Genomic DNA, 144,179 nt, shown 5'->3' with positions numbered 1-144,179 from the left:
GAATTCATCGTAGTTTACGATTTTGATAACCGCTTTGTCAAGAAAAAAATTGACCCACCCTAATGTCTATACATATGTAAATTCTTTATATATAGAGTTCCACCTTAAGCGCTTACTTGACTCTTTACACCGTTAGTTGTTCAGTATTCACAGCATTCCGGCGGCTAGCGATGGTGGTCCATTCAGTTATCATGAATTGATCTTGTCAGCATAGAAAACTCTATTGCAATACAAAGAGGAACAACAATGCGCAATGTGTCTAGAGCACGCAACTATATGGGCAATTGAATTGCAAAGCGTATTCGCTCAATTCGAGTCAACAGTCGGCATGATTGTTGCGATCCACATTGTATTTGTAGATATGAATGAGTGTGATATGAAGGCAATCCAGTGGCAAATTTTGATGTGAATAGTGTACTAAAAGCTACTTGGCTCAGAAGAAAATATACAATGTAAATTGTTTGCGATAAAAACTAGAAGACTGAAAGCTCAATAGCAAAGATATGACTATATTTTACTAAATAGATTATGTGATTCAGAACTTTCATTTTACCGCTCCGGTTTTACTAAACTACGATTAAAGCACATTTAGACAACTAATACAATGTGTTATAAAAATTAGTCACTTTTTATCCATCTAGGACTTTTACCACTGGGTGTTAGTATATATGCACTTTAATATAAATTAATAATACCGCAAAAGCGTGGGTGTGTACCAATTCCACTGAGATGATCGCATTTTCGCATGTGCTAACTCATAGGTAGATATATGCCGCAGTTAGAGGCGAACTATGAAAGACATTGTAATAACAAGTAAGGAAGGGCTAAGTTCGGGTGTCACCGTACATTTTATACTGTCGCTTGATAAATGATAATCGAGATTTCATTATCCGTCATTTACATATTTTTTTATTTTGCTGTAAAATTAATTAGAATTAAATTCTGAGAGATTTACCGATATTTTCGGTGAAAATTAGGTTAGGTTAGGCACTGAGTTCTTCATGTTCGATATCAGGGACCTTGAAAAGTTATAGTCCGATCACGACAATTTTTCCACAAGGGATACCTCAGCTCAAATACCGTATTTGTGTAAAGTTTTATTCCGCTATCATCATTTGTTCCTAATGTGTATATTATAAAGAGAAGGCATCAGATGGAATTCAAAAATAACGTTATATTGGAAAAAGGCGTGGTTGTGAACCGATTTCGCCCATATTTTCGTACATGTCATCAGGGTGTTTAAGAAAATATTACATACCGAATTTCATTGAAATCAGTTGAGTAGTTCCTGAGATATGGTTTTTGGTCCATAAGTGTGCGACGCCAGGCCCATTTTCAATTTTTAAAAAAAGCCTGGGTGCAACTTCCTTCTGCCATTTCTTCCGTAAAATTTTGTGTTTCTGACGTTTTTTGTTAGTCGGTTGACGCAACTTGATTTTCAACATAACCTTTGTATGGGGGGTGGACGTGGTTATTATCCGATTTCTTCCATTTTTGAACTGTAGATGGAAATGCCTTAAGGAAACAATTCTGTAGAGTTTGGTTGTCATAGCTATAATAGTTTCCGAGATATGTACAAAAAACTTTTTAGGGGGCGGAGCCACGCCCACTTTTCCAAAAAAATTACGTCCAAATATGCCCCTCCCTAATACGATCGTTTGTGTCAAATTTATATCTTTATTTATGGCTTAGTTATGACACTTTATAGGTTTTCGGTTTTCCGCCATTTTGTGGGCGTGGCAGTGGGCCGATTTTGCCCATCTTCGAACTTAACCTTCTTATGGAGCCAAGAAATACGTGTTTCAAGTTTCATCATGATATCTCAATTTTTACTCAAGTTACAGCTTGCACGGACGGACGGACAGACAGACATCCGGATTTCAACTCTACTCGTCACCCTGATCACTTTGGTATATATAACCCTATATCTGACTCTTTTAGTTTTAGGACTTACAAACAACCGTTATGTGAACAAAACTATAATACTCACTTTAGCAACTTTGGTTGTGAGAGTATAAAAAAGCAATAGGAATGATGAAACAGGAAGAAGAAAAAACAATTCAAATAAAATATAATAGTTTTAAGCAGAATTATTATAAAATAAGTAAAGGAAATTACATTTGATAGCCTTAACAGGGTATATTTAGTTTGCCACAAAGTTCACAAGAAAGCGTCGGAAGCTCTCTCTATAAAATATATTTATAAATTATTAGATTGACGAGTTAACATAGCCATGATCGCTTGTTCATCTGCCTTGGCTTGGAAGGCGTAGAACGTATTGAGCGGTTAAGAAAGCTTACAGGTAAGTAACTGGTAGCATTAATCACTCAAGATTGGTAATAAACACAAGAAGATCTCGCAGCATCTTTAAAAGTCTCTCAAGCAAAAGAAAGGGGGTGAAAAAAACAGCATATTCAGACGACATACAAGTATGTTTGATGGTATCGGGGATGTTTCCTTCCACAATCCGTGAGATTATGCAAAAAGCCTTTTTGTAGTTTTCACAACTAAACCAAAAATATTTCAAATTACGCTTCACTCACTCGGTGATACTACAATTTCCTAATCTCCCACAGCAAATTATATCAAAATCGAGATCGATACCAAACTGTTTTGGAAAATTCGGAAAAAGTTGGCGATTTATACGTGCAAAAGATTACTTGGCAGGACCTGGAGTCTTAAACTAAATATAGTCATGTGAATATACACGGCCTTCATACTAATTCGAATATTACCAACTGCCCATTGACGTCTTTAGACGAAAAGTAGCAGCAACTTTTGCTATAAAAATAAATTAATTAAAAGATGGGAACAACAAGGATTATGAACCTCCTACTAAACAAGCTAAATTTAAGTAAGTCAGATTGTATCAGGTTAGATTTCAAAATCTGTGAGTGGAAAAGACGTTTAATAAGGTGGTGACGCCTATTGACAGGGGAGCAATGACGGATTTTTATTCCAAAGATCTTAAAATTTCTCACTCTATCCGGCTACCAAACCCAGTAACTATTTACATGAATAAACAGGTGGTATTTCCGACCTTGCAGACGCCTAATATTAATTCCGATATAGCCAACAGCTCACTGATAGGTTAAATCTACTGATCCATGATTTACGTTCCCATTATTTTTTATTAACAAAAATGCAGACAAAGTCAGGACTTGGTGGCGGAGTTAATAGCGTACCTACCGGTAAGAATCAAAAGAGAGCTTTTGAACAAATATCTCAGTGCAGATGAAAATCAATAATCAACTTAATACTAGAAAAGAAGACTCATTACATAGTTCCAGTCAGAGAGCTGCAACGATCACAATTTTTCAATCATACCCGATCATTGACTCAGATTTTTTGTGACGGAAAAACTTTGCTTCAACAAATATGAATGATCGTAAAGCGAGCGCGCTCAAAGCGAACAATCAGTTTCAATCACTGTTGCTTGTTTCGTAATGATTTTTCTCGATCGAACGCCTTGTGTGAGCAGCAAAGAATGTTCGAGAATGCTTGCTTGCATTCCGATCGATCACAATCATACCGTTTGGTCATACCGGGTGGTTCCTGCCAGCAGCGCAGTCGCTGAGCGTTCTTTTCTTTAGCTGGAAAATTATAACTGAAAAAAGAAATAGGCTCGGACCATGTTCAGTTGATAATTTATTGTTTTTAAAATCATTTTTTAAAAGTTTTAGCGATTAAGAAACCAAGTTTATTACCTTCTTTTAATTTTAAATTTTTGTTGATCTCAATGAAGAAGTGGATAAAATTTGAAATTTGTGTTCCCTAATATTTTAAGCATCTTGTTTATTAATTTAAGCATTAATTGAATTTTAGTTTTAAGCGTTAAAAATGAAGAAATATATGCAGTAATGTTTTGGATTTTATGCTTCGCAACTTGTTTCCGTTAAAACACACAAAATATGTATGTACATACAAACTATGCACATACATATTTGCAGGGCAATTCTCGATCTGATTGGTTCAATCACAATCAATTCAAACGCCACACTTGTTCGATGTGTGAGTTTTCATGCATCATTGGACTTGATCGTGTTTTTCTGTACAATCATTTCCAATCATCATACCGGAACCAAACAATCAGTTTTAATCAGTAAGCAGAGCAATCCAATCAGTGATCGAACTCCTTCGTTTGAGCACGAAACTCGATCGAACAATTTGTTGCGAACCGCTGTGCTGAGTTTTGACGTTTTGAGCGAGGCTGATCAAACCGGATCGATCATACTCAATGCAGGTCTTTGGTTCCAGTACTAACAGAGTTTTAAGTCCAGTATTTACAGACTTACAACTAATGTATCTAATGTAATGGCCTTTTAAAGAACATGTGCTAAAAATTGATCTGCACCATTAGAATATTTGCTGCAGCTTCAGGCTAGAAGGTGATAAAGAAACCGTTTTACACTTTCTCTGTGAACGCCCAGTTCTAACATAAACTAGACCTAGTATACTTGGTAACCACCATCAGGCACCATGGTTAACATATCGGATAGAAATTATCTCTTTGGGGCAGCAAATAGTTTGACGCATACCTACTTACCACTCAAGAAGCCATTTCTAATAATTTAAAGACAATAAGCAATAATTTCTCATCATTAGACTGGTTAAAAACTATTTTAAAAACAGCGACTGGAAAATTGTGCCTCACCCAAGCCTATACTCAACACCTTGCCTCAAGTGAACACAATATTTTCCAGTCGTTGCAGGCCGCCCTTGAATTTTTTAATAATTTAATGCCAATTAAGCAAGTTTCTACTATCATAAACTCTACTTTCTACAAACTGAATTATATCAAAAATGAGATATGAACTAAGTAATTTTGTACATTTATATTCTACCTACATTTGATTTTCTAAATATAGAAATTGTAATTTAAATATTCTAGAATTAAATAATATCTTTTAATAAAAACACAGGGTATAATAGTTCCCTTCAAACTATTTTTCCACCAACAAAAACCAACCACCTTAGTTGCAGGTTAGACTGCTCATTTGCTATGAAAACAAACAGTTAAATTGACCAAATCCATTACAAAATTTTCCCGTTTACTTAATTTTCCGCCATTTCACCGATGTGGCATGGCAAAATGTGTCTACTTATGTGGCACCACAATTGCGTTTCGGCTCACACGCTCGCAACGCATTTGTCGTGGTGACCATTGACGGCACAAAGCCGTAACTGCGGCAATATCTGCACCTAGCAAATCTATATGGTGGTACCACAGCTCATCACATGGTCTCATATAAGTGCCAGTTGATCGAATCGGCCACTGCTGACCGGAGATGGCGGTCGCGCGGTCACCAACCAAACAGTCAACAGCCGCCAAGCGATCAGCCGACAGCCACTAGCCGCGATGCATTTATTAATACATATACTTGTATGTTTATATGTATTTATTTATATGTGTGTGTTTGTGTGTTTCAGCAAGAACTAAACAGTGTAGTGTGGCAAATGCGAGTATGCGGCAGTCACCGTATATATGCCTGTGTATGTTTACATGTGTGTGACATAAGCACAAAACAACATAGCAATAACAACAATAACAGCAGTATGTAGTAATAACTTAAGTAAAAGAATACGTATAACAAAAGCTAACCGAAACATCAACAACAATAGCAATAACAACAATATGAGGCAGAAGGATCAAAGGTCTAATTGAAAATGCGCTACGGCTATAGAGTACTAGGTGGCATGTAGCATAAAGTACAAACAAGCACAAACACAAACACACACATACTTATAAATGTGTATGATATACCGCTTATAGGCGGTGAAATGCACAGTGCAGGGAGGGGAAAACCTAGTAGACCGTTGGCGATTTTAGAATTTGCCGCGGCACAATCGTCGCTATGGCTGCCTCGCGTTGGCCAGCGTGCGGCAAAATGTTTGTGGTAAACACTGCAGCTATTTTAGCTATTATATATATGTGAGTTTTATAGTTGTACATATGTTTAAATATTGTGCGAAATTTGTTTCGGACTGTGTGCACTTGTCGATATTTTCTCAGGCTTATAGGAAGTGCAATGGAAATAATGAGGCACAACTTCAGCGAATGACAGGCTTGTGTGATTTCATTCCATTTAATTTATTTATTTTAACATTTCTTTAATACCATTTTTATATTTACTTTAAATATTAAAATATTCTAATTTAAATTATTTTAGTGAAAAACGTATGAAAAAGTCAGAAATTTTTAAATGTCAATTAAGCTTAGCGAAGTCAACAACCCTAAGATTCTTTTACCTGGATATATGTTGTTAACTTTACTAAAGGTAGTGCAGAAAATCAGTGAGCTCAAGTAAGGTTTTTTCTTCGGTAAAGATAAAAAAAGTCATTGACCTCACCCAAAGGTGACTGAGCTCAATAAAGGTTGTTGACTTTGATATAGGTAATAAAAAGTATCATAGACTTCAAAAAGTAGTTGATCTCGCTGAAAGTAAACAAAAGGGATCTCAAAGAGGAGAGACTTTATCAAAGACGAAGACCTCCGAGGTTGTTGTCCTCTCTAAAGTAAAAGAAGAAAGGTCATGGAAGTCAGGAAGGGTTTTTGAACTCCATAAAGATAACTAAAAAAGTCAACGTCCGCACGAAAAGTCATTTTCTTGAGGTTTGGTTATCTGCGTTAAAGGTAAACCAATGGGTCACCGATCTTGGGAAAGTTGATTGACCTCACGTGTTTCTATCTCTTCAAGGTAAACAAAGAGTCATCTGCGCTAAAGGTAGACCACTAGGTCACCGACCTTGATTCCTTGTTCATTGGCCTTAGAGTTTTTGATGTCTTCAAGGAACCTCGGTAGTCGTTAAATTGATGAATGCAAACAAAAATATCTTTCAACATAGGAAAGGTTGCTGTTCTTACTAAATAAAAGTAAAATATGGTCATTGAACTCCAGAAAGTTCATTGATGGCAGGGGGTGTGGCAATGTCTTGTCTAAAAAATATCGAAATCTATGGTCTGATTCCTCATATTATCTTATAGATTAACCAATAACCCCTGAGGCCAATGAATTTTCCTAATGGCAATAATCCGTTTTACATTTAGTGAAGACAACAACCTTTATTGAGATCAATGATACTTTTGTTTGTATTTAACGTGGATAATGACCCCTGAGGTTAATGCCTCTTTTCTGTCACATACCGTATACCCTGGCCAATGGCTCATTTTTTAACATAAATATGAATCAATATTTGAGGTATATTTTGGCCTAACTCTCATATTCCTATATAATGATATTCGATTCTTTGCTTGATGTTTCTTCATTTATCCAACCCTTCAACGAATTCGCTTTAGTTCACTGTAATTAAATTTAGATTTCTATTCCAACTGTGCATCTCACAATTTGCATATTTTCTATATTATTGCGTGAAGTAGCGTTTCTTAATCTACACTACACAAACCTACAAACCATTATTTTATTTTGCTTAATTTTTTCCCTTTTAACCAAAATCTCATTCAGTGCGGTATTTGGTTACAGTTTCACGATAAAAATTCATTGACCCATAATATATGCTACCACTACAACAACCACAACTGCTACCTGTTGGCCGCAGCTCACTTGATCGCTTGATGCCCGATTGATGACTAGCTAAACAGCTGGATGCCCCACCAGTGTCCAGCTACACAAATTAAATAACCGCTTGAGCGATTGATTTCGACTGATGGCCATTTCGCGGACAAGCTGATTACCTTTGCTGCTGCCACAGCGGGTGTGCCGGCTACCTACAGCTAGTAATACCTAATTTTCATCTACCCAGCGCCATGTAGGTGCATATGTGTGTGTTTTTGAATTTCTAATAACATGAATATCAAATGTTTTTATTGCCACCAATTAAAGTGTTTTGTTGCTGTAATTATAGTCAGCCAAGTGGTATGCCGCAAACATATGTCTGTATGTATATAAATGGCAGGTGGCACTTAGTTGTTAATTGCAACATTTCATGATTTCACCGAAATAATTTTTGGGCAAGTCCAATCAAAGGCATGCAAATTGAGCTAAAAGAGTTGAATTTCGGACATTAATACGATTCGATAGGGCAAATTTGGGACTTCTGCGAAATGAATGAAAAGTTGCTGATGTACTGAACTTTAGGTATTTTGATGATTTCTAAATGAAGACTGAAATGAGCTTTAAAAAGCCAGTGAAATTAATATGTTTAGATCTTTTTTGTAATTATTATGGTACTAGTTTAATTTGGATATTACTAATATTTGAACAATATATTTTTTTGACTGGGTTGTCGATATTTTGATATTTAAAAACAATATCTCACTAATTAATGTTATAAAATCAAACCACAAGACAATAAAATGTCAAATTTGTAATTAAGATCCTTCTCGCAGAAGAAAACATAAGATATTCTAGGAGCCAATATTTTTTAGTGCTCAATAAACTGAATTCTTCTTAACGAGTGAGGAGATGGAAAATGCCACCCGCATCATCATAGCTGTCTCATCAAAGGTGTGTGTTACTTGTAGATCTTCTAAAGTACCGTTGCTCTCCAATCATATTGCATTATTTCAGGGCAGCGTTGCTTTTTCTCATTTAGAGATTTACATCTTCGCGTCTTTCTTTCTCACCTACGCAGTAGCTAAACTAAATATAACCTGCCGGGTCTAGAACTGTGCTGCTTAGGAAAGAGCTTTCTTCATTCACTGATAGCCACCTCGAGTCTGAATTTAAGTGGGCTTTCATAAAGCTTTCTCGCTTTGTCGAGCGTTCAAAGTGAAGTGTAAGCTGATGGCTAGCTGGGATCTTCTCCTCCATTATCATGGAATATTACGTCTTCGAGGCATTTAGAAGCGATTATTTGGAGAAATTTTGAGGGAGATTTGTTAGACTTGAGCTTTCTAGTGGCCTGTTGCCGCTCTTCAGTGGTACACTGAGGGATTTGCGGAAGTCCTAATTTTTGCTCTGTATCACTATCTCTTTTTCGTATGTGGTATAGGCTGCGCTTATGATTTGATCCATTTTGGCTGCGATTGAGCTAGGTAGATTTGCTCAGGATCCGAGTTTCTTCATTATCATTTGGTAAAGAAGTCTCCAAAGTTTTTGTTTAACATCCTCACGCTTCGCTTTCTTCGCATTTTTTTCTTTTTGCTCTCATCGATGGCATGCTTAAGCTAAACTGAATATAAATGAGGTTATTCAAGCTGTTTCGGTCCAATTAGCAGGGCTTTTAAACATAATTTATTTCAATTTCAAAGAACTATAAAAGATCTAGCTACATAGAGATAGAGATTTAAGAGATGATGTGACTTTTATGGGGCCTCCAAGAGGTCTCTCAATGTTTCAGTATTGTTAATGTGTATCACAAGGAGATTAACTACATAAGTTTCGAACATAATTCAACATAAATTTTCGGAATTGAAAATGAGTTAGTAAACAACATTCTCTAATCAAAGATTTATATCAACAACATATTTATGGAACATCAGAAAATGCTCTAAGTAACACCAAAAAGCGAATTATGGCGTCAAAAACTTTTGAATGCGTGTTCATAATATAAACCACTGATAAATATAATCAAAATGTCAATACTATTTATGAGCAACAAACAAATAGCAAAAGTAGAAACAATTTAGTAAAGCCACTAATTCATTTTAGCGCACAAATTTTGCTTATAAATGCAAGTGAGGTAACACATGCCAGAGCGTTGTGTCACACAGTGAATGTTTGCTGTTGTTGCTGGCTTTCTGCTTTTGTTCTAGTATTTATTCCTGTTGCTCCTTTTGTTCTTGCTGTATTTTGTTTTTGTTGTATTTTGGTTTTGTTGTTATTGTTTTTGTTGCCTCTGCGTTGGTCTTTCTGTTGTTGTTGTTTTATATATTATTGTTTTTCTTGTCTCTGCATTTGTTTTTGTTGTTGTTACTTCAAATAGGTAGGTGGCTTATTGCCTTCGCTCCATTAAGGCCATCAATTGGTGAGTGAGTGCCCACAAATATCGACACCAAAGCAAATGCCAGCAATCAAATCAAACGTCCACAAAAACATACACAAACAACTAGAGGTATTATGCAAGGAGCTTGAGAATGTCCACTGCTACCCAGCACACCGTTCGCTCCTGGCACCCTCCTTCACCGTATAGCCACTCAGTCGCCCTATCACTCCATTTCTTCCAGCAGAATTTTCGCTGTCACATACCACCAGTGGTCACTTTGACCACCTGAGCGCGACCGTACGCAGAATTTATATTGCCAACTCCCAAATGGAGGGCATTTGTCAGGCCAATAACAATTATCGTAAAATTTTACGCGCTCCACCACTTTCGTAATCGTAATCGGGTGTAGTTTTTATTTATGCGCGCATTTGCCTGCATACAAGTATAAGTGTGTGTATGTTACATATGTATGCGTGTGCGTGTAGCAGGCATGTTAGCGCCTTAACGCATTCAACTCAACTGCATTTCAGTACAAATGCTGCTTAAAAATTTGCATTATTTTCCACAAATGTCGCAGCGAGTTCGTGCCTTAAGTCTTTCGTTCCGCAAAGGCTCTCATAGGCGGCGTGTTGCTTAAGCTCGAAAATTATGGAAATTCGGGCTGAACAATAAACATCGCCGTATGTAATAAAAGCAAAGTGTTGTTAGTTGGCAAACAGCGCAGCACACAGTGAGGGCAAAAATTATGCGTCAATGTTGTAAATCAGCAGAATTCTTTCGCGCTGGGCTCACGCTGCCCAGACAAGCGGCGTTGCAGCGGCAATCAACTCAATTTGTGCGCTCTTTTGCATACGCACATAAAGGATATTTATTTTTGTGCCACTTGTAGTTGTTTTTATTGTTGTATATACGTATTGTGCATATAATTGCATGTTTTTTGTCTCATTGACCCGCTGGAAATGCGTATTTATTACTGTTAATATCGTAAATTTCGCCACAACTTGGCCTCAATTTGCGTTTGCTTTGTAAGTCTGCAGCAGTGCGTGGAATTTTTTGAAGGCTCCAACGCGGGTTGCAGAGTAGGAGGAGCAGCGCGTTTGTGGTAATATAGTTGTTTCGAATTAAGCGATAAATTTTTGGGTAAACTTTATCAAATAAATATGGATTATTATGAAAGTGTACCAATGTTGTTGCAAGCTTCTCAAATTTGCTATACTCATGTGAAAAAATCTTGTTTTAATTAGAAAAAAATACGCATCTACAGTTATTCAATATAAACTTTTATATTACTTGAAAATTTTTGATAAAAGGTTGAAAGTAAAACTTGGTGAGTGAAAGTAAGTAGTGAAGAATAGTTATTCTCCACCGTTTTATTAATATTTCATAAGCTGATAAGCCCTTGTTCCGACCAAAAAATCAGTAAGAACAAAACCGGGATGTTTGCTTAGAGTACTAACCTTAATAATAGAATACGGTCAGAGTATTCATAACATTTTATCACATTTTTTTAAGTTATTGGTCTCAAAGTAATGCTAACTTTATCGATTTTAGTTCCTTTTTGTTTAAATAATATAATAACAACAACTTTCGGGGAAGTTTAAGGTTTAAACTCCTCTCTCTCTCCCTCTCCAGGATACCTGTAAGGCTGTTTTACACATAGTTGTTTACCGGTTGGCATTGTTAAGCACATGTGTAGGATCACTGGAATTTAGGTTTCTGGATTTTTTATTTAAATTTAAAAGGTTTCGGTGAGCACTCAAAGTTTCCAATATAAATACTTAGCACTTAAAAAATTTGTTGTCATTAAAAATGTCATAACTTTTGAATCTTTCAGAATAAAATATATCAAATATATGTAAATTCGTGGATTCTTTTAGATGATAAATTTGTTTTAACAGACTATTTGAGGGGTATTTTTTGTTTTTCAATTCAAAAATCCTCATACTTAAAATATAATTCAGCTATTAACGTTGTTAAGTTATATTCACTTGAAGGTGAGCCTTGTTTATGATTTCTTTTTAAAGCGACATTTTTTTCACAAACAAGTAAAAACTGTAAAATTTGGGAATTTATTGAACTATTATAAAAAATTCACCTCAAAAGCTTATGGATTTCCTTGATCTGTTCTAAACGTGAACCTGAGATAAAAGATGGCGCTGTAAAAGCTTTTTCTGATTAAAATTATTTCAAATCTAAACACAAAAATTTAAACAATACTTTATATGGATACAAATAAGGACCGAAGTGCTATTAAAAAATTTAGTTTTAGCAAATGTATTTTTTTCACAGATCAAAGTACTTGATTTCATGCCGCAGTTCTACAGTTCAAGATAGAAAAGGTCCCATCGGATTCATGTTTTTTTTTCGCCTTGGCTTAGGTAGGTAAGAGTGCAGTCCTATCGGGTTCAATTAGCACTTGATGTGCCATTTTGATTTTCTACTTGGCTTAGATTTTCAACTTTTCCCTCCCCAAAAAGCAAAAAACGGTGAGTACGTCCACAGTCATGTGTTCTTATGGGAAGCCGCTTTAACTAAATTTAGTGAGAACCGGACTTGTCAGAACAGAGATCCACAACAGTTTTTCCCACAAAGCACAGTTACTTAGTTTATACAAACCTAGGATTTATTGGCCTCTTATGTAAGTCTCAAATTGGATTCTTTAATTTAAATTATTAGCAAAACATAATATATTAGTACTTGAATTTACGATTTTCAGAGATAAGAATACACATTATTCAGAAATTTAGTTAAAACGTATTGCCCACTCTTATTTTATCCAAAATCCATATATAGGTGAGTCAGCGAAAAGCTTATCTATCATAATTTTGAGCCTCTCTTGAGCACTCGTTTCTGTATCATTATTTATGTATCCGTATCAGGCAATATTCATACACTCTTAGGTGGGATAAAGTAAACATATAATGGTTTTTGAACAATTTACATAAAATATTCTAAAATTTCTAATCTAATATAGGTGTATTGATTGGAAAAAATAAAATAACATCTAAACAATATCAATTTGTCTTTCCAAACTTTAATATTTTATACCTCCGGCTCTCTTTTCTGCTACTCTGTAAGCAACACCCGAATCTGTCTATGCTATTGAAATATTTTGAAGAAATTGTTGTTAAATAATTTCAATTCGAACGATCTCAACACATATTCCTCCGACTATTCTTAAAATCAATATCGCATCTGCAATACACACATATAAATATATAAAACGACACTGCAACGTAGTCTTCACTTGCACGTGTAAACTTAAATTTCAAGAATTTATTCAAACTGTTCATTTTTTATCTTTGCCTTCTTCTTATGTCTTTTTGTATAGTGCAGACTTTAATTCGAACGACCCACATTATGATTAATGATTTTATTAATTTACTCACATTTGTTGTATATTAACTGCTGCCAAAATATGCGACAACAACAACAAGCTGCAAATTATAACAACAAGCAGATAAGAAGGAATTTAATACGAAAATCAATAATGAATTGTGCGCCATTTCAGTGGTGAAGAAGTCATAACAAACACGTTTTTTAGCGGAAGATGCGTTCTTGTCAGAAAAAAGTGTATTATTAAGAATTTATGTACTTCTTAATAGCTATGTAGGAGATAAAATACAATAACGGAAATAATTAAGTAACAACTATGAAAATACGCTTAAATGATTATGTTTGGCTAATTTGTGAGAATTATTTTGATTTGAAGATTATTTTTATTTAAATATAGTTGTATTTTGGCACTGAAATGCAGAAAAAAATTCTTCAAAACAATAAAATATTAAATAGAAAGGAATTAAGTTAAAGTTATAACATAAAATAAAAATTGAGAACATAATTAGAAATTGAAGCAAATTTTTAACTAAAATTTTAAATCAAAATTAAAATTTAAATTAAAATTAAAATAAAAAGTAAAATTAATTTTAAATTTAAAAATTAAATCAAAATTAAAATTAAAGTTAAATTAAATTAAAATTAGAATTAAATTTAAAACTAGAATTGAAATTAAAATTAAAACTAAAATTAAATTAAAGTTAAAATTAAAATTAAAATTAAAATTAAAATTAAAATTAAAATTAAATTTAAAATTACAGTTAAAATTAAAATTAAAATTAAAATTAAAATTAAAATTAAATTTAAAACTAGAATTGAAATTAAAATTAAAACTAAAATTAGAATTAACACTAAAATTAAAATTAAATATAAGTTTAAAATTAAAACTAGAATTGAAATTAAAATTAAAATTAGAATTTAAATTAAAATTAAAATTTAAATTAAATAAACTAAAATTAAAAAATTAAATTAAATTAAAATTAAAATTAAAATTAAAATTAAAATTAAAATTAAAATTAAAATTAAAATTAAAATTAAAATTAAAATTAAAATTAAATTAAAATTAAAATTAAAATTAAAATTAAAATTAAAACTAAAATTAAATCTTAAATTAAATTTAAAATTAAAGCTAAAATTAATTTTAAAATTAAAATTAAAACGAAAATTAAAATTAGAATTAGAATTGAAATTAAAATTAAAATTAAAGTTATAATTAAAAATTAAATTTAAATTAAAATTAAAACTAAAATTAAAAATAAAATTAAAATTAAATTTAAAATTAAAATTAAAATTAGAATTGAAATTAAAATTAAAACGAAAATTAAATTAAAATAAAAACTAAAATTAAAATTAAAATTAAAACCAAATTTAATTTAATTAATTAAATTTAAAAATCTAATGCAATCAATAAAATAAATAATTATTTCCACACAGCCATAAAACAGATCACCGATATTCTTCATTACCCTTATAATGTATTTTATTCTTATAATCTTGTATACACATTATTTATTTATATTATGAGCATTTATTTAATATGCACGCGTGCGTGCCAGTTCGTGTATCTCAATATAACATCATATCTGACACCGCAACCTCACAAGTAAATAATGTATATGCATTTCCAAATTAAATGAGATTAATTAATATGTGACCACGTCAGCTGGAACAGTTACAGCTAAGAAATTCAACGCCAGCCGCTCCACAAGCAAATCGATTGATGATAAGCATTTGGAGTGCCAAACTAAAATGTGTCACGCCGATCGCCATGGAATTTCAGAATTTCACAAATTATGCGCCAACAGAGTATTTTTGAAATATTTTCATACAACAATTTTATTGGCGGCAATTTCTTACAATTTTGGTGCCACTGTGGGGGGTTGACAGTGAAATGTGCGCAAAGAATTTGGCAGAAAGGCAAAAGGATCGCAATTTGATTTTTTCTTCTTTCTTTATTTTCCCTTTTTTGTTTAGCTTCTTTCTGGGCTTAATTGAGTTTGTCGTTTGCTCCTGTGGCGTTGTTAATCCACGCATTATCAGCGAATGAAGTGACCCAAGAAGGAATGCTGGCGGTGGGCTGATTACATTAACTTGATTATGTTGTAATTGATGATGGCGCCGCGGCGTTGCATGTTTGCAGAGTGAAACAAATGAATGACCTGCATTTCAGGAAAGGATTATGTGGTATATTTTTCCATAAAAGCTGTGTGTATAAAAAAATGTGTACAAGCTCACATTTCATTACTTAAAATAACAAAACATTATCATTAAATATTAAATTTCCTTGTTCATTTATGGCTAATATAATTTGCGTTTCACATAACAAATCAGTAAGCAGTATCATTTCAGATTCATATTTTTTTACAGCCCAGTTATGCCTAACACTTGTTTCGGCCAACGCTACATTAATTAAATATGTAAATTAGCACAAATCAACTTGATTTTTGAAGTAATGTGTTCGAACAGGTAGCATGAACTAACACGCATAAAATATATGAATTATGTTTATAAATGGCTCGATCTAAAATCGCCTAAAGAAATTATGAGCTCTCGTGCCTACTATTATAAATGTATTTGAAGCAAAGCATTTGAACATTTTGTTGGCATTTCTCATATTGAATTTCAACACAGTAAATGCAAATGAGCGTAGATTATACAAAATTGTGGCAATGAGCTGAAAATTTTGACGTATGCTACTTAATTGTGCACAATTAAAATATTTTGTTGATTTTTGATGATTTCTGTCTTGGCAAACAGAAACTTGTTTGGTCATTAAGTTAAAGTTTAAGTTGAATGTGATATTATTACAAGTAATATTAGTGTTTTTCAGCATCAATTATCTATAGATAAGGTACTCTTGTATGGTTAATATTTTTGTATAATCCACAACAGCTCATGGAACTGCATTATCGTTTTGCGGCAATTTCCTATAAGAATTCAAATCACATTATTTCTAATATGTTTGCAGAATTTTTTAAGTCGAGCTAGTCCACTAATTCTCTTAAAATGTTTTTCTATCAGCACGTGCTCTCTCTGAATACTTCAATTAACGCTATAATTAATTCTGCAGAAGACGTCTTACTTAAATGCGGCCCAGATATGATACCCTCATGCTTCCTGAAAAATAGTGCCAAATACATATTATTGCCTTTGACAAAGATTTTTAGTTCCTCTCTTAAACAAGGTATATTTCCCTCAGTATGAATGATGTCATTTATAATCCGTTTGCATACAAGTTGAATTAGCTCATAGATTGCAAACTAAATGGTTATTGCACAACTATCAGTTATACCTAAAGTTTAGTAACTTTTTTAAGCTATCATTGCAAACCATATAACTTTTTCGACGTCTCTGTTAATTTCTTCAAATCGGCATGGATTTTGTAAAAGGAAATCTACTCTAACAAATTTATTTTAATCTTTCAACCATGTATCATTGAGTTTTATGGAACACAAGCACACGGATGTTATATACACTGACTTTAGCAAAGCTTTCCATAAAATAAATCTCCTGGCGCTCGTACATACACTTTATCTTCTAGGGTTTCAACCAAGATTTCGTCAGTGGGTATCTTCTTGCCTTATAATAGAACATAATGAGTAATATTTTGAGGATACTCTTTCAGATTCAATTAATGCCTCTTCCGATGTTCCATCTTGACCGAATTCTGTTCTTGTTATTTATTAACGATATCTCTTCTGTCAAAAACTTTCAATTACTTTATTATATGCCGACGACGTAAAAAAGTTTAAATCGTTTACTTCAATTGATAAAAGTATATTTTGCATACAGACTTAAACAATTGATGGTGTGATAGAATTGATTTGCCATTGAATATCAAAAAATGTAAGACATGTGTTTTTCTCGTAGATAGAAAAAACTATTTACAAAAGATCCTGAATGGAAATCCTGAATTCTTTTCTTCTGTCTGAACTTATATACAAGAAATGTTCCAAAGTAAACAGGAATTTAAACAAAAACAGAACATATGGTTTTTCCGGAAAAATGAATTTATTTTATTCAAAACAGTCTCCTTCTGCTTCAACACAGCTTTTTGCACGGTTCAACAGCAATGTCGAAGAAGTGTTTTAGCTCGTTGGCCGGTATGGCCGCTAGTATGCCGGTGCAAGCCTTTTGAATGGCCTCTACGTCTGCATAATGGCCTCTACGTCCTTTAATGTGCAAATGCATTTTTATGAAAAGGAACAATCGCACGGTGCCATATCAGGTGAATACGGGAAGTGGTTAGTGGTTGAAATGAGATTTTTTATCAAATAATCATCCTTCGAATGTTGAATTCTGAACAATTTTTGGTCGTCAGTCAATTTGTGCGAAACAAACCGTGCCCAAATGTTCGGTTAAAATGCGATAAATCGATGTTTTGGAGATGTTAATTTCCATGAATTTCAATGATGATTTCGGCTGATTTTTGATGAATTCACGCACAGTTTCGATGGAATTTCCGGTGATCACGGATTTTGATTGGCCCACATGTTGATTGTCATTTATGTCCTCACGACCACTTTGAAAACGTTGAAACCATTCGTGCACTCTGCTACGGGATAGGCAATGATCGCCATAAACTTGCTTCTTCAATTTAAACGTTTCGGTAAAAGTTTTACCAATTCTAAAACAAAATTTAATGACACTTAAAACGCAATAACTTCACTTCTAATCTATGAAATAACATGAAATTCTCACTGGACAATCGATAACAGATTCTAACGCACCATTTGACATATAGAAGGCGCCACCAGGGGATTGCCTCACTTTTCGTGGCAATTTAGATCCTTAATGTTAAAACCTTATTGATTCACTTTTCGAAACTAAACAGACCATACAGCTTTCTCTCAATAAATAAAGACATTACAATTTTTCTACGATAGGCTATTTAAAGGTTTATGTGGATTTCGCAGGTTCAAAAATGCTATTTTTAATATTTTTTAATGCTATTGGTTCATGTAAAATCAAAACACGAAAAAATATTTCGGTTGTATATGGATAAATTTCATTATTGAATGAAGGAAAGAAATAACATAAAAATGAAAAAAATTATGTGTAACGAAAAACCTCAATGACTAAATAATGTTATTTCGATGATGTATGCCGATTTTTAACAAGGAGTTTCCTAACGATTCTTAACGATAGAACAACCTGTCTTCATTATTGAGCAATATTGCGAAAAAAAATAAAGTTTTGCGGTCGGAGTTCAAAAATTTCATACAAAATATGGTCTTAATACTGTTTTAACTTCATCAACTGTGAAAATATTAATTACAATAACACCAAATTTAAATCTTACGTTAATTTTGAGACACCCATAATCTCTCGGCAAAGAATATTAATTATACACTGGCATTATATAGTTAGGCCTACATTTTTAAGAGCCAACACCTTTGCTTTCGAATATTCTTTTACGTCAAGTTCGTTGCTTAAATCCTTATTTTAAACGTCTCACTAAGATGTATTTGATGCAAAAATAATTATTTTAGGCACCTATATTATATCTTAAAATATAATAAAAAAAACAATATTGAATCAATATATAGCATTTATTAATAAAAATACATGATTAGAATAGAAAAAAATAACTGAATAAAATAATATAATTAAAAAAAATTAATCGGTTTTTCATAAAACGTTTCCCGTCTACCATTGTCAGTAATATTTTATGAATGATGTGCGCTGATGTTTCACTGTCTCTTGTATCTTCAAGATCTCTGACTTGATTTCTTGTTTTGTTACATCTTTTGTTTTCGTGAGTAAATTGAGCTCTATAGGCCTGCAGAATCTCACCGAAGAAGGCGTAGGGTTTTGCCAAATGGTTTTTGTTGTTTCACCATTGAAGGTAACAACCAACCTCACTGGAACAATCGAGCTCACAAATATACTTGAATTCGTCACCAGAAAGATTTTTAAATTTTTGCTTAAATGAAGTTTGGTGTGATCCATCGCACCCCCATTTTGATATCAAAAGAAGGTTCTGCTTCTCGGCGTCAGTTAATGTATCTATGACTTCTTTTAAATATTGGATGAGGCGCAAAGCCGTATGGTCTAGCAAATCTTGAAGTTTCTACATTAAAAGCTAGTCTCTGTAACCGTTATTTTATTCTTCCTTTGGGTAAGCACTTTTTTTGCCTTTTTGCAGCAAAGAGTAGCAAGGATAGATAGTTTACGTCCGCCTTGTAATAAATTCCACTGACTTCTTGTGAAATTACCTTCAACAAATAAGGATAATGCTTCTTCTATAGTATATTTTTTTTTCCACGTGGTCCTTTTTTAGATGAAATTATCTTTCTGATCTTCTTGGCTCTCGTGGTGTTGAAGTTCTTTCTCTAATCATCTTTGAAGGGTGTATGTTTCCGGAAGTGCCCTGACTTACACATGCAGCGAAAGTCAACTCCTCGACAGGTACGTGAGCCCGTAAATCTACTGTTCTGCGGCCGCTTACTCCTTTCGCTTAATTCACGAAACTCTTGACTGGACGAAACCAGGCTTGTGCGACCACGAAGGAAGTTCTAATGATGTTCTTAGCCATTCTACGTTATTTTTTACGAACCTCCCATCAGTGTTTCGAGCTGCTGACCATTTTTGTTTAAAATCTGTCTTGAAATGCCCTCAAAGAACGAGACAAAACATTTTTTCCTCTGTTGGACATGACGTCAACTGAGCAATTCTATCTTCCAGAAAGGTGAATTTTTCGTCCATTTTTTTTTTTCCTTTGTACTCCTTTATAATATCGTATAATTCCATTCGGGTGATATTTTTCTCCATTGCTGCAGAATCTGTGAAAAAAAAACCTTATAACATCCTATTTTGTATAGAATTACACCGTGCACTTTTAAAAAAAAATACCTATAAAAATGGGGTGGGTTGGGGGACAATTTTACTTCTGTTTCGGATAGAAGAAGGTCCACATTACATTTCCGTACCAGAAAAATTCTGGCGCGACAAATCCCGACAAATAATCACAAAACAATAATGTTATACTTTTTTTGTAAAAATACTACATTCTTGCAAAGGCAACTAAACAACATCAGTTTAAATGCTTAAATTTAAGAATAAATTGACTGTTATAACGGTCATAATCATAAGTACATACTTTTTTACTTCCATATTCAATAAAGAATTTCCAAGTAAATCTCCACACGCAGCCGTATCAACCAAGGGAAAATTATGTAAATAATCGAGAACGCCGAGAACAGAGACACGCGTTACACTCAATGATTGGGGTTCCGACTGAATCCGTGGCGAGAGCGTGGTAAAAGCGGGCGGGGGAGGGGTGCGCAGGTTGGAGCGGTTATTGTAAATAGTAAAACATGCGGCGTAAATACATTTGCGAAGTTTAGTAAAACCACTTATGACCGGTTTTTTTGCATCAAATACCCCTTAGTGCGTCTCCTGTTAAGATGTTCAAGTAAATATACTAGATAATAAAGGGTGATTTTTTAAGAGCTTTTGATAACTTTTTTAAAAAAAAAACGCATAAAATTTGCAAAATCTCATCGGTTCTTTATTTGAAAAACGTTAGATTGGTTCATGACATTTACTTTTTGAAGATAATTTCCATTTAATGTTTGACCGCGGCTGCGTCTTAGGTGGTCCATTCGGAAAGTCCCAATTTTGGGCAACTTTTTCGAGCATTTCGGCCGGAATAGCCCGAATTTCTTCGGAAATGTTGTCTTCCAAAGCTGGAATAGTTGCTGGCTTATTTCTGTAGACTTTAGACTTGACGTAGCCCCCCACAAAAAATAGTCTAAAGGCGTTAAATCGCATGATCTTGGTGGCCAACTTACGGGTCCATTTCTTGAGATGAATTGTTGTCCGAAGTTTTCCCTCAAAATGGGCCATAGAATCGCGAGCTGTGTGGCATGTAGCGCCATTTGTTGAAACCACATGTCAACCAAGTTCAGTTCTTCCATTTTTGGCAACAAAAAGTTTGTTAGCATCGAACGATAGCGATCGCCATTCACCGTAACGTTGCGTCCAACAGCATCTTTGAAAAAATACGGTCCAATGATTCCACCAGCGTACAAACCACACCAAACAGTGCATTTTTTCGGGATGCCATGGGGCAGTTCTTGAACGGCTTCTGGTTGCTCTTTCACCCCAAATGCGGCAATTTTGCTTATTTACGTAGCCATTCAACCAGAAATGAGCCTAATCGCTGAACAAAATTTGTCGATAAACACATTTCGAACCGAACACTGATTTTGGTAATAAAATTCAATGATTTGCAAGCGTTGCTCGTTAGTAAGTCTATTCATGATGAAATGTCAAAGCATACTGAGCATCTTTCTCTTTGACACCATGTCTGAAATCCCACGTGATCTGTCAAATACTAATGCATGAAAATCCTAACCTCAAAAAAATCCACCCGTTACATAAGTATTATATAAAAACATTAAAAAGTACTTGTAATTGAATATTCCTGTTGTCATTTACTTTCATTTTAATCTTCGTTCTCACTTGAATTAAAATCAAAATAATATATACCTTTTTGGTGTAGTCTTCATAACTAAATACTGATATATGTATAGCATCCAATAAGTACTATTGTTTCCAAAAATATTTAAGAAAATAGAGTCGGTCTTAGTATGATCCTCCTACAAGTTTATTTCTTAAGTTTTGGAAAAAACACTTCGATGGGTTTGTTATTTAAGTCTTTAGTTACAAAAATTTTACCTTAAATTTTGGTCGTTCTTGGCTGTCAAGATTCGCTTGTTGATCAGAAACCTATTATATAGAGAACTAATTACAGAAAATGCGGAATATTTTACTTTATTTTAACTTATTTTATATTATTTTATTTTATTTTATTTTATTTTATTTTATTTTATTTTATTTTATTTTATTTTATTTTATTTTAACTTATTTTATATTATTTTATTTTATTTTATTTTATTTTATTTTATTTTATTTTATTTTATTTTATTTTATTTTATTTTATTTTATTTTATTTTATTTTATTTACAGTGATAAGTGATGCAATATTAGTTCTAAGCGCAATATCTTAATGTCCATACGAAAAAAAAGCTGTGGGAGCTAAAGAAAAGATTTTACAATAACAAGAGCGCAATTGAACAAATTAAGAAAGATACGATATGAGCATGGTAATGAAGATGAGAGAGTGTAATGTAATATTTATGCGATGGCAACGGGAACTCACCGCCTAAAAAGACCTCGTGGCCTTAGTTGGAGAGCGAAACAAACTAAAGTACATATTATCCTGAAATGCAAAGCAATTTTGCTACGCGCCTAGAGTAGTGGAAACTTGTTTCGAAAGTGTGCCGACGATTCCTTATAAGGAAGTTTCTAGTGACTTACAAGTGGCACATACGTTTCTGTAACGACATAATGCTGAGGTGGAAGAAATTTTCCACCCCCTCACCAGTTAAAATGAATTGTTATTTTATTTCCATTTTTGTCCGTAACATGTTTTCCATTCCTTTTCCTAAGACCCATTTCACAAATAAAAAAATAGTTGCATATAATCTGCACTGATTTGCACTCAATTGGAGAACTTTCGCTGCCAAGTGTGTCGCTTTAGTCTTTTGATTTTGCCAATTTTTCTTACAAAATGTTTATTTTTATGAGTAAAACTGTAATTAGGAACGAAAGAAAGCCTTCCAAGCTGTCAACCACAATAATCACTTCAATTAAGTTTGTGTCTTAAGTCTTTCGTCGAATTTTCGCTTATTCATTGCGGAACGCTGTGACCGCCTTTTGATGTTTTACGCCGAATTTCTCGCGAATTTCGGCTAATTAAATGCGAATGCACGCTGAACGAAATTAATTTAACTGAAATAAGCACTGCCGCAAATTATTTAATTCAATAACATATATTTTTTGAATATTTTTTTAATTGTCAGATTTTTATCTACCACGATATTTTACCACTACATAAAAATTCAAAACCTCAAATACATATTTATACACACACAAATGAAAATATGTCGTCTTCGCTGCGCTTCACAGCTCATCAGCAATCAAGCTGGCGACAACATTCAAGCCAATGCCAGCCGCTGATAAACATCACAAAAAATGTTACCACCACGCGAAAGGGACTGCATGTTGCACCAATTTATGATCGGCATGACTTTTGCGCTATAGTGTGCACGTATAAGCGCAACACAAGCTGTACAAAAACAATAACAACAACAAGAGCAAGTTTATCAAAGCAACATCACTAATAAAAACAAAGGCGTATGATAAATTTTCATAAAAAATATATTTCACACCGCGGGATATCGGCACACGTACACACTGAAACACATATAGACACCAACTCACACACATTTAAACACAAGCAGCGGAATGCGCACGATATCAGATCAGATCACCACAAATGAGCTCAACCTGACTCGAGTGACGGTAAGCGCTGCTCAGCTGTCTACCATAAAAAAATACAAAAACAACAAGAAACTCAAAGCAAGTTGTAGCACATGCCCTTCCACTGATGTTCGGCCTGCAACTATAGCATTTTGTATGCGCTGCCATGACAACCGCCAGTCAAGTGACGTTCACGCTGCTCGACTTGATGCAATGAAGAGCAAAAATGTCAGTTTAATGTAGTAAGTTAAAAAAAATTACAAAAAAGCATTTTTTTGAGAAATCATGCAAACTTGCAGCGTAACATGAGCACATGACGTGCAGCGCGTGAGGTGAGCCAAAGCAGTTCAAGGGTGAGGACGAGGTGAAGGGCAAGTGCAGCCGACATTTGGTCATCATTTCAACTCAATTAGTGCAACATACAACAAACACACACCACCGGTACTACTACAACAACACCAATAGGCGCCTTAAGTGGACAACAAGCAGCGCAGCATATGGTAGGAGTAAGAGTTGTGTGGGCTAAGGTGGAAAGCGCCGATTAAATCAGAGCAATTAAGAAAGTATAATCAAACGAGTTAACATAAATTCAGAAAGTAAATATTTTTTCTTGTTTTTGTACTTACATATAGTGTTTTTTTTTAAATAATTTTTCCCATTAACACTTCAATCAACAACAACATTTTGTAGGCACATTTCGATAATCTATCTCGGTTAATTAAAATTTATATGCTCACTTAGGCGCTAAATTACAAGCTTGAACTATTTCCTGCTTAATCTAAATCACATAAAAACTTTTGAAATTTAAAATGGAGCTTTTCAGCAGTAACATTTATATTATTCTGGCCATTCTTTCTAAAAGTAAACATACATTCAACACCACACTTTAATACACGTTTAACTTATTTAAATTTACTGCATATTTGGTGCCTTAATTAACATCATTGCCGCAATAAATCTACTATTAACAGCCGCTGCCATGTCTGCCATATCAAATTAGCCATAAATGTTTAATGTTGTAAGCAAATTAGTCTTCTACATTAAATTGAGACGCACCCTGTTGTGATTAATTAGTTTGTTTATTTTAGCTGAGCCTATAAATGCTGCGGAAGTAGTTGCTCATTTAATTGCCTTTAAGGTCAGTCTTTAGTTGGTGGCAATAAAAATGAGATGGATCAGCTTTACCAAGTGGTTTGGAAAACAGCAGGTGATGGCAAAGTAATAAGCATAATTTTTTCAGCTTATTGCTTACAAAATACAAATTACCGTAAAATTATAATTACACTTTAATTAATCAAAAATATAGGAAGCTCTGTTGTAGGCGCTTTCTATTAGATTCTATATAACTAGTGTTCAATAAATAATATATTTCTTCGGCTATTTTCCAATCTCTTTCTGAAATGTGAATCCATTTAAATGGCACTCGTTTTTAGCTACAAGCTGCATCGTCAAATTTCTTTATCTAATCAAAGTCATCCGTTCAGTTCAAAAGACTTTTCTCCCGAACAATGTCTTAGAAATACGTTATATTGAAAAATTACATACATTCTACCAGAGAAGGAAGGAAAGTGAGACCGTGGGTTTTTCTGCAAACTTTAAAACATACCTACAAATTAAGTTTAAGCAATTCTGCGACATCGCACAAAGAAGTTGAACACTATATCTATGATATACAATAGTTTGAAGATAAGTTCACTCTCAGAAGAGGGAGGGAGGCATTTATGTTCGCTTTGTATATGAAAGACCTACTCGCCATACGAAACTGCTTACAGAATGGAGAAAAATTCTTATTGGTAGGGTTTCGGTGTTAACATAAAAATTATATTTAAAATCATAAGCATGGAAGATACGAGTATTGAAACAACGGAGAATCCAAGTAGAAGTACTTTTTTCAATAGCCTTTTTTTTGCATCGTGTCAAGCTATCATATGTTTGTTTTTATTAAGTATTGTACGAAAATTCACGTTATGTAAAGAATTTGTTTCGCGTGCTTCTCAACTTATGGTCATCATAATCAGCCTACAGAGCGAACTGATGCGTAACACCATCACGCATCCTGAGATCCAACATTGATTATTCGATAATATTAGATCAATCAACCACGTTCAGCGCGCAGCGAAGAAAATTTAGCATTATACGTCGAAATCTTAAATTAAAAACGTACAAAATGCAACTTGCAAGAACTGAAACCACTCGACCTGCTCAAGCGATATCGCTTCGCCCCATAGCTCTGAAAAGTCCCAAGAAGATCCGATTTTTTTAACCAAACTTTGTTAAGATGGGGCCCCTCATTTCTGTCTCAATGTGTACGTAAATAAGCAAATTGCCGCCTTTGTGATCTAAAATAGGCTATATCCATACAGTGGTATATAAAGCGATTGCAGATGATGGTAGATAAAGAAAATATTAAACTTAACTCATGTAGAAAAAATAGTGTTTTCTTGTAACCAATTCTTCAGTAACATTTCTCCATATGTGACCTGGTCAACGAAAAGGGGGATTAGGTGTCAAAAAATTAATGAGATAACGAGAAACTGACGAAACGAGTTGTTTATTTTTAACAGCTGTTTCCCAGAAAACTAGTTTCGCACGTTAGCTTTCTTTTCGTAGACCAGGTCACATATAGTGTTTTAACCGTATTTAAAGCCTCAGTTAAAGTTCTCGTAGTAAAATTTGCACCGATAGCAATAATTTCACGGACTTTTCTACCAATTAAGCACGATCAAAAGCTTCTGGACGAACTGGCCTTTGCTTGACATTTAATTTTTTAAATCATTTTTTAAATTGTATAAGCCACGTATGAACTGGAGTAGTATTTATAACCATACATTTTTATCAACAATTTCTATGTCTTAGCGATCCTTTTTTTTTTAAGTTTAATACAAAATCTCACATTAGCTCTTTTTAAAATCAATTGGCAAATTTATACTTTCATTGAATTGGCTGTGTTTAGCGTCTGTAATTCTAATAACATGAAATTAGATGCGTTTAAAGATAAGGAATGACGATTTTTAAGGGGTCAGTAGCGTAATCTGGCCTAATTTTTGACATTTTTTTTCCGTAGAAATTTTTATTCTACAATAGAACTTTTTCACATATCACATATCACAAAAAGTACCTGAATGGTTATCATCCCAACTAGAATCATGAAAAAATGTTGATAAATAAAAAGGTAATTAACGCTTTTTTTTAATTTTTCCCCATATTTTTTGACACCAATTTCGTCATAACATTGTCAATCAATTATAAAAAAATATGAATCTAGTAGGGAGGATAGCCAAGCGTTTTGTGAACATTTAAGAGAAAAATTAAGCAAATCGGCTGAGTAGTTCGACCGGAATCATGGCCGCTAGTTTAAAAAAGTGTATTTTGAGAAAAACTCCTTTAAAGTTTGAGTATACTGTACCAGGTGTACACTCCGAGCGCTCCGAACGTCGAGCGGTATTATTATTTTTGGGCCTTTTTCGAAACCTTCCAATGGTAAAGTGGGTTTTTACATTAATTCTAAGGATATAAGGAAGCAGAAAATGCAAAAAGAAAATTTGAAAAAATTTTACCCTATTGACCCCTTAGACACACCTTGCAGTTTTCCATATAAAAATTACATAAATTTTGGGAAAAAATATTTTTATAAAAGGCGGCGCTTAAACGTTAAATTTATTATATGTAAATTGATGAGAAATCGTATAAACAGCTTTAGTAGCTACTAGATTTACTAGTGGACATTAAGAGTGTATTTTATAAGATAATTAAGCATTATTCAGAACGCATCTAACTTTTCTGAAACATGCTGTGAATTGTTCATAATATAAAATTTACGTGAATTCTTCCGCAATTTGAGGAGAAAAAATTAAATCAATTAAGATTAATGTGGGCTTCAATGCATTCGATGTTAAAAAAAATATTTTTGAACACAAAATATATCATATGATCTTAACATGATATTATATGTATAAAAAAATAAAAATTATAGTAGTGAAGTCACCACTTGTCCTTAATATGAAGTTCAATCAATAGCCTTCAACAACGCCCATCATTGATGAGCTTCGCAGCAAATTAAAAAATAAGGAAAATACGACGAACGAAATGGACTAAACGGCATAACTACTAAAAATTAATAAATTAACTATAATAAAAAAAAAAACAATTTAATTGCATACAAATTAGTCACCTCAGCTGGCACCTGCTACTCCTCGAACTTGCTAATTGTGCATAGCCAATCAGCTGTTACTAGCTCGTTATAAGAGTTTTATGTGTTTGTTATTAAAATTCCACCTCATTTGATGTTAAAGAATATTTAATGTGCTAATAAAATTTTTATATCAGATATGATATAATATTATCAAGAAAACAGTACTTAACGACATCTAAGCGCGCATTCACCATGAACCCCAGCAAGTCAAAAGCAAGCGCAAAGCACTCGCGGCACAATGAGCCACTGCCAGCTACAAAGAAATTAAACACCAGGCGTAAACGCACATATATCAACACACATACACACGCACATGAGCAGGCAATAAATAATATTTAGCATAAATTGAGGCGTTTCAGCCGCCCACTTTATACATATTGATGTGCTGAGCTATTTTTTCCTAGCAATTAAATATATTTTTTGTTGTTAATGTTGTTGCATTAGCACAATTCGTTGCATACATATTTGTGTTGTGCTCGAAGCGCCTTGATAGAGTAATTTAATGCTTTGAAAAATGCGTTAATTGGATTTGCGTGTTTTGGCGCAAACTTGCGTACATACACACACACACGCATGCATACAAACACCTATGCGCTTAACGGGTGGCTTTTGTAGCAAACGCTAAGCGTTAATTATGGAGTGTCGGAATTTTAATATCAATTGTAATGCACCTATATAACGATTTCTGTGCAACTGCAGCACTTCGGCGCTATGCTTAGGGCATTGTGCAACAAAAGCAACAATAAGTATGAATGGAAATTTTAACGCCTCAAGTTTTCACTCTGGCAACTCCGCCAGTCATTTTGTGCATTTCTGATTTGTTGCTGGAAAATTATGCAACACGTGCACTTAATTGGCGGCTTATAAACGATTTATTGCCATAATTATATTTAAATAATTGCTACTAATATTTTATTGCTGCTTAAGGGGCGCCTAATTTGTTTTCATATAATTCACTGGAAGGCTTGAATTGATTTTCACTTGGATTGTAACATATGTATATCCATATAGTTATTAATATACATATGTATATGTATAGTATATGGATAAAAAGTTAATTTTGAAGCCGCCGTTATTGTTATTGTAACAGCAGAAAACATTTCTCAAACACTTTTCACATACGCGAAACTTTTACCAGATAAAAAATCGGGTCCATTCCGGCTATATAGACCCGAGTAGCATGACAACCTCGTCTCAATACCTCGTCTGAATGCTTGGTTTCCTCTTTTTTTCATTTTGTATAATCGAAACTTATTAAAAATAGTTACCAAATATAAGTAATCATTATTATTTTTTGGAAAAAGAAGTTTTCTAAAAATATTCAAAAAAAAAATAGAAAAAATAAAAACAAATATACAAATGAATCATATTTAAAAACTGCTAAAAAAGTTGATTTGATTCCTTATCGCAGAATTTATGAATTTTTAAAAGTATCATAATTAAATTCTTTTCAAAAAGATAATTATACTGGCCAACTTTCAGCTTCTTTACATATTGTCCACACGATAAGATCATTATAATATCTTTTGAGGCATGTACAGAAATCCTCATAGGTCTATAATAGCCAAAGATCTTACTAAATTTCTGGTTGCCACTTGTCGAAGTTTTCTGGAAGTAAGTAACAAAACATGCACCATCCTTTCTTTCTCAACTATCCATTCGTAAGCATGAGATATTACAAACTCTTCGCGCTCACCTCTTCAACTAACCAAGAAATCTGAAATCCAAATTACCGATCTGAGCAACTTGTCCTCATCCTCAAGATGTTTGGTCATTGGATGAAAGCTTCCAAGTGTAGCCAAGTTCCGCTCCACCTGATCTCTCCAACGGATGATGAGATTACTCCAGCATTGAAGGTTTTCAATACAGTGGCCGGTGTAGGCAGATGAAGAAGAAGACCTCCATTCCATGATCTAGCCAGCGTAGCCACTATACATACGAGTATATCTTGTGCAGCTCATCGTTCCGCCGGCTGCAGTACTCGCTGTTGCCCAATGTGCAAAAGACCATAAATCTTCGCAAAATGTTTCTCTCGACAACTCAAAAGGGCGACTCATCAGAAAATGTCATTGTCTGTGCCTCCGCGCCTTATACCATAACGAGAATGATAAGAGACTTGTAGAATTTTATCTTTGTTCGTCGAAAGAGGTATTTGCTTTTCAATTGCCTACTCAGTCTAAAGTAGCACCTGCTGGCTAAAGTGACTATGCGTAAACTAGTTCCAAGATAACTACCACTTCGAAGTTATGAGTGTCAACAGTGACGTGGGAGCCAAGTCGCAAATGCAGCGACTGTTTGTTTTATGATAGGAAATATTTCGCCTTGCCCTCGTTCACCCATACGCTTCGCTTTCATATCCAGTCTGGAGAAAGCATAAGGAGAGGTCCTTCCCGATCCTGACGAACGTTTTGATGTTGCTCAACGTCAGCTTACCGTGAATGTATTGAGTTAAAGTCATAATTCTGCGTAAGCAGTTATAGTAGTAGGGCTATACCCAATTCCTACTATTTCGACCTTGCCGCGCACCCTGAAAACGTGAGTAACCCTTGTGTAAGATGTGGTAGACAACGCATGTGGAGCCTGAGCTCACTGTTAAAAGAGAGAAAGCTTCAGCGAAGCCACTCCGACACAGTCGGTTTAAAGATTTGCTGAAGTCCAATTGTAGCGTCTGTTCATCAAGGGTGCGGCTGGGGTCAATACTTCCCCTAACCCGGATAAATCTAAAAAATTCGAAATAGATTGTTGCAAAAAAGTATGCGGAAATTGTAAATAAAACGTCAAATATTTATTTATTCATCAAAATTTATTTTTTCACCAGTTGAAACACACTTATGCCAACTATGTTTTCAGTCTTCGAAACACTTTTCATAAGCATTTTTCGGGATGGCTTTCTCCTCCTTCAGCGAATTTAGTTTCAGCTCTTCGATCGACTGAAAACGGGTTCCACGGAGCGGCAATTTTAGTTTGAAGAACAAGAAAAAATCAAATGGAGCCAAATCTGGTGAATACAGTGGTTTATTGATTACTTTGCTTTTGGTCACTCTTTTGAAAAAATAAATCAGCTTTATCGGGACCAGTCGATCAAGAACGCATTTCATACCCAAACTATCCACCAAAAGCAACCGAATGGACTTGCGAGAGATGCCGAGCTCTCTTGTCATCTCTTTAGCAATTGCCTTACGATTTTCAAGAACCACATCCTTTACTTTTTAATATTTTCATCAGTTGAAATGGTCGAATGTCGTCCGGAACGAGGCATGTCCTCAACGATCTCTCGACCATGGCCCCAGACTCGAGTTTGAGAATCTCTTGAATATTGTTCGCAACTGCGTCTACAGAAGTTGTTTATATTTATGTGCCCCTTGAAGGCAAAATTCACCAGATCTGATTCGAAGTGTTCCGTTTGAAACATGAGTTTTGGAAATAAAATTCCATAAATTTTATGTATTTTTCCTGCTTTGACGCATATGTCAAATACAAGTGCTTACAATCACAGGTAACTTAAGCCTTATTCCTCTGGTAAATTTTAACCTATATATACTAATAATATATGGTCAAATCAGTATTATTTATAAATTTACAATATATTATTGCACCCATTTCCTTCTTCCCTCCGATAAATTAAAATATTTTTACATTGATTGCGCCCAACCACTTGCCTGCAACACATATTGCTCTCAATTACAAGCACCCCAGCAAACTTTTACAACAAATAATTCAATTAATGCCTACGAATAAGCGCGTAGTTTCACTTACGACAAATCGGCAACAACAGTAGCAACAAATTCTTGCACAGCGCTCTACTTGGCACACACCATTTCGATTAGTGGCTGAGAAAATTTTTCTCAGCAGCGCGTATCGCAGCAGCTGGCGCAGATTTTACGGTTGTTTTTGCCACACAGCGCGCTTGCGCAGCAGGACAACGCTCAGATTTATGCTTTGAAATAATTTTTTCTAGCGAAAAAATTAAAGTGTGCACATTTCGCACTAGATTGGTGTTGCTTTTCGCCTTTTTCTGCGCTTATGGAAAACGACAGGTGGCAGCATGGCGTTGTGGTGTGAAAATTTAGTTGTATGCTACAAATTGTTGGGGTGGAAAGTTAATGTGCAATCCGTTTCAAGTTGGTGACTGAATAATTATTGGCGAAATTGTGCGCAGTTTGTGGTCACAAATACATACACATATGTACAATAAGTACGTATGAAAGCGAAATGTCATTACAACTTGGCAAGGCATAACTAATTTGAATGAAAGTGCCTACAAAAGATTGTTAGAAGTTTACCGGTTGCCGGAGAGAAATTATTGGAAGATGAAAAAACTTTCGCTTAAAATGTTTTTATGCAAATTTAAGGAAGGACTAAGTTAGGGCGCATTCGATGTAAGTTTTATAGTCTTTTAAAATGCAAGAATCGAAGCCAGGTAAATACCTTAATGTAACTCATATACTGATCTATATATTCGATATAAAGTCTGTTAGAAAAACGAAAATCAGCTTACACATTTAATATATGGGAGTTGGAGATAGTACCGATTTCATTTATTTTTGCCAACACGCTTTTGTTAACACGCTACAAATAAGTAAAATGTTTCCTGAGATTCATTGAGGAATCTTACATACCATCAGCACTCATGTGGAGTAAAGCCAACCAGATTTTACAATATCCTGATATTGGTCATGAGGGGACCAGGCCAAGTTTTCGCCCGATTTCATCAATTTTAAGCACAAAGATTCACTGTCAAGAGTAAAACACGCTCTCTCATTTTCGTCGAGATAATTCAAAAATCTAACGGTACAGTATGAAAATTATATTTACTAGGGTCCAAATATTCGGAAAGCTAATTCGATTCTTTAATTCTTTGTAATTTTAAAGAGTGCTATATGGAGAGTAGGCGTGGTTGTCCTCCGATTTCGCCTATTTTCTCACCGTTACATAGGAATTAGAGAAAAGCGTCACGTACCAACTTTAGTTGAAATCGCTGGGGCGGGTACCAAGATTAGTGAGCGGTGCCAAACCCGTCGTCATTATTTGGTTTCATCCACTTTCAATATTTATTTTGTCGCCTTCAAGATAATCCCCACCTGATATAATACTCTTATGCTAACGATTTCTTCAGTCCTCGAAATACTTTTTTGAGCACTTTTTGGGATGACCTTTAGCTCCTTCTGTGAACTTTGTTTTTTCGATTTCTTCGATCGACTGAAATCGGGTTTCACGGAGTGGCAATTCTTCTTCTTCTTAATTGGCGTAGACACCGCTTACGCGATTATAGCCGAGTTAACAACCGCGCGCCAGTCGTTTCTTCTTTTCGCAACGTGGCGCCAATTGGATATTCCAAGCGAGGCCAGGTCCTTCTCCTCTTAGTCCTTCCAACGAAGTGGAGGTCTTCCTCTTCCTCTACTTCCCCCGGCAGGTATTGGAAGTATACTTTCAGAGCTGGAGAGTTTTCATCCATTCGGACAATATGACCCAGCCAGCGTAGTCGCTGCCTTTCAATTCGCTGAACTATGTCAATGTCGTCGTATATCTCGTACAGCTCATCGTTCCATCGAATGCGATATTCGCCGTGGCCAACGCACAAAGAACCATAAATCTTTCGCAGAATTTTTCTCTCGGAAACTCGCAACGTCGACTCATCCGCTGTTGACATCGTCCAAGCCTCTGCACCATATAGCAGGGCGGGAATTATGAGAGACTTATAGAGTTTGGTTTTTGTCTGTCGAGAGAGGACTTTGCTTCTCAATTGCCTACTCAGTCCGAAGTAGCACCTGTTGGCAAGAGTTATCCTGCGTTGGATTTCTAGGCTCACATTGTTGGCTGGTTCCTAAATAAACGAAATTATCTACAACTTCAAAGTTATGACTGTCAACCGTGACGTGAGTACCAAGTCGCGAGTGCGACGACTGTTTGTTTGATGACAGGAGATATTTCGTCTTGCCCTCGTTCACTGCCAGACCCATTCGTTTTGCTTCCTTGTCCAGCCTGGAGAAAGCAGAACTAACGGCGCGGGTGTTGAGGCCGATGATATCAATATCATCGGCATACGCCAGCAGCTGTACACTCTTATAGAAGATTGTACCTGCTCGATTAAGTTCTGCAGCTCGAACTATTTTCTCCAGCAGTAGATTGAAAAAGTCGCACGATAGGGAGTCGCCTTGTCTGAAACCTCATTTGGTATCGAACGGCTCGGAGAGGTTCTTCCCGATCCTGACGGAGCTTTTGGTGCCGCTCAACGTCAGTTTACACAGCCGTATCAGTTTTGCGGGGATACCAAATTCAGACATCGCGGCATAAAGGCAGCTCCTTTTCGTGCTGTCGAAAGCAGCTTTGAAATCGACGAAGAGGTGGTGTGTGTCGATTCTCCTTTCACGGGTCTTTTCCAAGATTTGGCGCATGGTGAATATCTGGTCGGTTGTTGATTTACCAGGTCTGAAGCCACACTGATAAGGTCCAATCAGTTTGTTGACGGTGGGCTTTAATCTTTCACACAATACGCTCGATAGAACCTTATACGCGATATTAAGGAGGCTAATCCCACGGTAGTTGGCGCAGATTGTGGGGTCTCCTTTTTTATGGATTGGGCATAGCACACTTAAATTCCAATCGTTGGGCATGCTTTCGTCCGACCATATTTTGCAGAGAAGCTGATGCATGCTCCTTATCAGTTTTTCGCCGGCATGTTGGAATAACTCGGTCGGCAATCCATCAGCCCCCGCCGCTTTGTTGTTCTTCAAGCGGATAATTGCTATTCGGACTTCTTCTTGGTCGGGCAATGGAGCGTCTTCTCCATCGTCATCGATTGGGGAATCGGGTTCGCCTTCTCCTGGTGTTGTGCGTACACTGCCATTCAGCAGACTAGAGAAGTATTCGCTCCATAATTTTAGTATGCTCTGTGCATCAGTATCTAGATCACCTTTGGGGGTTCTACAAGAGTATGCTCCAGTCTTGAGGCCTTCTGTAAGCCGCCGCATTTTTTTGGAGAATTTTCGAGCATTACCCCTGTCGGCTAGCTTATCGAGCTGTTCGTACTCACGCATTTCGGCCTCTTTCTTCTTCTGTCTGCAAATGCGTCTCGCTTCCCTCTTCAACTCTCGGTATCTATCCCATCCCGCACGTGTTGTGGTCGATCGTAACGTTGCGAGGTAGGCAGCCTGTTTTCTCTCCGCTGCGACACGGCACTCCTCGTCGTACCAGCTGTTCTTTTGCACTTTCCGAAAACCAATGGTTTCGGTTGCAGCTGTACGTAAGAAGTTTGAAATGCCGTCCCACAGTTCCCTTATACCGAATTCTCGATGAGTGCTCTCAGAGAGCAGGAGTGCAAGCCGAGTAGAAAAACGTTCGGCTGTCTGTTGTGATTGCAGTTTCTCGACGCCGAACCTTCCTTGTGTTTGTTGGCGTGCGTTTTTTGTTGCACAGGTAGCTTGATGTATTTTCTTTTGCTGAAATCTAGTACCACAGACAACCATATTTCAGGCCCTGGCGAAGTCGATCAGCCTCAACCCATTTGGGGATGTTTCGTCATGAAGGCTGAATTTACCGACCGTCATGCCAAAGATACCTTCTTTGCCCACCCTGACGTTAAAGTCGCCAAGCACAATTTTGACATCGTGGCGGGGGCATCTCTCATAAGTGCGCTCCAAGCACTCATAAAAGGCATCTTTGGTCACATCGTCCTTCTCTTCCGTCGGGGCGTGGGCGCAAATCAGCGATATGTTGAAGAACCTCGCTTTGATGCGGATTGTGGCTAGACGTTCATTCACCGCAGTGAATGATAGTACTCGGCGACGGAGTCTCTCTCTCACCACGAATCCCACACCAAACTTGCGCTCCTTTATATGGCCACTGTAGTAAATGTCACAAGGACCTACTTGTCTCTGTCCTTGTCCCGTCCATTGCATTTCTTGGACGGCGGTGATGTCAGCCTTTATTTTCACGAGGACATCAACCAGCTGGCCAGCGGCACCCTCCCAATAAAGAGGCCGGACATTCCAGGTGCATGCGCTTAAATCGTAATCCTTATTTCGTTTGCCTTGGTTGTCATCAAAAGGGGGGTCACTCATCCGAGGGTTGTTGTTCCTATTCATTGGGGGTGTTTTTTTACGTGGCGGGTCCCAACCCCAGCGCACACCCCTATGCCGGGGATGGATCGCCTTCACCCGGTCGCTCGCCTTCAAACGGATGTTCTTAGGCTACCCAGAGGATACTTGGTCAAAGACCGGAAGTCGTGAGCTGCTTGAGTCATATGTAAAAGAATCGTTTCTGGCCACTCCCAAGTGAATGGCGATCAGAGAACTTTCCTCACTTGCGTGAACTTCTACACATGACTCCATCCTCCAATTCCAGTCCGTTGAAATCTGTGAATGTGGAGGTTGATCGATGATATTCATTGCATTTTATGCTTTACAAGTATATTCCGTCACAATAATACGAGGGCTTACTGGACTGAGTTCGCTGTGTAATATTCATTGAAATATAGTCAAGAAATTACATTTTATTATATTTCTATTACTAGGCTTAGGCAACTAGATACAATTTTCTAAAACAATAGAAAGGAGATAGCAGCGTTAAAAAGTATAGAAGAGGAAAAATATGAGCATATACATCTGTAGATTTGCTTTCAATATTTCAATAGAAAACAAAGTGACCTCACCCAAAAGCTCTTTAAAATACAAAAATTCACAGATTGATGCAAACATAGAGTTACAAAGGGCTTTTAGAGTGGATTCACAATTAGGAAAGAGCAAAGAGCAATAATGTTATATCTTCATAAAAAAGCAAAAGCTCAGATTGCTGAAATTATGAGTTGTACGAGGAAAATGGTATACAACGTCATCAATTTTGATAAAAGTGATCCAAATTTGCTTAAAAAAAAATTGCAAAGCTCCTGGGCATAAAACAACGAAACTTCTTGATAGAATCATCGTCAGAAAAGCAAGGCCAAGCACACCAGTCCAAAAGAAAAACATAAGAACACGGCTGGACTTTACTAAAGAACATTTAGACATCAACAGGGTTCTGTAGAGGCATGAAACTAAGATGAACCGTATATGATCGGATGGAAAACCATTTGTTCATCGGCCTATGTGCCATGCGTATAAATCCAGATACACTACAAAAACTATTAAGCACGGAAGAGGTAGCGTATAGGTCCTGATACGGTGGTGGACACTGGTAAGGATAGATGGCGGCATGGACCAATTTACATACCAAAATATTCGCAACAATGAGAAAAATCCAAAGCATGCATTTAAAAGTGTGAAGAACTGACTTATTGCAGAAAATATTAACATCCTGATCTGGCCAGCCCAAAATTCCGATGCAAACCCGATTGAAAATTTATGGAACGACATTAGGATACAGGTGGCCTTACGTTTGGTGTAATGTGATAGATTCTGCTTCAGTAGAGTCCTTCATAGACTAGACTGAGAAGTATTAGAAGAGTGTTTGAATTTTTATAACCGTAGATTAATTTTCATACCCTTTTTAGTTAACTTTAGGATTATACTATATATAAGAACAATATAGTTTTTAAGTGATGCATTGAAACGAAGACTACTTTTGAACCACAAAATTTTAAAATTCTGATCCACAATAGGAACCTTGTATGCATTATACTAATTTTCGATAAATTTTCTTGAAGAAAATATTTTAAATTAAGTAAAAATTAAGCTTTCATAATTTTAGTAAAAACATCGGAAATTATCAGTTTGAAGCCGCTTTAAATACGTTCAAGTGGCGAACTCTTCACGTACTTTGCACATGAAGCACTAAAACTCCGCTCAATCATACATAACCTGCAATATCTCATGCATTGGCAACATGATAGCTCTTCACTTCCACTTAATTTGTATCATATATAAAACATCTTTCTCTCATTTTTTAGTTTCTCACTTCACTGTTAACCATTGCCGCTCCCTTTGCTCTTGCTTTTACACAATTTCTTTTATCCTTAACACAATACCCAAATCAAATGACAAATGATCGAATTTACATAACATAATGCATTCAGCCAGCATCCTATTTAATATAATTTTTCATATTCCGCTCATGTTCACTCAAGTAAAACAAAACCAATATGTAACGATAAAATGCCGTGAAGTTAATTTTTCTTTTGATTTTTTCAACGTGTTGTTTCTTTTGAACTTTTTGTTGGCCGCTTGTGTCTTCCGCTCTTGTTTTTCTTGTAATGGTGTTAAGTTATTGTTACTATTTTTCTCTTTATCATAGTTCCCTTGTTACACTTAAGAGCCTCATTTGTTCTAGAGCAAAGTAGAGAAGGAGTGAATAATAGAGTAAATGGGTGCGATGTGTGAGGAGTGAGGAATGAGGAAATACGAGGTACAAAATGTAACATGAAGTTGGGAGGTTCAAGAATTGAAGGCTAAGAAATGTATTATAAGGCTAATATAAATGAAAATAAAAATACACACACCAATTTTCACTCAGAAACATATTTTTAAATAATTCTAATTTTTATTTTTCTTATCGACTCAAAAAGTTTATTTTTCTATTCCTACAGCCGGTCACTTCAGTAACATCTTCTCCCTATATTTTCAGTTGCTTTTTTGCGTCGGCGTCTTGCAATCATTCTTTCTCTACTCTCCAGTATCCACATCGTGCTTCTTCCTTCCTCCATTGCTGCACTTTATTGCTCTTAAACGCTCATTCATTTGTTTTGAGTAATTTGCTGCGATAAGACTATCAGCGGAGCTGACATGTTTCACGCATTACAAGAGTAATGAGCACACTGTTCAACGCATTAGTGTAACTTAAGTGGATGGAATGGATAAATGAGCGCATCGCGCGGCGGTTAAACGAATGACGGATATTAAGAAACAATATCGAAAAGGAGTACTGAATACAAATTAAATGTTTGGGTCAATGGTATTGTGTTGAAGAGTTGTAGGCACGAATACGAGCATGAGCTTTTTCGATGCAGATGGCGGAGACTCACCAGTTTAAAAATGACTCCGTTGAGTTAAAGCTTCAACCCAATTGTTCTAAATTTTTTATTATTATAACCAGTGATCGCTCATGCTTCAGTTTTGCACAGCTGTGATTTCAATTTGCGAAAAAAAATCCCTGTCGAGATTTACAGAAAAGTAACTCCACAAGTATTTTGAAAACAAATGTTTACACCTATAGAGAGATACTTTTATGACTCTTGTGTGGGATGGGACATCTAACAAAATTACGTGACTACATTAATATATTTCAATTACCTCATAGTATATAAACACAAGCAGAGGACGAAAATAGACATATGAAATCATACTAATATTATAAATGTGAATGTAAGTTTGTTTGTTACGCTTTCACGCGAAAACTACTTAACCGATCATCAGGAAACTTTGTACATATAGTCCTGAAGTATTAGAAGTAAAATAGGGTACTTTATATTAAAAAATAATAATTTTAAGAAAGATAAAAAAATACATGCAGTATAAAACTATTAAAATTTTTGGAAGTAATCCGTAATTTTTGTGGTTAACTGTCACTTTATTATTTTAGATCTAACTCGCTGATGTTCATTCTTACTCTGCTTTTCTTAGAAAATGCCTCGGAAGCGGAAATCTGGTATATGCAAACCACACTCATACTAATATTATAAATGCGAAAATGAAGTTTAAACAATGAATACTGTAATACCGTCCCACTGTATTACCGGACTCTCCAGAACTTGCGAGATAGTACAGATATAATGGGAACAATGGTAGTTTTATTGGCTGGTTAATTCCGTCAAACCCTCCCAGTGATTCAGAGGGGGAAACAGAAGATGAAATTCAAGCGTGCATTAAATCATCACGGTTATGGTCGATAGTTGAAAAACTCCGCCTGAAAAAGAATATGAGAGTGCAACTTCATAACGACGTGGTTTCAGGACTTTACGCAGAAATGATGCTGAAAATTGGTGATGGTTGTTTAGATGTTGACGCTGAAGGCTACATATTACTGTCAAGAGAATTTTGTAATTTAGTAGAAAGTGATGCGGATCTCATTGCTGATGTTTTTCCGGAACTGCAACAAAATTTGTGTAGTGATCAGTGGTTGTGTGCAAGAGCAATATTAGCACCAAGAAATGAAATTGTTAATAGGATCAACACTGGCATTTTAAACGTGGTTCAAGGAGATATGAAGGAATATTTGTCAAAGGATACAATTAAATATACGGAACTAAGTACTTTATATATGGAGTTTTTAAATTCACTTGAACTATCGGGGCCGTCACATAAACTTCAAACTAAACTACTAAATGTACCAGTAATGCTTTTACGAAATCTATACGTAATGGAACAAATCTTCGGATAACAAAATTGGGACAGAACATATTTGGTGCTATGAAATAGTGTTATAATACCTCGGATACCAATTATTCCCACTGACCTTCCATTCCAATTCGAAAGGGTTCAGGTTCCCCTCAAGCTTAGCTTTGCTGTTACTATAAACAAGGCACAAGGACAAACATTACAGGCAGCAGGAGGGCATTTAGAAAACCCATGCTTTTCTCATGGTCAACTTTATGTAGCCTGTTGACGTGTATCTAATGCCCAGTATTTACACATATTTACACCCGACGGGAAAACTTATAACATTGTCTACAAAAATAACCTAGATAAATACTTTGTATTTTATTTTTTTAAATTGTTAGAATTCAGAATTATTTATTTTTGTTACGGTGAAATATATTTTAACATTTGTTGTTGCATTTCAATACGCATATTTTAAGGTGTTGAAACTTCATTGTCTGTAGTAATTTTTAAAAATTGTTGATCTCAGCCAAGCGTTATCATATTGACTCATTTCTATTATTATACCCTTACCGTTTATCTCTCATCTTTATTTAATGGCTCCACTGCGGGCGAAGCCGCGCGTAAAAAACTAGTTTTAAAAATAATTTTTTAGAATTAACATATTAAAATTTCAATTCGATATAGTTTTTGAGTTACAGCCGTTCTATCCGGTCCACCAGTTTTTTCTCTAAATAAAACTTTTCGGTTTTGCAGTGGTAATAATCATTTGAATATGTTATTACTTAAAAACAAAAAAAATATAAATGTATATTAATAATAATAAAACCACATATCTTCTTCTTTACAGGCGTAGACATCGCTTACGTGATTATAGCCGAGTCAACAACAGCGCGCCAGTCGTTTCTTCTCTTCGCTACGTGGCGCCAATTGGATATTCCAAGCGAAGCCAGGTCCTTCTCCACTTGGTCCTTCCAACGGAGTGGAGGTCTTCCTCTTCCTCTGCTTCCCGCGGCGGGTACTGCGTCGAATACTTTCAGAGCTGGAGTGTTTTCATCCATCCGGATAACATGACCTAGCCAGCGTAGCCGCTGTCTTTGAATTCTGTGAACTATGTCAATGTCGTCGTATATCTCGTACAGCTCATCGTTCCATCGAATGCGATATTCGCCGTGGCCAACGCGCAAAGGACCATAAATCTTTCGCAGAACTTTTCTCTCGAAAACTCGCAACGTCGACTCATCAGTTGTTGTCATGGTCCAAGCCTCTACACCATATAGCAGGACGGGAATTATGAGCGACTTATAGAGTTTGGTTTTTGTTCGTCGAGAGAGGACTTTACTTTTCAATTGCCTACTCAGTCCGAAGTAGCACTTTTCGGTAAAACTTTTCGGTTTTGCAGTGGTAATAATCATTTGAATATGTTATTACTTAAAAACAAAAAAAATATAAATGTATATTAATAATAATAAAACCACATATAGGATACTTTTTATCACGTTCCCGTGAGACGTGGCATAAAACGAAGAATAACAAAACGCAACTGAAAGCAATTTATTAAAAAAATGTTGAAGTTGACCGGTTGATGTGTTTGTTTCCAATCTCTATCACCTTATTGTAACGATATAGCCATTAAGAAAGCCTATCTCCGACCAACCTGATCAAATCTTTCACGTCGGAGAAACGATACTCATTGGGAAATGACAATCGTTGAAGTAATTATATCTGCAACTCCAAGTCAGATATGCACATTATTTGCTATTATCATTTCGACATGCGTCATTTCGAACCCATCTAACCTGTGGCACAAATACAAGGATAATATGTTAGAAGACATTTTACATCAAATTCGTGTTAGTTCAAAAAATCCCGACCTTTGGATGAAAGAGGAGATACATAAACGGACTTTGATCTTATTCGAAGACATGTGTTATATCATTTGCGTCAATTAGTCAGGTTAGGAATGAAAGCGCAAAAATGTGAAATGAATGACGCATTTCACGAATTTGAACGAGAAAAAGAATATGATCACCAAAAATTAGGTATAATAGTTCGAACGAAGGATAACAGCCATGAATAATGAAAATAGTCGACTATATGAGCTGGATGGCCTTAGTGGTACTGCTAAGACATTTCTGATGTCAGCAGTTTTAGCCACATCGAAGCTATGTGCTGAAACTTCAGCTGACAACAAACATGAGAGTTTCACTGCTGAATAATACATCTGCTGAAGATTTCTCTGAGCAATTACTGGCTATCGATAATGATCGAGTACCTGTGGTCGAATATAGCAGATTGATTTTATTTCCACAGAATTTCTGTAACTTCAACCATCAACAAAGTGTTCCCAAACATTATAAGTAGCCACAAAACTAATGAATGGTTGGAGTGAGCGAGCAATTTTTGGCTACAAACCTGTGAAAAAAACGCGTTTGGTTATAAGGAAATTGATGGATAATGTAATTTATGCGACGATACTCAAAGTATAATTCGAAGATGAGAAAGTTCTTATTCCAAGGATCTTAATGATTCCAACCGACATGACACTGGAGTTTAGTAACAATGTCTATTCTGTTTTAATTTCCATTAAGGTTGACAAAATTTTTTACCCATGTACTGTTATGAACTACTAAGATACTGAACTAATATACACAATCCTACAGTTAACAAAAAGTTCATTTGAAAATTAATTTCATATCCAGAAATTCCCACAGATTTAAAATGTGCGGAGAAAAATTCCCCTAAGCTTCATAAGCGCCGCGCTACAATTACGTTGGCATGCCACTCAACACCTCCATAACCAATTTAAGCGCATACGAGTATGTGTGAGCATTTGTTATTGCTGTTTTTTCACCCAAACGCTTAGAATTATAATGAAAGAGAGGCATCGTTGAAAAAACCCACATTTCACATGTTCTACAACATTTTTTACATATTTCTCCTATAATAGTTGTTATTTTTCACACCACAAGCAATTACGGACTTTTCACAGCTGCGGTTTGCAGCAACAACTACAGTGTATATATATCGATGTTGTGAGGTTTATATGTGTATGCAGATGCATCTCTTCGCATGTGAAGTGTCTCGTTAAGAGGCGGCCTGCGTTGACGCCTCGCCAGCCACAGCGCATGCGCAGCTTGGGCGGTGAACTGTTGTTGTTGCTGTTTTTTAAAAAAACTTTGATCTTATTTTTTGTTTTCTTTTCAGTTTATGTGTGCGAGTGTTTCACTGCAGCTGCTTGGCTCATCTACGTCGAGCTTATGTAAACATGCCCCGCCCTCATGCCAGCCCACCGAAACCATTTTGCTTTGATTAATAAAACCTCACACGTGTAAGATCGACGCAATTGATAAGCGGCAGCGGCTCGAGTGGAAAATACAAGAATGTGTGAAAATCGCTGTATAAAACAACAGCAACAAATGGAAGACAACCGAAGGATGCAGCTAGAGAGGCTACAGCACTACAGCTAAGGAGAAGAAGAAGCAAAAATGTAACAACATTAACAACAACAGCGATAACAACAACTTACAAGTATAACAACAAAAGCTAATCTTTCAATTAGAGACAATTTGTCAAAACGCTGGCGGCCGCCGCCATAACACAGCCACAACGAAGAAGGAGAAGAGCAGCGCTTAAGGCCACCTGCAGTTGACAGCCAACACCACCATCGATGCGTAATCAAGCGACGACAGCGACAGCGCAGCACCGACGGCGGAAAGTCGATATTGATAAAAAGCGGAGTAAAAGCGAGCTAAGCGCAGATACTGTCATCTTGTAGCTGGAGCGGCGGCAAGGCACCATATTTCTTATGCTCAGCTTACGTATTGTTGACTAAGTGTAAGTTATATTGTTGTTGTTGCGGTTGCCTGACTGCACTCCTCAATCAAAGGCTCATTTATAGGCGTCGAATTACAAGAACGCACTAATCGAAATCATTTATCAAAGCGGCGGCTGGAACATGTAGCTGGTCTGTACATATATACGGTCTGCTATGCTATGCCAAGCTGTATTATGCTATGCTACGTTATGTGGTGCTGTGCTATTTTTTGTCATACCATACTATGCAATGCCGGCCAATACAATGTATGCTTTGCTATGCTTTGCTGAGCTGCGTTGCACTACGCTATACCATGCCACATATCCTTCGCATTACCGTTTAACATTAACCATTACGCTGGCAGCTATTTTGTTCACACTTTCTACCCCTCTCCATACCTAACTGAGCACATTTCTGTGCACTTTGTTGGTGGCAACGTCAACAATAAGTGCAGCAATCAGCACCTATTGTGGCAGTTGCAATATGTTCTCACCTGAATGCTTTCCGCAAAGCGATTTTCAAACCGTAAAGCTTAATCAAAAGCAATTTACTCGTATATAGAGTTTCATTTTGCGGTAAACGATAGCTTTTCGCTGGTTTTAAATAATGAAAGCAGCATAAATGGTTACAGATGACTATATATTAGGGTGGATCACAAACATATTTAATTATTTTATCTTAGATACCGTTGAAATAATATCGCCCGCTATTATGAAAAAAATAATACATTTAAAATATTGTAATGATTTAGGATTACACACTGAATAATTTTTGAACGAGTTTATTTAGCAAAAAGTCATTTTTCATTCATTTGTGATTCATTTCCCCAAAGAATAAGTTTTCATATTCACTATACAATAATTTAGTCAAAATATGAAAATATTTCTGGACTATTTAAATGGGAAATTGAAAATAACAACACACAAACTTTTTTTTCGCCCCACCCTCTTATAAACATACGAGGTGTGTTCAAAAAGTATCGCGAATCGTAACTGACAGTTTTCTTCGATTGCAGGGGCGTGGTGCATCATGAGTTCTTGCCACAGGGAAGAATGGTCAATAAGGAATATTACCTGCAAGTTATTCGCAATTTGCGCGTAGCAATCCGCCAGAAACGCCCGGATTTGTGGAAGAACAAAAATTGGCTTCTGCACCACGATAACACTCCTACTCACACATCGTTGCTAGTGCGCGACTTTTTGGCCAAAAACAACACACTAATGATGCCGCAGCCACCGTATTCTCCAGATCTGGCCCCCTTTGACTTTTTCTTGTTCCTTAAACTGAAGAGGCCCATGAAAGGACGACGTTACGCTTCTCTTTACGAGATAAAGACGGCATCGAAAGAGGAGCTGAAGAAGATAAAAAAAAAAAATGATTTTTTGAAGTGCTTCGAAGATTGAAAAAACCGTTGGCACAAGTGTATAATATTTCATGGGGATTACTTTGAAGAGGACAAAATAGATATTCATGAATAAATAAATAATTTTTGAAAAACACACAAAATTCGCGATACTTTTTGAACACACCTCGTATTTATTCACAAAAAAAAACAATAATTTGATTAATTATGCAATTACGTCTGTTCTCAATTACAACAAGTGTCTGCAACGTTCGGCATATGCCGTTATACTTTTATACACTTAAGTCACACATGTTGGCTCAGTATAGTTCCAATAATCGAGGTTTTGCCAGTCAGTTTTCAAAAGCTCCTCTTGAAGTGAAGTCATTTGCCATAGTCAAAATTATGTAGTAATCACTTGAGGGCCGATTCGGTATTGGTCTGTATAAAGAGTTAATCTATAAGATAGTAGCTATTGTAACTGATTTCTCGTTAAACCTACCAAACACATAACAAAGCCATGTTGATCATCAATCCTAGTTTTTCCACCAAGCCTACTCACTGGCTTTCGTTTAAAATTGTCGTAAATAGCCCACTTATCTTATCACCAGTAACCATCCACTTCAGAAATTAATCGATTTTGTTGAGATTCTACAGCGATTCGAAGACTGGAATTCAGTCTATCAGCTTTTTTAGGTACATGGCCCATACAGCAAGTCGTATATATAAAAACCAGGAGCTACCCAAGGCTTATATACGGTACATATGTAAGCTGTATAAACAACAGGAGAAATAATGAATATTAAAAATTTCCTAAGATCAAATGTGAACAGCTTAACTTCTCAGGAAGATATTTGAAGAACATCTAACGGTAAATTAAAACTATATACGTAGAATTCATTCATCTATTAAGTATTATAATAGCCGTTTTAAAAGTGTGTGATTTATATTAAGGTTCCCTACTAAACACAGAAGCTTTAAATTTAAGTGAAAATGTTTATTATCAATATATTCTTTGGTATTTATTTTTTGAAAATCATCTCTTTCAAATGTTGGCCGCGGCTACGGATTGACCGTTGAGACTAATTTCCATGATTCGTTCGAGCATTTCGACTGGTAGCTGACGAATGACAAGCGTGATGTTTTGCTCCAAGGCTTCGCAGACCTTCGATCTTACATATATCCACAGGAAAAAGTCTAACGGTGTGATATCACATGATCTTCTTGGAACGTTTCCAGAGTCCATAAAACGAAGCGATGTCGCTTCGGATGGTCGCGCGGTATCAGTCCTTGCACTAGCTGTATTTTATACACTTTCAATTTTCGGTCTCCAATAAAAATGCGCCAAGTCGTTCCATACGTCAATCCGAGTTGCTGCGAACGGCGCCAAATCGACCCTCGACGGCACTTGGGTAACACTATCAACAGCTGGGCAAATCACTCTTTAGCGATTTTTAATCGCTTCTTAAATCTTATAGTTGTATAGTATATTCGAAGTATGCTGACCAAATTTAAAGCTGAAGTTCAAAAATCACCAGCTAAAGGCCAGTGGCAGCTGACTTCTGCATATTTAGGACGCCGTTCAGGCTTTGTTGTCACCAACAGCAATGACAACCATATGTGACAAGAGCTAAAACTAAGTGCACTGGCAACAGGTAGTAGCCAGTTATTAGACAGCAAATAGCTTGAGAACACATGGTGCTTTCGCGAACACCCTTAAGACTATTCAGCGGAGAGTCTGAGCCTCTGGGTACTTACATTGCTTTTTTACGGAAATGCAGCAAGTATTTAAAATTATGTCTCAACAATTCGTCGAAGGTACTAAGCTGGAAAAAACAATTAAAATAACTCTTTAAACTATTTGCTACACTTGACACTTGTAGACTTGCCGCTAGCCGCTAGGCACCAGCCACTAAGTATAGTTAGCGATGCTGTGTTGTTGTTAATGTTGCATATTTTTCACATGCAGCGACAATTTACAAATTATGCGCTTTTATTGCACAGTTATATTGGCTTTGGCTTAGTTGACTTTGCGCAGAATTCAGATTTCTTTTCACCGAATTTTGTTTTTTGTTCTCTCCGGAAACTAACTGCATTCGGGTTAGGTGAAAATTTTAGCAATGCTCTTTTGGTTGATAAAGGCAATTTTGCCGGCTCGTTAGTGGAAATCACGTGCTCGAAGTGAGTAGAAGTTAGTTTTACGCTTTAAGCTTTCAGTAAGGAAGTGAAAAACGCTGCCAAAGTGACATTTTTTAATTCTATCTTTTAAATTGTTTAAGGTTACTTTGGTTCATTGGATTTGCAAACAATTCCGAAATGTAATTCAAGCATAAAATTAATATTATTTGTTGTGCAATGCTTGAAGACTCTGTAGTTTGACTTGCAATGCGCATAGTTTAACGGTACATTTGAAATAAATCTGACATCTTGAACACTTTTGGGCGGAAGAAATGTCAGAAAGCTTTAGAAGTGATATAAAGAAATGATTATATGTATGCTTACACTTAATGCTAGAATTTAAAATGAAATCACATAATCATACATAACAGTTATAAAATCACTCACAGGACTCGGGAGCTTAAAAAATCTTATCTGTGAAAAAAATTAATGAATTGCAACTGAAAATTTATTATAACACTCGTGACAACAGATGTTCTTAAGCCATAATATGAGTGAGAGGACCTAAAAGAAAGTATTAAAAAAATTATAATCACCGATAGTTAGTAATGTTACCTAAAATAACCAAGTAAAAACAATCAGTTTGTAAAAGGAGCTGGATTCATCTATCGAGATCAAAACTCTCACTTTAATCCTGACAAAAAACTAGAAAAAAACGTCCACTTTGAATGTTCCAAAGCTAGAATCTTTTTCTTCTTTTTTCGGTACGCCTTCGCTTTAAAATATGGCAGACGAACTGACAATTTCAAAGGATTATTTTAGTCAAAAAGCTATTTGGTTTTCCATAATAGTGGCTTTAGACAACCGAAATAGTGTTATAGCGTTCTTATTACTTTCCGATGTTCGATAGAGAAAAATTATATTTTTTTAAATGTCTTATCAGGTAAGGATGCCTAAGAGCCTTCAAATATAATTTTCTTCTTTCGATTTTCGTCGTTCCTGTTAAAATATGCCAAAATGTAGTTGCACCAAGTAGGTAAGTAGGTACGTAGAGTCACTGCCTAGGCATTAGGAGGTCCATTGTGATGCCACCAGGATCTAAGTCCCTCACTTTATTGTCTCTACACCACACCATGCTTCTTGTGAAAATGATTTTTTTAAGTGCTTCGAAGATTGGAGAAACCGTTGGCACAAGTGTATAATAACTCAAGGGGATTACTTTGACGGGGACAAAATTCATGAATAAATAAATAATTTTTGAAAAAACACAAAATTCGCGATATCTGCTTCACAATTCCAAGAGCTACCGCAATTCCCTGGATCCCATTGCAGACTTATCATTATACAAAATGTTAGTTGCATTAAGCGTTCAAGGCATTCTTTCACTATCTATTTAGACTTTAGTGATTTCAAAGTCACCTGGCTACCTATGCATATAAGGACTGTCCCGTAAAAAATTGACCCTTCCCTTTTCATTAATAACAAGAAAACCAAAGAATTTTTTCAAAGTCTTGTTTTATTTTTTATTAATGAGTACTATAGAGATTACAAATTATAAATAACATTTAACAAATATTCATTTTTTGTAAAAATTTCTTACTTTTTTCTTTAGGCCCTTCATTATGTTTTGTACAGTGTTTTCATCGATAGTACCGTACGACCTTCGCCACTTATTTCTAAAATCTTGTAAATTTTTTGCAGTATCTTTACTCTTCCAGAGATTGGATTTCATTAGAGCCCAATATCTCTCAATAGGTCGAAGCTCTGGGCAATTAGGTGCATTCGCTTTTCTTGGAACAATATTGACATTATTGCTTTCATACCACTCCATGGTAGCTGTAGAATAGTGAGAGGTTGCTAAATCAGGCCAGAACATTACAGTACCCTCATGTTCGCGTATAAATGGCAAAAGACGTTTTTGAAGGCACTCGCTAATATAAATTTTTGAATTGATTGTGCCCTGTGTTACAAAAAAACTGCTTCTCAAACCGCAAGTACATATCCCTTGCCAAACCATATACTGCTTGGGAAATTTGGTCATTTTCTTTTCCTTAAATTTTCTCTGTACTTGCCCCTTTTTCATACAGGTATAATATTCATGCCCCGGTAACTGTTTGAAATCTGCCTTAACGTAGGTTTCGTCGTCCATCACGCAACAGTCAAATTTTGTTAAGTATCCTTCATACAAATTTCGAGCTCGTTTTTGAGCAACCAATTGCTTTTCATCGGAACGATCTAGCACTCTTTGAACTCTATATGTCTCTAGCTTACTATCACTCTTTATCCTTTGTACAGTACTTTTAAAGGTACCTGCTTTAACAGCAACATCTCGTACTGAAGTGTTGGGATTCTGCTTAAAAACTTCCTTCACTCTTTTTGCCAAATTTCCTTCAGCACCTGCTTTTCTACCCGAACCTTTTTTTCGTATAGTACGTACACCCTTTTTGTAATTCGAAACAACCCTTTTGACAGTACTTTCCGATGCTCCAGTTTTTTTTAGCTATAACTGAATATTTTAATTCTGGATTTTCCAGGTAAGTGGACAAAACCAATTCGCGCACTTTTTTTTGATTGCTAGACATCTTAATAGTTTGAAGTGTTGACACCAAATGTTACACATTTTGTTAATTGTCAGATTATATAGAAAAAACAAGTCCCCATTGAGACTAATGCCATAAACAGGTACGTCACAATCTTAAGGAATAAAAGGGTCAATTTTTACGGGACAGTCCTTACTATAAATATGTGTTATTCCTTAGTGTCCTTTTCAGGAGAAGAAGGCTTTTTTTAATTATTGTAAACTCCGCTGGGAAAACGCAGCAGTAGTCAGGAATGCTATTTTGGTATTTAGTTTTGCTGAACAGACAATTTTCTATTGTGAACTCATCAGTATAGATCCTTATCCCTGCGTCTCTATCCATCTCAAACCACTTTCCCACTCTTCCTACTTTATTCTAGTAGAGGAGGCTATATTGGGCACGAATTTAAGTTATATTTTATAGAATTTCAAAAATGAGCAATATTGGGTAGAAACGAAAAGTTTTTAAGTATCATAGCATGCATCTTCTTGTCCACTAAGGAATTACCTCTTTCCTTATTGTAAAATTATGTCAAGTGCCTGGATTGAACGAAATTCACGTTCGATATTCGTACGAAGTTCATCAATAGTCGCTGGTTTTTTGGCATAGACCATAGACTTGACGTAGTAGTACAGAAAATAGTCTAACGGCGTCAAATCGCACAATCGAGCCAGCCATTTCATGAAATAACACGTTCACCAAACTTTATTTTCAATAAATCGATTGTGACATTCGCTGTGTGGCTTGGTGCGCTGCCCTGTTGGAAGCAAATATTGTCCATATAATCCAATTTGGGCCAAAATATTCATTATCATTGAGTGGTAGCGATTCCCATCCACAGTAATATGGCGTTCTTAATCATCACGGAAGAAGTGCCGTACTTATGACGCCGCCGGCCCATAAACCGCACCAAACGGTAATTTTTTGGGAGGCAATGGACACTCATGGAATACGTGTGGATTGTTGCCTAACCAATAACGCATATTTTGCTTACTGACAAAGCCAGCGGCGGCTCTCAACAATACGAGCACTTCTTTGTCTCACTGACAGTGGAACATTTTGTACTGTACCTGTGGACTCAAATTTTTTCACTAGAAGCGCAATTGTTGATCTGACAGGACAATTATGACGTAGCGCTCTTAAAGTTGAGGCCACAGACTTCGAATTTTGGTAGAAAATTTTAATAATTTCGACTCGAAAATAAGAAACCTTCTTCTTAATTGGCGTAGACACCGCTTACGCGATTATAGCCGTAGTTTTCATTAGGTGTTATTTTTACGTGGCGGGTCCCAAACCTAGCGCACAACCCTATGTAGGGGACGTTTCGCCATCTCACTTTAGCTCACCTTTAAAACGGATGTTTCTTGGCTACCCAGAGGATACTTGGCGAAGACCGGAAGTCGTGAGTTGCTTGAGCCATATCTAAAAGAATCGTTTCTGGCCACTCCCAAGTGACTGGCGCTTAGAGAACTTTCCTCACTTGCGTGAACTTCTACACATGACCGAATCCTCCAATAATACCTTACTGAACAGCAATGCCAAAAGAGCGGGAAAAATATGTCGTCGTTTGCTATCCCTATCGGTCTACTTTTGACTCGCTATTGATAAACCTTTTATATTACCTTGACTTTCCTCCATAACTAGAGAATTTAGTTTAGTTGCAACGCACCTTTAAGAGTGGTTGTGTACAAGGTAATTACGCAGCTTACGAAACTGCTGTACTTGAGCCGGAAATAAAACGTCGGGTTCCGGTGATTTTAAGGATTTAAACTATTTATCGCCCAATATACTTTACTTTCTGACACAATATCTGCTTTAAGAATGATTGTGAACCAGGTAATTACGCAGCTTACGAAACTGTTGTCTTTGAGCCGGAAATAAAACGTCGGGTTCCGCCGATTTTAAGAATTTAAACTATTTTTCGCCCAATATACTTTACTTTCTGACACAATATCTACAGGAAAGGAATCTCTTCATACTCCATTGCCTAGTGTATGCATAACCGTGTAGTTTTCAGAGCTCCTTAGGGGGTAAGTATGCACTAGTAGGCCTAAAAACTCTTCGCTGGATGCCATTCAGTTGTCGTCTGGCTTCTAAAAGTATTCAATCTACTAACCTTACTTTGGCCTTCTTTCTGTTGTATTTTCCTATGCTTTGTTGACTCTTGATTAGACTCTGGAGAAAAGTTAAGAAACCATATATCATGCTTTCACACATATCGATGAAAAACATGGTGTCCGTAAATAAGAAATTTACATTGTACCTTACTGCCTGATCTTGAGCAAATGGACAGCGTAATAGTTCAGCCTTACTGAGCCTGTTTGGTTGCAAAATATTCTAAACTCTTATAGTCATAATAAGAGAAGTGTTGCTATAGTCTAATTTTTGGTAAAAATTAATATAGGTTATGCTGACTTTTCAGAAGAAACAATATTTTTGTATTATTTTTCTTACAAGTAACCAGTAAGGCTAGTTCCAGTGTATTTGTTCTTTACCATTTTGTAACTCCATATAACAATGCAGGTAAGTTAGCAAAAAGATTTATTCCACTAATTTAATTCTTCTATCTTCTGAGACTTTTTTGTTTAACCTTTTTTACACACACAAGTATCTCTGCTAAATGAATCTGACGATGTTTATCAAAATCAGGTCAACGCACTGAGATTTTTGTTGAAAAGCGGAAACTGCGAAAACCATTTATCTCAGTAAGCAACAAAATATATCTAACTAAACTATTTACTCAGAAATTTCAAACTAAGAACAAAAATAACAATAAAGCACAACTTGTATATTGCGGAGATGCGCAATAATTTATAGAAAAGAAGCGAGTGAATTAAAACACGCCAGAAAAGCGGTGAAATTTATAGCATCACTCTATTATTTTTTTGCACAAAAGCGCCCAATTTCACCAAAACTAAAGCGGAAGCACTTAAAAGCGACAACATTTTTGATGTAGCTTAGACAACAGCAGCAACAGTTTGTGGCATGTTTGACAAGCCCTAGAAAAGCACGAAAACAATTTAGTGTAATTAGTGGTGCAAGCATAGAAAACTAAAATTTTGATTAGTACAAGTACAATACATACAATATAAGGTGTTTTAATCACAAAATAAAGCTTACCAAAAATATTTATATTTTTTTTTTTTTGACAAAGAAATATACTTCGCCTGACTTATAAGTGTTGATTTAAGTCTAAATAGCAAGCAATTTGGAAATATTTATTGCAACATGTGGCAGAAACATGTAAGTCATTAGTTAACACGTGTGCTAGCCACTCGCAAGTAACTGACTCATTAGCACCTCTGCGTGGTAAGGCAACAATAAAAGCAAAAAAAAAGTAAAAATAAATTGAATTAAAGCGAAAAAGTTCTAGCCTCTAAGCATTCTAGTAAGCGTTTGCTCTATAGTACATACTTAGAAGCTGCCGCAGTGGCAACTACCATACACTGCATGCCAAAAGTACGCATACAAGCGACACAGTTTGATATGCAAATTAGTTGTCTGCGCCTTTTCTTGCGCTCCTCACACAGACATTTTACTGCCACATTTCTCTTGCGTGCGCCGTACAACGTGCAACAGTCCCCTCCGCGTATACGCCTTCAAATCGCGACAACATAATTAAATTTCATTAAGTATTTTGTTCATAACAAATTGCTGTCGATTAGTTTAATTGTTGCTTGTTTGGGCTGAAACGAAATGCAGGCGAGCTCTCGGCAGCCCAAATGCAACTTAAGTCCACTTAAGTCATGTGAGCCCGCGCCACAACTCATTTACGCTCGCCAGCGCTTGCCTGCTCTTACAAGTGCTCCATTTTTTACTCCACACATATAGTTTATCATCTGGTTGCTTTTGCTTTTTTACTGTTCGCCTTTTATTTATGGCCTTTGTGGTATTTGTCGCCCAAAATGTTGTTGTTGTTATATACCATTCGGCCTGCGCTTAACTTGTGCTTAAAATCGCCTTGTTTCTCAGCCTCTCGCCAATGAAATTATCGCCACTCAAATGAAATAAAGTTATCGCTGCATTTAATGTGGCACATTCTTATTATTTGTAGCGCACACATACACGCATACATATGTATACACACGCGTATTTATAAAACGTCACAAAATTTATGCATTTTTGGTGCGCTTTTTCAGTTTTTGGTAAGAAATCCGGTCATGCCATCCGCTGCGTACCGTTGCTGGCAAATTAATAACACTCGATTAATCTTGTCATATTTACACAAAAGACTTAAGACACAAACGCGCTTGGCCGCAATCGTCGTGCATTTATTGAGTTGTTAAGCAACGATATTTGTTTTTGTGGTGAAATAAATTTACGAAATTGCATGCGACGGAATACGAGTATATTAAATGTTGACCATTTTTGTCGCCCATATTTGTGTTACCGTTAGCTTGAAGTCTTACATGCAATTAGTATATGCAGCTCATGAGAAAAAAGTTGACAATTAATTTTTATGGTTCTTCATTTTGCTTTCTTCGCTATTTTGTAATTTTTTATTTTGCTTGAAGCCTGCGGCTATTACTTTTGGGCAAAAAAAAATTGAGAAATCTAGAGTTTTTAACCAACATAGAATTATATTCAATGAAAAGGCTCAAGAATATTGTGTTAAAGTTTTAGGTCATTCGGAGAAAAATTAGATCACTGTCGGTTTATCAGCCTACAAAAAACTAGTGCATCGATTGAAATATCTTTAAATAACTCAATATATAGCTCTCGATCAGCAATTGAAGAGTTTTTCCAAAAATTTTATTTACTAATAATTTTACAATTACAAATAGGTCGATTTTTTCGTCTAAAATCGTCATTTTGCCTTGAAAATGGTACCAAAACTTGAAAAATTAAAAAAAAACTCTACGTCAATTGAAAGATAAACTAAAGAAAGCATTTTGATTTTGTGGTTTCAGATGATCCAGTGATGCTGTAGGCTGGTCACCGCACAAAAACTTCTTTTCGAGGTGCCTGCAGAGATCGGCGATAAATCCGTTATTCCGCGCTATTTTTCGATAAAACTTTTTTTAAGTATCCTTCAAATGTTGTACTTTCATATAATAATAAGTAAAACAAACCTACAGCAATAATTTTTTCTAAAAAAATGCATGAAAAAAGGTATTTTTCGACGAAACAAACCTTATTATAAAAAGTGAAGGAAATTGTTGCCGAAAAAGCCATGTAAGCTTGAGAGAGTTTCCAATAAATTGGAAATGTCACACGAGAGCAGGTAGCTGCAGACATGTTGGATCGAGCCAATTCGGATCCCACCTTTATGGAACGCATAATTACTGGTGACGAAACATCAGTCTACTAATATGACACACTTACGAACCGCCAATCATCCGAATCGCGGCCCAAAGGCGCTCCAAAGCCGAAAAAACCATACCAAAGCCGATCGAAAGAGAAGGTAATGCTCATTGATTTCTTCGATATTCGTTGTGTCGTCCACTATTAATACGTTCCAACTGGTCAAATCGTCAACATAGAGCATTATCTTGGTGTTATGAGGCGCTTACGAGACGCTATCTGTCGTAAACGTCCGCCTTTATAAGCCAACTATGTGAATTCTTCATAATGATAACGCAGCGTCGCACAAAGCCATCACTCAATAAATATCATTGAGAAGCACTGTATTCACCTGATATGCCCCCCTGTGACTTTTCTTATTCTCCACACTGAAATATCCACTTCGGGGAACATGCTTCGGCTCAATTGAAGACATCAAAACAAATTCGACGCGAGAACTGAAGGCCATCCCAGAAAATGTATTTAAAAAATGTTTGGACGATTAGAAATGTATGTTACTATGATGGCGATAAAATAAATTTGGATGATGATTTAAAAATTTCGTTTTAGTTTTAATTTCAGAATAAGACTATCAGCAATTCTTCAATTCAACAAATTATAATGGCTTATTACTGCTGATATTATCAAAACGCCCACAACTGGCTCTGTGAAGTCTTATAAAATATGTTTGCATTCACTTCTCTTGTATAGCACTCTGAGATATTCACAGGCAAATGAAATGTAATTCTTTTTTCATTAATAACCACTTTCCAATTAAATGGGATACGAAATTTTTGTGTTACTATTTTATAGTCCAACATTTAAGTATTAATTTCGGCACAAATAATCTTAAAAGTCTCTGCTTCTCATAACCAATAGACTGACTAACAAGGCATTTTCGTCACAAATTTGATTTACCTTAATCGTAGTTCTACCAAAGCTTTGAATCCATTCACGTACATACAAAGAACTGAGTAATTACAGAGTTACCATTGAATAATTACCAGAAAAATAATATATTTATATTCTCGAAACTCAAACCAGTGTCATTCTCTTAAAGTATTTTCTTGACATAAATAAGCCTGAAAAGAACAAGCACTATAGAAGTCTGAATTATGGCACCTGTTGCTTTTACCTTTGGAATGACAACTACATCAATGACAAACGAGTTTATTAAATATGTGCTAATCATTTTTGTATTCTTTTCAATATACTCCACCACAAAAATAAGTCAAACCGTTATCTTAAAAAAGTAAGCAAAACCCCACGAACATTTAAAGTCCACCTAAGTACCCATAAAACTATGAGCTACTCCTGGCTTTCTCTCTTTAAATTTATAAGCTTGTAAACATGCACCATTCTCCGCATAGATCACTTAATTTTTATTACTTACCAACACAAATGGCTTACAAGGAAAAATTAGTAAACTTAACTAGACACATTTAACAACAAACAAACAGAAAAAATACTCAGCAAGGAAATTAATGAAACGAAAACCGTATGGTGCACGACATTAAATAGATCTATAAAATGAGAGACAGGGTCATGGCTTGTTAACAAACAAGCCGCGAACGAAAAATAAAGCAACAACAACCAAAATTAAAATAAAAGCAGTAATAAGCAAACTGCTAACAATAAAAAGAGCAGGAAGAGTCGTGTTAAACTAGTGGGTGGGAGCAGCGTGCAACTAGGGCGCCAGTGAACTGTGCTAAGCAAGCGCCAGTCAAACCAAAGCCAATTTGCTGCAGCGGCATATGTGCGCACAAGCCGCATAAACCATTTCTAATGCAAACATAAGCCATTTAAAGTGAACAAAAACCAAAAAAAAATAAAAAAATAAAAAAACAACAAAAAATACAAAAAAGTATGAAACAAATAATATGCCCTGCTCTGCACGAAATTTACTTTAAAGTGGCCATAATTTAACATGATTTTATTAGTACGAGCCGCATGTTGTAAATAATTAAAAACTAATTAAGTTCGAACATAACGTGAAAATAAGGTGAAGTTGGCAAAGTAAACACGCCAGCACCAGAACTTGCCGGTGTAATAGCACATACTAATACTAGCGCATGCAGTGCGCAAATATTTGAGGCACAAAGGCATACATACAAAAGCGCAAAGGATTGTGTTGTAGCTCAACAAACACAGGCGCCATCTGTTTGCCCGGTATGAGTTCTATAGTTTGCTGTAAATTGAGTGCTGAACTTTTACATGTGTTTCTAAATAAATTTTGCTTATTGATATTTATAACTGTAAATGCTGCACGTGTGCGCTATGTGTAAGTTTTTCCTATTAGATTAACGGCGCTGAAGCTTATTATAAACTTTCTTACTATCGATTCAGTGTAATTTAAGCGAATTGAGTATCAAGTGATCGAAAAATTTTATTTTTTTTACAAAAATTAACAAAAATCAGGAAATTTTTTCTAATGTTTTTAAAAAAATCAACAGTTAATTAGTCTTAAAAAATCGAAATTTTTGAAAAAAAATACTTCGATCAGGCCTGAGTTTATTATGTATTCTAAAAACTGTATAAATTTCATTAAAATAAACTTAGTGTCACCAGTTTAAAAAGCACAGTTTTGAGAAAAACGCGTTTTAAAGTTTCACACTAGCGCTTTGAAGTGCCCGAGCTCTCTTTGTTATTTGCCAAATAACTCAAAAACTAATTACCGAATCAACGAGAAATTTTCAGAGAATATTTTTATGATATTACACTTAACGAAAATGCAAAAAAAAATAATTTTTTGAAAATTCAGACTATCCCTAACCCATTAAGCGAATTGAGTATCAAGTTCGTCGCTTAAGTCTTTAGTAAGAGTTAGCAAAAATATTATTATAATAATATAATAATATTAATTACTTCGTCTTGCCCTATGTTTACATTATGCATTGGCTTGGAGACATTCGCAGAAAAAGCGCCGTTATTTTTTATTATAATTTATATGCTGTATTTTCTAACTAACACTGGTTTCTCGTACTTTTTAATGTCTTAGATATAAGATCGTTTTTAGATACATATGTACATATGTACTCACATTTCAAGATACCATTAATATTTACTTTCAACTAATTTTACACATTTGGTTTCATTTTGCATTACAAAACTAAAAAAATATGGACAAAATATTAGATTAGACACTTGCAGTATCAGTTATAATCTCAGTTTTATTTTGAAAAATATTGATACATTGAAGTAAACGGAGAGGTAAATTTCGAAAACATGTGTGTATATTTGTATAGCTCAATAAAATTTATCTTTAAAAGTTCTTAATAATTTTCCAGTTTACAATAACTTATTAAGTATCAGCAATAATATGCCATAATGGCACCATATCATAATCATTGATACCTTACTTCCATCACTTTTAGTTTCTAGTGGAACTGAGCTCTTTTTTCTCACTTCAATTTTCAGAGCAACAAAACAGATTCTTTTTTGGAGAGCTGTATGGTAATCAGTTCAGTGATTAATGTAGCTTATTAATAAAGTCGTAAGGGAACTAAAGATAATCGTATTGCGGAAATTGCTTTACAGAAGTGTTGAAAAAGTGCCACTGAAATTTATTAACTTATTAATTTAGGTTTTTTTACCACACTACTTATCGTTGATGACAAAAAAATAAGCTGCTGTCGCCTTAGAAAACAGGTGCAGGCAAATGGAAAGGATTATCATGATAGCTTATGTATTGTCGGCCAACTGCTCGTCTTGATAACAGGCTTACTAGATACAAGTGGCTTCTTCAGTGGCATGCGGCAGTCTCCTGTAATAGTTTTATAAGAAGGGGATAGGCAATACTTTATTCGATGGAGAGCATTAGGTCATCCAGCAAGATTCCGTTCCAGTACACTAGAAAAAACTACCCAGCAGTAGCTTAAAAGCAATATTCCTGGTTTCATAGCTTCAGATGATTAGCCATGTAGAATTTCAGATTTTAATTGATTGGAGTTCAGCATATGATCCGAGTTCCAGAACATGACCTGTCAAATACCCCATAGAAATTTACAGAGTCTCAAAAACATTTGGTTCAAGCAGCGTCGTCAATACCAATAAAAACCGTACTTGCTGCTTTGATCCATGTCAGAATCGATTGAGGGCTTTGTGAAAGCGAAAGGCGATGATGGCAAATAAATTCTGTACATCGCTCATATACATTATAAAAAAGGTTTATTTTTATTTAAAAATATAGTTCAGTATTGAAGTTATTGCAAGAGTGTGTGGGCATATTCAATTATTTATAGTTTTTCAAATAAAATTTAATTTAATCTATTAGAGTTTAATGTGTTTCGATGGAACGATACGACGACTTTGTCATACCTCAGCAAATTCAAAGACAGCGGCTACGTATTCTAGGTCAAGTCGTCCGAATGAGCGAAAACACTACAGGTGGAGAAGGACCTGACTTCCTTGGAATTTCCAATTGGCGCCACCTTGCGAAAAGAATAAAATTTTAATCTTAATTTCGGGAATAATTTCTTTCCATTTTTTCGGAATGACGAGCATTTTTTTCTTTCTTTCAAATTTCCTTAGTTTTATTGGTACATAATTACACTGTAAATATATTAATACTCAATTAAATTTAGAAAATTTTTCGGGATAACTAGTAATAGTAAAATGTAATAAAGAGAATATATACATATGTATATACATGAGTCTAATACATATTGACAAAAAAATTTTAATTTTTCGGGATCCCGAAAATATACTGTAATTTCATGAAACATGAAATCCTGCAGTAACTCAAGTACTTTAGCAAATTCATTAATTTCGGGATCCCGAAATTTTGCAGGATAACTCAAACAATAATGAAATATAATAACCTGCATGCTCCAGAAGAGCCACATAAGCGAAAAAAATATTTTTCGGGATCCCGAAACGCGTTACTGGTCTTATGCATATTTATATATCCATATTACATATTTTAAATAATTACCAAGCATGTTGTCGCAGTTTGCGTGCGTACAGACCTACCGCTGCTTCCAGTAAGCCAAAAGCTTCTCTTACAAGCAGCGAAGCCACTGCTGTATGCGTGTGATTTATTGAAAATTAAATTTTTCAGAGTTGCTCAAAGCGAAACTAAAGTGTGCGCCGGTACGAAAAAAACAAAAAAGCAACGAAGTAACAAAAGTAAAGCAGAAAAACCCAAGCACTGCACTGCTGGCGTTGATGGCAAGTGTTTGTTACAGCGCCGAACAGGTGGGCAAATCAGGTAAAACGCCGACACACAGGTAAGTTGGCCGCAGGGGTTGCTGAGCAAACTGGCCTGTAACTAAATATGTATAAGTATGGTTATAAGCTTGTATTTGAACCAACAGCGTGCGTTAAGCAATTTAGGCTTTGAGTTAATTATGTTTGGGATTCACTTACATTAACTCGAGCGGTCAAAACGATCTGCAAACAACATGTATTTTTTTTGTTTGCCGCAATATTTTCTGCGCGTTTAGATACTGGGCGCTTGGTAGTTAGCAATGTCGGCGCCTAGCCCTACAAGCTTGTAACTGTAATAAACAATAGCGCACTGCCACCATGCCCAGCCGCTCCTGCCGCTGTGTTAAAGTGCGGATCTCTGGTGCGTGGTGTTCTGCCGGCCGGGCGCTTGGCTTCCTCCAATTTCAGCTTAATTAGCTGTACAAGCTCGAGTTACACGCTTAGCAGCTTTGATGCTGAATTCACCGGTCAATTTTTTCCGGTGTTTTTCAATGTTTTCTTCATTTTTGTTGTTATTGTTGGTTAAATGTTCATATATTACGCGTGCTTTATATTTACAGTTAACGTTTTTGTATATTTTTTCCAATTTTTTCAGTTTTTGTCTTACTTGTAAGTCGTAAAGTAGTCAAAGTGGTAACACTCTAATGAAATACGGAAGTTTTTAATTAATACCTTTAACAGTAAAATAAATTAATGATTTCTTATTGGACACAAACGGGTGCTTTGGTAAACTGTGCACACCCAAGTTGAAGTTTGCTTATATCCATATATCAATTTAGCTACTATACTATAAACTTACTTACTATCGAATATATGTATGTGTACTACACTTGTATGTGAAATATGTAGTTGTGTGCCTAGTGATTTAAAAATATCATTTCATTTTTTTAATTCACAATTACGGTGTACATAGATTAACTGAGCATCGTATTGAGCATTGTATTTGAGGTAGTAAATTACACACACAATCATTAGCTAAAACCGCTGCTTAGGCTGAAGCGGGCAGTATCAGCTGCGATATTCGGGTGTGGAATTGACGTTCGTCGACGATTACGTCAATAGGAATGGGTAGTGCGATGAAGGTAAATTCTGTGAAGCCAACATAATTAGCTTTGTTAAAGTTGACGAAGGTACGGTTGTCCACAGATATAAAGTCGAGTGGTTTCTCGATCGATATAATTATGGGCAAATAGTCGGAAGCGAAAGTTAGCATAGGTTACCAGGTTATGCTACTTATCAGACCACAACTAGCGATGGTAATATCTGGCGAGCTATTACAGATGTTCAAAATTCTGATGAAGGCTTCGTCATTCATTTCGACATTCAATCGTCTATCTCTTCCACCAGATCCTTCCTCCTACGATCACTTGACAGGCGCCTAGTAGCAGATGGTTTTTACCGCTAAGTATCGCACCTATATTCAGTTGATATCCTGTAGGACAACAAGTAACTGAGAGATGTATATATTGAATATTTCGATCAAATCAAAAACTACACTGTTGTGCAGTATAAATTGCAGAATTCGAATTTGTCGCGGGTGTACGTGGGTGATCATGGGAAACGGACTGATACAAAATGGGAGTCATGTTGCCAAATTGAGCTCCAATGGACCATAGGAGTCCTTTGTTGGCAACTCTGATGGAGTGGTGGCGTCGTGTGTGAACTTAATGCAGATTGCACAACCATAGAGGCTAATGTTGCAGCAGAGCGTTAGCAACATACAGCAACGTATATCGTGGTCCACTCCCGGTGTGTCTTAAGGCTTGTGCAGATCTTAAGTTGTCTCAGCCCATTGCATGTATTACCGAGGTGGAGTTTGGATGGAGCCTTTTAATGCAGACGCTCCTCCGGGCACGAATTGGACTCAATTATGATTATGACATATCGTGAGACTGGGACTACTATGGGCATTGGTGGGACTATCATACATTCAATATTGCATTTACATTTGACTAAAAAAATTCATGTTTTGTCGATTGGTCGAGAGAAATACAATATTCACTAAATACGATAGCTGTGCTTCGAAACACGTTTATGACATTGTGACAGGTAAGAAATGGTGAATTTACGCGTATAAGCCCAAAACTAAACAGTAGTCTACTGCATGGGTGCTTCAAGATAAGCTGAATCCAAAAGAATTTGTTCACACCATAATCTCTTCCTAGCAAATGGTTGCCTTTTTTTGGAAAAACTGGGCATGTCCCAACCATATCACTAGAACAATGCAGAATTGTTAATTCTGAGTGGTATACAGCTATTTGTTTGCAAATTTCCTTTCAAGAAATCTGAAAAACCAACCGCCGAATAATTGAATTTTTGAGCACATCCATTTGATTTGACTTGGTGCCAAATGAGTTCTTTTTATTACCATACATCAAAGATAAACTAACAGGTCAATGTTTTTCGAACCCCAATGAGACGATTGATGTGTTCAGAACGCATGTTTTTGCGATACCTAAATTAGAGTGGCAAAATATTTTGACAAAAAATGAAGCGATTTTCGATGAGTACATTTTGTTTTGTTCTCGAATCCCGAAATATAAAAAGTAACCTACGTATTGCTATTTATTACTCAACTTATTTATTTTAGGGGTGAAACTATTTCCAAGGTTTCATTTGATGTAGAGGATCATATTATAATCCTACCTTTCGAGCATTTGACCTAAATTCTTATTATCATCGCCTCAGGCCAGATTTATTAATCTTTCCACTTCCCTTTTGATTGTTTATACCGCCTGCTCAGTTACTCTACTCCTTATTCTTAATGAAAAGCTCTAGTTCAATTCACCTCATCAACTGCAATAAATACATACTTCTCTCCTCCCATTGTCTCTCGAAGAAAGATTTATTCTGTAGTATATAAAAATGTTTAAACTTACTACGAAATCTTTGCCTGAGGTCCTATTTAAGGTTGAGTAAAACAATGACGAAAAGCGAAAGAGAGAGAGAAACTTGAGGTCTTATATCAATTCCTCGAGATTGTAAATATATTTTATATAAGCGACGCTGACGGAACTCATCTTAACCTCACTTATTTAGTAATTTCGGTCTTCGTGTGAATTTCTTATCAGTCGTAACTCCCGAAACCGTTTCCTCACAATGCTTGGTGCATAGAAAATATTTAAATTAAATAAGAAAATATATATATATTTAGGAGCTACATTTCCAACTATCACCATCATACACCACAGCACACACCTTCTCCCCACCTACTTCGCCTGTAGTTTTCCTACTCGTTGTCCTACAAAAAATAGGTGTTGTCTGCGGCTCAACTTCACATGAAAAACTAATCGAATTGGTCATCAAATGACCAGCCAAATAAAGCAGGCGTAGCAGTGAAAATTGGAAAAAATTGGCAACAAACAAACAACAACAAAAACAAAACGACAAACCGAATAGTATCTAACGATCCATACCGAACAATCTAGCGTAGCCACTTCACAGCCAACGCAGTTGACTGCACTGCAATGACGGCTGGTGGCCCGCTTGCTGCCTTTGGTGGACACTCTCTCTCCGGCGAGCTGCACACATATCGATGCTGTTGACTAGCGATGGATGCGATGAATGCGCTGATGATGATGCTGATGCTAGCGACCGATACCCACATTGACGACAAACATTTTAGCAGCGACAATACATACACAATAATAACAACAATAATAAAGCTTAAACTGTTTACTGCAGCTCAATTGACCGTTGCTTTGCTGATCGTTGGCCACTGATGGCTTTTTGGCGAGTTTCGCATTGACAGCGCCAAAAACGTTGAAACGAAGAGCTGCAGCGCAGACGTTGGCCTAAAGCGACAATACCATACACTCAGCCGGCATACATACATACATATGTACATACGTGCGGCGTGTATGCATAGTAGGTGAGGGCGATCAGTGCAATTCACCTGTCGCACAATTTCGTCGATTTTACGCAGATGCATGCAACGGCAGCAGGAAAATATGGCAAACGTATGGGAAAAAAGAAAAATTTCCGAAAAACAGCAACGGCGAATTCCACTGAATTTTTGCCCATTTTTGTGCGGCATAGCGATTTTTGCATTGGCAACGGCTGCGCGCATGTAAAGAGTGGTTCGTATTTTTGGTGTAGAAACTTTTTATGAAAAAAAGTGTGAAATAGTTTTTACTGGCGAAAGGGTTTTGAAATATTTTCAGAATAATGATACTCTTTTTCTAAAAAATGTCCAGCAGTTAAAAAATATTTGTTCCAACCTTCTCCAAATTTTAAAAGTCCTACCTACTCCATTCCACCTGTTCTCATAATACTTCCGAGAGACTCACGACTCCACTTCAGTTCAGATCCTTTACAGGGACAGTTCCTTCCCACTGAAAATGTTTCCCAAGGCTTTAATCTCAAATAATTTTCTGTATTTTTATGATTTTATCGAAAAAAGATTAGTTTCGAATCAAACGCAAATTTTGGAAAACCCTTCTGGATTTGTCGTTTTAACTCATTTTGATATGAGTTTCATAAGTACCACGACCCACTAGTTATTATCCGAATATTTCTGAAGCGATTATTCCTATTTTAGCCGAAAGCCGACTTAATATTGATATACAACATATCATTCACCTGACCTCATACACTAGTGGCTTACAAATCTCACTTTGTAAGGAATTGAAGACATTCGCTTTCGCTTCTCAGTTCAGAGTTTTGAGGTACACAAAGTGGTCAAAGCAGCTTTTCATAACAATCGATTTTGCTGGTGAACTAAACTGGTTCAACTTAATATCGAAGAACTCTCCGTGATATTCGAAACCAGTTTATCTCAATCAGTTTTGCTGAGGACCTAAATTCGATCAACTAAATATGGAATATCTTCCAAGAGGTCCTCCCAACTTTTCATCTCCATCAGTTTTGCTGAGACACGATATTAGGTCGACTAAAGGTCGAAGAAATTTCGCCTCATTTCGATATGAGTTTTATAAGTACCACGAGCGTCTCCATCTGTCATTATCCGAATATCTCTGAAGAGATTATACCTTATCATAGCGGAAAGACGACATATTATCGGTACATAACATATCATTCACGTTACCTTGTATACTCTTCGCTTACAAAGATCACTTTGCTCAAGAATTGAAGACATTCAACACTCCGCCACGTTTTTTCTACTCCGTTCGGTCTTTAGCGATACTCAAAGTGATCAAACTTGCTAATCAATAAATCTGCAATTTGTCAACGTTATAAGTTGTTTCTGTTTTGAAAAGGTCGGATATTTTGAAAAAAAAAATCAATATTAATTGAAACTTGTAAGGGTTTTAACGATGAACCAGTAGTTAGAAGAAGACAAAGGTCTACACCAAACTCCTTGAAAACACTATTATTAGTATAACGATGTCAGCTGAGGCAAAAAATAGCTCCTTAAATGGAAAAGAATAGAGCAAAAATATGTAATATGAATATGAACCACCCTGTACGCATGCACGCAACTCAGTACACGAAACAACAGTAAAATTAACAAGCGGCAACAACAACAGTAATAATGTGAGTACCAAGTGGCAATAGTGAGCGCGTAGTTTGGCTGGTCAATTCGAGTGCATACGAGTCATAGTCAAGCCACGCCGACAATGCGCGTTCGCGGCCACTTTTTGGCGTGCCACACCGACGCTTGCGCGCACTAGGCAGCGCAGAGCAATGCAAAATATGGTCATAGGGGTCACAAACCACACGTGACCCAATGTGCGGAGTAGTGCGCAGCATCACACATTCATGCCAGGCTTCTTATGACTACGAACGCGCACTCGTATCGGCATGCACTTGCTCGTGTCAATATGTGCGCGCCGCCGCCTCTTTGCCGACCGACAGCGTCGCACAGTGGGGCCGCTTCATACAAGCCGCGGCAAAAAATAAAAGGAATCGAGGTAGGGCTTTGAAATTTGGCACACATCTCTCATATTGCCAAATTAGATGAAAAAAAAAATTTTGTTAAAATCCGCCCACAACCACGCCCACCTCCCATATAACACAAAAATCAAAAATCATCCTACAGTAACAAAATTTTCTACAGTGTAATATTTTGTAAATATAAGCTTGTCCAGAAAAAATAAAGCAAATCCGCCCACAATTACGCCCATCTCCCATATAATATAATCACAAAAGTTGCAATATTTTCGCTGTTATCACAGCTAGACTGTTAAAAATTGTCAAACGGATTTGAATCAATAAAAATTATTATTTCTCTAAAAATGAAACAAGTCCGTCCACAACTACGCCCACCTCCCATATAACATAACCAATAAATATTCAAAAATGATCATATATTATTAATTATTTATTCAACAAGTATTTTTTTAACATCATCATCCAATTCTAAAGTTTCTTATTTTCTTCTTTAAGTGGCTTGGTTTCCGCATTAGTAGACCACCTTTTAAAAGTTAAATTATACCCAGTATGTAAAATAAATTCCATTGTTTTAATTCTAGCATGTAAGGGAGAAATTCCCAACTTAACTGCTTCCTAATTGCATGATTTTTTGACAACGGATTCTAGGTTGTTCATTTCTTTAGGGCTTGCATTACATATGTAACAGACAGATGATGCTTTACAACCAGTTGCTGCTTGTGCTATTTTTGTGTCCATCATGGTAAATAAGAGATTTTGACGTATTTCAGTAACCTTGTCCTTTATAGTCACAAATGTTGGCAATATGTTGATTATGGTTTCCTGTATCCTTTCGACAATTTCTTTAGTTTGGTTTGCGGTTTCCTTGGCATATTCAAATTAAATCGGCCGACAAAACTTTGTGGAAGAAGGCCTAGAGTTCTTCCATAACGTGTCTGTTTGGTCTATAGTTGTAAGCACTAAAGGCACCATAGATACCATAAATAAATTTGTATCAGATATATCATCAAATTCGTTAGGTATGAACTGGTGGTATTGACTTTGATTTGACGAACCGTCACAACCCCATTTCGATGTTAGAGTCATTATTTCTGGAACATGAGCTAGATTTGTGAAGTTCTCGGCGGCCAAAATAATTCTTTTAGCTGTGTGATCAAGTAAACTTTGCAAATCAACTTGTGTAGATATTGGTGTAATAGTAATATTTTCGGGGTAACAATGCCTTTTTTCCTTCCGAACTCTATAATACGGTGGCAACACATCACATCCGAAGTCTTTAAGCACATTTCGAACAACTTCATACTGATGCTTTGATAACTGTGCATCAATTAACATCGCCAACGCTTTTTGAGAATCTAAGTATATCTTCTTAATAGCAGCTGATTCAGCTGCGGTCTTTAATTCTTGTTCAGAGTACTTATATCGAAGTTGTTAGACCTTGTAACGTTTAGCCCGTTCACTACATTCTTCAAATTTCTTTACCGGTCGTCCAGCATTTAAACTACGTTTATTTGAAGTCCCGGGTAATAATTTATCAACCATCTCTACAGTAAAATTCTTCTCCAGCCATACAGAATGATTTTTAAATAGTATGTTTTTTTCCTGTGGCATTGGTTTCATTTTAAATTGAATGAACTTATGTACCTTTTTTTAATTTGTTCTAAAATTAACTTCACCTTATCTTCACTAAAAGAAGGGAATTTATCCCTCAAAAACTGCGTCAACATATCACTTTTTTGGCCGCACCGAATAAATTCTTCAGTAAGCTGTCGATTACTTATGGAAACGGATGACATTTTGCAAATATTATTTGCAATATATATTTATACAATCACACTTGTTAAGAACTGTAAGGTTTTTATTACACAACGAATTTCGAAATTACACAAACGCTACTTTAAATTATCAATATGTGAAAAACACAACAACCGTTCATAGCTATCTTTGATCCTTATCCGCACGTATCCGCATTTCATTTTTTCGTTATCATATTCCTTAAAGTGTACATAAAATATTAGGACTAACTAGACAATGTAGGTACACGTAGCTAATAGTCAAAACTATAATTTTTATGTAAAAGTGTTTAGAAATGGTTTTATTTTAAAACTTTGTCAAAATTGACATGAATTAGGCCTATGAAATGAAAATAATTATTTTATAATATATTATAATATATATTAGGATGGACTTTGAAGTCACTTCTTATTGTATAAAACGTCGAAACCCCATACGTCTGTTCTCATATGTTTCTCAATATTTTTCACAATTTTCAAGAGTTCTATTTTTATTTGACTTTAAAAATACATTGTTAAGTCAGTGAAATGGCAATTCGCAAATACGTGATAAATTAAACTTTATTCATTGTCTAGAAACACTACTGGAATGAAATTTTGTTAAAATTAGATAGTTAAAAATTACATATTTTTGCCGCCTATTACCCATTGTGCGGCGCGGTCTTGGCGTGTCTACGCGGGAAAACACGCGAAAATTGCGCTGTCGCTCCACCGTCCTCGTTGTTTTAGCATAATATTAGTGGGGTTTTATGGTGTTTATTTTTGTTGTTCGTATTTCTTCGTCCGCTATTATTTGCAATGGTTATTGCACATTAGGCCAGCCAGCAGAAGATGCGCTACACTGTGTGAGAAGCTTTGCAGTGCTGCTGATCGATCGATTGATCATTGGATCGCCAACTCGCTGGCTCACTCGCTCGTTCGCCCAACTCACCGCTCTGCCTAACCGTACTTCCAATCATCGTATACTTTTTGTTTTCGCTTCAATTAATTTGCTGCTTTGCTGTCGATGCTTTATATACTATATACATGTTTATATGTAATGTGGTTTGTGGTCATTTGGGCTGGCCGCTGTTATGTTGCAACATGTTATATGTGCAATATTGCTTGTCTTTTCATATGTTATTTTCATATTAGATTTTTGGGTGGATGGAATTGACATGCGCAACATTCCGTCGTACGGTTAAAGTTATGTTGTTGTTTGTGTGACATCAGGCGGATGAGTACTCGCACAATAAGCTGAAGTGGTTGCAAAGCAGATAATAATCGATAATATCAGACAAAAATAAGAAAATGTGGTACCTTTGGCTGCATGGAAGCCATAATACCTTTCACAGGTGCATTTTTTATTGTATAATAGTATATAAAAGGATATTTACGAATTTATTCATTTCTATCGGTAAGTTTATATGGCAACTACATATATGCTTTGGAGAATTTCAATAGTGCTTTAATCTGATCAATATGTTTAGAAATTATAGCCTTGTCGTGAATAATCATACTATATGCCCAATTTATTGTGAAGATATCGTGTCAATCAAATGCATTTTTCATGTAGAGTAAGTACTTGTTTTTGATCGATCAGTTTGTATGTGGAAGTAGATAATACGTGTGAACAATTTCTGGTCGATATCTCAAAGACTGAGGGACTAGTTTGCGTATATATTTCGCAGGGACTCCGACATAAGCATGGCTCATCGAAAAGTATTACTCTCCAGAAGTCTTAAAATAGCATTTTATGACTTAGCAAAACCATTGGCCCCAATTGTTTATTCCATTTAATACTAACATACGGTGCAGTTAACTCAATTCCAGCATCGCGAGAAGTACACATGTTCATTGGATATTCTTGGTTTCTTCACAAAGCCTCTAGAAGTCGATTTTAGCATCAATAAATAAATGAATGTCAACAACCAGCCGTCTGAAGGTATTAAGCTACTGAATTCAAACTCAGTGTATTCAACACCAGGCCGTAATACTGGATATTGATAGAAATCGGAACAAAATTTATACTTAATTACTGATAAAATAGAGACTTCAGGCAAATAGAGACGTTACAATCCACAGCTTCACGTACTCGTATGATACAGAAATGGAACGGGTAGGATTATATTTATATGAGAAAGTAACGTGAAGCTTGATAAAGTGCTAAAAAAACCCATTGGCTCAGCTGAAGGAACTTATTTTACGTTCGAGAATTTAAGAAGATTTTTTGAACCTCCAAACGGGCTTAAAGAACGCCAAAGGCACGTTCAGATTTTAACTAGATATCAAACTATCCATATTGTCTCTCGTATGTACTACTATGAGCAATAAATAGTTAGCAAGTGTAAGTTGTTCATACTTTTAAAATTATTAATTTATTCATTAAAATCTATTTCGTCCCGTTCAAAGTAATACCCATTGGCTCCAATACAAATGTGACCTCGAAAAAGACGTTAACGTCGATTTCCGAAATAGCTTCAATGCATATAGCGATTCACATTTACTGACTCAAAACTGTTTTCCCGGAGCGGTCCCTATAGTTTGCTGAATTTCCAGAAGTCCCCAAAGCTAAATTAGGCGAATACGGTAGTTCCGGCACGAAATTTATTGAAAATTTGAAGAAAAACTCATAATGAATCAATGCAGTATGCGGCGGTGCATTATCGTGGTGCAAAAACCAAGAGTTGTTGGCCCATAATACCGGTCTCTTTTTACGAATAGCTTCGCGGAAACAACGCATACTCAAATAGTATTCCTGGTTGACAGTTTGGGCCGTCGGAAGTAATTCGGAGTGCACCACAGCTCGATAAACGAAGAAATCTGTCAACATAACCTTGATTTTTGACCTGCTTTTACGTGTTTTTTTCGGCTTCGGCTCACCTTTACCACAATATTCGGCCTGTTTGTCTGTTTTTGGGATCTAGCATAGATCCAAGACTCATCACCAATAATAACTCGTTTCACTGCGCTGGGTATTAGGAAATCATTGTTTCACAGATATCTGTAATGGAGCTTTTTTCGACATAGTACCACAAAAGTCGATCCTTCAGGCAGCGATTTTCTTCATGTCTTCATGTGAAACCTCTACGAAAGATTTCCTAAAAGACAAGCAAATTTTCAACTTTACAGTAATTTACTGCCGTTATTTCTAACAGCGATCGGTAAACTTGAAAGCTTCTATCACTTTCGTATAGTCTAAAAAAAGGCTGGTTTGAAGCCACGTCTACACAAGTTGCTTAGAAGCACTAAGCCACAAACCAAAAAACAAAATTAAGTACAACAAATAGCTTGTCCCCAAAAGAAAACTTAAAACACGATGATATCAGGTGCAAATTGTATGTATACCCAAAGGATTTGTTACGCGGCAGCTAAGTGGCGCACCAAAAAGGAACGGGAATTCCAACGAGAAATTCTACGAAAAGTAAGAAGAAGAACAAGTAGAAGAGAGCGCCTTTAGAAACATTTCGGCAACAGACATGCAACAAGTTGTAATGCGCAAAGGAGACTGTGTGTGTTTGTGCGAAAAATTTGTTATTCCAAAACACGAAAGATCAACGAGCGGTGCCCATTGCGGCACCGCCGACACTCTACCCAAATAATGCAGCCGCTGCCTTTTGATTACGCCAAGCGGCGCGCGTACAATTGCCTTGGCAAAGATCTTCATTTGCGCCACACGCACGCACACAATTAAAACACGGACCAATTGCATGAAACGACCTGCCATAAAAGGATGGCAAAAGCACACAGCGCACGCAGGCGCAACGCCAACAACAAGTGCAACAAAGCGCAAAGCGGTGGCAAAGCATTGCGGCCTCCATTGTGGCACATCTTTGTTGCGCCACGCTACATTTTATCCATTTATGGGGCACGCGCTTGCCTTGCAACACGCCACACGCATCTAGATGTGGCAGCAGCTGACTTTTGCGTCACGGCTATATACGTGAGCGAGGCGCGTGCGTGCGTGTGAATGTGTTAATGGCAAGCGGCATTGCCCGCTTTGGCAAAGCCAATTCTTGCGATTTTACTGTTGTTGTACTGCTTGCTGTTGTTGTTGGTGCTTCTTATGCTGCCAGTGTCGTGCATTGTTTGTGCCATACATTGCCATTTGGGAGCCCAAGTGTTAATTAGTGCCAACAGCTAATTGCTGTGCGCGCTTTCGCATACATTCGCACCATCTTCGTCGGCGATTGGTACAAAAGTGCTCGCACAAGACATATTTACAAGCATTAAAGTATTTTTCCAAATGATTCGCAGTTTGCTGTCAATTCCTTGTATTTAATTGGCATTCAGTGTAGCGAATGACTGCGCATGCGCTTTAAATCGATGCCATCTTCATGGATTTGGGTGAACTGAGAATTTATATCTGTCTAAAAATAGCACAATTTGAAAATTGTCAAGCCTTTTCTCGTTCGAAGTGTTATGGAATCTCCAAGCATCCAGCTGAAACACGAGCCTGTGGTTCAAGATCATCAAAACTGTTCGAAATTACGACAGCGGTGCAGTTAGCTGTTCCATGGACGTACAATCCATCTGTTGGAGAGAACGCTTTATTTGTTTGAGCGGGCCCAAATGTCGGTCTCTACCCCAGTAAAGTGTGAAACCCGTTTTAAGAGTACTATTGTGCCTATTTCTGTTTGTTTCCTACTATACTAATTCGGTAAGTGCTTACCAGTAGCCTCACCGCCAGATGGCACTATTAACATGCCGTCATAGATTGAAGAAACATGGACGAAAAGCAAAATCGGTCAATTATCTCAAAATACCACATTCACCATATCTTGCATAAAATATTGGACATTAGAAGGCTGTCGACGGAACGAACGGGACGCTGCGGACAATTAGGTTAGGTTAGCAAAGATGGCTGATCTATATAGATCGCACGGGGACTGCTATATATAGTCTTTTGTGAAACCTTAGAAAAGAAGAAATCCTGTGCTGGAACTTATATATTAGAAAATCGCTTAGTAGTCAATACAAATTTGCGCAGGCGTTTAATTTCCATTCCAACAAGTTTGTTGGAATGTCTAAAGGCATGCGCTCCTAAGTGTTTAAGCCTTGACCTCAAGAAGGAAGTGTTGCGTTCTTTCCACCTTAGACTTTCTTCTATACCGCTTCTGCAGATGTCATCTGGACGCTAAAACTTATTAAAACCCTTATAACTAAAGAGATGCATGCCTTACTGAGGGCAAAGAAATCACCAGATTTCTTGAGATCGATCTTGGGCCAAAAGCATTTTGCTAGCCTTCCTCCTACAGCTAAACTCTTAATTCGATTCTATGATGTGAATAATTGGACCGTTTGATAGAAACAATCTCCCAAAAAAAGAAACAACGTTGGCCTATAGGAGTGAAATGGTGATCCTTCAGACCAACGCAAGGCCACATACATTGATAGTGACTCGCCTGAAGCTGCAGGAGATCGATTCGGAGATTCTAGTTCAACGATTACATACAGAACCTAGCACTAAATTTTTACTTCGTGTTCCTGTCTATGGCGAGCGATTTCGGTGGTGATAAATTTATATGAATAAGACTTTTTTAAAATCGGTTCTCCCAGTATTTTTTGCCAATAAAGGAGAGGGTTGGGATTGGCAGCGAGTTATAAAACTAAAACATGCATTTTTTACCTAAATCAGATAATTTTAACAAAGCTAATTAAAACCGTAAATTTAATGCAAATCCAATCCAATACTGAATGGAAAAATGTATGGATGATTTCAGAATTCAGTTTTCCATTACATCATCAGTTCAGTTATTAATATAGGGTGACAACCTACAGCAATAACAAATTCACGCAATCAATTCCAGTGTCAACGACTTCTCTCAAGCTGCACACTCAAAGATACCGTCTCCCGCACGGTTGGGGCTTAAGTCTTTTGTTTGCGGTCATTTTCAAATTTATTACCCACAAACAGGTGAAATTTTCGCACAAATACGCAATTATATGACCGACAATACGCGTAATGAATGCGTTAAGCCGCTATATGATATGCCAGTAGATACGCGCATATAATATAAGTGCAAAGCAAAACAACAACAACACGGGCATATGCACTTCCACACCTCGTATCGGCGTGTACACACCTCAAAACGATTATTTACCGTTTGGTAGGCATAATACAGAAACCGTTACAACCATTTCGATATGTGACGATTTATTTACGCGCATTAAAACCTGCATTTGACTAGGCAACGCAATCAAATTTGCAAAGTGCCGCGAAATATTGGTTAGGAAAAATGTTTCTGCGATCGCAGCGACCAATTGAGCATCTATCATCCGCACCGTGGTACGTGTGAGTGTGGTTGGTTATGATAAATGCGAAATAGCTGTTGGGAAAGCGGCTTTTAGCGTGGCTGAGGCGTTTAATTGGCTGGATTTATTCGATGATTTTTTAATAATAATTTATTTATGTTTTATTTAATTGCTGATATTTGTTAATTATTCATATATTTGAAGCCGGCAGCAAGCTGAGGAAAGTTGTTAAGCCATAAATACTTTATATGTACATATGTATACATATATGTAATGGATACCAACAATAGTCTTGCATAAACCTTTTTGGATATCTTATGACTTTAAGAACGCTGCACTCATCATATTTAGGACCCCAGGATTATACGCTATTAAAAGCTTAAATTCGTCATTGAACGCCAGATTAAGATTATGAACATAAAAAAGTGATAGAAGAAGAAACAGATTAATTTCAACTTATTGAGGTTGTAAAGGCTTTTGCAACTGCATTTTCTATATTCTCAAAGTCTATAAAACGATCCCTATCTTGATTTTAAACGATCAATTTGTTAGGTTCGATCTGAACAAATTATTCGGAGATTCTCGAAGATATTTCTTTTATGCCTTTGAATTTCGTATTTGGAATCATAAAATTGTATTTTTCTTATCAAACCACAAAATTTCGAGCTTTGGCAGTGAAAGCTTTCGAAAGACCTTTTTCAATTTTCTTCAGCGCGTATAAGAAGATTACTTCTGTCAAAACATTAAAGTCTGCTTTGAGTAACGAACGCACAGAACCGTGTTAGATTCATTTCATCAGGACAACAGTCTGGCAGCAATATGGAGCTTAACTACCTGCCATTATTTTTAGGTGACATACATATTTATCAATAAAATGTTACCATGGCACTAATTAAAAAAAAATCGAAATTTAAAGCCTTGGACCAGTCACGCAACCGTTACTCCTGGCGAGTACTACTTTCGAGAGTCTTAATCCATGACCCATGGACTTTTTTTTTGTTTTCTTATCTGAAAAGGTCAATGAAAGGCAAGCATTTTGAGATGACAGAGGGGATCCAAGCAGTATGCACTTTGACTCTCAAGGCTATTCCGGATAATGCCTTCCGTGACGCCTTCAATGCTTGGAAATCGCACTGGCAGTGCTACATTGGCACAGAGGGAGCCTATTTTAAAAGGTTTTAGAGACTTATAACATTGCGTCAATAATTGTTTTTAAATCGACTTAGTCCTATTACCTTCCCGACAAACCAATAAAAGCAGCTCAAGCCCCTAGGTACCGAATATTTAGACCCCGTTACTTATAGTTGACTTTTGATCCAAAATATCGATCAATGTGTGATATATTGCTATGTCTGTATGTCAAAAATGGGGTTTATGCAGAGCTCCTCCTACATATTCGGTTCAAACGTTCAATAAAGTCTTGAAACAAACTGCTCGCTATACACTGTAAATAAAATTTTATACTACTCGCATAGCGAGGTTGTGAGCTAAGTTCAGCACCCAGCACTCTCAATGAAAAAGAAGCAATAGACTCGGATGAAAGACCCTAATTTTTAGCATACGTCCAGCACCGTCAGTTCTGCTTTCTCCAGACTGGATAAATAATTGAAGCGTATGGGACTGGTTGTGGACGAGGACAAGAGGAAATATCTATTGACATCAAACAAATGGTCATAGCTTTGGGAACACCATCAACACAACAACAGTATCAACCTTGAAATCCAGCATAGAATCACTCATGCCATTGTACTGAGTAGGCAATTGTAAACTAAAACGGTCTCTAGACGAATGAAAAGTCCCTCATCGTTCTAGTCCTGCTATATGGTGCGGAGGCAAGGACAATGACATCATATGATGAGTCGGCCTTAGAAGTGTATTCAAGAGAAAATTTTTGCGAAAGATTTATGGTCCATTGAGTATTGACAATGGAACGTTTCAAGAGACAGCGACTGCGCTGGCTAGATCATGTTTTTTACGGCTTACTATGACTGGAAGATCATCTAATTTCGCTTCGTTATGCTCTTTTATTTACATGTTATAACTGGAATAGAACCGGATGTTAATCATATAATATTTATAAACACTTGTATATGTAAATATAATATATATAAGCATATTACATCAAATTAAAATCGAAAATATAATTAAAAACCAATTTACAAAAATGTGCAAAACAATTTGCTTAAAATTCTTGAAATGAAAATTAAATGCCAGTAGGCATTTCTTCTAACACGCAAGCACGTGCTGCGCTAAACCCTCGAAATTATCAACAGCTTAGCAGACATTTTCGAAGCAGTTTTGAAAATTTAACACAGTTCAAGTGAATTGGTTTTCGTAAACTCCTCCACAATTAAATTTTATTGCGTGCATGCGTCTAATTTTTGGCATATTGATTTCATTGGTGATTATAAATTTACAAATATATGTAAATTTTCTGATTTAGCGCTGGTTGATGGCATTTTAATCGCTCACGCACTGTGTTAAATCGCTTTTTGGGGGTATTAAACAAGATTGCGTTTCACTTTTAGCACGAAACTTTGGCTAACTGAACGGAAATGTTGGCATAAATTCGTTTTGTGGCTGATTTGGAATTTATAATATTGTAATTATATAACTAATTAAAAAAAATGAATTATTTGCATTCGTTCTAGCGAGCATATACAAAAGTTTGCTAATTTAGCGAGAAGTTAGGTTTAACAAGGGTTTCTTTTTCTTCTTTATAGTCGTAACAATGGTTTAGGGATTAAGAGGTCAGTATGGTAATATTTTTTCAATTTATTTTTTTGCATTTTCTGTTCCCTTATATCCTTAGAAGGATTTACCATTGGAAGGTTTCGAAACAGACCCAAAACTAATAATACCGCTCTACGTTCGGAACGCTGGGAGTGCATACCTCAAACTTTAAACGAGTTTTTCTCCAAACACACTTTTTTAAACTAGCGGACATGATTCCGGTCGGACTACTCACCGATTTGTTTCATTTTTTTTAAAGTTCACATAACGCCTGGCTATCGTCCATACTAGATTCATAAATTTTTATAATTTATTGACAATGTTATGACAAAATTTATGTAAAAAACATAGGGAAAAATTACAAAAAAAAGTTAATTACTTTTCTATGTATTAATATTTTTTCATAACTCTAGTAGGGACGATAACCATTCATGTACTTTTTAAGAATAAATTGTGTTTCCAAACATAAGATATCGTGTCCGCCAGTGAATAAACGCACCTCATTCACACAGCCATTTCTCCGACAGATGTCATCAAAAGTTCCGAAATTCGTTTATACACTCCTCGATATACCTCATGATATCTGAAAAAAATTCTATTGTAGAATAAAAATTTCTATGAAAAAAAATGTCAAAAAAACATGAAGTTATGTAGTAGGAAATCCAAGGAAGGTGGTTACATATTGGAATCAACAGAAAATTCCAGAGTTAATGGGGAAGACTTTAGTCTAGTTGAGGATTCATACATCCCGGATTCCAGCAGTGATACGTCAAGTGATGACAGTATTCAAAAAGACCGGAGTAACGGCACAGATGACCATCAGACGGGAACTATGACAAAACGGAATTCGCCTGCCACAGTTTTTGACCAATAGGGTTTTGGATAATATTGTTAAAGAGACAAATAGCAATACGAACTCGCAGTAGCAGTAGATTGAATCAGTGGAGAGATAATGATCGTAGGGAGATTTTCTTGCCATAAATACCCTTCAAACGCGGACTATTGGAAAGTAATCTTCTTGTTCAAAAATTCATTCGTCCCACACGTTTTATCTCGCAACCTGCTCCAGATTTTAATGCAATTTATTCACTTCGCAGATAATGCGCAGTCATCGGAAATAAGGTCTAAAACTTTTGGAGTTGACAAACTCTTGCAGGAAGCAATTGTACCTTTATGTGGTCGTTTAGAATTTCGATAATACCTTCCTATAAAAGTGCAGCGAATGGAAATTATAAAAATTTACTACTGAAATTCGGAGTCAGTGCCCTCAACTTTCAGTGGGTTTCTTCCAATTTATAGTCGGCATAATCGTACTGTCAGAACAACAACTGAAGGTCTAGTGGAAAAATTTGAATCCACAGGCACAGTACAAAATGCTGAAGCTAACGCATCAAGTGAGGAAGACCTAAATCAGTCAGTCTTACGAATTTTGTGAAAAGATTTGTTCCTACAGCCTTACAAGATCAAATTGACGCAAGAATTGAAGCCGCTTTACCACCAGAATTGTCGTATGTCCGTGAATTGGGCTGAGCAACAACTTGAAAATGATCCGCATTTTCATCGAAAAATCAGCTTCAGCGATAAGGCTCATTTCTGGCTGAATGGCTTCGACAATTAGCAAAATATGCGTTATTGGTTAGGCAGCAAACCACACATACTCCATGGGTCACCATTGAATCCCCAAGTAATTACGGTTTTGTGCGGTTTATGGGCCGGTAGCGTCATTGGGCCATACTTCTTTCGTGATGATTAAGAAAGTCACGTTACTGTAAATGGGAATCGATACCGATATGAAGTTGGACAATATGTGGTTCTAACAGGACGGCGCCAAAATCCACACAGCGAATGTCACAATCGGTTTTTTGAAAGCCAATGGCCCAGTCAATTGACCGTCTCGGTTGTGCGATTTGACACCGTTAGACTATTTCCTGCGGGACTCCGTCAAGTTTATGGTCTATACCAACAAGCCAGCAACGATTGATGAACTTCGTACGAATATTGATCTCGAAATTGCAGCAGTATCGGTCGATTTATGTTTGAAAACCATCGAAAATTGGGTTCAGCGTCTGAACTTCTGCAAGCTTGACCGTGATGGCTACGCAAAAGATATCGAGTTCCATACATAATGCTATCAAATGTATTTTCACAGGAATAAAGAATATTATTGATACTGTAGCGCTCTTAGTGAAAATCTGGTTATTATACTTCTATCGAATTAGGCAATGCTCTCCTAAATATAAAAACGCATATACAGGCTCTTAGGAAAAATCGGAAAGGCTTACCTAAACTGACAAGATCGCTTAAAAGAGTGGAATACGTTACTTTCGAAAAACTGGGAATAGTAGTCGGTTACTGGAGGGTCAAAAGAGAAGTTCGCTTCTTATCCAGTATAAGTAACAGATCACTTGTACCCTCAGAGAAAAAGAATAAACTTGGTCAAGATATCTTAAAACCGACTATAATAAAAGAATACAACAAATGCAAACAATATTTATAGAGGTCTTTTAATATTTTTTACATAAATACGAAAATATTTATAAATTGTTTATTTTTTTTTCACTTTGTGAATTGATTTTGCTGGCAAGTTACTTCAGCCCTCTGTAAAACAATTCGCTGGTTACATAAAGCTGCTTTTGATGTTCTGGACGGTTATAACCGAGTATATTTTGTACAAGCAAAAAAATTCCAATATAATAATATCAGACTTTCGGCAAAATATAATTCTGAACATAAATGGAAGATATAGTGTTTTAATTGTGTGAACCCCTATTTAAGGTAAACACTTTTTAAAGCACCAGTGGAGTTAACAAAGGAGGGTGTTATTCCGACTACAAACTCCAAGTCGGTTGCAAGGAAGAAGGCCAAACTTGCAGCAACATGTTGCGCACAATGTCCGCGGTCTTCTTTTGTACATATGTCTCGATCTAGAAAATCATTATAAAAAACTCGCGGTAACTCACTTATGCTTTGGCGATGACTTTGAAACAAACTTTTGGCGATGACTTTGAAAACAGAATTTAAAAGCGGGAAATATGCTTATAGCTGACTGAAGATACATATGTATATGCGTGCGGATCGTATAAGAAAAAGCCTCGGTGCCGTCCGTCAGTCCCTTTTGTCCATTGTGTCCGGTGTCCTCGTTTGTGGTGTATATGATGCAGGTGTGTTGAGTGTGAGGTGTGGATGATGAATATGGTGTAGATGTGTTGAATATGATGTGTGGATGATATAGATGGTGTAGTCGTGTTGAGTATGGTGTGTATGTGTGGGGTGTAGAAATATTATATTAAGAGGGGTGGTCAGGTGCTAATTTAGCCACGATCAATTTCAGCAAATACATTGAAAGAATACAGATTTATTTTTGTTTACAGAAATGAATTACGTTTTCCTATATTAACTTAGTGTTATTTTTAAACATTGTGTTTTACTATCGAATAAAATATGTATTTTAAAAGAAGTTAATATGTTTATTAAAACTCCTCTCTTCAGTGTTTCAGCCCTTTAATTCATTGGCAGCCAAACATTTAAATTTAATTATTTCTCTTTTGTAATCGTTTTTTTTTAATTTTTGAAATTTTTAATTTTTTATCCATTTACATTCCAGTATTTATTTTGAAAAATAAAAAATGGAGCGACAAAGTTTTTCAATTAAAAGAAAAATTATCAAATTTCAATGGATTGAAAATTTTGAAAAATATATGTATATTTTTTTTTTTTTGCAATTGGTGGCTCTAATTTTCAAATTTAAAAAAACCGAAATTTTATTACGCTTGAAAATTTTATTTTTTACGGATCTTGGATTGAAAATAAAATTTCGAATTTCTATTTAGGATTAAATTAAATTTTTCAAATTAAATTTAAATTATATCAATTTAATATTTTTTGTTGTTTTTTATGTTTTTTTTTTACATTGATATTATACTGTTTTTATATTTAAAATTTTAATTCTAGCTACTACCTATTATTTTTTAATATTATCCAAAAAAATCACTTTCTTAATCCCATCAACCACAATTTTCCCACTCAACATTCATCAAGTTTTCTGCTTAAGTCTTCGCAATGGCACAGCACACGTCAACAAACTAGTGAGGCATAACCAAATTAACCAAAATATTTTTGCACTCCAACCACTCGCTGCTAGGCGCAGCAAATTAAATTAAGCTGTAAATTGTCACCTGCTGCTCGACGACTGCAACTAAAGCAAGTCACCAACAACATAAACAACAACCAGAACTAACGTGCGGCAGACAGTCAACAGACGAACAACTAGCAAAACATTTTTTGAAGAAATACGTTGCTGTAACTGTTAACTTAACATGCAACCATTTGTTGCATACAAATGTACATAGCATACTGTTGTTGTTGTTATTATTACCATACCATCTATGTTGCGGTGTATTTTTATGTGTTTCGCATATTTAACACCTGATTCAGTTGTAAGTTGCAAATCACCGGGCAACAAACAACACCTACAGACGACCAAAGCAGCTGAAATGCTAGCTTTTGTGCAGCACTGCACTGCAACAATAACTACAACAATACGAAGCAGCAGGACTTACAGCAAACAAGTGTAGCGGACATATAGTCGCAGTTGTCGCGTGTCCTTTGCGCATAACTTTAAATGGAGAATTTGTGTCTCAACACGGCAGCAACAGTTGCTGCTGTAGTAGTCAAGTCAACTAAATGGAAGCATAAATATATAAGTGAATGCATGCATGCACATACACCTGCATTTGGTTGCATGTGGCATGATAGTCTTTTGGAATTTTTTATTGTTAGTATGTCTGTCAGCGGCGGCTCTTCTCATTTTTGCTGAGCTACATTCAAGTCTTCATTGTTTGTTGGCTCCAGCGTTGAGGTGTGTTGTTGATGCTGTCAACACATGTTGCTGCTAACTTTCGGCGACATTGTTGTTGACACATAGAGAACGTTGCGCTTATTTACACAATTCATTCTAAGCATTTGCGCTGAAATAATTTGTGTCAGCAGTGATAAGCTAGCGGGACATATTAAATTTGTAACAATTCCGGATTATTTGATAAATTTAAACTAAATAAGTTTTTGAAACTATTGAAAACAGAAAAAGCGTTTACTTCACAACTAAAATATATGAGAACTTGTTTTAATGAGTCGGTTTGTATGACTGATGTACGCTATAGTGGCCTGATCTGAATAATACTGTCCGAGATTTTACAGTTACCTTAGAATATAATTCATGTCAAATATCTTGAAGATACATAAAAGTTTTTCATACAACAACTTGATTTTGATCGTTCAGTTTGTATTGGAGCTATGTAAATGATATAGTGGTCCGGTTCCGACAAATGAGAAGCGTCTTAGGGAGAAAGGAACGTGTGCAAAATCTCATATTGTACCATATTCACTTTTTTGCTCTAAGGTCCAACTTGTTCGTCAAAATGTACAACGCGAGCATAATAGAAGAGATATTATCTAACCTTTGGAAGGTACAACTTTGGTTCTACTTCCAAAAAAGACACCTGAAGAATGCTCGATACGATTGGTAAAGTGTACGTAAGCATGGTAAGAAACGCAACCAAACCAAAACCGTCAGATTATCAGTGAGACAATACGACTTTATAAAAAGACATCCAACTATTGACGCACTAAGAGAAGTCTTTGATAATGCAAAGTATGCAGTAAGTGGTAAAAGATAGGAAGGTGTCGCAAAAAAATATTGCACGCTAATTACCCTGGATGTGGAAGAATGTAACTCCTCAAAGTGGGCAAATATAATCAAAGCTCCATACGAAATACTCAGAGCTACACTATCTCGAGTGGAATAGCGCAAGGCTCGCTCTTAGGGCCTCTACTATGGAACTTGATGTACGTCGGGGTGTTAAGAATATATCAAACAAAAAACGTAAAAACAATCACATATGCGGATTTCCGGCTCAAATGCAAAAATAGCATAAATGGTCTGCGTCAACCATGAGTTTAAAGTTATCTGAGCAAAAAACGGAAGTCTTGCTCGTAAGCACAAGGAATTTGGAAGAAAACATATAACTCACCATACCAATATTTCACAGTCTCAGCTGAAGTATCTGGGAGTAAAATTGGATTCCAAATAAATCATTAAAAGTTAAAAACCTCACTTAGCGATAGTTTTTCGGTGGTAAATTTGACAGCACCAAGATTCACAACAATTTAAAAGGTAAGGTTGTCAAACATATTAAAACAATAGATAGCGCTAAATTTGTTTGAAAATAAGCTAAACCAACTAAATGAAATAAATTGTAGCAAATAATAAAAGTTCATTTGGAAATGTTTTATAGCAAATATTTAAATATAGCAAAATTACTTATGTAACTAATACAAAATCACGCATTATACCATACGCTAAAAAACTATAAAAGTTAGCAAAATTATTTTAAGGCACAAATGGTACTTAAATATAAAGAAATACTAATAAAAGCATACATAAGTACACAAAAACATACACCAAAAAAATTGCGTAGACACGAAACAATCAATATCTCTCATATTTTGGTTTGTGCAAGCCGCCGCTGACAGCACCGCCACCACCACTGTTGTTGCCTCCCACACCTGCAGCATTGCCACCGCCAACAGCATTTGCTGACAAATTGCCGGCGTTATTGTTATTGCCAGTATTGCTGTAGGATGTGTTATTATTATTGTTGTTGCTAGCGTTATTGCCCGAAACGCTATTGTTGCCATTATTTCCTGTGCTACCACCGCCCATTACACCACCAGCAGCTGTGGTATTTGTAACCAACGTGTAAACTTCATAGTCGACAACCGTAAAATTGTAATCACCAAAGAGTGTCAAATAGGCGGCATTTGGTCCATCATATGAGTGCGGCAAATTCGAATAGGAATCCATATTAGTATTGCAATTGTTGGCAATAAGTAAATCGGCGCCAGCACCAAAAATTGGACCGCAACTGGTGAGTGAAAAAAAGATAAAATATGCCTTATTGGAAAACTATTCGCTGTCTTACTCTGGATGATAGCAGATCGCATAGGGTTTTTTGATAATATCGAACTTCACCGGTGGATCACCGCCAGCGGGATTAAGCGCAAATAGAAAAGCGCGCTCAGAATGTATGTAACCGCCTTTACGACTCGTTTTTGCCCAAGCAACATCTGTGTAGCCACCGCTTAGTTCACCACGTGAGCCCTAAATTGAAAAAAGTGCATCACTTTTATATAAATGCATTATTTTATATTTCACCTACAATGCTAATAACGAAACAGGGTGCGACGCCATCACAGTAGCGATGAAAAGCGCTTGAAGAATAACCATGTGTTGATGCACGGAATACCAAACGCCAAGATTGTTTGGGCATACCATACCTATATAGGAAGATAGTTGCACTTGTAGAATCATATACGATGTTTATTTTCATACCGCCTACGCTTACCATCCATTTAGCACACTTTGTAAATGTAATTTGTCATTGCGCAACAACTGCGAACCGGGAAACATGTTGACTGTCAAGCGCGGCTGTAAACGTTTATCATCTTCGGTCATTCCCGGTATGGAGGGCAGCATTTGTCCACCGCCGACACCACCACCTCCCTTATTCGAGTGTAAAGCTGCGTAACGATAACGTTCCAACGACAATTCCATAGGCACAGCACCGGTGGGTTCTACCTCTTCTGCAAATACTTGACTATCGATTAGCAACAAACGCACATGACACATCACACCAGATAGATGCTGACAAACGCGAGCACGTTCCTCTTCCGTCCAATGTGCGGTAGGTTGTGTGACACCAGCTTGATTCTTAGCCCAGGCGAGCACGCAACGCCAAACATCCTCCTCTTCGAGGCAAAACTTATTAAAGATAAACAAATATTTAATATTAAAAATACATAATTTATACGATAATACTCACATAATCAGAAGATATTAGTTTTACTAATGCATCCTTAGTTAAATTGAGAAAAGCGTTTGTCTTAGCACACTCACTGGCATTCTCACCAATGTAGATAATGCAGCGTTCCATAAATGAAGCGGCGCATTTTGCTCCTGTAAATTGATTAGGGTAAATACATTAGCAGTTTAGTATATAGAGGCTTTATATTTCCATTATTGATATATTTTTTAAAAGCTTGATAACTTTTTAAAAAAAAAACGCATAAAATTTGCAAAATCTCATCGGTTCTTTATTTGAAACGTTAGATTGGTTCATGACATTTACTTTTTGAAGATAATTTCATTTAAATGTTGACCGCGGCTGCGTCTTAGGTGGTCCATTCGGAAAGTCCAATTTTGGGCAACTTTTTCGAGCATTTCGGCCGGAATAGCCCGAATTTCTTCGGAAATGTTGTCTTCCAAAGCTGGAATAGTTGCTGGCTTATTTCTGTAGACTTTAGACTTGACGTAGCCCCACAAAAAATAGTCTAAAGGCGTTAAATCGCATGATCTTGGTGGCCAACTTACGGGTCCATTTCTTGAGATGAATTGTTGTCCGAAGTTTTCCCTCAAAATGGCCATAGAATCGCGAGCTGTGTGGCATGTAGCGCCATCTTGTTGAAACCACATGTCAACCAAGTTCAGTTCTTCCATTTTTGGCAACAAAAAGTTTGTTAGCATCGAACGATAGCGATCGCCATTCACCGTAACGTTGCGTCCAACAGCATCTTTGAAAAAATACGGTCCAATGATTCCACCAGCGTACAAACCACACCAAACAGTGCATTTTTCGGGATGCATGGGCAGTTCTTGAACGGCTTCTGGTTGCTCTTCACCCCAAATGCGGCAATTTTGCTTATTTACGTAGCCATTCAACCAGAAATGAGCCTCATCGCTGAACAAAATTTGTCGATAAAAAAAAAAATTGTCGAACACTGATTTTGGTAATAAAATTCAATGATTTGCAAGCGTTGCTCGTTAGTAAGTCTATTCATGATGAAATGTCAAAGCATACTGAGCATCTTTCTCTTTGACACCATGTCTGAAATCCCACGTGATCTGTCAAATACTAATGCATGAAAATCCTAACCTCAAAAAAATCACCCGTTATTATCCAATCTTCCATTAATCACTTCGAAAACCTTCAATAAAGACAACTTTTTTTCTTTTATCATAACTCACTTTTATTTTTTCACATTCATTGCAATTGGAACAAACCTAAATTCAATTACAATAGTTTATAAACTAACTTATTTTTAGTTCAATGGTTCCATGCATTTGTTTGTCCACCATTGTGCAACCTGAGTTCTTATTGGTGCATCATAGAAAATGCACATTTTGCATACAGTTTAAGTAAATGTAGTAAAGAAATTACGGTATTATTTTAATTTTATGCATAATTTTAAAGTCTAGATGTTCCACTAGTCGCCTACATTTGGGAACGCCACTTTCCCCAGAATTGCGCTCTTTCGGTTACTGTGGCACATAACCTCACTTTTGCTGCGCCGCTTAGTCTTTTGACGGGCTTACATTCTGTATCAATGTTATATTATCACCCTTCAGCATGATGCGTCCAAGATTCTTGCGTGTACGTGTCTTCACCCAAACCTCCTCGGCATCATCCAGCACCAGATTCATATATTCATCGAAACCAACAATGTGTCCCTCAATGCGTAGCGAAACGTTTTCATAAAGCCATACTTGTACGCGCGAACGATTCTGTAGATAACGAAAGATCAGATTGATGGGTTGAACCATCACCTTTTGGACCTTTGTATTGCCTTTGAAAGACATTTTGTAGCTAATAACTTTATAATTATTTTAGCTATTTTAGAAAATATATAATTTCTGAGCGTAAACGATTGCCGGCGTCGTTTACCAATGAATTGTTTGACAGATACATGCAAAACGTCAAATTAGCGGTGAAAGTCATGCCAACAAAAACTTAGGGAGAAATCGCGCCCTACACGGTTGCTTTTAGCTGATTTATGGCCGTTTGCTCATTGTAGCCAACAGTCAGTTTATTTCTGAATAAAAATGATTTCAAAAAAGAGCAGAGAACGGATGTTATTTTTCTCGTTTCTTGGAAGAAGTCTTAGTTATGTTGATAACCAAAAATTAAGAAAACTTCTACTACATCTTATTGTATTATAATATAAAATGGCTATTTTTGTAAAAGTGTGAAATATTAGAAAATTTGTGCCGATTTTAGTGCGAGCAACCAGAAATATGTGTCTAAAGTATAATAACGATATTGAAGTTATTAATTCATTTATCAGCTTTGTACTATATATTTTGTTTTAAAAATTTATTTGCTTTATAAAATATTATTTTGAGATTTTAATTTACAATGTACTCTTGATTTATTAACTTTCTTGTCAACGGCATCCTGTTTCATTGTTTACATACTTCTTTGCTTGGATTTAAATATTCGACAGATGGCGCAAAAGATTGTGTTAAATAAAAAGCAAGCAGTCTGCAATGTCTAGACGAGACAACAACCGTTACTTCGTTACCACACGAAGTGGATTTATGGCGAATATTAGGTAAAAATATTTATAAAAATATTTCTTTAAGTTAATATTTTTTTTAATTTTTAAGATTGTGTATTATTTTGCTAAATATATTTATTTCAGATTTTTCAAACTTTATTTTGGGGCGAATTATATAAAAGGGTGTTAATACGAACTGAGTGTGGCAACCTTCATTCGACGGCGCAAATATTAGTTTCACTTTCCGGTGCAGTTTACTCAGAATATTTGCTGAAATTTCGTGTTTGTTAAAAATATTAAGCTAATAAAATGTGTAATTCATTTAGTTTGTTTGAGATGTAATAAGTGCGTGGTAAATAGTGTTATTTGTATGCAAGTGCGGTACAGGTGCTATATTTGTGAAATTCAACTAGGCAAGGCGCAAGCAAATGTTTCCTGTTGAGTGCTCAGACCAGAGCGGAAGTGCGGAGTAAGAGTCTATCTAAAGCTTGTTTTAGTACATTAAAGATTGCTGCGCAATTTGAGGAAATCTTTATGCTCTTTGACATCAACGCACATTCAGTAATAATTGGTTGGCTAACAAATGGCGAACTTAACACTTCTGCGGCATTGTAGCAAATGAAAACAACAACAACAACTTTTTACAGTTAAGAACATATACCAACTTGTTATACGTGCGTGTGGTAAGCGAAAATATATAATTGTTATTATATTAATACTAATATAAGTACACTTTAAATGCAGTACACTTCAGTAACCACAATCAAGGCAATGTGCAACTCAAATTTTATGCAGCTGAACTTCCCTTACTCGAATCACCATAATCCGCAAGAAAACCTCGAGTTAAAGAGACTGCGAGTAAGGAAATGAAATTTGTATAAAATTGGATTTTCATTGCCTCTATTCCGAACTCAAAAATTCGACTTTTGGAGAACTTCGAGTTATAGAGCTCGATTTATGGCAGTTCAACCGTATATTAAATTGTTTTATGGCGTTGCAGCAAACAAACAAAAAACAGTGGCTCTAAAATTTTCAGCAAAAAAGTACCTCTGTTTCTGAGATCTTACGCTAATACATTTTATGTCATACCTGCTTTTTCGTGTATTTCCATGACCGAAGTGAGAAACGTGCATGCATTGTCTACTGACAATGTTGAAATTACATGATCTTCACATGCCGCACGCAATTCTTCCACGCCCATATCTTGCGCGAGTGTCATCATCTCGAAAACACGTGAATCTTGCAGCATAATCTGGAAAAATTTCGTATATTAAGCAACATCTTTGTAACTTTTACTCGAAATCATTAAATTTTTTTACATTTACCTTTGCTGTGTAGACATACACGATGAATTGGCGGAATACATCCGGATTGACATGCGGCAGTCGCACAGGCGTGGGTGTACCGGGCGCTGCTGGTGACACAGAACAGCCGGGTATGCGACAGATTTCGCCGCGCTTAGCCGTTTTAAAGCTCTTGCAGCTGTAATGAGCAAAAATATTAATAATTTCATTTAACCTATAATTTGATTAACGCAAATGTAACGTTAATATATTCATGCACAATTAGTTGGCATTTTTTTCACATCAGTTGCAAGTTGCATGTTGCAAGTAATTCAATACATTACGAAAGTGGCGTGATAAGTGTAAATGAAAAAAAAAAGTATATGAAAAATTAATTAACTATAAAAAGTGTAATTAAGTCATTTAATGCAACAAAAAGCGACAAAAGTGTAAATATGTGAGTGCATATATTAATATGTATGTATGTATAATATTTAATAATGCCGCTGCTCAATATTAAATGCCATCCATGCTTCCAGCCAAACAACGGACGCCACGCAATCTCTGCTAAATATAATAAATACATAAAGGAATTGCCACTCAACAATTAAAACTTGCAACAAGCGTAAAAATAAATGAATTAAACATGTGCCGCAAAAGTTTAAATGAAATACAATTAAATATAATGCAATAAATGCATTACAACAACTATGGATATTGAAGAATAATTAAAAAATTGCAACACGCACTGCCTGCGTAACTGAATCACACTGCTTGCCGCAAGCAACACTGTGCGGCTTTGTGCAAAAGTGATCACATTACAGCATTTTGCAATGGAAGCCGACACGAGAAAAAACATTAACTTCGTATGCAACGAGGCTATAATACCCTTCACAAATAATAAAGTTATCCAAACAAGAACTTGATTTTGATCTTTCAGTTTGTATGGCAGATATGTACATATATGCTATATTAGTCCGAGCTCAACAATTTGTTAGGTGTGTTTACAGTTATCTTGAGCAATATTCCTCGTAAATTTCATGAGGATATTTTCTCCAATAAAAAAAGTTTTTCATACAAGATATTGATCTTGAATTTTCAGTTTGTATGGCAGATATATATACAAGGTGCGTTCCAAAGTAAACAGGACTTTAAAAATAAAAAACAGAACTAATGGTTTTTTTTGGCAAAATCAATTTATTTTATTCAAAATAGTCTCCTTTTGCTTCAATACAGCTTTTTGCACGGTCCAAAAGCATGTCGAACGAGTGTTTTAGCTCGTTGGCCGGTATGGCCGCCAGTATGCCGGTGCAAGCCTTTTGAATAGCCTCTACGTCTGCATAACGCTTTCCTTTCATGGGCAAATGCATTTTTCCGAAAAGGAAGAAGTCGCACGGTGCCATATCAGGTGAATACGGGGAGTGGTTAATGGTTAAAATGTGATTTTTGGTCAAATAATCGTCCTTCGAATGTTGGATTCTGAGCAATTTTTGGTCGTCAGTCAATTTGTGCGGAACAAACCGTGCACACACCTTTCGTAAGCCCAAATGTTCGGTCAAAATGCGATAAATCGATGTTTTAGAGGTGCTTAATTCCATTTCCATGAATTTCAATGATGATTTCGGCTGATTTTTGATGAATTCACGCACAGTTTCGATGGAATTTCCGGTGATCACGGATTTTGATTGGCCCACATGTTGATCGTCATTTATGTCCTCACGACCACTTTGAAAACACTCGTGTACCCTGCTACGGGATAATTGCCTATCGCCATAAGTTTGTTTCATCAATTGAAACGTTTCAGTTAAAGTTTTACCAATTTTAAAACAAAATTTAATGTTAACTCATTCGAAGCTGATTTTCGCACCGATAACACAAACATATTGATACTTAAAACGCAATAACTTCATTTCCAATCAATAAAATGTCATGAAATTCACTGGACTCACTGGACAACCGATAAAGATAGCAGATTCTAACGCACTAGTCGACATATAGATGGCGCCACCAGGGGGCGCTAGATTCAAAAAGTCCTGTTTACTTTGGAATTCTCATTGTATGCTATAGTAGTCCGATATTGGCGATATTTTTCTTTTGAAAAAATAATGTCTGGAATACAGACAGACAGACGTGGCTAAATCGCTCCGCTATTCAGGGTATAAAAATGCTAGGTATTTGTGTACAATTACACATATTTGTATGCGTGTTTGAGCAACGTATGTGTACGTGCAACACGCCCACTTACCGTGCCATCAACAATATGCGATGAGCATAAATACGTTCCTCCTCACGTCCGCAAATGAATACCAAATCGGCGCTCTCCTGATCCTCGGACAGACGTTGCAAGTCGGTGATGAGCTGTGGCAGGCCAGCCATAGCAGCCTGATCGCAGTGTAATGGTGTGGGGCAAGGTGGTGGAACACGTGTGCCCATTGTTGTTGCACCGTAGGTTGGAACAAACTGAGCGAATGCTCTCAGTTGTGTACTTTTGCTTCTTGTTGTTGTAAATTTATGTCTGTTAATTAATGTTGCAACAAACTAGTTGACTAGCTGCGTACTGCGTTCGCTTATGCGCTCTGCAACACAGTGGTTGGTAGTTTTAATTGTTTTTTATTTTCTTCGTCACACGCGTTTGCCGCTAAATGCTTTCGTTTGTTTATTTTGTTTCAGTTTTTTTATACGTCTGTCTGATTGTTGCTGTCAACAGCGACGGCAACTAATCATTTGTTGCACGTTCACGTTTGTCACTTGAGTTTCTTTCATAGATATAGATAGATATATACATACGTATGAACCTTTGTGTATATATTATGTGAATGTAGTTAGGAGCACGTGCTATTTTCAATGTTTTGTTGTTGTATTTAGTATTGCTTTTTATATTTGAATGGCAATCGATCCGTATTTAATTGAACAACACTTGTAGCTTTACCGCAGTGATAGCTGAGATTCTATAGATACAAACATATATTGAACTTGATATTACACTAGCCGACTCAATTTTGACATTTTTTTTCTGCTCTGAAACCAAACTTGTTTTTTTATGTTGCTTTGATAAGGTACATATATGATTTGAAAATAAAAAAAATTTGCTAGGTCCAGGTTAAGAGAAAAATAAAAGTAAAGTTTTTGTAAAAAATATATTGAATATTACAAATTTTTATCCCTCAATTTATATTTTCTTGTACTTTTTTGAACTTCTGCTGTATTGGTAGTCAGGATTATCACATACACATATCCAGCAATAGTCTGCCAGCATGCAAGGAGTCCATTTGCCTTGATACCTTTTCTCCATACGGAATATGTTTTGGTGAAATCTCTCCCCATGTTCATCACTGACTGCACCTAAATTGGGAGGAAAAAAATCCAAGTGCGAATGTAGGAAATGTATTTTCAGGGACATGTTACACCCTAAAGCCTGAAATCCGTCAATAGGCTTGATATGAGTTCTTCATAATCGGGTGATTTGGTGTTACCCAAAAAATTTTTTACAACCTCAACAAATGAAAGCCATGCTTTTTTTTCTAGCGTATTTAGTTTAGAGACAGAGTTTTGATTCTTCATAACTCGTCGTATGTCTGGCCCCACAAAAATCCCTTCTTTTAATTTCGCATCACTAAGTCTCGGAAATATACTTTTAAGGTATTGAAAACCTTCTCCCGTTTATGCATTGCTTTTACAAAATTTTTCATTAAGCCTAATTTTATATGAAGGGGTGGCAATACAATATTCTCGGGTTCAACAAGACGAAGATTGGATACACTTTTCTGATTAGGTACATAGTCTGTTCTTTTTGGCCACTCTTTTTGGATATAGTGTTTGCTTCGAGCTCTGCTATCCCATTCGCACATAAAACAGCAAAACTTTGTGTAACCAGCTTGCATACCTAGTAACATCCCAACTACTACTTTTAAATCAGAACAAATATTCCAAGAATGTTTACCATACTGTATTTTTTGTAGTAGATTTTTGATATTTTCATAGGTTTCTTTGATATGTACTCCATGCGCTAGGGGTACAGAAAACCGCCTTCAAACTTATTTTCGATGAATCAATAAATAGTCTCCACTGATCAGGTGAATAGGTACAAAACATTTTTTCCATAAGCCCATATAGATCTTTGCAATAGACTAGATCGTTTTCCTTTTCAAAGAAATCCTCAACACTACTATGTCGTTTCCGATAAGTACAGATTCTTGTCTCTGGATGCAATAAATTCCATTGTTTTAGTCTAGAAGCTAAAAGTTCTGATTTCTCTTTAGGTAAATCAAGGTCACGAATCAGATCATTAAGTTCGCTTTGAGTTATCAGATGTGGCTCTGTTGTTGACCTTGTTGGTGGTGACTCGTAGTCATCGTCGTCAAAATCGGTGTGGTCGGAAGTGTAAACATCAACACTACTTTCTAAGCCATAACTACCACGAGAAGTTGACGGTTGACGAACAATATTATCGTAATTGGACCTAAGGATTTTTTTTGATTATTTTTCTAATGATGCACATACTAACAGGAACCAAAATATATAATTTTTATTTCAGAGCAAAATCCATTGTCGGCTGGTGTTATTAGAGTTAAACTCATTATATAAAATAATTTCATTATAGTACGACGAGGCGCATGTGGATGGCCACTGGAGAAGGACGCAATGAGCTGTTTTGCGAATGGGCTTTTCACAAGGAAGGTTCGACGTGGAGAAGCTGCTATTGCTACAGACAGACGAACGATTTTCTATTGGACTTGCACTCCTACTCGCTGAGACCACTCATCACCAAATCGGTATAAGGGAACTGTGGGATGTACAGCTGCAAACGAAACCATTGGTTTTCGGAAGATGCAAAAGAACAGTTGGTATGATGAGGAGTGCGGTGTCGCAGTGAAGAGGAAACAGACTGCCTACCTCGCAACGTTGCGATCGACCACAACACTTGCGGGATGGGATAGATACCGGGAACTGAAGAGGGAAGCTAGACGCATTTGTAGACAAAAAAAGAGAGAAACCGAAATGCGTGAAGACGAGTGCTTGAAAATTCTACGACTAACAGAAGGTTTCACGACCAGACCGTACTCTTGTAGAAACCCTAGAGATGATGTAGTGACTCAGAGCATACTGAAACTAGAGGGAACTTTTCTCCAGCCTGCTAAATGGCAGTGAAAGCATAAAGGGGCCGATGGATTACCGGCCGAGCTATTCAACCTCTGGTCGATTTCAAAGCTGATTTTTATCGCTTTATGCCGCGATGTCAAACTGACGTTGAGCAACACCAAGAGCTCCGTCAGGGTCGGGAAGGACCTCTCCAAGTCGTTCGATACTAAACGAGGTTTTAAACAAGGCAACTCCCTATCGTATGACTTCTTCAACTAACTCTTGGATCTTGGAACTAGTATACTGGTATAGTAGTAACAGCAACAAAAACATCAGCGTCTGAAATCCAATGCAAAATACCTCTTGCCAACAGGTGCTACTTCGGACTGAGCAAGCAATTGAGAAGTAAAGTCCTCTCTCGACGAACAAAAACCAAACTCTAAGTCCCTCATTATTCTCATCCTGATATATGGTGCAGAGGCATGTACGATGCCAACATCTGATGAGTCGACGTTACGAGTTTTCGGGATAAAGGTTCTGTGAAAGGTTTATGGTTCTTCGCGCATTGGCGATGACGAATACCGAAGGCGATGGAACGATGAGCAGTACGAAATATACAATGACATTGAAATATATAGTTCAGCGAATTAAGAGACAGCGGCTATGTGAGCTAGGTCATGACGTCCGAATAGATGAAAACACTCCAGCTCTAAAAGTATTCGACGCAGTACCCGCCGCGGGAAGCAGAGGAAGAGGAAGACCTCCACTCCATTGGAAAGCCAAGAGGAGAAGAACCTGGCTACACTTGGAATCTCCAATTGGAGCCACACAGCGAAAAGGAAGAACGATTGGTGCGCTGTTGTAAACTCGGTTATAACCGCGTAAGAGGTGGCTACGCCAATAAAGAAGAAGTTTATTTCCTATAATCTGTTATTGCCTTTAAGTTATTATGTTTGCTTAATTTGAGGGCATAAATTGGTTATACGTTTTGGTTAAATTAAAAATGGAAAATCTATCACTATTAGATTATTAATATATTATTTTTATAAGCTAAATTCTATTTAAGTTAAATTTCAAAAGCTTATAGTTTTAATTTTAATATTTGTTTAAACTCATAATTATTATTTAAAAATGTTCCATATTATATCTTTATTATGCATCATTTATACACAAACAAATTGTTAACAAGCACTTGTTTATACGAAAATTTCCCGTTTCTATGAATCTACCAAAAATTTTTATTCTTATTTCCACGCTTTTATAAGCGTTAACAAATTTTTCTCATCATTAAGTTGAAAATTTGTAAACAAAACCGCTCTACCGTCACCAGCACTCTTCGAATTGCCAACAAGCGGCGTGCGCATGCGTACGCGCAAATTTCAGAAACCAGTTTTCACATTGGTTTTCGGCATTTTGTTGCTCTCAAAGTAAAGCTCAACCGCAAGCACACAATTATCAGCCAAAAAACCACAGAAAACAACAAAACAAGCAAACATGCGATTTGCTACCACAAAAACTACCGAGAAATGCCGCAAAATTAACAAAAACCGCAAATTATAAAACAAAAAATCGATTTCCAACGCTAAATTATATGCCACACTCACTTGTCTGCGCCTTGAAAAAGGAAATTTCGTAGCAAGATCTTTTACTTTACACAAATTCCTGCGGCACACAATATCACAAATTGTTTTTGTCTTCCCTACCACACACCACAACACGATGCAAGTGTGCTTCCTTTGTGTGCCGGGCCCTTTATGTATTCCAAACTATTTGGACTTTTTCGCGTTTTGCCGTCAACTCGAATCCGTACACGTTGCGCTCACTCTCGCGAATCCGTTGCGACTGAGCGTATTTGCTTCCAATTCGGCGGCACAATGCGCTAATTGTAGTTTGGTTCTGCCTGCAGATCAAACGCCAACACTCACAGTGCCTCGGCCATGTACATGGGTAAGCAGCTCTCAGGGCTTGTGTTGCCGCCGGTCCATGCACAGGTAGCGAAAAAATCATACAATCAGTTATTATATATTGCTTTGCTTTTGTTGTTGTCTAGATTTTATTTTGGTTAATGCCTTTTCTCATTCACATTGCTTTTTTGTTTTTGGTTATATGCTTTTCTTACCTGTCTGTTGCATGGCTTATTGTGTTAATGGCAATTGTGTGTCATAAAATTGCATACTTTTAGGCTCGACCATGTTGGAACGATCTTCAGTGGGATCAGAGCAATTGAAATCAAAGAAAAGTGTATTTGGAAATTATGTCTTTTCGACAATTCTTGGTTGTATACAAATACCATCCAAATTGGACTACGAAATTGTCGTTTAAAACCTAAAAATTTTACATCTAAGAAAAGTCATTATTTGTATGTACATATATATGTACATATGTTAGTTAATTCACTGAACTTTATCTTATGATAAACAAATAGTTGTAACTCATGATCGTTTTATATTGGCTTCAGATTTTTATCTATGAAGCGTGAAGCTTGAATTGTAACTATTTTCAAAATTAGGCTTTGGCTCACAGGTGTCATTATGAAAAATAAAAAAGACATCGATTCTGAGTAATGTTGTGACGACGGCTTTGTGGAACGTTATGTTTATTTCGATGTGATTGTGAGTAGGCGAAGGTCTGATTCCCGCCACACAACTCAGAAAAGCAGAGGATTATAAAGATTCAGTTTCAATGATATAAGGACAAATAAAGCCAAACTTCATCTAAGTACAATTCCAACAGTATGTCGTTTCAGACCGCAATAAAGTATGTAAGAAGTCGTTGAAACACTCGTCCAGTATTGATAAAGAATATTGCAGTATTTGGCGAGCAACATAATCTATTTGAGGTGTAGAAAATGTGTGTGAAGGACTTAGTGCACGGCTTACTTTGCATTTTTCCGAAGGTTATCTGAATAACTGTTTTGCTTTAAGAATTTAATATATTATTAATTATACAAATACATATAAAATTAATTAGCGTGTACTGACAGTAGTAGAACAAAGATAATAAACCTAAACAGTCAAGAGCATACTTTTACCCAATGACAAAGCATAAGTTATTCATTTTCTTCATTACAATACTTAATTATTCGTTTGCTTAATCATTTATGAAGTGTCGGAGCCTATAAAGCTTAGCCCATTAATGCGTTAGTACTCATAAATTCCCCAAATTTCAAGCAGTAAGGACCAGGAATAACAATGTACGCAGAGTTGCGCTTTTTCAGCCTCATATTTGTTGTAAACCTTATTTATCAGTGCCGAGCACAAATGCCTACTACGGAAATACGCGAAAAATTAAAGGAATTCAATCAGCAAACCAAAGTGGAGACCAATATTTTCATCTATAACAACAAGGAAGTGGAAATCAGTGACTTCATAACCGGAGAAACGACAGTGATTTTAGTTAATCGCATGCAGACCAACTTTCAATTAATTTATCAAATTAATAAAAATGCGCTAGCCATCGTATTAGTTACTGAGACTAAATTTAATGACTTGCTGGACATACTAAATGAGCTGTTAACACGACTGCGACACCTGAAAGTACTGCTCGTACTACCACCAATACTGAGCGATGAAAAATTACAACTAATGATTTTTAAATGGGCGTGGCAATCGGGTTATACACACATAATGAGCCTCTATACGACAACTAAAGTTAACGATACTCAAATAAAGCTTATGAGTTACACACCTTTCCCAGAGTTGCATTTGGTAACAGTTGAGCGTCCAGAAGATTATTTTCGATCCACATTACCGCAAGATTTTCAAGGACATCCAATACGCACACCTCTCGGACAAAGCCCACCAATTGTGTTTAGTTACACAGATCGGTATGGACACCAGAAGACTTCCGGTATGATGTATTATATATTCCGTCATTTTATTCAGGTGCACAACGCTACGTTGGAGGAAGTTGTGCTTCCGGAACCGTATCCGGAAAGTGTAGCAATACAATCGGTGCTTGCAGCAGTGCAGCGAAATCAATTGGATATATCTTTGCATTTTTATTTTGCGGATTACGATAAATGGCACATAAATCAACCACCATTTTCATTTCCATTTTATTTTCGTGTACCGAATGCAAAACCTCTTCCTTTTAAAGATTTTTTGTGGGCGCCGTTTGAGCCTAAGCTGTGGCGAACGATTTTGAATTATATGCTTTTTACTTCGCTGGTGCTTACCATCGTCAAGTATATAAGTACTCGAATTGAGTACTTACGTTCTCATAATTGTGATACTCGACTACGCCAGATGGTGTTGCAAAATCTACATACTTTCATCGATAACTTTCTACAATTACTGCCATCACTCAGTTTTACCGCCAATAGGCGTTGTCAGCGTTCAAGTTACAAACTTCGGCTGAATTTAATATATGTATTTCACTGTATATTGGCGTTCATTTTGGTGAATTACTACAGTGCGCTAATTGTTAGTTTTCTCACAACGGGAGTTTATCAACCACAGATAAATTCCATTGCTGACGTCATAAACTCGCCTTTTAAAATTCAGTTGACTTATTCAGATTTACTTTATTTTATAGCTGATGAGGAATTGCGGCGAAAAGTGGTAATCGTCAGTTGGAGTGAGTTGTGGGAACAGCTTAAAACACTTAATGATTCCGTGATATTGATGAACACAGAATGGTTTTATGATTTCTTTGGCTCCCAACAAACAAATTTGCACTACAAACGTGTACGCTTATTACAATCGGAAATTATTTGGGATGCAATGTGCGGCATGATAATGCCTCTTAATTCACCTTACGTTGAAATGCTGACCGATATGTTATTGTGGTCTTTCAATACAGGTCTCTTTGCCAAAGCATACTACGATTCGAAATGGGATGCTTATAATGCGGGGATCTTACACAAGCTACCGAGGGATTCTGAAGCGGGATTTGCGCTAAATGTTCAGTACTTTTATTGGGCTTGGTGGTTGTGCGTTGTTGGTTATATCCTGGGCGCTGGTGTCTTTATTCTTGAGCGGTTCTGGCATAAGAAGATAAAGTGAAAAGTTATGTCTTGGAAAATATCGTGACCAGTTGATCAGTGATCCCGCTATTTAATGAAATGGTTCGTGAATATATAACTTTGAATAAATATATTTAAGCGCATTTTGAGTTAGTTTCTTTTACTTGTAGCTTATTCATCTGTCATACTTAATCGGGTTTTCCTTCTATAGTTTTTAAGACTCTGTACTTACAGCTTCTCATATTTATTCACTTTCCCTCTTTCACTAGATGTGAGACACCGCAGCAATATTCCATTGGTGCCCAAGGCGAACGTCATTTTACCTTGCGTGACACACCCGAAACGCGCAACGCGACTACTACAAGAATCCAATTCGAATATGACGACTGAAAAGTGTTGATCGTGGCGATATTGGCGAAATATTGGACACTGGAAGCTTGTACTTTTGTCCCATAAAACGCCACTCCGCAAACGAATTAGATAAAGATAAAGCGGAGAAAGATTTCGGGATACTTCGACTTTACTAGTCATAAAAGAGAAGAAGAAGGCACCTACCCAGAATTTTGAGGGTTCAATAGAGGATGCTGAGGTTACTCCAGGTGAACCCCATAAAAAAAATTTAGTCCAAGACCCTTGGTAGCATCGTAACGTGGTCGCTGACCTAAAGTTTCAAGATTAAATGACTTCTTATTCTTTTTTATTGGAGGGGCACCGTTTACGCGGCTATAGTCGAGCCGAGCTGACTGAATCGAATACTTTCAGATCTGAAATATTTTCGTCCATTTGCGCGAAATGACCTGGCTAGCGTAGTCGCTGTCTATTATTCGCTCAACTACAAGTATGTCAATGTCTGAGTAAATCTCACACAGCTTATCGAATGCGACGTTTGCCGTTGCCAATGCGCAAACGACCATAAATCATCCGAAGAACATTTCGAGAGAGGACTTTATTTCTCAATTGCTTACTCAGTCCGAAAAGTTATTCTGCGTTGCATTTCGAGTTTGACATTGTTGTTGCTGTTAATAATGGTTCCAAGATAGACGAAATTATCGACGATATCAATAACCTCGGCATACGCCAGCAGCTGTACACTCTTATAAGAGATTGTAACAGCTCTATTATGTTCTGCAGCTCGAATTATTTTCTCCAGCAGCAGATTGAAGAAGACGCACGATAAGGAGTCGCCTTGTCTGAAACCTCGTTTGGTATCGAACGGCTCGGAGAGGTCCTTCCCGAACGGAAGCAGACGGAGCTCTTTGTGTTGCTCAACGTCAGTTTACACAGCCGCATTAGTTTAGCGGGGATACAGAATTCAAACATCATGGCGTAAAGGCAGCTCCTTTTCGTGCTGTCGAAAGCAGCTTTGAAATCGACGTAAGGTGTTGTGTGTGTATTCTCTTTTCACGGTTCTTTTCAAAGATTTGGCGCATGGTGAATATCTGGTCGGTTGTCGATTTTCCAGGTCTAAAACCACACTGATAAGGTCCAATCAGTTTGTTGACGTTGGGCTTTAATCTTTCACACAATACTCTCGATAGAACCTTATATATAGTTGACTCAGGTTTTGGGGTTTCTCTTTTTTGGGATTGGGCAGAGCACAATGGAATTCCAGTCGTTGGGCATGCTTTCGTCCGACCATATCCTACAAAGAAACTGATGCAAGTTCCTTATCAGTTTTTCGCCGCCATGTTTGATTAGCACGGGCTAGTCATCGAGGGCAGGGAGGAAAGCTTATGTGAGTGGCAGAGGCGCTGGGACATAGCAGAAAATGGAAGGTGAACATATAAGCTAATCAGAAACGTGAAAACATGGGTGGAGAGGAAGAACGGCGATTCTGATTACTACCTGATGCAATTCCTGACCGGACACGGATGCTTCCGAGAGTACCTGTACAAATATGGCCACGATAACGGAACAGAATGTTCATTCTGCGGCAATGGCAGCGAAAACGCAGAGAATATTTTCTTTCACTGCCCAAAATTCGAAGCAGAAAGAAAATTCATAGAAATTATTATCAACGAACGTGTGACTCCAGAGAATATCGTGCACCACATGATAAAAAGCAAAATCGTGTGGAGTAAAGTGAAGAATTGGTCCGCAATTGCCCTGAAGAACTAAGAAAAAAGGAAAGACAACGAAGTAGCGATAGCAGAAGAGTTAGAGAAGAGTAGTCCAGAAAGGCGTCCACGAAGAGCCAATTTTGGCTGAGCCTGGTCCTGCGAAGAAATGCTTAACGGCAGTCCCGTAGGATGAGTGAAATGCAGTCGGAGTTAGGGTTTAGTATGTAGGCGTACTGTTACGCAATTTCAACATGATCATCCATACTGAGCGTGGTCCCGAAAGAGGTGTACACTTAGCGTGCAGTATGAATCGTGCATGCCGTCTAGGACTGACGGTATCTATGAAAGATTCCCCCTTCGAAACAAAAGAAAAAAAAACTTACGATGTGGGCCCTACGAAACGGCACTCCTCATCGTACCATCTGTTCTTTTGCCTTTTCCGCTGCAGCTTCTCGATGTCGAACTTTCCTTGTGTTTGTTGATGTGCGTTTCTTACTGCACAGATGAGTTTTCCTATGCTTGAATCTAGTACTACAGCTAACCATATTTCGGGTCACGGCGAAGTCGATCAGATTTAAACTATTTGGGGATGTTTCATCATGGAATTTACCGACATTGGTCGCATCGTCCTTTTCTTCCGTCGAGACGTGGGTGCAAATCAGCGATATCTTGAAGAACTTCGCCTTGAAGCGGATTGTGGCTAGACGTTCATCCACCGGTGTGAATGCCAGGACCCGGCGACGGAGTATCTTTCCAACAACGAATCTCACACCGAATTTGCGCACCTTTATACGACCACTGTGGTAAACGTCACATGGACCTAGTCGTCTCAGTCCTTGATCCGTCCATTGCACTTTCTGTACGACTGTGATACCAACCATCTGGGCAGCGACACTTTCCCAATTAAAGGACTGTACATTCCAGGGGAGCGATGGTTCGCCTTCTCACTTTAGGTTGCCTTCAAACGTATTTTCTTTGACGACCCAGAAGTCGTAAATTGCTTGACCCATATGTAAAAGGATCGTTTCTGGCCACTTCCAAGTGAATGGCACTTAGAGAACTGTCCTCACTATCGTGAACTTCTACACATGACTTCATCCTCCAGTTATACAACTTAAACCCCTTAACTTAATATTAGTGAACAAAAAGTCTGAATTGGCTCCAGTCTTACTACGAATGACTTCACGGTTGTGGAAGTATGGGGTGTCAAGGAATAGAGAGAGTAGAGGTGTAATGGTAAAGAATTGGAGACTGCTAAGAACATAGCTTCATCTACTTCTCTTTTAGATTTGAATCAAAACTGAGACACGAAATTGGGGCGAATCTAAGGAATACAAACTGGGGCCTCTACTGAAAAGTACCGTTATCCAAGATATTCTGACCTGAAAAGCACAGTGGCGGTAATTTATGCACGCTCTTAATAAAACTTTTTATTTCGATGGTCTTTCGCTGAGATTAAGTTCAAAACGAATCTTCATTGGTGAAATAAGCAGCTCGGGTTTTGTAGACGTAGAGTAGAAAAAGTTTAAACCGGGCTAAGCTGGCAGAAAGATAAGAGTGTTGGAGGAGAGGATTGTCTTTCTCTCGCAACAGTATGAATAATAGCGCTTTATGGTGCTGTAGTGTGGAGGCCTGTAGTCCTCCAGACAGCTCAGATAGAATGGGTTGAAAATACCATGTGTATTCATAATGAGCATAATTACTATGACTCTTCACGATGGCTAATCTAATCACACAAATACATACAAAATTTATTAGAGTGAATTGACAGTGATAGAACAAAGCTAATAAACCTAAACAATCGAGAACATAATTTCGCCCAATGACAAAGCACAAGTTGTTCATTTTCTTCACTGCAATACTTAATTACTCATATATATAATAATTTATGAAGTGTCGGAGCCTATAAAGCTTAGCCTATTAATGCGTTAGTACTCATAAATTCCCCAAATTTCAAGCAGTAAGGACCAGGCATCACAATGTACACAAAGTTGCAAGCTATCAGCTTAATATTTGTTGTAAACTTCATTTATCAGTGCCGAGCACAAATGCCTACTACGGAAATACGCGAAAAATTAAAGGAATTCAATCAGCAAACCAAAGTGGAGACCAATATTTTCATCTATAACAGCAAGGAAGTGGAAATCAGTGACTATATTACCGGAGAAACGACAGTGATTTTAGTTAATCGCATGCAGACCAACTTTAAACTAATTTATCAAGTTAATAAAAATGCGCTAGCCATCGTGTTAGTTACTGAGACTAAATTTAATGATTTGCTGGACATACTAAATGAGCTGTTAACAAGACTGCGACATCTGAAAGTACTGCTCGTACTACCACCAATACTAAGCGATGAAAAATCACAATTGATGATTTTTAAATGGGCGTGGCAATCGGGTTATACACACATAATGAGCCTGTATACGACAACTAGTGTTAACGATACTCAAATAAGACTTATGAGTTACACACCTTTCCCAGAGTTGCAGTTGGTAACAGTTGAACGCCCAGAAGATTATTTTCGATGTACTTTACCGCGAGATTTTCAAGGACATCCAATACGCACACCTCTCGGACAAAGCCCACCAATTGTGTTTAGTTACACAGATCGGTATGGACACCAGAAGACTTCCGGTATGATGTATTATATATTCCGTCATTTTATTCAGGTGCACAACGCTACGTTGGAGGAAGTTGTGCTTCCGGAACCGTATCCGGAAAGTGTAGCAATACAATCGGTGCTTGCAGCAATGCAGCGAAATCAAGTGGATATATCTTTGCATTTTTATTTTGCGGATTACGATAAATGGCACATAAATCAACCGCCATTTTCATTTCCATTTTATTTTCGTGTGCCGAATGCAAAACCTCTTCCTTTTAAAGATTTTTTGTGGGCGCCGTTTGAGCCTAAGCTGTGGCGAACGATTTTGAATTATATGCTTTTTACTTCGCTGGTGCTTACCATCGTCAAGTATATAAGTACTCGTATTGAGTATGTACATTCTGATAATTGTGATACTCGGCTACGCCAGATGGTGTTGCAAAATCTACATACTTTCATCGATAACTTTCTACAATTACTGCCATCACTCAGTTTTACCGCCAATAGGCGTTGTCAGCGTTCAAGCTACAAACTTCGGCTGAATTTAATATATATATTTCACTGTATATTGGCGTTCATTTTGGTGAATTACTACAGTGCTCTAATTGTTAGTTTTCTCACAACGGGAGTCTATCAACCGCAGATAAATTCCATTACTGACGTCATAAACTCGCCTTTTAAAATTCAGTTGACTTATTCAGATTTACTTTATTTTATAGCTGATGAGGAGTTGCGGAGAAAAGTGGTAATCGTCAGTTGGAGTGAGTTGTGGGAACAGCTTAAAACACTTAATGATTCCGTGATATTGATGAATACAGAATGGGCTCATGATTTCTTTGGCTCCCAACAAACAAATTTGCACTTCAAACGTGTACGCTTATTACAATCGGAAATTATTTGGGATGCCATGTGCGGCATGATAATGCCTCTTAATTCACCATATGTTGAAATGCTGACCGATATGTTATTGTGGTCTTTCAATACAGGCCTCTTTGCCAAAGCATACTACGATTCGAAATGGGATGCTTATGATGCTGGGATCTTACAAAAGCTACCGAGGGATTATGAAGCGGGTTTTGCGTTGAATGTTCAGTTCTTTTATTGGGCTTGGTGGTTGTGCGTTGTTGGTTATATACTGAGCACTGGTGTTTTTATTCTTGAGCGGTTCTGGCATAAGAAGATAAAGTGAAAAGTTATGTCTTGGAAAATATCGTGACCAGTTGATCAGTGATCCCGCTATTTAATGAAATGATTTGTGAATATATAAGTTTGAATAAATATATTTAAGCGCATTTTGAGTTAGTTTCTTTTACTTGTAGCTTATTCATCTGTAATACTTAATCGGGTTTTCCTTCTATAGTTTTTAAGACTCTGTACTTACAGCTTTTCATATTTATTCACTTTCCCTCTTTCACTAGATGTGAGACACCGCAGCAATATTCCATTGGTGCCCAAGGCAAAGAAACCAGCGATTTTAGTCCAATACCCGTGGGTAGCATCGGGTAACGTGGTCGCTGACCTAAAGTTTGAAGGTTAAATGACTTCTTATTCTTTTTTATTGGAGTAGACAGCCGAGCTGACTGAATCGAATACTTTCAGATCTGAAATATTCATCCGTCCATTTAGGCGACATGACCTAGCTAGCGTAGTCGCTGTCTATTATTCGCTCAACTACAAGTATGTCAATGTCTGAGTAAATCTCACACAGCTTATCGAATGCGACGTTTGCCGTTGCCAATGCGCAAACGACCATAAATCATCCGAAGAACCTTTCCCTCGAATACCCCTAACGTCGACTCATCAGGTGTTGTCATCGTCCATGACTCTGCACCATCAAGCAGGATGGAGATAATGAGTGATTTATAGAGTTTGTTTTTTGTTTGTCGAGAGAGGACTTTATTTCTCAATTGCTTACTCAGTCCGAAGAGTTATTCTGCGTTGCATTTCGAGTTTGACATTGTTGTTGCTGTTAATAATGGTTCCAAGATAGACGAAATTATCGACGATATCAATATCATCGGCATACGCCAGCAGCTGTACACTCTCATAAGAGATTGTAACAGCTCTATTAAGTTCTGCAGCTCGAATTATTTTCACCAGCAGCAGATTGAAGAAGACGCACGATAAGGAGTCGTCTTGTCTGAAACCTCGTTTGGTATTGAACGTCTCAAAGAAGTTCTTCCCGATCCTGGCAGAACTTTTGGTATTGTTCAACGTCAGTGTACACAGCCGTATTAGTTTTGCGGGAATACAGAGTTCGAACATCATGGCGTAAAGGCAGCTCCTTTTTGTGCTGTCGACAGCAGCTTTGAAATCGACGTGAGTTGGTGTGTGTGTATTCTCTTTTCACAGTTCTTTTCAAAGATTTGGCGCATGGTGAATATCTGGCCGGTTGTTGATTTTCCAGGTCTAAAGCCACACTGATAGGGTCCAGCAGTTAGTGGAGGGTGGGCTTTAATCTTTCACACAATACTCTCGATAGAACCTTATATACGGTGTTGAGTAGACTTATTCCATGGTAGTTGGCGCAGATTGTGGGGTCTCCCGTTTTTGGATTGGGCAGAGCACACTTAAATTCCAATAATTGGGCATGCTTTCGTCCGACCATATTCTACAAAGAAGCTGATGCAAGTTCCTTATCAGTTCTTCGCCGCCATATTTGAATAGCACGGGCGGCTATTCATCGGCCCCATTGCTTTGTTGTTCTTCAGAGGGGTAATTGATATTCGAACTTCTTTATGGGCGAGCAAAGTATCGTCTGCTCCATCGTCATCGGGTTAACCAGCTCCTGCTGTTATGATTTCGCTGCCATTCAGCAAGCTGGAAGCTGGAGAAATATTCCCTCCATAATTTAGTATGCTCTGGGCATCAGTTACTAGATCAACTCGGACTCTCTCTTTTTTGTCCGCAAATGCGTTTCCGCTGCAGCTTTTCGATGTCGAACTTTCCTTGTGTTTGTTGTTGTGCGTTTCTTACTGCACATATGAGTTTTCCTATGATGGAATCTAGTACTACAGCTAATCATATTTCGGGTCACGGCGAAGTCGATCAGATTCAAACCATTTGGGGATGTTTCATGATGGAGGCTGAATTTACTGACATTGGTCACATCGCCCTTTTCTTCCATCGGGCGTGGGCGCAAATCAGCGATATGTTAAAGAACTTCGCCTTGAAGTGGATTGTGGGTAGACGTTCATTCACCGGTATGAATGCCAGGACCCGGCGACGCAGTATCTTTCCAACAACGAGTCTCACAATGAATTTGCGCACCTTTATACGGCCGCTGTGGTAAATGCCACATAGACCTTCTCGTCTCAGTCCTTGATCCGTCCATCGCACTTTCTGTACGACGGTGATATCAACCAGCTGGGCAGCGGCACTTTCCCAATTAAAGGACTGTACATTCCAAGGGAGCGATGGTTCCCCTTCTCACTTTAGCTCCCCTTCAAACGAATTTTCGTTGACGACCCAGAAGTCGTAAATTGCTTGACCCATATGTAAAAGGATCGTTTCTGGCCACTTCCAAGTGAATGGCACTTAGAGAACTGTCCTCACTATCGTGAACTTCTGCACATGACTTCATCCTCCAGTTATACAACTTAAACCCCTTAACTTAATATTAGTGAACAAAAAGTCTGAATTGGCTCCAGTCTTACTACGAATGACTTCACGGTTGTGGAAGTATGGGGTGTCAAGGAATAGAGAGAGTAGAGGTGTAATGTTAAAGAATTGGAGACTGCTAAGAACATAGCTTCATCTAATTCTCTCTTAGATTTAATTCAAAACTGGGACACGAAATTGGGGCGAATCTAAGGAATACAAACTGGGGCCTCTACTGAAAAGTACCGTTATCCAAGATATTCTGACCTGAAAAGCAAAGTGGCGGTAATTTATGCACGCTCTTAATAAAACTTTTTATTTCGATGGTCTTTCGCTGAGATTAAGTTCAAAACGAATCTTCATTGGTGAAATAAGCAGCTCGGGTTTTGTAGACGTAGAGTAGAAAAAGTTTAAACCGGGCTTAGCTAGCAGAAAGATAAGAGTGTTGGAGGAGAGGATTGTCTTTCTCTCGTGCACTGGCGTACACAGCAACAGTATGAATAATAGCGCTTTATGGTGCTGTAGTGTGGAGGCCTGTAGTCCTCCAGACAGCTCAGATAGAATGGGTTGAAAATACCAAGTGTATCCATAATGAGCATAATTAGTATGACTCTTCACGATGGCTAATCTAATCACACAAATACATACAAAATTTATTAGAGTGAATTGACAGTGATAGAACAAAGCTAATAAACCTAAGCAATCGAGAACATAATTTCACCCAATGACAAAGCACAAGTTGTTCATTTTCTTCACTGCAATACTTAATTACTCATATATTTAACAATTTGTGAAGAGCCTATATAGCTTCGCCCATTAATGCGTTATTGCTCAAAAAATCACCAAGTCTCAAGCAGTAAGGACCAGGAATCACAATGTACACAAAGTTGCAAGCTATCAGCTTAATATTTGTTGTAAACTTCATTTATCAGTGCCGAGCACAAATGCCTACTACGGAAATACGCGAAAAATTAAAGGAATTCAATCAGCAAACCAAAGTGGAGACCAATATTTTCATCTATGACAGCAAGGAAGTGGAAATCAGTGACTTCATAACCGGAGAAACGACGGTGATTTTAGTTAATCGCATGCAGACCAACTTTAAACTAATTTATCAAGTTAATAAAAATGCGCTAGCCATCGTGTTAGTTACTGAGACTAAATTTAATGATTTGCTGGACATACTAAATGAGCTGTTAACACGACTGCGACATCTGAAAGTACTGCTCGTACTACCACCAATACTAAGCGATGAAAAATCACAATTGATGATTTTTAAATGGGCGTGGCAATCGGGTTATACACACATAATGAGCCTGTATACGACAACCAGTGTTAATGATACTCAAATAAGGCTTATGAGTTACACACCTTTCCCAGAGTTGCATTTGGTAACAGTTGAGCGTCCAGAAGATTATTTTCGATCCACATTACCGCGAGATTTTCAAGGACATCCAATACGCACACCTCTCGGACAAAGCCCACCAATTGTGTTTAGTTACACAGATCGGAATGGACACCAGAAGACAGCCGGTATGATATATTATATATTCCGTCATTTTATTCAGGTGCACAACGCCACGTTGGAGGAAGTTGTGCTTCCTGAACCGTATCCGGAAAGTGTAGCAATACAATCGGTGCTTGCAGCAGTGCAGCGAAATCAAGTGGATATATCTTTGCATTTTTATTTTGCGGATTACGATAAATGGCACATAAATCAACCGCCATTTTCATTTCCATTTTATTTTCGTGTGCCGAATGCAAAACCTCTTCCTTTTAAAGATTTTTTGTGGGCGCCGTTTGAGCCTAAGCTGTGGCGAACGATTTTGAATTATATGCTTTTTACATCGCTGGTGCTTACCATCGTCAAGTATATAAGTACTCGTATGGAGTACTTACATTCTCATAATTGTGATACTCGGCTACGCCAGATGGTGTTGCAAAATCTACATACTTTCATCGATAACTTTCTACAGTTACTGCCATCACTCAGTTTTACCGCCAATAGGCGTTGTCAGCGTTTAAGCTACAAACTTCGATTGAATTTAATATATATATTTCACTGTATATTGGCGTTCATTTTGGTAAATTACTACAGTGCTCTAATTGTTAGTTTTCTCACAACGGGAGTCTATCAACCACAGATAAATTCCATTGCTGACGTCATAAACTCGCCTTTTAAAATTCAGTTGGGAATTATTTAATTTATTTTATAGCTGACGAGGAGTTGCGGCGAAAAGTGATAATCGTCAGTTGGAGTGAGTTGTGGGAACAGCTTAAAACACTTAATGATTCTGTGATATTGTTAAATACACGGTGGTTTTATGATTTCTTTGGCTCCCAACAAACAAATTTGCACTTCAAACGTGTACGCTTATTGGATTCGGAAATTATTTGGGATGCAATGTGCGGCATGATAATGCCTCTTAATTCACCATATGTTGAAATGCTGACCGATATGTTATTGTGGTCTTTCAATACAGGCCTCTTTGTCAAAGCATACTACGATTCGAAATGGGATGCTTATAATGCGGGGATCTTACAAAAGCTACCGAGGGATTATGAAGCGGGATTTGCGTTGAATGTTCAGTACTTTTATTGGGCATGGTGGCTGTGCGTTGTTGGTTATATCCTGGGTGCTGGTGTCTTTCTCCTTGAGCGGTTCTGGCATAAGAGGATAAAGTGAAAAGTTATGTCTTGGAAAATATCGTGACCAGTTGATCAGTGATCCCGCTATGAAATGAAATGATTTGTGAATATATAAGTTTGAATAAATGTATTTAAGCGCATTTTAAGTTAATTTAGTTTGCTCGTAGCTCATTCATCTGTCACACTTAATCGCGCTTTTCTTTCTATAGTTTTTAAGACTTAGTGCTTACAACATATTATATCTTTCATATTTATTCACTCTCGCTCTTTCATGACAAGGCAAACACAATGGATATAGCGAAATATTTTAGCGGAGTTAAAATCCTACTACAAGAATATAGTCCGAATTAGCCGACTGAAAAGGGTTGATCGTGACAAAATCGGCGAAAGGCCGCATAGTCCAACGTCCTAGCTTGTAACTTTGTCTCAAAAGGCGCCACCCCGCCGACTGTAACACGAACTAGATAAAGGTAAAGTAGAGACGGATTTCGGGATACTTTAAATTTACTGGTCATACAGGAGAAGGTGAAGACACCTACTTAGCAAATTAAGGGTTCAGTGGAGGATGCTGAGGTAATTCGCAGTGAGCCTCCATAAAATATTATTGTCTCCGCCAAGTTTTAGTCCAAGAACCGTGGGTAGCATCGGGTAATGTGCTTGCTGGCCTGAAGTCTTAAAGCTATCAAATTTGCACCCTCCAGTCTTATTACAGATGATTTCACGGTTGTGGCAGAATGGGGTGGCGGCTACATCCAGCAGAAGGAAGCAAACGTTGATGGTGGACGCTGATACTGACGCCCATCACACGATTTGGGGCAGTCAGTCTCAATTCAATTTCATTTTAAAAAGTAGTCTAGTGGTTTCCAACCAGCCTGAGGAACCTGCTTAAATAGGGCATAGCTTTGAAAACGTCTTGGACATAATGTAGATCTCCTTCTCCCTTAGATTTCGGAGGGAGTTCGGAGAAATTTTAGAGAAACCAACTGTGATCTCTCCTAGTAGATACTGTTATGCATAGAATTATGCGTATAACTCACATGAAAATCGAAAATTTCGAACATCGGCCAAAAGTGTCTTGGGTGAACTTCTACCGGGCCCCAGCTCACAAAGGTATCCAGGGTAACAGAATAGTGGTAGATATTTTCAAAACTGTTGCACAGCTGTCATAACTTTGGATAGGGGCATTGTAAGGAAGGACAAATCTCAATAAAATGCTCTATCGGGGTGCAAAAGTGCACAGGTTCTGTGTAAAGCGGTAGATGAACAATACACTCAACTTACACAGGCTGCATAGGCGCCTAACGGCCGACGAGCGCAAAAACGAGAGGAGGACAAGTCTCGAGAAGTGTCAAAATCAATGGGATGCGGCAGACAAAGGAAGATGGACATATGGACTTATGAAGAATGTACCGCCCTGAATTGACAGACAACATGGGAAGACAGATTTCTACTTAACGCAGTTCTTATCGGGCCATGGCTGTTTCAAGGAATACCTGCACAAATTTGGTCATGATGACGAAACACACTGTTCTTTCTGTGGAAATGCCGCAGAAAACGCAGAGTACACTTCTTCTACTGCACGAGGTATGCAATGGAGAGAGAGACCATAGAAAAGCTAACGGATGACTGTTTCGCAAGTCCAGCGTAGTGATCTAACACTGTCTGGGCGTGGTCCCGAAAGAGGTGTACTCTAGCGAACAATATGAATCGTGCATGCTACCAGCATCACCCTGGCAGTATGTTTTGAAGATTCCCCCTCCGACAACAAAAAAAAAACAACTTGCACAGGCGCTCCATAAAAGGGACTGTAGGCGCATGATTGGAATACTCACTGGTCACATTATTGTTGAGACGCAGGTCTACAAAATGGATCTAGTAGATCGAAATGACCACGGGAAATGTCGAGAGAAAGGCACCAAGAAAAATATGGAGCACTTCTTGTGCACTTGTACTGTATTGATAAGTCAACGCTTCATGAATTTGGGTAAAAACATTTACAAATTGTTAAAAGACGACTACTACTCATGAACTACTTGACGGCACCTCTAACCTAACCTTTGTATTTGCAGCTTAGATAGGTTTGGTTTAAAATACTATGTACTATATATCCATAATGAATATAATTACCTTGACACTTCACGATGGCTATCAGGATGACTTGTTTGCCTTAAAAATCTAATTATTTCCCTAATTAATTAGAGTGAACTTACGGTAATAGGACATATATAATAAGCTTAAATAATTAGGAACGCAATTTATCTCAATGAAAAAGCATAATTTGTTCATTTTCTTCAATAAAATACTTAATTACTCCTATATTTAACCATTTGTAAGGAGCCTATATAGTTTGGCCCATTAATGCGTTCGTTCTCATAAATTCCCTAAATTTCAAACAGTAAGGACCAGGAATCACAATGTACGCAAGGTTGCAATTCGTCAGCCTCATTTTTGTTGTTAAGTTCATTTATCAGTGCCGAGCACAAATGCCTACTACGGAAATACGCGAAAAATTAAAGGAATTTAATCAGCAAACTAAAGCGGAGACCAATATTTTCCTCTATAACAGCAAGGAAGTGGAAATCAGTGACTTCATAACCGGAGAAACGACAGTGATTTTAGTTAATCGCATGCAGACCAACTCTAAACTAATTTATCAACTTAATAAAAATGCGCTAGCCATCGTGTTAATTGCTAATAGAAAATCTTATGACTTGCTGGACGTACTAAATGAGCTGTTAACACGACTGCGACACCTGAAAGTACTAATCATACTACCACCAACACTGAGCGATGAAAAATCACAACTGATGATGTTTCAATGGGCGTGGAAATCGGGTTACACACGCATGATGTGCTTGTATACGACAACTAATGTTAACGGTACACAAATAAGGCTTATGAGTTACACACCTTTCCCAGAGTTGCATTTGGTAACAGTTGAGCGTCCAGAAGATTATTTTCGATCCACATTACCGCAAGATTTTCAAGGACATCCAATACGCTCACCCTTCGGACAGAGCCCACCAATTGTGTTTAGTTACACAGATCGGTATGGACACCAGAAGACTTCCGGTATGTGGTATTATCTACTTCAACATTTTATTCAAGTTCACAACGCCACGCTCGAGGAAGTTATGCTACCTAAACCGTATCCCGAAAGTGTAGCTATGGAATCAGTGGTTGCTGCAATGCAGCGAAATCAAGTGGATGTATCTTTGCATGTTTATCAAGTGGACTACGACAAATGGCATTCAAATCAACCGCCATTTATATTTCATGTGTATTTTCGTGTACCGAATGCCAAGCCACGTCCGTTTAAAGACTTCTTATGGGCGCCATTTGAGTCTAAGCTTTGGTATGTGGTATTGCATTATTTGCTTTTTATGGCGCTGATAATCACCATTATCAAAATCGTATGTACTCGTATAGAGCAGCTACGAAAGGCGCCGAAATGGTTGAGTAGTCGGAGAGTTAGTAGCGCGATCACTTCGCTAGCTGCTAGTGAAATAAGTGAGAGGTCCATCCGTCCATCCAAGCTGAATCGTATGCTATATTTACACAATTACTATACTCAGCTACGTCACGAAACATTTGAAAACCTACACTCCTTCATCGACACTTTTCTACTATTACTGCCATCACTCAGCTTTGGCCCCCATAGACATTGTCAGCGCTCGAGCTACAAACTTCGGCTGAATTTAATATATATATTTCACTGTATATTGGTGTTCATTTTGGTGAATTACTACAGTGCACTAATTGTTAGTTTTCTCACAACGGGAATCTATCAACCGCAGATAAATTCTATTGCTGACGTCATAAACTCGCCATTCAAAGTTCCATTGTCTTATGCGGATATGCTTTATATTATAGCTGATCCTGAGTTGCGGAAAAAAACTGTACTCATCAGTGGGAGTGAGTTGTTTGAACAGCTTAAAACACTCAATGATTCCGTGATATTGTTGAGTACAAAGTGGGGTTTTGAGTTTTTTAATTCCCAACAGAAAAATTTACACCATAAACGAGTACACTTATTGGATTCGGAAGTCATTTGGGATGCAATGTGCGGCATGATAATGCCACTTAATTCACCATATGTTGAAATGCTGACTGATACGTTATTGTGGTCTTTCAATACGGGTCTCTTTGAAAAAGCATTATATGACTCAAGTCGGGATGCTTTTGATGCTGGGATCTTACACAAGCTACCGAGGGATTCTGAAGCGGGTTTTGCGCTGAATGTATATCAGTACTTTTATTGGGCATGGTGGTTGTGCGTTGTTGGTTATATCCTGAGCACTGGTGTCTTTCTCCTTGAGCGGTTCTGGTATAAGAGGACAAAGTGAAAAGTTATCTCTAGGAAATGTCGTGAAATCTGATTTGTGAATATATTAGTTTGAATAAATATATTGCAGACCATTTCAATTAGTTTATTTTACTTGTAGCTCATTCATCTGCCTTAGTTTTTCGTATTTTCCTTTTAAGTAGACTAGTCGTTTCTAAACAATGCGGTTAGTAATTGTCGAACTTTGTTGTGAATTTTTTCAGAACTTTTCAGTTACTACTCATTTGATATTCATTTGGTTGGAATACGTATTTTCAATATTATATCTAAAGTTGAAGTTCACGATATATTTTATGTTTAATGGTTTCACGAATATTTAATAGGTAAATTAAAGAAAATGTAAAACATGTTATATCAATCAGTTTAACATATTTGTACAACATAAATAAATACAAACTTCACAATTTTTCGAATAGCTTATATACATTATCATAAACATATAAATATTTATATACATACATATGTAGACCAATCTTTAGTGATGTAAATAAACAAAAAAGCAATAAATTCAAAACATTTAAAAAATAAACCATATATGGAAATTCTAATTACATAATGAAATACTGTGTGCTATCGATTTTAAATAAATAAGTTTATCTAAATCTAAACGACGTTTAACAACTTTTTTAATTTTCTTTACACTCCCGACATTCTTTTTGTTTTTTCGCACACCGATCCCTGAGTGTATTTTTTCTATGGTTGATTTAACTTCAATCATTTCTTTTTTTAAATGTTTTATGATTTCATATACACCAAATTTTTTTTTTCCTACAATTACTTTAAGCCTACGGTGCCAAGCCTCGATTGAATTTTGAGTGCGTGGAAAATTATCCGTAAAAGAATCCGAAACGTACCAAAAATTTGGATTATATATCATAGCACCCGCCTTCTATTTTCACTAATGTACTGGTTTTTAAACCAAGCACACAATTTTTTTAAATCTCTGTCTGTCGAGCTACTCTTCAGTTTACTGAAATAATCTGACACACATTCTGGGGGAACAAATGATAAACTTTTCAGCATACGAACAGTTATACTGAAACTTTCACCATTGCCATATTTTTGTGAAAGCCTTTCTTTCTGAACTCGTCTCCAAATGATCTGGCCAAAGTGAAATAGACACCCTTCATATCGGGCATCAGGAAAATACTCTTTTGCCGCAGACGAGACGGTTCGCTCAAAATCAGTAATAATTCTTTGCAGATTAAGATTAATATTCTGTGCTAAAGCCAAATTAAATAGATGATGAAAAAATTCAGTATACGCCTGCTTGAATTTTTTGCTCATCAGGCAAAAAACTAGAGGCACAAATTGACCATCAGTTAGCCCTTGTATGGTGAACAGTTGGCGGAAAACTTTCGGTACAACAAAAAACGTCCCATCTATCACCCAGCAGTGTGACCTCTCCAACTCCTTTAGGGAACTCGTTGTGCCCATAATAATGTTCTTTTCACCATCGAAATCCCAATCACTCAACACAAATAATTCTCCCTCCAGGTATTTCAAAGGCTGGTTCGTTGGTATATGTACCCTTTCGAAGTCGGCTTATTTTCATTTCTTGGGCTCGTTTCGATGGTAAGTACACCCGGCGGTCTGGTTGGCAATCTACAACTGCTTTCCTAATAATTTGGGAAGGCGCCGGTGAAGATGATGTACTCAAATTCTTTACTTTGTTGTTCGCCTGTGCCACAGATACTTGATGGGCCTTTGGATCATGATTATGGGCAGTAGGAGCGCGTTGTATTACATGATCGCCACTATTTTCTTTTGTCACAACAACAATTTTACACATTAGGGATTTTCTTTGCGCACACGACCAGCGGAACTCTTTCTTCTTTCCATTTTTGGAATGAAAATGGTAATCAAAACCATCCAAAAATATTTTACTACTTCCTTTGTTTGACACAGTAACGACGACTTCCATTTTCTTTAAATTTAAATATTATTTAACACGATATTTAATCAAAAATCTAACTATACAATTTTAATCACAATTAATTACACGTAATGTGATAAATAATATGAAAAATGCATATGGTAAAATAATTGTAGAAAAGGTAACGGTACTATTTGTATTTTAAGTCATACATATATACATATGTACATATATTGGTTAATGGATGACAATGTTATATTATGCTCTGATTTTTTATATTCTTTTGTTTTCTACTCGATAACAATGCTGCTGAAAACCAAAGTTTTCTTGTCCCTTGCGTATATTGTTAATTTTGCCAATCTTTGTTATATGCAGCACTAGCTTGGTGGTTAGAGTCTGCTGCTGTCATGCAAGGGTTTTGGGTTCAAATCCGGGTCTGGGCCGCTTTTTTAAATACTATTTTTTTAGCTTTTTAGTCGCTAAATTGATGAAATAATATTTTTTTCCTCTAAACGTCATGCGTTCTCGTCTATATCTATATATTTCCATATATAGGTACATATATATGTAACTACGAATTAAAACTCAACTAAAGAGCGGTTTTACTATTTTTTATATGATCTCTAATAATATTTAATAATAATAAGAAATGGGGATTTTGTGTTTGGGATTTTGTAACACTGCCTCAAAAAAAAAAGTGGGGATTTCGTGTTAGGGGATTTTAATTTTGGGGATTTTGATTTTGGGGATTATGTGTTTGGGGATTTTTTTTTGGGAGATTTTGTGGCACTCCCATATTAAACAATAAAAAATACACATTGATTGCACTAACTAAGTACTTGTATCTTCCTCATCATTTTTAACATGATGCAAAATTGGAACAGAAACCCCCAGAAATTTGTTTCTGCATACGCAACTGTTAGGAAGACCTTTAAATTTGTGGTAGGTGAGCTAGCAATTGGAAAATATTATGAAGCATAATTATATTCTTCCGGACTACTTAATGTTATCGCTTCGCTCTATGGGCTCTTGAAAAGATCCAAGAAGATCCGACGTTTTAGAGCCAAATTTCGTTCAGCGGTGAAGCCCATTTCTGGCTCAATGGATATGTAAGAAAGTAAAAGTGCCGCATTTGGGACGAGGAGAAACCTGAAGAGATTCAAGAGCTGCCATTTCATTTTAATTCAGAAAAAAAGATTTCGCATCAATCTATGAATTTATTGAGAGAACACTTAGGTGAGCAGAAATTTTTGGGCCGGTCGATTGGCCACCAAGATCGTGTGATATCACACCGTTAGACGTTTTCCTGTAGAGATATGTTAAGTCTGAAGTTTATGCAAACAATCTCGCCAAGGAATATTCTTTCGGATGATAATAAACATTTCACATTAAATGTGTTGAGCGGTATCGGTTAATGTTTAGGACATCTTAGTAAAATGAAGTCAATACATATGGGTGAAATCGGTACACCAATAATTCCAGCTCCCATATACTAGACATAATATTTATAGTCAAATATAGTCAAAAATTGTTGCAAATATTGGAAAAGATCATTGAAAGTGTAATGAGCGTATTTGTAAAGACGTCTCCGAGCGTTTGAAAGTAGGCGGAACTGTAACAAGTCGGTGGGGAATATTTCTCCGAAACGGCTTGACCGATTGACTTGAAATTTCCACAAGATTTTCTTAGATACTTTTGTCAGGTAATGATCGAAAGAATAAAAATTTCGGTTTTTTAAGTTACCTTAAAGTGTGAATTTTCGTGCAAATTTTGTTTTTTTATTTCAGAAAATTTGGATCACAGATATCTTCCTCACCGCCAAACACCTTTTTGTGCAGGACTCTCAGGATACCTTCTGCAAGAACGACGGGAGCCAATATTTTTATTAAAAAAATACGAGTTCTTAGAATACGTTAAATTCGCTAATGTTCATATAACGGGTGGGCCATCTAACGTTTTAAATTTGAATTATTTGACAGTAGAAACGTCAAATACCATTCGGAAAGTGACAGATATTCAGTAAAAAGTCTAAAATTTACGAAATGGGTCGCTATTCACTAGAAGAAAACTGGGAAATATTGACAGATTGGGCAGAAGATCGTTTGACCGAGGATGGTCAATTTTACCGAAAAATCATCTTTTCGGACGAGGCTCATTTCCACCTCGATGGTTACGTTAACAAGCAGAATTGTCGCATTTGGGGCACAGAAAACCCGCACGTAATCGTCGAGAAGCCAATGCACCCAGCACGAATCACTGTATGGTGCGGATTTTGGTCTGGTGGAATCATCGGCCCATTTTTCTTCGAAAATGAAGAAGGAACCGCCGTAACCATCAATGGTGAGCGATATCGCGTAATATTAACCGAATTTTTCTTCAAGCAAATCGAAGAGGAAGACTTGGACAACATTTGGTTCCAGCAGGACGGCGCTACGTGCCATACAGCAAACGCTACACTCAATCTTTTACGCCCTATCTTCGAAAATCGCATAATCAGCAAAAGAGGTGATGTGAATTGGCCTCCCAGAAGCTGCGATTTAACTCCGTTGGACTATTTTCTGTGGGGAGCTGTTAAAGATAAATGTTACGCCAACCATCCAGAAACAATTCAAGATCTAAAGTACGAGATTCAAGCTGCTGTAGCTGCCATAAGGCCTGAAACCATCGAGAAAGTACTCCAAAATTGGGTGGATCGGATAAGCTACTGTAAACTCAGCCGTGGTGGTCATTTGTCCGAAATTGTTTTCCACAAATAAATTTCATAAAACAACCTTTTAAATAAATGTTAGACCTTTGAAAAATATCAAGCCGTTTTTTTGATTGACTTTTTAAATTCAAAATTTTAAATGGCCCACCCTGTATTTTATGTAAGTATATATTCGTGGTTTGGTGCACCACGACTTTGTTCCGGAGGGGCAGACGGTCAATAAAGGGTTCTTTTTGGCCGTATTGAGCCGTTTTCATGAGAACATTGTTCAAAACGGCTGGAGTTGTGGAAGAACAACTCATGGATTTTACACGATGACCATGCACCAGTCGCATCGAGCAAAAACGTATGAATACCTATCAACCACCGTATTCACCAGATTTGCTTCCGATTCTTCGATTTATGATTTTTTCTTTTTCTCCAAATTGAAATGTCCGCCCTGTGGAATTCGTTTTCAGTCGATCGAAGAGATAAAACAAAATTCGCTGAAGGAGCTTTTACCATTTCCGGGTACTTTTTTGTCACTATCTATAGGTAGTATCCTTATTGTGTCTCAATGTTACGCGCTGACCTTTATATTAAGCCCTATTTTGTTTTTAGTTTTTAATAAAACCAAAAAGAGCAGCAACGTAAAAATAGAACACTGTTACCTGCCCAAACGGGTTTCCCGTTACAGATCTCTCTGTCGCTGCTTCTGTGAAGCTTATTTACAGAGTGCATCATCATTTATGTCCCATATGTTAACTAACTTTGAATGAGTTCAGCATTTACTGAGCAGATTAGTTGGCTAGATCGAAAACTTTTTTTTTTGGCATATTTCTACCCCTAACATCACAGAAATGCAAAAATAGTGACACTTTACATTCAAAACAGTTCCATTCAGTTTAACACTTTCTGGTTGCCTTAATAAACAAAATTCGGAAATCGTATTTAGGATACAGAAAATTCCTTAGAGATCCTGCTTTGACTCCTCTTCAGGCAAAAAAATGAACCACGTCATATTTTTTTAAAATAAAATGAACATTTTTGGGATTGAAAAAGATATTAATGGTTACTGCTTTTAATTAGGCGTTGCTTCATGCCAGGCGAGCGAGTTAAATCATTCACTTTCCTCACCAAAAACGGTAATGTACAATGATTTGACCACGTCTGACTACTTGTACTATGGATTTTTTCAAAACCCAAATGGGTGAGCATACCGTATCACACTAACATTACCTCTGTCGAGACCAAGAGAAATATTCGTGTAGAATCAACAGTAAATCTTATATATTCGAAAGCAAAAAACTATGCAGAATGCAGAATAAGTTCGCATACAGACCAGTTGTTTAAAGAGGTAACCTCATGCATCAATGGTTTTTTGTTAAGTTTTGCCCTTTTGTGTGATATCACCAATTTTTTTCGCAATTAAATTTGAATATGCAAGTAAATACAAATTTATTTTTGATTTTACAATTGCTATGGATACTTTTAGAAGACGTTTGGAAATTCTCGAAGAACAATTTCGAGCTGGAGTATTGGATAATTTTAAATATACTAAGGAAATATGTGACCGTTTTAATATGCAACAAGAGTTACGACAATATTTTAAGTCCTTTGAGGATCTTAAAACTAACCTAGATGGCAGATTCAAAGACTTCATCAAAGTTAAACGTGTAATAAGGTTATATGAGAATCCTTTGCTCTGTGACATCCAAGAGCAAGAGGAACATTTACACAAAGAGCTCAGTCAACTTCAGAATGATATCAACTTTCCTTTAGACCGTGGTATTCAATTTTGGAAAAATATTGATGTAAATAAATATCCTATTTTAAAAAACGAAATTTATAAGTTGTACTCAATGTTTGGAACCACATATATTTGCGAATCTGCGTTTTCTGCTATGGTATACATAAAGAATTCCTATAGAACAAGGCTTTCAGACAAACATTTAGAAGACCTGCTTAGAATAAAGGTAGCAAATTTTGATATAAATTATGACGACCTTCTTAAATTTATTACAGAATGAACTCTTTTTTTTTTGACACTCGGATAATTGTTTGAAATTAACTGACCTCTTGAAATGTGTATTCATAATATTTCATATTATAATAGCTTTCATTTTCTAATAGCTTTAACTTTATTGAAGTTTCGTTATATATTTAAAATATTCGATGAATTCAAATATAGATTTATATTTTCTTTTCATATACAAATTTAATTTATTTTTAAGTTTTTAAATGAATTAGATTACTAATTTATAATTAACTAATAACTTAAATTTTATTCTTGCTTGAAATGAAAAATAATTATATTTTATATTCAATGGTTTATGCACATATTCTTAAAAATGTGCATATGTATATACATACGTATTCGTAGCATTGCGGCTTCGTGCGACATAAACCTGCTCGTTCGACATCTGCAAGCAGACTGATTATTTTTGGTTTGCTGGTACGCTTGGTCCCACAGTAAGCGCACTAACACAATCTCATTTTGTGATGCTTGTTTGATTGTGATGGTGCCCATCCCTGCTCATGAATAATATTGTATTCAAAACATATACGAGTATGGTTTGAAATAAATTTAAAAGTGTATATCTCTCTTTAAGTTATTTAATTTCTGCAACCATACTGCAAAATGGCACACCCTGTACATTTTCAAAACATGTGTACACATATACTTAAAAATGATTATTGCTTTGAAACTTCACGATGCTTATCGACGACTTATCGATGACTTGTTTATTTCAAAAATCTAATTATTTCCCAAATTAATTATTGCAAGCTAACAATGATAGCACATACGAAATCGGCCTAAACAATTCGGAAAGCTATTTAACCCAATGACAAAGCATAAATCGTTATTTTCTTCACTACAATGCTTATTTAATTACTCGTATGTATATCTAACCGTGCCTGAGACTGTATAGCATTGCGCATTAATGTTTTAAAACTCATAAATTCACCACGTCTCAAGCAGTAAAGATCAAAAATCACAAGAGTTGCAACTAATCACCCTCATATTATATTTGTTGTAAACTGTACTGGTTCTTCAGTACAAAGCAGAAATATATGTATATTAATCAGCAAACTGAAGTAAAGACCAATATTTTCGTCTATAACAAAAAGGAAGTGGATATCAGAGACTATATCACCGGAGAAATCATTGTGATTTTAATTAATGCAGATCAACTTTATATTTAAATGAGCGTGGAAATCGGGTTATACACGCATCATGAGCCTGTATACGACAATTAGTGTTAACGATACTCAAATAAGGCTTATGAGTTACAGATCTTTTACAGAATTGCATTTGGAAAACTTTCGGTATGATGTATTACATATCTATTTCAGCACTTTTTTTTTCAAGTGCAAAACGCCACGTTGGAGGAAACTGAGACCTATTTTGAAGCAAACGACAAGTCGTACTACAAAAATGGTATCGAAATATTAGAGAGTCGCTACAATCAGTATATAACCCTTGAAGGGAAATATTTTGAATAAAAATAAACGAAATTTGGCAGAAAAATCTGTTTTACCATGATAAGCAGAGTCGATTTAGCCATGTCGATTCCTATTCTCTTCATAAGCTGCACATTTGCCGGAACCGCCGTGGCTAAATGAGTCACAGACCCCCCTCACAATATTACACTCCCACACCACACACATTACATACACCACATTGTCATTCACCACCACATCTTAATTACACACCAGATCATCATTACATTCCACATCACACGCACACAAATACTACAACATCACGATTTCAAAATACCAAAAAAAGGAACAAAAGGGACGGACGGACAAGGCACCAGCCTCTTTCGCATGATCGCTACGAACTTGCAAGCATCGCCTCGTTCCTCCGCTGAGTTAACCGTTTTTTTTCGTTGCGCCTTTTTTAATTATTTTCGTGCAAGTTAAGTATCGCTTTAAAGTGCTTAGATACTAACCCATTAAAGCATGGTCCTTTGAGCCGTAACGGACGGCACAAGTGGTGATACAAATTAATAAAATAAAAAATAAATAAAAAAAATTTTTAAACAAAAAAAAAATTTTGTGAATCCGAGCTGAACAATTTTTTTTGGAGTAATCCAGGTCAAATTTCGTGAAGATATCACGTCAAATGCGAAAGTTTTCCATACAAGCATTTGATTCCGATCGGTTGGTTTGTATAGCAGCTATATGCTATAGTAGGCAGATCTGAACAATTTCTTCGGAGATTACATTGTTGCCCTAGAAAATAAAATGCGAAGATACATTGTCAAATGCAAAAGTTTTCCATACAAGAACTTGATTCCGATCGTTCAGTTTGTATGGCAGCTATATGTTATAGTGGTCCGATATCGGCAGTTCCTACAAATGAGCAACTTCTTGAAGAGAAAATGACGTCTGCAAAATTTCAAAACGATATCTTAAAAACTGAGGGACTAGTTCGTATATATACAGACGGACAGACAGACGGACATGGCTAAATCGACTCAGCTCAACATACTGATCATTTATATATATACTTTATAAGGTCTCCGACGCTTCCTTCTCGGTGTTACAAACTTCGTAACAAACTTAATATACCCTGTTCAGGGTATAAAAGCGTACGTGCCATGTGTAAGACACTTTGTTTCCGGGAAGTATTCGGAAAATATTTAATATAAAAGTATTGTGTAACAGGGTTGCCACCTATCAAAAATAATTAAAAATTTTAGAATATGTTTACCAAACATAATTCTTTTCAAAAAGCTTTCCAGGTTATATTCGATACGTTTCCTACACCGGCACACTTTGGAATAGAGTTGCCATCTATAGATATAAGATAAAAGAAATAAAATATAGAAATGAAATTAGTTTATATATATATTTTTTTGTATTTTACTCACTCCCTGCACCATCGCCATTTGCTTTAGCTTACTAACATAAAGAATCCTTCCGTTAGCCACCGAAGCTCATGCAACTTTAACACCTACACTTTGGTTTGCCATTGATGTTGTGGTTTGTTGTAGTGGCCTTTCACCTTAACTGTGCTGAACCTTAGCTGCATACATATACCGTTTTAAAGTGGCGAAGAAAAAGTATACCCCCGAAGCATTGACCAAACTAACGATAAACGCTTGAAACTTTAATAAATTCGTTGTATTTACTTAGGATCAGTTTGGTAGTACGGTAACCACATAAGTTGCATGCCACAAGCACAGGTAAATAAACGTCCCGCACACACTTACACACCCACAATAAACATCCACTTGAATTTTTGTGGGCGAAATAAAACGACTTCGAGTACACTTAGTAATATGAACTTGCTGCACTTGATTGCACCAAAATTTATTTAAATGAAACTATTTTTAGGAAATTTTCTTACAATAAACGCTATTCCTTGCTTGGTTCCATTATTTTGTTGGCTCCGCTAAAGTTTTTCGTTGCTTTAACGTCCTTCGCCGCTAAAGCGGACTTCGCGAAAGGACCAATATCGGCTGCATACGCCATCAGCGCTGGTATATTTGTCTGTTCATAATTTCCCGAGAAGTAGTGGGCGTATGGACCGGAAGCGAAGACGCCTACATCATCACCACCATGTGTTTCTGAGTCCAAGGGTACGGTGGCCATATATCTATATTTCGGGTCATCCAAATCAGCGTCGCTCAAATCGCGACGACCTTTCTTTGTGGAGTAGGTCTTCGAGAAACCAGGACCATTGGCGTAGGAGAGTACGGTGTATGGTAGGTTGTCATCGGCTGTCATCGGCGCAAGACCGAAGATGTCTGAACCGCGTGTCTTTAAGTATGTAAAAGTAGAAAAGGTTATAGAAAATATAAGCTAATTAAGTATTAAAATATTATGTACTCTATGAATTTGTTAGATTAGCGATAATTTAAATGATTTCGAAATGGAAAAGTTTTGTAGATATAGGGAAGCACCGTTCTTATAACCTTCTATGATTCCAGGTAAACTGTCTAAATTTCACTGGAAAGACTGTTATCTATATATTCCTTGTAAATGTAGATAGCAAGTTGTGGACTGCTTTCACTAAATAATAAGCCAGACCTAGCCAACTAAAGTAGTACAAAGTCAGCTTTCTTGAATAGATTTGAAAGACATTTCTAGGTGTTTGGGACTGAAGTGAATCAAATATATGTATATGAAATAGCGAAAGAATTGACCGTTGATATCCAACAGCTGTCCCTTCATACTACAGATGGATATAAGCTGGACTGGATCAGAACTTTTATCCGGTCAAGATCTATCTTTACGTTAATATTCCTAAACAATATTTGGGTAATGTTTTTTTGGACGGGAATTACAAGTATTATCAATAGTTCTTTTCTTAAGTTACCCTTGGGATCTACAGTTATCTTGGTCCTTTCAGGCTTCACATATGTAGGAATACCGTTGAAGAGAAGATTGGTTTCACTCGTGGCAATTTTTACAGATTGACTTAACTCTATGTTGTACGTAGTTTGTATGAAAGAGCTTAATGGCGGGCTGGGCCTCACATACTTTCAGAAGTTGTGGTCTATTTTTCGAGTTAATCCGACATTATCACGCTTAATTTCAATACCCAACTAGAAAGCAGATATGGTACTACGAGTATTGGCTCTCGAAAATAGATTTTTACTCCACTTATTAAGTGCACGGACGAACAAGAGAATGCAATTCATATCTAAACCAAAGAATTTCATCGTTCTGAATATTTGGTAGACATAACTCCATATGTACTTGTATGTCATTTATTTTACCACCGTTACATTTTATTATATTTTATATTCTGTGCAACATGTTAAGAAAAAACAAAAACTTACCGGATAACCGTTAATTGTCATAGTATGCGAATGATCTGACGTCACCACAATCAGTGTGTCTTCTTCGTTTGTCATTTTTCGTGCCAATTCTACGGCGCGCGCAAACTCCGCCGTATCCTCGATTGAGCGATGGGCACGAGTGCTATGATGCGCCATATCGATACGTGCGCCCTCGACAAATAAGAAGTAACCCTTATCGTTATTATTCAATAGCTGTATGGCCGCTTCGGTCATTTCACTCAACGATGGCACTGTCTCTGTTAAGCCCTCACGCTCCAAGTCACCATGGTACGGACAATGGGATGAGCTAAAAAGCCCCAGCAAATACTCTGTTTTATCGAGATTCACATTCAGTAGCCCATCCTTATTCCACACATATGCTGCGCTTGCGCCTTGTTCATATTTGTCCGCTAGCCACTCTGCGGTCAAATTGCGTCCATCGCTACGTTTTCCTTCAATACCCTCTTCATCAAGTTCCTCTTCATCGATGAAGTTACGTCGTCCACCACCCATAATTACGCGCAAATTCTTACCAACAGGCCATTCAACTAGTTGACTAGCAATATCCACATTCTGCTCCGTGCCAGAAACACAACCACTTGACTTGATCTTTGAATCAGTCTCCCAGTCACGGTTGGCAGTATGCGCATACACACCAGCTGGTGAAGCGTGTGTGACACGCGCTGTTGTCACCAAACCTGCCCATTTGCCAGCGTCTTGCGCCCATTTTGCAATGCTTTCGGTATGTGTTCGATTATCTATGCCCGCTTCACAATCATTCTTCGGCACTTGGGCTGTCACACCGATCGTACCGTAATTAGCCTTAACGCCCGACAGGTAAGCGGTTGACGTGCAGGCGGAATCTGGTACAAGCTTGTTGACTGAGTACGTTTTGGAGAGGCCTGTGTAGGGGAATTGTTCAAATGAGACTTGTTCGGAGCTATCGCCGAGGAAGGCACGTGTAGCGGTTATGGTATGCACCGACATGCCATCGCCAAGAAATAGTATAATATTTTTGGCACGATTCGTGTTGAGCCGCGATGACTGTTCTAGTTTATCGGCGAGTATGCTTTGTGCTTTATCTATCCAATATTCGGTTGTTTGCTCTTCGGTGGCTCTCGCGGATTTCACGGAGCGTGGAACAAGTAAACGTGCATGATCTGTAAGTTTAGGTATAGACTGAATAACTGTATAAAGTATATCACAAATGTCGAGAAAATAACCGACTGCATGAAAGTTGTTAGTGGAGTCTCATCTAGTAGATCTTGCGATGAATAGAAAAACTTTTAACATAGTTAGTGCTCCACGTAAAATGGCTTTTAAACTTTTTCGAGTTTTTTTCTTTACACCGTAAAACAATAGCTAGTGAGAAATAAGCTATATAGATCGAATCGGGTAATTATGACCGAAATAGTACCTACTTTAAGTACGTTCAAATAGAAAGGTATAATGGAAGTCAATGTCACATGTCTACTGCATATAGTGGGTCAAACAATCGAACTTTTTTATTGTGCTCTTATTATCGCGTAGAAAAATGCTTACCTAGCTTCCAATTACATTAATGAAATTAAATCGATTTTACAAGAAAAATAAAACTCTACAAAACTCACAGTGTTCAGATTTCTGGACAGTTTTTAACGGCAAAAATTCTAGATAACATATTTTTGTACATAACTACATAAACAGTTACCATACGAATATATTCTTAAGCCCAGATATGTATTTATCAATTATCAATATCTATCAGCAGTTGTAATGTATAGTATGTTAGTTGAATATAGGATTTATTGTATGCAATAAAAATATTTCACTAGCTATTGTAAAGTATCACAGATGATCCTAAGCTGATAAAAAGATAAGCAATAGCTGTGTTATGCCGTTGAGAACATTTATGATAAAGATATGTGTACATATAGTATAATATAACTATGTATATGATATGTTCCCTATATGAATTAGGATATGGAATTCCAAAAACAAATGAACTCTGGGCAATCAGAGTTGAGTACTATTTGAACACTGAACCGAATCGTTTATCAATTATCACATTATTTCGTTGGGAATTCACTGCTCTTCAAAAATAGTCACTCATAATTAAAAATATACATGATATTCATTGATATTCAACTCGTAAACACTTAACTTTATCAAAAACAAGTAAGGAAGGGCTAAGTTCGGGTGTAAACATTTTATACAAAAAGAAATAAAGCCAGTGAATTACCTTAAGGTACCAAACGTCAACCGAAAGATCGGAATCCTCGCAATTATCTTCTTTATTGACGTAAGCATACACTGATCGACGTATTTGCCAAAAGTTTTGTTAGAAAAATTAAAATCATTATATACATATGTATATTTAGCATATACGAGCGTTTGTATTAAGTTTCATCAATATATCTTAATTTTTTCTCAAGTTGCAGCTTGGACGGATGAACGATCGGACAGCCAGACAGTAACTCGGAGTTCAACTCGTATCATTATGAAGCATATTTGTATATGTACAAGGAGCGTTCCAAAGAACACAGGACTTAAAAACAAATCAATTTATTTTATTCAAAATAGTCTCCTTCTGCTTCAATGCAGCTTTTTGCACGGTCCAAAAGCATGTGTGTTTTAGCTCGTTGGCCGAAATGGCCGCCAGTATGCCGGTGCAAGCCTTTTGAATAGCCTCTACGTCTGCATAACGCTTTCCTTTCATGAGCAAATGCATTTTCCGAAAAGGAAGAAGTCGCACGGTGCCATATCAGGTGAATATGGGGAGTGGTTAATGGTTACAGTGTGATTTTTGGTCAAAAAATCGGTCACAAGGGTCGATCGAATGTTGGATTCTAAGCAATTTTGGTCGTCAGTCAATTTTTGCTGAACAAACCGTGCACACACCTATCGTAAGCCCAAATATTCGGTCAAAATGCGATAAATCGATGTTTTGAAGATGTTCAATTCCATTTCGATGAACTTCAATGATGATTTCGGCTGATTATAAATATAATATATATATTTATGTATATATGTAAATCTTCTGACCGTGTGTTTGCATTTGAACTGCTCCTAAACAGATGGACCGATTTCGATGAAATTTTGTGTGTATGTTCAAGGAGATTCGAGAATGGTTTAGATTTACAATTTGGTCCACTGGAAAATGTTTTTAAATTATTTTTTTCATTTTTTAATCAATTGTTAATTTTGGAATGTTTGACCTATAGATGGCGCTACCCTCGCAGTATACAATATTCAAACCTTAAATTGGCGTAAACGTGCATTAAACAAAACGATGCCAAATTAAAAGGCGACATCTGTGGATCAAGTTTTATATTGTGGACAGAGTTGTTCGTTCTTAAGTAATAAATTAGGTCATTCATACATCTTTGGGTAGCTATAACATTTTTTCCATACCTGCTAACTATTGGAGGGGGTATCTTGACAGGCAATTTAGAATTGCAAAAGGTCTGGCATAAAAAAATAGCGGCATAACTGAAGTGTTGATAAAAAAAATTTATATACAGAAATCTTTTCGAAGCATTGCACAGAGCAATACAATATTTAAACGGGAACGATGAGTACATACATATATGCGTACAATTTCAAACTGATCCTTCCTGAAAAATATTAAAATTGCTAAATATTAGGAATGGTAGAATAGAACTGCAATCAAATACACAATACAATGAATTAAAACTGGCTCATTTATCATTCGATGAATAATATACCACGGGCATCCCAAAAGACTGATGCCATAACCTTGCCAGCCGATTTTTTGTCTTTCCACGCTTGAGAACCGTTTCTTAATATGCTGACAATCGATTGGACTCGATTGATTTCACTGATGCACAGCCCAAATTCAATAGTATTTTTACCCCAAAAACTAATTCTTTTCTTTCCTGCATAATCTATGAAACGCGATATTTTTTCAACTATTTGGAAGCAAGATATGATTTATCGATAATAAGAAAAGAAGAGAAAACTGTTTGGTGGAGGACCCGAATTAAAAGCTAGTTATTATTATTTACATTATACATATTAGTCTGTATTAGTTATGAATGCACTGCATGCGAAAAAAGTACTGGAAATATTGTAAAGTCATTGTCACACTCAATTGCTGAATTATATTTTTGAGTTTTTAACTGCTGGAAAGATTTTGATTTATAAGTACTACCTTGCGACTGCTAATCTAATCGTTTAATACCTAGCATATATGTATGTCCCATTCATAGAAATTTATTGGTTTATAGTGGTTTTGTTCTCACCACCGATTTTATGATTTTCCATGAGCTAAGCATATCACGAGTAAGTCACCTGCTACTCAAAGGTGCTTGAGAGCCCGCGGTGGACTTGGGCAGCAACTGAGAGTAGTTTTATATTGTCACGTTTACCGTTTTGCACACGTTTTGTTTATTTTAAGCATTTCATGTGTGATTTATTAGCTGATTAAATAGCTGCTAAATACGGTGATTACTTGCTTAAATAGACTATTGGCATAATTAATTGCAAGGGTTCATATAAATCTGCTCTTTATCTCAAAGTTATTTGTTTGTGATTTATTGCTTAATTATTGAATGTTTTGGTCTGTAGCCAACTCAAATGTTTTGAAGACAATATTTGACTGTACCCAAAAGCTAAGTCGACTACCAATTGTTTGCTTAAGATCAAACAGATCATCACCAAAGCTGTATAAAATTTAGATGTTTTTTATCCGAAAGCTAAAGATTTTTATGAATCAAAAAAACTAAAATAAACTATTTCTAAAACTTACATTACATGGCCATACTGAAGTCGTATATTAAATTCGGAGACGCGCACTTTTTAGTCGTAAAATTCATGATTGCATACATTTCTTTTAGAAATCTTATACTCAGCTGTAACGATGCATTCTAAAATAACAATTTTAATATAGAGGCAAAATGACAAGCTACCACAAAATACCAAGAAATTAAGAATTAATCTTTACCAGCTGTTTATTACCTTTTATTTTAACGGTAAAAACAAAGAATACGTCATAGAAAATTTCTAAATATTTTTAGAATTGTAAAATTGGTATTTGCGCACATTTTTTCATTTTGTACTGTTATTAACTTAAATTTTAATTTTCATAAATAATAATAAGTCTCCACTTTTTGGAGAGTTGTCAAAGTAGTCGCACTTATGCATAATTAGTCTAACTAATGTCAATTGGCTCACATTTTTTCATTTTGTACTGTTATTAATTAAATTTTAATTTTCATAAAAAATAATAAGTCTCCACTTTTTGGAGAGTTGTCAAAGTAGTCGCACTTATGCATAAATAGCCCAATTAATGCCAAAAATTTTAATCTTTCAAATCTTAATAACTCTCCACTTTTTGGAGACTTGTCGAAGCAGTCACACTTATGCAAAATTAGACAAAATAATGTCAAAAATTTAAGTTTTTCAAATTATAATAATTCTCCACTTTTTAGAGAAATGTCTCAATTTTACAAAACACTGATTATGCATTAGCTTGTCTGGCGCACGTCTGAAAACATATGTGTAACACGTTAAATAAGTATAAACTCAGCTAAAGCCATCTCAATTTAAACAAACTCGCTTCAAAACGTGCAAGAGAGCTAAGCGTATCAGTTCAAGTTCAATGAAGTGCATTTACAACTGCCAATATATGATAAATACTAACAAGAACTGGATTTCGCATAACACGCTCTACTTTATAATCTACGCGCTTGTTTAAGCGACGAAAATACCATTTCAACAAAAAACGATTAATTACCTCTTTCGTATATTGTTTAACCGCATTTATACTGTTTACTTTTTAATTAGATGCGCGCTATGAAAACCTCATCTAAGATATGCGATTTTAAGTACTAACACAGCAGACCGAGAGAAACCTTTCACTTTCATGTGTTTATTATTTTCACGTCATTTGCTTTCTTTGTCATCGAATGTTTTTATTGTAAATTCTATTTACTTACATTCATCGGCGGTTGTTACACTAGCGAAGCAGACCAAAAGGCCCAATAGAAACCAACGATGATTGCACATGTTTTAACCACTTAAAAGCCGAAAAGAAGTGAGTCAATCTGAGCTGAAGTGAAGTGAACGTCACCCGCGAACGAATGCTACTGTTGACTTTTTTGCAAAGTGACGCAGTTTTTATTCGAATTTAACAGTCTAAACAAAAACAAAGAAGCGCAAACAAATCAATATAGCTTAACTAAATAAATTTAAATGCGGCGATAAGTATCAGCAACACTTAGCGCTTTAAACGGCTTTGAAGTTACTAGACGTGAGCTACAGAGTTGAAAAGAGAAATGAGTCTTGATAAAAGAGAGTTTCTGGCATGAAGCAGAAGTTGAAAGTCAAAAATGAGCGAAAAGAATATAAACTCGAAAATTTTTGAAAACACGTAAGGCAAGCTTTTAATTTATACCCAACCCCAACAGCGCTTCCGAAAATCTCTACGCCGCTACGACGATGTAGCGTGTTGTAGAGCGTCACTAGCCGACCTATATAAGTACGTGACTCACGTGCGGGTTCTACAGGTTTCTACTGCATTAGTAATCTAATCAAGTCTGATTGCCGGGCAGTAATGCGCCGATATCCCATTCGCAGCCAATCCAAAGACAGTAGCACTCCATTCACCGCCTTTGGAAATTTCGCTCGATTAACGCTATCGGCGCACGTCGCCTATAAAAGACGTATCCGCATGTTCTACACAGCAGTCTGTTTAAAAATGTCGCCATTGACACAAAAATTGCCGAAGTTCATAGCATTACTGCTATTGGTTGTCGCGCTCCCGAACTACAACACTGCCGATGCGGGACTCACTGCCGCTTGCGATCTGGCAGCAGACAATGATGACTGCATGGAAAGCGCTATGCACCCGGACTTTCCAACAAAACGCATGCACTCTAGCAAGGCATACAGCGAACCAGAGTTTACTAGTGACTTTTGGCTGGAGCTGAGTAAGAAATTTGTGCGCCAGCAAGCGTCTGCGCAGCGCAATAAACGTGTAGCTAAGAATGTTATACTCTTTTTGGGCGATGGCATGGGCTTGACGACGTTTACGGCGGCGCGCAACCTGCTCGGCGGTCCCGAGAAACAGTTGTCATTCGAGAAATTTCCCTACACCGGTTTCTCGAAAACATACTCGGTGAATACGATGGTGCCTGATTCGGCGGTCACATCCACTGCTTACCTGTGCGGCGTTAAGGGTAATCACGGCACGATCGGCGTTAATGGACGCGTTGAACGTACCAATTGCGCGGGTATGGCCGATACGAGTAATCACGTGCATTCGATTGCAAAGTGGGCGTTGGACGCTGGTAAATCTGCCGGTCTAGTGACGACAACACGCGTCACGCACGCCTCGCCGGCAGGTGTCTACGCGCATGTGGCGGATCGTGAGTGGGAGAATGATGCGGTGTTGGCGGATGATTGTGGCGCGGATTCGGGTCTAGCGGACATTGCGCAACAACTGATCCACGGTGAGGTTGGCAAGCAGTTGAAAGTGATTTTCGGCGGTGGCAAGCGTGAATTTTTAGATACGCAGTTCTTTAAGAAAGGCAAACGCCAGGATGGACGCAATTTGATTGAGGAGTACTTGCAACAGTCTTCGGATAATGCTTATGTGGAGACGCGTGATGAGTTGCTCAACTTGAATTTGAATTCTTATAAACGTGTGTTGGGTCTGTTCGAGCGTTCGCACTTGGAATATCACTTGGACGCGGCCGATACGCAACCGACATTGAAGGAAATGACCGTGCGCGCTATTGAGATGCTACAAAAGGACGATAACGGTTTCTTTCTCTTCGTCGAAGGCGGTCGTATTGATACCGCGCATCATTCAAATATGGCGGAATATGCTTTAGATGAGACTGTCGAGTTCTCAAAAGCAATCGAAGCAGCACGTGAATTGACTTCGGAGGAGGATACGCTCATTGTTGTTACCGCAGATCATTCGCACGGCTTCAGTTACTCGGGATACCAGGTGTGTATATCTAAACGAAGATAGTGAAAATGACGAAAAGGTTATGTGTGCTGACAGTGCTTAGTAAAAAAGGGAGTATAGCATAGCAGAGAGTAGTTAAGAGAGAAATGTGTATTGTTTTAACCCTGATAAGCCTAAATACGTTTTCATTTAAGATTACATATAAATTAAATTTCTACAATTCCTTACTTTCTTTCTTTACAAGGATCGTGATAGCGATATTTTCGATGTCGCACCATCTGAAGGTACTGATGACCTACCCTATCTAACGCTGAGCTATGCCAATGGTCCCGGTTTCGAGGATTATTATAATACGAATAAATTTAAACGTCGTAATCCAACAAAAGTGCGCCCTAGTGTGGACACCTTCCCCGCCACAGCTCCATTGGAGAGTGCTACGCATAGTGGTGAAGATGTGGCCGTTTTTGCCTCCGGTCCGTGGTCTCATCTCTTCACAGGCGTTTATGAGCAGAATACAATACCACATATGATGGCTTATGCGGCTTGTGTGGGCGATGGTTTGAAAGCGTGCTAAATGAATTTATTAAGTTAAGTTGGTTGTGAAAGCAATAAGTAAAAATTTACCAATACTTATTAAACTAAATTAACGGAGAATGTAAAATAATAATCATAAGACGTTATTGTATTGAAAAATGCAAATTTTGATAACACATTCTTAATGGCGTTTGACTCGCTTAATCTATTGCGTAGTAGACTAGAATATTTAAAGCGTTATCTACTACATATTAATACGTTTCTCTACGATTAATTATTTTCAGCTTTGATTCCTCTAGTGCTTATCAGTTGTAAGTTACGATTATGCTAAGAAATCATAACACTAAAATATTTACGAGTAAATTTAATTAAATAATAAAACAAGAAAAAAAGTTAACTTCGGTTGCACAGAAGCTAAATACCCTTCACAGATGCATTTCTGTTAGTAACTATGTGTTCAGTTTATATGGAAGCTATATGCTATAGTAATCCGATCGGAACAATTTTTTTAGAGATTACATTGTTGCCTTAAAAAATAATATATACCAAACATATATATATAACATATCTTGTCAAATATGAAAGTTGTCCATACAAGAACTTGATTCCGATCGTTCAGTTCGTATGGCAGCTATATGTTATAGTGGTCCGACAAATGAGCAGCTTCTTGAAGAGAAAATGACGCAACTGAGTGACTAGTTCGTATGTATACAGACAGACGGACATGGATAAATCGACTCAGCTCGACATACTGATCATTTATGTATACTTTATAGGGTCTCCGACGGTTCCTTCTGGGTGTTACAAACTTCGTCATAAACTTAATATACCCTGTTCAGGGTATAAAAAAAGCAATGGTGGTAACAGTGAAAACCAAAAGCCGTTGGTGACAAAACCAAAGTACCGGTAGTGCCAAAAACAAAAAAAAATATATATATATCTATATGTATGTATTGCATATGGGTCAGTACATGAAATCTCGTACATTACCAAATAAAGTGAAAAAAAGCAGTGACAAAATCATCAAAGTGAAGTGATAATAAATTCGTAAGAAAAAACATATTCATGCAAGTAAAATCTTACACATCACCATAATTAAAAGTGAACAAAAGTGCAAAAAGAAAAAGAAAGAAGTGAAAAACAAAAAAAAATGCGGAAAATAACACACAAGCACATATACATACATACATAGTGAAGTGATCTAAAAAAAAGAAACAAGTACAAAGTGAGGTGAAATCGGGGTGCGCAAATTTATATAATAAAAAATATATATATACAAGTAATAACAAACGGGTTAGAAAAATTAAAGCAAATACCTAAAACGGTCGCGATAAGCAAAACAAAAAGCATAACAAAAGAAAACGGGCGCGAAACTAAACCAATATAATACAAATACAAACAACAATTATCAACGCGGGAACAAAACTAACAACGCACCTGAACAACTGGATATCACAGAGACCTCAGAGACCTGCACACTACCAACAAAGGAGTTGAGCACAGGAAAACAAAATAATAACAGCTGTCCGCCGGACACCAGACAATATAGCAAATGCAAATGGTGGAATGGCCCCCCATGGTTAACAGAATCTCCCGATTCTTGGCCACAATCGCCCATGCGCAATATTATTGCGCCAGAAAGTCGAAAGATCGACTCCTTTCACATAAAATTGGATAATACTGACATCCTGGAGAGATTTTCATCTTACCCCCGAGCCCTCAGCGTAATCGCTTACATGCTCAAATTCATAGAGCGACTCAAACTTAGAATTAAGGGAATACGCACAGTATATCCCCAAGGCGACACAGTGACGCACCTAGACTTACAAAAAGCAAAGGTCGCTCTTATCGCATCTACTCAAGCGCGTTACTTTAGCTAAGAGCAGTACTGAGAGAATCGAAGCCGATTGATAAAAAGAGCTCACTCCTAGTACTAAATCCATTCATAGATACGAAGGGTCTACTTCGTGTAAATGGTCGGCTTGTCAATTCAAGCCTAACGTACAACGAACGTCATCCCACTGTTATACCAGAGAGATCGCAACTTGCCACATTATATCTCAATTATGTCCACGTACTATTATTATACGCAGAACACCGCCTCATGCAACAAATAGTCCGCCAAAAGTTTTATATCCCAAGACTCAAGCCAAAAATAGAGAAATGCATTTTTTTCGTGCAAGATATGCACTATGCATAAGCAAAAGATGCGAACGCTGCAACTTTGCCCTGACCTTCACTATCCCAGGTATCGATTTTGCTGGGCCTTTTCAAATAAAGGCATCCATGCTAAGGTCTCCCACCCTAATGAAAGGCTACGTGGCTGTATTTGTCTGTTCTACGACAAAAGCAGTACACCTCGAGCTATGTACTAATCTCACAAAAAAGGCTTTTCTTGCGGCATTTGCTCGCTTCGTCGGATGACGTGGGTTTCCGTCAAAACTCATGAGCGACAATGGCAAGACATTTATAGGAGCTCAAGAGCCACTGAAAAACAGTTTGTGAACTTTATCAAACAAGTTTCACTTGAGATTGTACAAAAGTACGCTCCCCAAGGCATTAACTGGCAGTTCATCCCTCCAAGCGCTGCTCATATGGGTGGTTTATGGGAATCAGCGGTAAAAAGCTTTAAATCCCACTTTAAAAAGGTAGCTGGAAACTACAAATTTAACTTTGAAGAATTTACCACATTATTAATTCGTATTGAGGCCGTTCTCAATTCACGGTCATTGACGACACTCTCGCAAGATCCCTCAGATCTAATAGCTCTTACACCAGGGCTCTTTCTCAAAGGAGCACTCATTCTGGCCATACCTGAGCCAGGCGTGGAGTCGCTTTCCTTACTAAATAGATGCGAAAGAATTAAAATCCTCCATCATGATTTTAGCCGCCGATGGAAGGAGGAGTATATAAAGGACCTTCATAAAAAGTAACGCTGGAAAACTCCCGAAACGGCGCCAAAGCTTGGAGATTTTGTCCTAATACATGACGACTGTCTCCTTCCTACAGAATGGTGGCTTGGTCGCATAGAGAAGCTACATCACGGCTCCGACGGTCACATACGAGTAGTTGACCTCCGTACTCAAAACGGAACTCTAATGAGATCGATCGTTAAAGTATGCTTCTTACCAACCGCAGATAATAACGACAATATACATAATAAACAATCCGTACAATAATACCGACACGCAGAAATTGAAACATCCGTCTAATAAACAAAACCTAAATAAGCCGCAAACAACAAGCCGATGTTCCCGCTATACATACATAAAAAACGAGAAACACGCTAATACCAACCGTTAAAAATAATATTCCGTAAGCAATTAACAAAGAAAACTAATCCCAATGGTCGATCAATACGACGACCCATTCATGTCACATATCGTGGCATGATTGCTCATATATAATTACAACAGATTTATAATTAACAATCTCCTTTATACATAGTAGATTACCATGGACCTAGATACGCCAGTGTGAGCCACGTCACGTCGTGGCAACGCTGCAACAGCTGCAGCGACTTCTAGGCTAATCAGTTGCACAATATAATATTAGTATATCCGTAATAATTAGTATAGGCATAATATGGACCAGATAATAAAACATGAATAAATTCTCAAACGTTGATATTTTTAAAGAGGTATGAGTACTATTTGGATGTTTTTAATGAAGAATAAAACTGATATCTGCTAAAAATCATTTTTTTAAAAAATCAGAACTAAATCCCTTTAAGTTGGGCAAAGAAAAAAAATACACAATTAAAATAGAATCCTGTCAAATTATCTTCAGATATATTTATGACACTCACCGTTATTGGTTTCAACTCGTGTTTTCAACTTTCTGCCTTTTCGGCTGTCATATCAGATATTTCAATAATAAATTTGTCAGCCTTAAGCGTTTCTCAATGTCTGAAGAATTTATATTTCTTACAAAAAATAGACGTGGTATATTTCATTATCTTTTAACCAACCAGATTTCATCACATTTAAATATATGTACAAGTATGTATAGTATATGTATTATAGTTCTCCTTCCTATCGCACAATGTCTGCAAAGTAAATAAGACACTGATTAGATTTACTTGCAATTTAGCGATTTTCGCGCAACACAGCACGCTGCCACCTAAACACATACACACATCCACATAAAGCGCGTCATCATTTCGTAGGTATGCCAGCAGCAGGTTGCTCATACCACACGTCGCACGACTTGTTTACAAATATTTATTTAACCAAATATGAAATTTGCGCTGGTGGAGTGTTGTGGAGACGCACGCACATACAAATGCATAAAACGCAAAGTTACAGGCAACGCAGTGCAAAGTGATAAAAATCAATTTAAATTCACTTTGCTGCGGATAATTTAAAGTGATTTGCCTGAAGTGGGGCGAAATATCACTCGAAAATTTCTATATAAAGGTGAAGTTCTTGTTGATTGTGCAGCATCGCACTCTGATTTGTGCACTTTGTTGGAAAAGTGTGTGTTATAGTAAATATATTGTGAATATTTAGTATATGTACTTATAAGCTCATCGCAATACTGCAAGAATCATGAATTTTCTGTCCATATATCCTGTCATTTACAACGAATTGCTTAAAGTTGACGCCTTAAACCGGAAACCATAAACCTTTCTTATCGATAGTTTGAACCTATGGATTGAATTTATAGTGACATGGTTGTAGTTTTTTTGGTTTTGGCTGAGCTTTGGAGCATCATTCGATAGATTTTTGGATAGTTTCGAAAAGTAATGATACGCTTCATGAATGCAGGGTCTTCAGCTAAGTTGTCAGTTACGACCTATTGTATGTATTGAGTGGATTTATAAGAGATGTTGAGATCATCTGATATTTTTTTATGCCAAAATTAAAAGGGTTGAATCCCGGCGAAGACAACTCAATTATTTGTGATTAAGTAAGACTACTCAGTATACTTCAGCAATATTTTCAACGGCTACGTAGTTGTGATTCCATTGGAAATACAAAGTTTCAAGCAAACTCGTGAATAACATTTTTTCCATGATAAAATTAGTTAGATGAACTTTTTGTGTCAGAAACAAACTCCTATCAAAAGAGCACTATTTGACATATGGATATAAAGATTCGTAGGAACATTGCGAGTCCGACTCAAATTTGATCAAGTGGTACGTGGTATATGTATAAGTGTCTATTAATGTGATTATTTTTATGAGTATATATTTTTATACTCTGAACAAGGTATGTACATTAGAGTGGGTCAATTTTTTTCTTGACAAAGCGGTTATCAAAATCGTAAACTACGATGAATTCTAAGAAAATTTGCCCAAGAAACCATGGATCTAAAATGAAAATCGAGCCTCCGGTTTTTTAGCGAGAAAATTTCGTATATTGTATTTTGTAAAAAAAAAAATCCAATTCCTATTCCACTGTCGATTGTTTGCTTGATCAGCATACCGCAAGGAAACTGACATTACATTTCTTGTGTATTGATGATTTAATGGCCAATTTCATAAAAAACTTTTTAACACTAAGCTAAACATCAAAATTAGACCGTTATCTATACAGCTTCTAAAGCTGTTGGAATTTCATTTCGAACAAATCCAGACATAACCACTACTGTTAGTTTTCTTAAAAGATTCAATAACATTTTTGAATGTTTTAAATTTGTGTAGAGCACTTTCTCAAAATTGCAAGTATATAGAGATCTTAAGATCAACTTGATATGCATCACAAAAAGAACGCTGCTGAGAAGGTGTAGCAGCACCTGTACGGTCACAGCTTGATGTTTTCGGCTCCAGTAGTTGTTACTATTTTCCATTTCATTTATTGAAAAAAAAAAACAAAATGAAAAGTTTCTCGTTAAAAACCGGAGGCTCCGTTTTGATTTTAGAGCCATGGTTTTCTTGGGCAAATTTTCTTAGAATTCATCATAGTTTACGATTTTGATAACCGCTTGGTGCATTTTTTTTGCTCCATACAAATTGACCCACTCTAATGTACATATATTAAGTTTGCCACAAAGTTTTTAACACCAGAATGAAACAAATATGTAAATGATCAGAGTGACTAGCTGAATCGATTTAGAAATGTGCATACTTTTTAACTAGACTATCAGTTTTTGATCTATCGATATGAAACAAGTCCTTTTCTGTTCCTTTGTCGGAACCGCGATCATATAGCAGCCATACAAACTAATCAATTAAACTCATCTTCCTATATGGAATATTCTTTATTTCTAGAGGTTTATACATCTTCGGTGCAGTCTTTCTTGTTTTTTGTGATTTCTATTTTCATAACACCGCTGTCCTTCCTCATTAATATCCCAGAAACTCGCCCCTTTACAGCTGCTACGACTACGTCTTACTCAATTCCAACTCACTGGTGGCCTAACCTACTCAACTCGGTCTAAACAAATAGTAGTAATATATATATATATAAAGATTCGCTCAGCGCAGTTGAGTCTTTAGAAAATATATAGCATTTTCTGAGTAAATATGACACAAAGTAAAGCAGAAGTAGAACTGTTAACCCGAGCAAACGGCGCATACAACTACAACAAACCTTAGCAGGCTGACTGACTGGCTCCCTGCTTGACTGCCGGCGCCTTTCAGCGCTGTCCATCGCCGTCGCATGGTGTTGCCCTTAGCAAACGACATCAACGTTCAACGCTTTCTTACATCTGCTGATAAAGAAAGTGTTGCACGCAAATGAAAGCGTTCAAAGTAGCGCCACCGCACCGCGCACCAACAGTTTGAATGCTAAGCATTAAAATCTATGAATGACTGGCAAAGGAAAAACTTGCTAAAAGCGGAAAATAAAATGTGAAATGCTGTGGCTTGCGAGCGTTTCTGCTTCGTTGACTCTGATTTGTTGGTGAAGAAAAGCATTTCAAATGAGGTGGCGCGCTTGTGATTTACGCTGATATAGTTGTAGTTGTTGTTGTGGTGATATGTTTCTACTGGTATTTAATGAAAGTTGACAACAACAACAGGAGTGGAACAGTGGTAGCTCCGAGTGACAGCATTCAGCGATATTGTTGCTGAAAGGTGGCCATTAAAATTATGACTTCACACAAAGTAGGTTAGACAGCAACAACAACAACAACAACAATGTGATAAATGAATGCAAACACTAAAAGTTTAACAGTCAACATTTACTGCGTGCCTTCAACTCTCTAAAAAACTATACTTCGCTCTTCCCCTTACTATCCAGCAAACTAACAAAAAATGAACTCTCTCTGTGATGCAGCTTGATGTTGACAGTCATTGAATCAAGATGAAAGTGCAATTGGTTTTTCACTATTTAGTAGTCATATTTTTCGCTTTCTTTTGCCTGTCACTTTTATGTACTTTATGTCAGCGCCTTACATACACACACACATAGCAAACTTTGACATAAGAAAAGCTTTTAAGCGCGTTTAGTGATTTGAAGTTCTGTATAAGAGCGGTGTATACAAAGGGTGATCCATTTCGAGGTTTCTTATTTTTTGTATTGCTCTTCGTGACAAATCCGGCATTGCTGTCTCCTTACATCCCCAATGAGCCAGAAATGTGCCTTATCGCTGAACAAAATTTGGTTCGAAAACGTCGGATCTTCTTGGAAGTTTTCAAGAACTGAAAGGGGGGAGCGATGTTGCTTGGGAAGGTCAAGTTTCGATTTAAGATCGCGATGGAAAATGTGCCAAGTCGTTTCATACGTCAGTCCGGTGCCGAATCGATTCTTCACGGTCTTCGTGTGCACTCGAAACTGCGGCTGCTTTATTTTCTTCACAGCGTGCTGGACGTGGTTTATTCGGACGAATACTATCCACTAATGAATGCTGGGCCTCAAGATGGGTGATGGTGTTGCGACGTAGCTAGTAGGCTGATTATGTTGACAATAAGTTGAGCGAAGCGCGCGAAACACATTATTTACAGAACGTGAATTTTCGAAATAAAGTTGAACGATTTGTAAAATTTGTTCAAGCGTAGGTCTTTCCATGAAATACTGAAACAAATAAACTAACAATACTGAACAAAAATGTCATGACATTTTGGCACGGCTCACGCGTGATCTGTCAAAAAGAGGATATTGAAAAAAGTACCTCAACTTGGATCACCCGTTATTTGTGTACAAACTTAGATACGTACTATTAAAGAATTCTACATGGCTATATCTTATGTCTGCATGTTCGGAATGGAAAGGTTGAACTTTTTATGGGGGGTGGAAGCTTTAAATCCTCTTAGGTGAACGTTTTTTTTTGTATTGTGTTAATTTAGAAAACTGATGTATTTACTATATTATATTGGAGCAAGCTAAATATTAATCGACTTACTTCTCCGACCTCTAACCCTCATATCGTTACATCCAAGGGAAACCAATCAAAATCAAAAAGCTCTAAAACGACGTCCGATAAAAATTATTAGGGGTATTCAGACCGAAGCCTGTTAATTTGGTAATTCGTTAGTTGATACTTCGTTAAAAGGCTTAACTATGAACATACTTTTTGGTAAATTTTATTCCAAAACTGCTGATTCAATTTTATTAAAGAGTAAAAATGCCTCAACAAAGTGCCAAATCAAAAATTGTCAGTTATTTAATTGAAAATTATGTGGGGCAGATCAAATTTATTACTGGTAAGTACTTTAAATTGATGTACAGAGGAGCAGGAGAACAGCTGATGTGATATTACCGACTAACGAAACAATTATCAAGCTTGCTTGGATAGTTCGTTACGGCGTAGCGCCATCCATCGGTCAAACATTTAAAATTAGCAATTAATTACAAATGAAAAATTAATTTAAAAAAACATTTTCCAGTGGACCAAATTGTAAATCTAAACCATTCTCGAATCTCCTTGAACATACACACAAAATTTCATCAAAATCGGTCCATCCGTTTAGGAGCAGTTCAAATGCAAACACACGGTCAGAAGATTTATATATATAAAGATACATACTAAAGGATGATCCATTTTGAAGTGCCCTACTTTTTTAAAGAGAAATCACAGAAACTTTATATTTAATAAGAAATGTTTATCATCATTCGAAAGAACATTCCTTGGCATTTATTTTTGATGATAATTTACTTGAAATGTTGGTCGCGGATCAGTTGGTCCATCTGTTGAGTCCAATTGTCGATGACTCGTTCGTGCATTTCGACTGGGAATTGTCGAATGGCATACGTGATGTTTTGCTCCAAGGCTTTAAATTTTACGTATCCAAAAAATAGTCTAATGGTGTGATATCACACGGACTTGGTGGTCAATCAACCGGCACAAAACGCAAAATTATCCACTCGAATTGTTCTCTCAATAAATCCATTGATTGATGCGATGTGTGTGAATTGGCCTCTTGTTGTTAAAACCAAGTGTCGCCGAGACCACGAGCTTCAATTTCAAGCATAAAATAGTCGGTTAACGGTCGCGAATGACTGTTACGTTCTCATCGGCATCGTTTTTGAAGAAATATGGACCGATGATTCCACCGAACCAAAAACCACAGAAACCGTGTTTTTTTCTGAATGAAATGACCAAGCATTACTGAGCATAAATAACATGATAGCTTGACACGACTCATGCGTGATCTGTAAAAAAAGGCTATTGACAGAAGAATATACCTCTACTTGAATCACAAACAAATTATTTTCGACGACAACTTAACTTAAAAAATTTCTCAGTATGGGAGAACTTCTAAATTAATATATTCATTCTGGCTATGCCCTGAGCAAATCGTACTCCCCTGCAGACTCGGGATCTTTTCTACTGAAGCCATACGAAGTGTGAAAAGAGATTAGTAACAACTTTTAAGGGTTAAAGTAATCAAAAGAGATACAAAACTGGAAAAATTAATTTAAAAATGTATTCAGGGGATTTGATCTTTTCAAAATAGGCGTTGAAGTACTTTTATGTACCCAAAAAAAGCAAGGCTGAACCAAGTTTGGCCACTACCGAATATGAAAGCAACCCACCAAGTGAGCTTCACAATTTTCTGAATCAACCAGAATCTGTTGGCTTTCGTAACTGCCGAAGCTTGGTGTGACCAGAAATAGAAATATCTGCCTATTTTGACGGCTTCCACTAACCGTTCATATTTGTACGCTGCTCAGCTGTCACTTTTTAATACCCAAAACTGATTAAATGTCATGCCTCAGTGTTTACCATTTACAGTGAGCCCTATTTGCTGTTTGCCTTTGGCTTTGGCATTTTTGTTTGCTTCTATTAAAGCTGCTGCTGTTGTGCCATTGCGGTTGTTGTCTGTCACGGTATTACTCGTATTGTTGTTGCTGTGTTATTGTTATTTTGATTTTCGACACTCATGGTGTTGCATCACGTGAGACGCTTGTGGCTGTCAAAATGACAGGCGGAAATTGATGCAGTGACCAGTGAAGCGTGCACAAAGTTTACCTTACAAATACACACAACCACACAAACGCTCATACATGTACAATAATATGTAGATTTATGCCAGCATACATTTGAGC

At 36.8% G+C, this 144,179-nt stretch overlaps 5 protein-coding genes across 9 annotated transcripts; 2 read left to right on the top strand and 3 right to left on the bottom strand.

Annotated features, from left to right (window-relative positions):
* Positions 1-83,218: 83,218 nt before the first annotated feature.
* On the bottom strand, positions 83,219-95,654 carry LOC105225414 (uncharacterized). Of its 5 annotated transcripts, none has more exons than XM_049457693.1 (9): positions 95,312-95,654; positions 90,874-91,576; positions 88,671-88,827; positions 88,435-88,597; positions 84,834-84,967; positions 84,357-84,772; positions 84,171-84,288; positions 83,934-84,112; positions 83,219-83,876 (listed from the first exon to the last, which is right to left on the bottom strand). In XM_049457693.1, exons 2-9 carry the CDS (start codon positions 91,059-91,061, stop codon positions 83,441-83,443), a joined length of 1,791 nt encoding a protein of 596 aa, XP_049313650.1. In that variant the 5' UTR covers positions 91,062-91,576; positions 95,312-95,654; the 3' UTR covers positions 83,219-83,440. The 5 variants fall into 5 exon arrangements, with proteins under 5 accessions (XP_049313650.1, XP_049313651.1, XP_049313652.1 ...); XM_049457694.1 differs by having other exon boundaries at positions 90,874-91,384; XM_049457695.1 differs by having other exon boundaries at positions 95,357-95,654.
* LOC105225404 (probable small nuclear ribonucleoprotein E) lies at positions 86,037-86,756 on the bottom strand. The gene has a single exon (XM_011203844.3). The coding sequence runs from the start codon at positions 86,645-86,647 to the stop codon at positions 86,363-86,365; it is 285 nt and encodes a 94-aa protein (XP_011202146.1). The 5' UTR covers positions 86,648-86,756; the 3' UTR covers positions 86,037-86,362.
* Positions 95,655-112,070: 16,416 nt separating the features above from the next.
* Positions 112,071-123,669, top strand: LOC125778900 (uncharacterized). Its single transcript, XM_049458514.1, has 2 exons — positions 112,071-113,000; positions 123,640-123,669. The coding sequence occupies exons 1-2, from the start codon at positions 112,071-112,073 to the stop codon at positions 123,667-123,669; spliced, it is 960 nt and encodes a 319-aa protein (XP_049314471.1).
* Positions 123,670-123,792: 123 nt separating this feature from the next.
* Positions 123,793-131,395, bottom strand: LOC105224766 (membrane-bound alkaline phosphatase). Its single transcript, XM_049457414.1, has 3 exons — positions 131,231-131,395; positions 125,292-126,451; positions 123,793-124,266 (listed from the first exon to the last, which is right to left on the bottom strand). The coding sequence occupies exons 1-3, from the start codon at positions 131,298-131,300 to the stop codon at positions 123,862-123,864; spliced, it is 1,635 nt and encodes a 544-aa protein (XP_049313371.1). The 5' UTR covers positions 131,301-131,395; the 3' UTR covers positions 123,793-123,861.
* Positions 131,396-131,956: 561 nt separating this feature from the next.
* LOC105224718 (membrane-bound alkaline phosphatase) lies at positions 131,957-133,924 on the top strand. Its single transcript, XM_011202880.4, has 2 exons — positions 131,957-133,248; positions 133,454-133,924. The coding sequence occupies exons 1-2, from the start codon at positions 131,965-131,967 to the stop codon at positions 133,781-133,783; spliced, it is 1,614 nt and encodes a 537-aa protein (XP_011201182.2). The 5' UTR covers positions 131,957-131,964; the 3' UTR covers positions 133,784-133,924.
* The last annotated feature ends 10,255 nt before the right edge of the window (positions 133,925-144,179 follow it).

The sequence above is a fragment of the Bactrocera dorsalis genome, chromosome 5, assembly GCF_023373825.1.
Source record: "Bactrocera dorsalis isolate Fly_Bdor chromosome 5, ASM2337382v1, whole genome shotgun sequence".
NCBI lineage: Eukaryota > Metazoa > Arthropoda > Insecta > Diptera > Tephritidae > Bactrocera > Bactrocera dorsalis.
The sequence above is the reverse complement of the archived record's forward strand: the minus strand, read 5'-3'. Positions and strand labels throughout refer to the sequence as shown.

Coding starts and splice junctions, on each gene's coding strand:
- LOC125778900 (XM_049458514.1), top strand. CDS start 112,071: ATGCCTACTACGGAAATACGCGAAAAATTAAAGGAATTTAATCAGCAA. Junction 113,001..123,639: donor TAATCACCATTATCAAAATC/GTATGTACTCGT, acceptor GTATTTACTTAG/GATCAGTTTGGTAGTACGGT.
- LOC105225414 (XM_049457693.1), bottom strand. CDS start 91,061: ATGGGCACACGTGTTCCACCACCTTGCCCCACACCATTACACTGCGAT. Junction 88,598..88,670: donor TGTATGTCTACACAGCAAAG/GTAAATGTAAAA, acceptor AAATTTTTCCAG/ATTATGCTGCAAGATTCACG. Junction 84,289..84,356: donor CAAAGTGTGCTAAATGGATG/GTAAGCGTAGGC, acceptor CTTCCTATATAG/GTATGGTATGCCCAAACAAT.
- LOC105224766 (XM_049457414.1), bottom strand. CDS start 131,300: ATGTGCAATCATCGTTGGTTTCTATTGGGCCTTTTGGTCTGCTTCGCT. Junction 126,452..131,230: donor TGTAACAACCGCCGATGAAT/GTAAGTAAATAG, acceptor CTAAACTTACAG/ATCATGCACGTTTACTTGTT. Junction 124,267..125,291: donor TGACAATTAACGGTTATCCG/GTAAGTTTTTGT, acceptor ACATACTTAAAG/ACACGCGGTTCAGACATCTT.
- LOC105224718 (XM_011202880.4), top strand. CDS start 131,965: ATGTTCTACACAGCAGTCTGTTTAAAAATGTCGCCATTGACACAAAAA. Junction 133,249..133,453: donor TCAGTTACTCGGGATACCAG/GTGTGTATATCT, acceptor TTTCTTTACAAG/GATCGTGATAGCGATATTTT.
- LOC105225404 (XM_011203844.3), bottom strand. CDS start 86,647: ATGTCTTTCAAAGGCAATACAAAGGTCCAAAAGGTGATGGTTCAACCC.